A 144179-nucleotide genomic window follows, 5' to 3' on the forward strand; every position below is an offset into this window, starting at 1 on the left:
CTGAATTTTATCTTTTAACCATCGAAATTTTAAGCCCTTTGACTCATTAAAGTTTAAAAAAAAGTTTGCTGGGGTAGTATTGATTTTGTTGCAATATTTGCAAGCAGGGCCGGATTTATCTACTTGCCGGCCATGGGCCGCTAGTATTTTGCCGCCCCCTTCTCATTCGTTTTGAAACATCAATGAAAATCATCAAATGAACGTGTCAGCGGTGGAGGGGTGCATAAGACGCGTTTACTGGTGAACACATTTTTTGGGAAAGCCCTGTCAACACTACTAGCAAAAGTTCACGGAACTTTGCGCGAAAGTTAAGTTTCGTAAACCTATATCTGTGTGAACAAGGCCTGCCATTCATAAGAAATGAACGAAAAAATTATGAAAGAACAAACATAAATGTGGATTAATGATTTTAACTTCCGCCGCCGCGCCTCGCAGACCGCACTGATTGACGCAATGCGTGAAGTATTCACGCAGTTTTGTAGGCGCTATGCGTCTCTTGCTGATCGCACTGTGTTTGCCGCAATGCTTGAGGTATTCATGCATTCTGTAGGCGCTATCCGTTTCCCGCTGTCCGCAATGACCGCACTGTGTTTGATGCAATGCGTGAAGTATTCGTGCAGTCTTGTAGGCGCTAATATGTGTTACATGCCGATCGCCGCGCCGAGGGCATCTCCTTTTTATCTCAAGTCCTTGTAATCATTTCTCGCCGTAAGTCGCGCCGTTCCAGGCCAAATTGCGTGTTTAGTTTTTCTCTTAACTCGACTAATTAAATGTGCTGTCTCTTGTATCACTGAAAGACGACAAAAGTAGAAATTACTATACTCTCAGGAAATGAGAGATTTTGTCGCCTTTTCTAGTTTGTAATTTTGTTTTCTGAATCCGAATTTTTTTTATACCTACATTTAAAAAAATTACAAAAATTGCCGCCCCCTATAGATTTACCGCCCTGGGCCGCGGCCTATATGGTCACCCCCTTAATCCGGCCCTGTTTGCAGGCTGATTTTTTTGCTGATTTTACTCTCTTTTTTACAACAACAGCAATCGCTATGGTAAAAATAGCGAAAGATTTACCAAATAACAAAATCTTTGCAGACAGCTACTTTTCGCAGATTGCTAAATTGGCGATATTTGTTTCGTAAGAATTGCGAACACTGTTATATTTTCTAGGTTTCCTTTTAAAAGTTAGCTGGGTTTTCAACTTTTTGTTCCACAAAATAAATTGAAAACCTTTTATGCATTAATATCAACTTTTAAATTGATAAAACTACAGAACCTTCTGTAAAAGTTGCAATTGGAAATGTTCTGCTGTCGCAGCAGTGCTGGTCGTTGCTTCTTTGACAAACGGGTTTCATAAAGGATCGTAAAGAGGTCTTATGAAAATTGAAGTACTCGATCGACACCGAGTGCAAACCTCGTCGTCATTTTCGGAGCAAGTTTTTTCCGTGCCTAGGACGGAGTATGGTGAAAACTGGTTCGATTGTGCCGCGAATCAATGGCCTCATGCTGCCGTTCTCAATACGTTGCCCCTCTGACGTAAGAGAGTATCTTGATCTCCGCATGAGCCGCAGGAAGCATGGATTCACATGTGAAACAGGGTTCACTTGGAAACTGGGATACGCCCTTACATCAGAGGGACGACGAATAGGGGGCGTGTGCCTCTGGCGACACGACCCAACTGCCCCCCACCCTCACTCCCTTCCCCCAGCTCCACCAATGCATCTCCGCAGCTCGCATTCAGTCCTCCGATTGCAATATGCATGTAATTACCATTCAAGAAAACAGAAACATAAAAAATTGTGTTTTCGCATTGTTGCTGTCCTTTGCGCCTGTTATTTTCACCGGGACATTCGATGTCCCGGCAGCTCATTAACCGAGAAGCACTTAACTCCACTGCGAGTCAATGCTGCATAGGCCTTTTCTGCACTGAACGTCAGCCTATTGTGTTGTGAAACAAATTACTCCGAGCGTCCTCTTTTGCTCCTGGCGTTCGTTCTTCCTTAAACTGTGAATTGATCGTTGCTAACACGTAACATACTCGCTTCCTGGTGAGCTTTGCCATGTAAGCATGTTTATGACTGAATCGATACTTATCCATTAGGTGAACATGCTACGCTCTGGCATTGGGCAATTCGTGCATGTTGACCTGATTTCTCATTTCAATGGAACTGCAGGAAACAAACCTGTGTAGACTCGCGAGGTTCCAACTATACGGTCATGGAAAAGAAGGACGAAGAAAAAAAAGTCAGTCGTATGACCAGAAAGTTTGATGTTCCATATTGAATGAACTATTCGCTTTGTCAAAGCGAAATTTCGGTTCTTAGGATCGAAATTCCGGTTCGCGAGATCGATTTCTTCGCAAAATTCGAGCTGATAATAGAAATGCGATGGCACGAATCGGAATTTTGCGTTGACGAAACAAATAGTTCGATCAATAAGGAAAATCTGACGTTCGGCTCATACGATCAGATCCTTTTTTCAGCGTATGAACGGTCTATCCAGGAATTGCCTTGAAAATAAATTTTTCTACACGATGGATTCAAGTGAAAAACAAGTTTCCAAAGCTGGAATGAACTTAAAAGAGATTTTCTTGCGGTAATTTAACTTAGAAAATAAAGTTGGATTTTTGGTAACTGTGCCATCAATTTTTTCAGCTGAACTTTGATAGATGAAAAACGAAGTATGCAGGTGTAAACTCTTCTCTCGGTTCATGCTATGTTTCCATATAAAAAAATCGGCCTCCTTCATGTCCAGTTCACGGACCGAACATTACCGAATCATGATGCCCTCCGTAAAATAAAGGCCTTCAACGAGCAAGACATCGTAGAGTTAAGGGAATTCAGGGTGGGCCCCAAAACGGCCTTCATCGATACCCCTAGTTCCTTTGCTTCAGAGAGTTAAACCGAAGCACGGTCACTTGAACCGAAGTATAGGTCGTATTCGATACATCAATCAAGTGAGATAATATCGATATCGATAGGTTCAAAAACATAGCCTCAAAAGTCAATTTAGAAATCTAACGTAACGGGTCTTTTGTGATAAAATTTGTATTCTTTCGAGTGTCAAATGGCAATGAAAAGTAAAATTGTTCGGAATTTTCTCATTTTCCAAATTAGATCCTAAAATTTTTGAGACGATACGTCGAACCACTATCGAATCTATTGTTACATGGACCGAAGCGATGAATCATGTTACGGTTCATAGGATGGAAATTTCGTTCTCTGTGAACTTGGCGACACCCTGCACGATGGGTGTTTTAATAATGAAGCGAGGGAATGGCACGGGCGGTGATGCTGCGGCGCGGCGCGGCGTGGAGGCGGCGCTGCGGCGGCGGGGCACTGCACCGGGGATCCCTTCGCCTCGGTCCGGGTGACCCACGACCCATCCTGGCCCTGTCCCTGTGGCATGCACAGGCATACCGCCAGTCTTTTTTACGGCGTTTCCAGCCGAGCCGCAAAGCATCGCAGCGGCCAGAAATTTCAGCCTAGCCGACCCCGCGGACAGTGCAAGAGAACAGACCGATCGGGTTTTTTCGGACGCGGCCCGCATGGAAGGAAATGATTTAACTGAAGGAATTAGTAGCTACTTATGAAGGATGGGATAGAGGATGATGGGATATGCTCATCGTTGGGTGCCCAGTGACCGATCGGACGGGGACAAACGCAGTTGTGTCGACTCGCTTTTTCCAGTGCGCCAGCTCCCCCGACCCTCCCACTTTTAATTAGCCCCCGAATTTGTGCCCTTTCCGATAAGTGCCCCGCCTTTCACGGCTCAAGTGCGGATTAATGTGCTGTCCTTGTGTTGCTGTGTTCAAAACGTGCTCCTCGATTTTCAGTGATGAACATAGATAGTTTCCATCTTAATTTGAATGTATGGATTGGTTAATCGTTTTTGAAAATGGATAGTTTCTCCTTTTTTCCAAAGCCACCAGGTAATTTCCTTATATATTCCTCATAATTATTCATAGACCAGTGATGTGTGAAGAAAGTTCTTCATACCTGCTTCTATTTTTTTCGATGATTATTTCGTGGTTTCACCCATTTTCGAGATAGAATTTTCACATGCCGACACCGTGAATTGGTTTGCGTAAAAATATTCTGAAATACTCATGTACCATTAAAAATATGAACCTAGTATTCTAAAAATGCATTTATTCGAGGTAGTTTTCGTTTCTGCTTTTCATGGAATTATTTGAAATTTTGACTTTGCCATTTTGCGTAATTTTGCTCTGGAGCTTTTTGAATGGGTAAAATAACGACACGCCCCTAGCGTCAAGCCAATTATTCAATCATGCGAGACATAATTAAATAATTTGTATTGTTATTATAACCACTTAATACCCTGAATATAGGAGACGGTTCCTATCTGAAGTCTACGAGAAGTGGCATTTTGGCTTAGGAGAAATATGAAATTAAATATCTGTGTTGTTTTTACAAAATTTCGACCTGATGAGTTTACCTCGTTGAAACGAAAAACGCCAAAAAACACTACAAATGAATAAATTGTCCCTAAATGGAGGACTGATTATCATTTCTGATTTTTACTTTGCACAAACGTCTAAGTGTCGCTAAAATTTCTCCTTAGAAATGTTAGTACATGCAGCAATTAAAATGAACAGAAGCATGTGTTTATCTTGCCTGCTCTAGAAATGCAATCGGCATTTAAATTATAAATATTTTCATGAGAGAATGAGAAAAAACCTCAGGTCCAAGAGACATTACTTTATCTTATTAGCTAATCACCGATCAAAATGACTGTTTACTCCTTCATCCCCAAAAAGTAATACTATGTAACCCATCCTCATCGCTCATTTCTTCATTGAATTTGGCTCATGTTCAATGAAGGTACCTACTTAAATTTTAATTAATTGAGTAACGTATCGCACAAAAGCCTTATAATTTTGCATCACTCTCTACTGGGAACATTTCTTTCATTTAGTTTTTCATTTGACAAAAAAAATCAACGCATTAATTTCGCTTGCTTTTTCGGGATTGTCTCCTTACAAGGTAGTAAATTTTAACTGACACAACTAAAGGCATTTTTGCTTAATTAATAATCATGACAGTAAGTTTTTTTTGTTTTTTTTCTTTTTGGTAAAGCTAAATAATGTAACTAAAGCTCGCTGTTAACATAAGGAGACAATAAGGATACGTTCTTCAAAATTTGTCATTTTTTTTTTTTTTTTTTTTTTTTTTTTTTTTGCACAGTGAACCATTAATTATTTTCTTTTGTATACCCGCTAAGCGCTTAAGGGTTCAGGTTACTAGAGTATTATGAAGTTATTTACGTAGACATAATACTCAAGGATACCTATACGGAAGTAAAATTTATCTTGAGCAATGCGTTTTTGAATACCTATTATCTTTTACGCCTCATGGAAGCGTTTTATCTAAAGAAAAAAGTGGGCAAAGATGGAAAATTTGAATGAACGAGGAAAGTCTGGGACTCTAGTTAGAGTGGCAACTTTAAAGTGTACAGTTTGTTACGTTCTCGGGACTGTGACACGCCCAAAAATAGTGAAATTTCTACATGCTACGAGGGGCGTTCAATAAGTAAGTATCCCCCCCTCTCTAAAATCCATTAGAGTGGACCAATTTTAAAAAACTTGGGCTCAAAATCTTCCTTAGGATATTTTAAGTTCAACAAAACAAACCGCAACAAAATCGGACTATGTGCGGCCGAACGCGAGCCGTTTGAACGCGCCGAGGTGCTCGACGCTCCCGCCGAATCTGCGAGGATTTGAAGTCCGCTACAGGAGAAGAGCTTCTCTGCCAAAGCCTCAGTCGTTCATCACTGACGAAAAATCAAAGAAATTTTTGTAGAATAAGGGGCTTACCTCATTTCTCCACATAACCAGCTCGATCCAAGCAAGTCTGATACTGACTAAGACTAAGAGAACAGCTTTTGGATGCCTCGTGCGTGGAAGTCTTTCAGCTGACCGCGGATGAAAGAGTGGACGGCTTGTTTGACCTCTTCCACTGATTCAAAATTAACTCCTCCGAGTTCAGATTTCAGGAACGGGAATAAATGGTGGTCTGGTTTGCCATTTATTATCGTATCTGAAATCTGAACCCGGAGGAGTTAATTTTGAATCAGTGGAAGAGGTCAAACAAGCCGTCCACTCTTTCATCCGCGGTCAGCTGAAAGACTTCCACGCACGAGGCATCCAAAAGCTGTTCTCTTGGTCTTAGTCAGTATCAGACTTGCTTGGATCGAGCTGGTTATGTGGAGAAATGAGGTAAGCCCCTTATTCTACAAAAATTTCTTTGATTTTTCGTCAGTGATGAACGACTGAGGCTTTGGCAGAGAAGCTCTTCTCCTGTAGCGGACTTCAAATCCTCGCAGATTCGGCGGGAGCGTCGAGCACCTCGGCGCGTTCAAACGGCTCGCGTTCGGCCGCACATAGTCCGATTTTGTTGCGGTTTGTTTTGTTGAACTTAAAATATCCTAAGGAAGATTTTGAGCCCAAGTTTTTTAAAATTGGTCCATTCTTATGGATTTTAGAGAGGGGGGGATACTTACTTATTGAACGCCCCTCGTATCATTATTTTTTGGATGACAATACTTTATCTCTACACTAGCGAGGAAGTATAAGCTATTCAAGTAGTGCGCGAGTGAACAAGAGAATAAGTATGCATGGTAAACTTTTTTGGCGCGTATACTTAGTATATGTCGCTTTTTTCGTTTTTAAATTTTCAGATCGAAACTGACAAGGAGTGAATAAATGTAGGATACAAATTGAATAGGATTTATAAAATAATCCATGCGAATATTTCACTGTCCGCGGGTAAAAGGACCTCAGTCACAGGGGCGAATATTTGATTATAGTGTGATTTTTGTCGAGATGGATGGAAATATCGGATTTTAAGATTTCAACGGATTTCAGCTGAATTCAACGGGATAGTGTCTTATAAAATATGTTGTGAATAACTTGTATCACTTGCTTTTGTGCTACTAAAGGGCGCAAGGTTGCACAATGATCTGGCGATTTTGTGCCCTGAATATGGCAGATCAGAGTTTCCAATAGCTTTCTTTCGGAATTACTAGCTTTAAACCGCGAAGTTCTTACGCATACTTTATACGCTATTTTTGTGTCAAATTATGCACTAAACACTCCCCTTTGCATCTGCTTCAATAACTAAATGCTGAGTTCTCCTGGATCAAGATCGCTCTCCCTGTGGTCGGTTACATGTTAACGAAAGTCAACGCTTAGGGCCATTTAGCCACAAAATGGGCGAAATAGGGGGAACCAGGGAGGCACGATCCCAAAGGAATCTACTATGGTCCCGCCCATGAAATCTAAGGGATTTTCCTGAGTAAGTGCCTGACATATTTTTCATGTTGGTAATTGTGATTTGATCACTTTCCAGTGAGAGCAGCTCAAAATTGCTCTTGAGATGACTCAATTTCTCAAAATTTTCTAGGAAAATCCCTCGACCCCCATTGAAGCTAAGAATTTTCCGCGAACACTCTTCTAGAGCTAGCCTAGGAGAGTCCCGCAGACGCAGTCAGACCTTTCTTAGTTAAGTATGCCCTCACCCCCCCCCCCCGACTGAGGTGCACTTCAGGCCTCTCCATGAAAAATTTCTAGTTCCGCCCATGCCCACAAAGTTTATTTTACATCATTACTGTAAGCTTTCTGAACTCATCTAAATTTTAATTTTTTGTCGCAGTTTGTGCAGTAAAGATCTACCGATAATTTCATGATTTTTGCAATCGATCAGGAACAGTCCGTAATGATAAGCCCGATCTATTCAGATGAACTCACGGAGGCCCGCGCAGCCCCCTTTAGGGAATGGGAAACGCTTTGGGGGTTAGGCCGCGTAACGGCCAAGGGGTGTAGCCTCCTAGTCAATTAAGTTACAAGCTCATGATTCGTCAATAATATCGAGCGGGTTTTTAAGGGAAATATAGAGTTTTAAAGGTTGTTTCTCCAAAAGTGAAATATACAAGTAATTTCAAAGATGAAAGTTTTTCATTATGTCATTCATCGCTCCACTTCGTCGAACAGTTTCTACTGGTTTATTATCGCGGTTCAATGATGCTGATGCATGAAAAACAATTCATGCGCTCCCCTCCGAAGTTAAAGGTTTCAAGGTTAACAAATCAGTCAGATAGTGAATACTCGCACCTTTGCGAACACCAACACAAACTTTTTGTTGTCGTCTACCATCAACATGAGCAACTCTGGATCATTGGCCATTCTTCCAGACTGTTACCACTGAGTCACGCGCAAGTAAATTTATGTAAAACAATAGATATCTATTGAAGCAACGTGTCTCGCCTAGAATTAACTATTATTGGTTTACACTAGTAAAAGTTGCACACAATAAAACTTGGGAGAATCGCTACCGCCCCGGACACATTGCCAAGTAAAAGTAAGTAATTTGCGTGATTTTAATCCGAGATAGCATCCAAGCTCATATTCCGAAAACCATTGAGTATTAAGAGAAAAATGAAAAAATTGAAGGGATTTCAAAAGTTGACGTTAATATTTTGTTAATCGGACAGCCGGTTTTTAAAACTACCCGCCACTAGTCCCTGGTAAAAATTGGCGATAAGAGCTGCGTTTCAAAATACCACAGGAATTCTTATAGCTGGCTAAAGAAGGCTACAGAAAATCATATAGCTGGCTGTAATGCGGAGAAAATCGTACGGCCGGGCTATACGAAGCGATAAAAAATTATGCGGCCGGGCTAAAGTTCCTATCGGTCGCCGGGCTTTACACTTTATCGCCTGGCTGTTGCTTTTTCGCCATCGATTATAAAAGGCTATAAGAAATTGTGTAGAAATTCGTGTGCTTTGGAAATCATCGAGTTCGATACAGAACCACCTTAATATTTACAAAACACACATTATATTTTCCTTTAATACATATTTGTTTTCATCAATTAAAATGAGAATAATCCATAGAGGATGTGCAAACATTTCAAAATCACGAGTTGAATAACGCTGGCTCCGCCAGATTAAATATTAGAGCCTAACTTAAAGCGGAGCGGCGACGTACTGGCGCCTACAAACCTAACAGGGATACTTCACGCATTGCGCAACGCGTGAAGTATCCCTGTTAGGTTTGTAGGCGCCAATGCGCGTTTCGCGCTAGCTGCCCGCCTGCCGCGCCGCAGCGTGCCACGGCGCTTGAAGCAACTATTTCACACCAGAGGTATTCACGGTATCATACGAAACTGAAGGCGCTCTAATAAAGGAATGACAGTAATCCTAATCCATCAAAACATACGGAGCTTTCCTCGCAAAATAAATCAAGATACTACGGCCCAAAAAGAGAGCAGTAGTTAAAAAACTGACTAAGTCCTAGCATCCGTAATTAGTAACGTTTAGTATACGTATCGCCTGGCTGTTGCTTAGTCGCCATCGGCTATAAAAAGCTATAAGAAATTGTGTAGCCGGCTATAGAAGCTATTGGAAATCTTACAGCCGGCTGTAGGTCTATGGTCTTTTGGAACACAGATTCTACTGCCAATTTTTACCAGGGGTAGTAATCCTGCACTAGTATTGCGATGGTGAAACTGCGGAAATACAAACCTTGGTTTAAGGCGGTGCAGATTTCCTGTCTTGCTTCATTTTCTACATGGAAAATTGCTGAACGTCATTTTCCTGAAAACTTCGGCGTTTTTTCCTCTCTACTCAAAGGAATATTCTGTGAAATTTTAAATCTATAATGCTGATTTGGTCTTCTTTTAAAGAATAAATTAGGAGCGGAAATTTTGAAACACCGCAATCGAGTCACGCATTTTTGCAGTTTCACCATCGACTGGTGGCGTGAAAGTGCCTGAAATGTTCGTAGAATATTAGCCCATCATTTTTGATGCTGTCCATGACAAACTACGAGGCAAATTTTTATGAAAACTGTCTTCGGGCGAGATAGTTTTGGTTTTCACAAAAACGGTCGGAATTTCAATGAACGCATTTGTTATATGTTTCCAAAAACTCCGCAACACTTCTAATTTTACTTGCGAATCGTGGAAAATCGACTGATTTTGTAAACTTTGTTATGTTTATAGTAAGAAATGCGCACTCATATTTGAAAATGATAAATCGATCGCTCAAATGTTTCCCTCTTAAAAACTAACTACTATCGAAAATATATCAGTGCCGCAGTGCCAAAAGGTATACCCAACTCACATTTTTAAAAAAATCGGGTTATTTTCGTTTTGAAAATCTTCGATAACGGTTCGTGGGGGTGGAAAATTTGGTAGCCCTATCTTCCACCGGTTATGAGATACAGGATTTCAAAAATTGCGATTTACATTGAAATCAACGGGGCCGACGCACAATTTTTCCTTGATATCTCGGGAGGACTAAAATGGAGTTAGGTACCTTTTGGCTGTGAGGTACTTATGCACAACATTTGATTTAAAACACATCGGTTGCTGGAGTGCTTCTTTAATACCGCTGTATTAGAGCTTCCCGTTGTTTATTTTTGATTGATATATTTAATATTATTCAAATCATAGTAACCCAGATAAAAAAATTAACTATTAATGCCTAATTTTAAGTGCTATAGCGATTGCGGTTGATTTAGGTAAGTGTTTTTGTATTGAGGTAGAGTAGAGCAGAGCCGACGGAGGGCTGTCAGCGACAATGGGGGTTCGATAGCACCGAGGCCGCCAGCGGTGGGGGAAGAGGCTAGTATTATTATTTCATAGGTTACATAATTTATCGGCCATTGCACTATACCTAGCGGAGGAGGAGCAGAGTGCTGGTGAAGAACGAGCTTTCAGAAAAAAATCAACCTTAACTTTGGCTAGACAATTACATGGCGCCTTAAGAGCCGATCTCATGTTTATCCCCGGTTTTCAAACGATGATACTTAAAATTTTTCTATAATTTTGGCATAATATTATTCTTACAGCAAGGTAGAGTGAGTAAGAAATAAAAATTAAACGACTTGGAGCGAAGACATAATTTTCTCATATATGGAGTGTTTATTCATGGCAGTCCCTACAGAGAGAATCGGAATGAACTCCGATCGAATGGACCACTGCAGGATAAAATCTATAAAACTGAACAGGATCTCGCCAGTGGCGTGGCGTGCTTTGCGATGTATCGATTGGTCTGCCACTTAGTCCAATGGGAAAAGGATCGATAAATAAGGTGTTCGCGATGAACACCTTAATAATCGATTCTTTACCACAGATTCAAATGAGGGGTACTGATAATCGATCATTTACGCCTCGTCACTCGATCTTGCATATTTTCGCATCAAAATTGCGCGTAGACAATGATTTTTGCAAACTCTAATCAGCCATGCTCACCATTGCTCTCAAAACGAGACTGTAATGCTGAGGCGCGGCTTATTTGCATGCTAAAAAAATAAGTTGGAAAAGTTCAGCTCCCCAGTTTCCAATAGAGGTCATTACATAAACATTATTCATTGGAACAAATTTACTCCAAGGCCGGAAACAATTGTGCTTGCTCTCCAATAGAATAGGCAAAAAGAAGTTTTTCCCTCGTTTGAATTTTCTGTGAATATATTTGAAATTAATAAGGAAAAATCGCAGAAAATTGTAATAAGACATATTGTTCCTTAGTGTAAAAAAATGAAATTACAATAAAATACGAGTGAAGTTATGCATAGTTTCAATCGGAGATAAAAAAGTTAATTTTTGCAGGTAGTAATCGATATTTAAAGACAATTAGGGAAGGCGTTTGTGAGATAACTATTCGACCACGGGTGATGCCCATATTGCTGCTAGCTGGAATTGAAGGCGCGTCAAGGTGCGATTTCCTAAAAACATCGTTGTCAGCGGAAAACACGTTATTGGCGTAGAGAATCGGTTGCAGCGTGAGCCATTGGTGCTATTAGCAAAATCCTGTTTTCCTATGACGTTCGGCGCGGCGTGTATTGTTGCACGTATTGTATAGCAGCTTTGATTATTTATAAAAAGTGTCATGTGTTTCTCTTATTTTGGGTTTTTATTAAAACATGGATAGTAATAAGAAAGAGAAGAAAAGCATTGGCGATTTACCACGTCAAAGAGAAAAAAAGCACTACAATTTTATGAGACGTGCCACAAAATGATAATGCCTGTAACCATATAATATGGTCGTTTCACAACTATTACGGATAAGATAAAAAATGCCTTCAATTCATCGATTATGCATTTTTAATGCAGGTGAGGCAAGTTGCTATAAGTTGAATTTTGTCAGTGGGAGTTAGATTCTTTTTTGTACTTGTATTGGTTAATAGTTACTTTATTTTTTAGCAAAAAATAATACACTTTGCGTCAGTTAGCGTACTTTAGGGAACCCTATTATGGTACCGGTGGCTCGCGACGCTCCAATCAGAGATGCCCTCGGGCTTCGGGCTACATCCCGCAACAGTCGCGGCAATAAAAGCCGTGATATACCTCACATGGTGGCAATCCACACTGTCATTACTTTCCGTCCGTATGATGATGATTTACTAGCAAGTTTACGAGTGTACAAGAGTTGAGTGATTTTTATACAGCGGAGTTACACGCTAAAGAAGGGAGTCCTGATCAAATGATGTTCCGATTAATATCTTCCAGCTTTTTCATCCATTGTTGATGGATTCCTTTTTTTTTTAAAACAAGATCCTCTCTATCAAAGTTTTCAAATTTCATGAATACTAGTCGCGAATAGGGAAATTGAGGACCCAGAGTTATACTTTTAGCCGAACGAGGGAACTAGAAAATGTTTTGATGGATTCATTTTTAGTTGCAACGATTAAGAACATCTTAGCTGACGACGTCAACGATTGAAATTTATTTTTATTTTTCCAAAAAAATCGATAGAACGAGGAAAAAATATCCCATTGTGTAAAATTGTATGATTTTTGCAAGCTGACGGAAGAAAAAAAAATGTGCTACACCAACATAAATTTGCTGCAAAACTTACTTTCTAAGTAATACACATTCATACATCGCTACCGCTGTATTTTTTATTTAAAGTTTCTGTTGGGACGAAACCTGAAACCACCTGACTTTTCTGCTCCAATTTGAATGCACACATCTTGAAATATCTTAACAATGGCGAAGATAAAATAGGAACAATGATGGAAACTAATTAGAATTTAAATTGAGAATGACTTTATACTTTTTGTGTGGCTGATTGTGCCTAGGCACTAAGGGGAAATCTCCCATTAGCGACAAAAAATCTAAAAACCGAAAATAAAAAAAAAAAATATTTTCTAATTCCATTTATATTTAATCGAAAATTGTTTTTATTCTTCTTAGTACTTGTGAGTAAGGACAAAATGAAGAGTACCGACGCACCATTTCGCTGAAAAATTTTAGTGGCTAATCTAAGCTTGCAGAGAAATAATTTGCTTCAAGTTTCCTTTTTGAGATTTTAGGGAAGTAAAGAAAATTTTGTGCAGCCGTGCAAAGGAGACAATTTTACAATTTTAATTTGTCAACACTAGTTTATTATGCATTACTCTTGACGCATGAGCACCGCATCTACCACCATCCGCCAGTGCAATGAGGCGACTCTTATTCTGTATTCATTCTATTACTTTTATGATTAATTTTCCTTTTGTAATGACTGATGAATGGCGTAATGTTTCAGATGGAACACATAATTGTACGCCGCCGGCGATAGACGATTTCCCGCGGGATTTCTTCACAAAACGACAAAGACAGGAGGGTGCTGTGCTTTTTCACGCAGGCGCTTCCATCTACCTCTTTATAGCTTTAGCCATAGTTTGCGATAAGTACTTCGTGCCAGCCGTAGAAAAAATATGCAAAGGTAATTTTACATTTCTTATTCTCTAATTTACATTTTTAATCTGTTAATGCTTGTTTTTTCCTCCATTTTAAAGCTATGAATACGGAAAATGTCTAAATTATATTTTGATCTGCTACTGTCCTTCTCAAAGGACAAAAGTATACTTTTTTTGGGGGGGAGGAAAATAACTTTCTCATTTTTCCAAGTATGCTGTGTGCAGAGGGAGACACCAAGGTCGTATTCACAGTTGATTCTGAAACAGCTCTTTTTCTTAGGGGGGAGGGGGGAGGGGGCGTACGATTTAAATTGTGATCAAGAGAGATTCAAGGTGTCTTTTAACATTGGGCCATGAAAAAGACAATTTTTACGAGACCTGAGTGTAATTTGACGATTCAACTTAGGAAATAAATCCTTACACAAAGGATTACAATGATTTGCTACTGAAAAAAAGAAAAGAACTGCAGAAGAAAATATCATATGATTTTGGTAAATTTTTAAGTGGGCAGGGAGAGACCTACCTTAAAATTTGAAAAGAACTTGCATTCCATTTTCTTCTCGTATTATGTATTATTTTTGCGAGAGCAAATCGTTGAGATCCCTGTGAGAATCTATTGCCAGAGTTGATCCGTTGAATTTTGCTCAAGGTCCGAAAAATTTGACTTTCTCTTGATGCTCCGTTCAAGGCGCTTTTAACATCTCTTAATCACAGTGCTCAAAGAGCTTCCTAAGGAGAGGAGCTGTTCAAAAGAGACAACCATGAATACAGTCCCTAGGTTGGGACACTCAAGTATCGCATATCACTATTGTGACTCACGGAGACTGCTTTGCCTACCCTACTCTAATGCAGGCGATTCCACCCGAGATGGATTTATGAAAGTCGAAGTGTACGCGGCAGACTCTTTCGCTTTATTCCCTGCATTCAATCCAATCAGGAGTTGATCATGGGATAAACAGCCAGACTGTAGGATCGGATAGTATGAGTCCTACAATGAAATTTTCGTTTTTCTTAAAGTTTTTTTTTTTTTTATTTTTATTTTTTTTTTATTTTACCGTCAACTACGGCTCTCCCAAACTTTCGAACGAAACGTGCGGCTTTTTTTCTCTTTTTCGTTTTTGTTTTTAAATCGTGACGATAGCAATAGACAAAAACTCATGAATAATATGGCTAGCCTCCCATAAAATTAGCCTTAATAAAATCGTTCATGGCCCTACAATCATCGGAATCTGAAAAAAGGGATTTTGGGAGGTCTCAGATCTTTAAGAGTAGGATTCTTGGTCTTTTAACCATTCAGACTGAAATCTATAAAAATTAGCATGTATACTAACAATAAGATCCAATTTCACAGCGTTCTCTCATGTCCCTCCGTCATAAGCTATCTAAAATGGTACTCTGCTTTTTTTCAGTAATATCGTAGACGCTATACATAGTACGCCAGGAAGTATTTAAACTCGGTTGCTATTTTTCCAGAACTGTCTAAATGGATACATTCTGCATTTTAGGTTCAAACCATTAAAAAATATCGGCATTGAAACCTGGTCACTTACAATTAGACATACCGTCCGCCTTTTAGGTTCAATGACTAGAGGTGCGGCTTCGGAATGCGGAACTTGCGGCCACTGATCCCGAAACACGGACGGTATGTCTACTCAGCCATGATTACGGCTGGCTGTATGTCTGCCTGACCAAATATAGGTATTCCAAAAGAGTTACCAAAAAAAAAAAAAAATATAATATCCCAATATACGTGTGGTTATTTCGCTATCTTTCTTTGTGTGACTTCATGTTTTCATTGTATAAAATTGTAAACACAATCCCTCCGTTAAAAATCTGTCTTTTCTTGGTTCCAATTTGTATAAACTTTTTAAATTCATTTAAACAAATAATAAATAAGTAAATACCTGTAAGTTAAAAAAGCTCCAGTGTCATTCATGTCCAATGAATCGATCAGCTTTCAGTCGATCGTGATTTTGTATTTGAGGAGGATAGGACTTAGAGTGCTTGGATGATGTGTTTCGATAACCGTTAGTTTTACTCATTAGTGGTTGGTTTATGATTGCAGCCCTAAATATGTCAAACGACGTGGCGGGGGCGACATTTATGGCAGCCGCTACGTCGGCGCCAGAACTTTACGTCAACGTGATAGGCACCTTCATCACAGAAGGAGACATAGGCGTTGGCACTATTGTAGGAAGTGCCGTTTTCAATATCCTAGCCGTGGCTGCTTGCTGCGGCATCGGGGCCAGCATGGTGAGTTTACTTCTCCAATGGGACTACATTTTGCAATTGTTAGAAACAACGTATGTGCCATAAGTTTCTCTATGCAGATAGGAGCTTCTATGGATGAGCCTGAAGTTTTATTTGCTATAGTTCGAAAATTTAGTCCAGTTTTCAGTATCTTACCAAGGACTCTTTACCAAACATACAGCATTTTGCCGTGTAAAAGAGGGCAAGATATCTCAAGAAAATTGAACAAGACAGAGAAATGGGAACATTTTTTCATCTTTCTTGCACTGGAGTCATTTTTTACTATTTTTCGTGATCGAAATTTAAAGCCTCAGAAAGCATCGCTCCGAAATGTTTACGTGGGAATTGGAAGACTCTAGAATTTTATCAGTGATTCAAAGACCAAAAGCAAGACCAAGCAGTGGTGACAACTGCGCGGATAATGGTTTCACTTCTTCCTTTATCCGGAGAAGATATTGATGGCCGAAGTACGAGACCACCTATCTTCATTCGCAACGTTGCAGACTGCCCAACATATTTTATTTTTTCTACGGAAAACTAGGCAACGAAATTTCTTGGAACTCCCTTGATTTTTCTTTTCCGTCGGGAGAAGATTCTGTAAAAATTTCAAGCTATTAAATTGCCTTGTTTTTCTTCGAAAAAATAAAATACAAACGGAAATTTTGAGACATTGCAATGGAGATACATGGTTTTGCACTTTGGCCATCGATATACCTCTATAGTTTAATTTCCCTTCTTCAGCTTCGTGCTCATTTCCTCATTGATCTCAAACTTGCATTACTGAAAATATAACTGATAGAACCCTTCGCAGGATGGTACCCGCGCAGTCTCATTTTCAAAGTGTCTGCGATGACTTAATGAGATTCATTCTTTTATTTCAGGTGGTGCCTCTGCACTGGTGGCCTCTGACGAGAGACTGCATAGCATACGGCATCACGGTTACCATTCTCATCTGCATCATCCATGATGAGCGCATAGAGTGGTACGAGGCTCTCATACTTGTTATCTTATACGGTGTTTACATCCTAGGTAATCAACAAAAACGAATTTATGGCTGCTATATTTTCAGCTAACCTTTTAAAACACGGATCGACTGTTTTACGTAAAGATATTAATTATTCCAACAGATTTCGTCGATTTCTCAACCGGAGTAATACTGAATGCACTTTATTTTGCTAAATTTCCACAGATACCTTGGAGCTGTTCATAAAATACGTAACACTGTAAGGGGGAGGGGGTCTGCGCCTGAGTTACGGGTGCGTTATACAGGGAAAGTGCTTTCAAGGCTGCGTTACGTGGCACTAGATTGGTCGCGTGGCACCGGTTTTGTCTAAAACCTAAGTTAGAAAACCAACGTGAAGTGACGATTTTTCAACCAAAATTCGTCACAAATTGCTAATTTGAGCGGCGGTTGAATCAAGCGGTACGCAATGTTTTTTAGGGGAGAGTAGACCTGCGCTGAGGGTGTTTTACGAGGGGAAGGAATAGGGGAGGTTAAAAAAATCCGATGCTTAGCGTTACTGATTTTATATGTGACCCTCTTATTTTTCTTCAAAATTACAATATTTTGACCACAAAAGTTCTTGTTAAGTTTCTTTTAATATGAAATATTTTTTTCGGCTCGGTACTATACACTTTTTTGGTAGTATTGAGAAGAGACGGTTCGCAATGTTTTAATATATGAGCCTGTTTTCCTTTCCTTGTTCCCGATCTCCTTGTGTACTTAGATGTCTATTATAGACGATACGCTTTCAAGTTTTGCGAAGCTCATCTTCACGTCCTTAAAAATTTTTGATGGATTACATCGCACGCCATATTGTGAGAAATTGTAATATATTGTTATTGATAAAACGAACGAAACCGAGAAGCTATAATTTGAGCCGCAGGCCAACCGTGATTTTATCGTTATTTTCCATTTCCATCTTAAAGTTTTTTGTTTTCGTTCGTTTTATCAATTTTTCGTTTCACAATGTGACGTGCGGTGTAATTCGTCAAAAGTTTTTAAGGACCTGTAGGGTGAGCTTTTAAAGCTTGAAATACGCGTCGCCTTGACATCTAAGTACAAAAGGAGATTCGGGATCCAGAAAAATAAAACAGGTTCATACACTATTGCCCCATAAAGTATAAGCATATTCATCCTGTTTCTACTATAACTATTTTGCAAGTTCGCCTGCATGATTTGAGTAAATTTTTAATTATAACACTTTCCGCAGAAAATTCGTAAAGTTCGCAGGAAGTAAGTTTTTGAGATTTAAAACTGTTCTAGTCGATACGGCAGCGATATTTTTTCCCTCGATTGTTTCCGTGGATCCATTTTCAATAAAAATGTACATTTTTTCTTTCTGTTTCAGTCATGTACTTTGATAAAAATATTCAATCTTGGGTGCGAAAGCAGCTGAAGAAGCGAAAGGGAGTGAATGATCAAAACAATGATCAAAATAACGACCAGAAGCAACCAACAGAAGTAATAACTATTGGTAATCTTGAGGAGACATTTTGAATTTACTTTGCAAACTAATCAAATCACGTTTAGATATTAAGATTCCATAATTCTAGATGCTGTCAGCTAGACAGTTAAGAAACATAAGGTACTGCCAAACTGTAAAATTTCAGAACACGATGCTGTAAACTTACTGTTATTTTTATATGCGAATCAGGGCCGGATTTAGGGGGTGGCCACATGGGCCGCAGCCCGCATGGCGACAAATTTAGGGGGCAGCAAAGTTTGCAATTTTTTTAATTGTAGGTATAAAAAAAATCGAATTAAGAAAAAAAATTACAAACGAGGAAAGACGACAAAATCTCTCATTTTCTGAGAGTATAGTAATTTCTAATTTTATCGCTTTTCGGTGATACAAGAGTAGAAGAGTTAAGAGAGAAACGAAACTCGCAATTTGGCTTGGGGTGGCGTGGCGGCGCAGAGAGCAATGATGACAAGGACTTGATATGAAAATGAGAAGCCCTCGGCGTGGCGGTCGGCATGTAACACACATTAGCGCCTACAAGACTGCATGAATACTTCACGCATTGCGTCGAACACAATGCGTTCAGTAGCGGTTGGCGTGAAAGGCATAGCGCCTACAAGACTGTAGGAATACTTCAGGCATTGCGCCAAACACAATGCGCTCATCTCATGCAGCGATCGGCGTGAAATGCATAGCGCCTACAAGACTGTGGGAATACTTCAGGCATTGCGCCGAACACAGTGCGGTCAGCGCGGCGCGGAGCGGCTGCGAAAGTTACAAATATGCCACTTTATGTTTGTTCTCTCATAATTTTTTCGTTCATTTCTTACAATTGGATGGCCTTGTCTACACAGAGATAGGTTTACGGAACTTAAATTTTGCGCAAAGTTCCGTGCACTTTGGCCAGTAGTGTTGATTGATGTTTCAAAACGAATGAGAGGGGGACGGCAAAATACAGGCGGCCTACGGGCGGCAAGTAGGTAAATCCGGCCCTGATAGGAATGAGAGATTAATTCTACGTATTGTTCGTATGATGTCATTTAAGGATAAAATCGACTTCATACAAGTCTTGAGTTTAACGATGAGACTACTGCAACTAGAGGCACATGCACTGATCAAAGTAACTTTTTTTCTTACGTTTGATAACGAGAAATTTTTCACATCGTTTTTTACCTTTAACTTTTGGATATAATCTGTACTTTGATGAGGATTGAACAATTTTGAGATAATAATGTTTACTCAGAGCTAAAATTATAAAACCAATAAGAAATAATTGATCAAACATTTACCAAAGAGTTTTATCTACATATTTGGTAAATTTTTTGGACTCAAAACAACTGGATGGTCCCTGTTTGACTCTCGCTACGCAAAAATGAAGTGAACGAGCTGAATATCGTAGCCGATTGGCTACAGAACTTACGAGCAAATTTCCGAAATGCAAAAGATTACGAAAGGAGATACGGTAATGCACTGGACGTAATAGTATTAATGTAATTTATTATAGCTTAAAAATATTTAATTTCCGTCTCTATGTCCACAGAATCAAACGACAAACTTGACTCAATTCAAATGGCTCAGTCTCCTCAGCAAAACGGCACCATTGTAAAGCCCAACGCCGATGAAATCACATCAGAGAATGATAATGAATCATCTGGAGGTAAATTCGTTATTTAACTTAAAATCTGAGGGTTTAAAAAAAGGATTTGGCTCATCATACTTTTGTTTAGTACATTTTCAGCTAAAAAGTGTAAAAAAAGATCCCCGAAGTCAAATATTCAAGAAAAATAAGAAGACCAGTCATTTCCAAGAATTTCCAATGTAATGGTCCAAGTGGCAATGATTATCGCCCCCTTTCCCCTTAGGATGCAAACAGCTGGATTTCATTTCGCAATTAGCAACTAAAATTTCTGGCTCAGCTTAGGAACAACGTATGTGCTGTAAATTTTCCTGTAGGGGTTTTTACTTTTTAGGGATGAGCCTGGCATTGTAGTTCCCAATTGTAAAATGAAGTGCAGGTCAGCAAGGTAAAGAATAGAGAATCAATTTAACTTATTTTCTCTTTTATGCTGCAATTGACCGTTTTGCAGTTCTTGGACTTTTCAGCTATCCAGAGAAAGGAGGGTGGTTCCGCAAGGCGCTATGGATGCTCGTGTTGCCTATCCACGCGGCGTTTTATATCACGATTCCTGACTGTGAAAACCCGCGCTTCAAGAGATTTTATCCTCTCACATTCACCATGTGCATTGTCTGGATAGGCAGCCTTTCCTATTTCGTTGCCTGGATGATTACAGTAGTCGGTGAGTAAACTTGATTTTGTTCTTTAGGCAATTGCACCAGACATATAACTGAATTTTGATAATTATTAAAATTAAATCGAATTGAAAAGGGGAGGGGGAGACAAAGGAAGTAAGAGAAAAGAAAATGCGAGATTATGGAAAAAATAAAAAAGAAGGAGAAAAAGAAAAGAGAACGAAACTGAAGAGACAAAAAGAAAAAATGGGGGATATGAGCAGGAAAAATGGGAACGAATATGAAAGGGTATTCATATGAGGGCAACAAGCGCCTCTTCCAATCGAAAATCACCCTTTAGAGCTTAATTTTAAAAGTCTCTGTTTGAAAAGAGGACGCACTTGTTTGAGCCTCATCCTAACGAGGGGCACATAATTCGAAGACGGTAAATGGCCTTAGAAGCCAAGTACTTGCATCATTTAAAACACAATTTACAATGTAGCAATGAAGATTAGCCAGTAAAGCGGTTGCTTGAGATAGTCATTTGATGAAGATTGATGAGGCGTAAGAAACGCCTTCATTGTGAAAAGATACTTCCTAGCGTTACCTCAGAGGTCGAATAGTTGCATCATTCGAAAACCCAATAACAGTGTAGCAGGATGCGCATTGGTGAGGAAATGCAGATGAACATTCCGATATCGTCGACTGGATTTAAATCACCATTTTCAATTTTACGGTTAGATAAAAAAGAAAAAGAAAAATAATTGTACACACCTGATTGATCTCGTTTCGACATTGTGCACAAATCATACTTATTCTCTTGATGACAGGTGATACTCTGAATATTCCGGATTCCGTTATGGGAATTACGTTTCTCGCTGCGGGAACCAGTGTTCCGGAAGCAGTTTCTAGTGTCATCGTCGCAAAACAAGGTACGTTCTTTTCATTCCATGACATTTTCTCACATTTAGTTGTATTAGATGTAATGCCTGTCCCTATTAACTACATGCACCAACAATATTTTCAAGTCATTGAATTTTTTTGGCTCCAATGGATCTCCTGCAGAATTTTGCTAGAACGAGGAGAAATGTTGTTTCTGAAGGAAAATTTCTTAAAAATTGAAGTGTGTGAATTTGAAAAGTGTGAAATTTACCCTTACTTCACACTGTACACAAAAAAACTTAACTTCTCACCTCAAAATTTAAACTATGGCACACCCAAAATTTGGTATAGTTGAATCACCCTGAAATTGTAGATTCTTGTGAAACTGAGAATAACCGCCCTGAAAAGGGGCAAAAACCCTGAGGGTTATATGGGTGGGCTGACTATCTTTTCCGCACAAAGTACATTAGAGGTAATTTTTCCGATTATCGTTGTCGCACAAAATCATTTTCGCACAAATAACACTCTGTAGTATGTGGCAACGTCAAGAAAAATATGAGGCATATTTAAGAAAAATGAGTGCACACATATTGCAAAAATTATTTCTTACCTTACACAGTAGTCCAACGGAGATCGTCAGGGTCCAGATTGTGAAAGAGTGAGCATGGTTGTCCCATTCAGCTGCTGTGCGATGTTGCCAGATGTTTGAGATTTGATTTGTGCGGAAATGATTTTGTGCGGCAACGATAATCGGAAAAATAATTAACACAAATGTACTTTGTGCGGAGATGTTCTGCCTAAGGGTGGTACGGGGGACTTTCGGATCACCCTTCATAAAATGCGGCTCTTTTTTACCCTTCACTGGAAAAAAAAAACACATTGGATCTAGAGTCCAGACTCTTGAAAACATTGAAAAGAAAAAATACTCTTGATTGAATCGGATATTTGCTTGAATCAAAACGAAATCCGCTTAAATTAATAGGCTTGGATCTTAATTTATGCTAGATTCTGATTGAAGCAAGAGTACTTTTTCTTGTCGATGTTTTTAAGAGTCTGGACTCTAGATCCAAAGTGTTTTTTTTTCCAGTGTTGAATATTACGAGGTGATTATTGAAATAAATAATGTTTTGATATGATGGTGAAACGGTTGCAGGTCACGGCTCAATGGGAATCAGCAACTCTCTGGGCTCAAACACGTTCGACATCCTGTTGTGTCTGGGCCTGCCGTGGTTCATAAAGGCCTCGTTCCTGCCCACTGACGCCGGCCGCCATTTCGTGAGCATCAACTCCCGCGGACTCGAGTACTCGGCCATCTCCCTCCTCTCCACCCTCCTCCTCCTCTACTGCACTTTCGCTCTCAACAAATTCTATCTCGACAGAAAGGTATGCATCCCCCCATCCTCACTTCTAGATCAACGCTCATACTGCCGTGCTAAGGAAGAACGCCGTAAGAACATTCGGGAGTTGCCAAATTTCCCTTGATAAAAAATGTATTTTTGACGCAATTCTAACATACTTTCCCTTGAAATTTTCAGATTTTAGATTAAATTGGGTGCAAAACTGTCTAAAAATTCTGGGGAAAATAGTTGCAATTTTCGCAGTAAATTCGATTTCTATCGAAGGACATTCGGCAACGTCTGAAGGCTCATACACTGTTCTTCCTTAGCACGGCAGCATAGTTGGGCTACAGTTTGCGATAAGGAACTAGATCAGGCTCATTTTAGAAGCAACGGAGATTGGGTTTTTGCATCATGCAACTATTCAACCTCCGCGGTCACGCTCGGAAGTATCTTTTCACAATGAAGGCGTTTTTTACGGGTCGACATTCTTTATCGAAGAATTATCTAAAGCAATTGCGTTTCCTTAAACTACGTTCCTCCGTAGATAGAGACTCCTTCTTCTTCATCTTACTCTGCCCCTCTTCCTTCCACTCTTTTCTTATCTATGTCTTTCTATTTTTCTTCTTGCCCTTCTCTAATCACTACGTCTAAGACATCTCCTTCCTTTTCTTCCCTCTCTTTTTTTCCTTCTCTTCATTTGTCTTCTCTCCTTTCCCTTCTCTTTAGCTTCCTGTCTTTCTCTTCATCTTTCACACGCCGTTACCTTAGGGTGATAGGTGCTTTTAAAGATGAACCAGAATTACTAGTTCCTATTAACCTACAGTTGAACTGGACGTATTACTACCAAACGGAACTATGTGCATTACGTTGTGAGCTCTGTTATGCATATATTCTTATGGGTCTCGGAACTCATGACTTAATGCACATATTTGTAGTTCCATTTGGTAGAAATAGTCCAATTCATACTAGTAAAAAAACAAGACTGATCGCTAAAGATCGGTGCCAAAGTCAGACATTTTTCATGGCTGACGTAGGGAGGGGGGCCCACGATCAAAATATTTCGTAAGGGGTGGGTCTGGAATGAAATATTTTTAAAAGTTTCAAAAATACTCATCTTATTTGAGGAACATTTCGGCCTGAGGTAGAGCCAGGGGGAAAAGAAAGTTTCGTTAGTGCATGAAAACAAACATAATATTGGTAAAAAAATATAACTCATACTCAAATCTTTTCGACGACATGACGCACGTACATATTTTACAACCCATAGCTATGTTGATTAAGCCACGTCACTTCTGTCACGTGTATACTACTGGTAGGCTTACACTGGCAAGATATAAATGACTTAAATGTAAAGAATGAATTGAATTCTCATTCAAAGGATTTCCTCTGAACTTCAGACCAAAATCGCTTGAGTTAGGCAGGTTTCAGTCTGTCATAAAAAACTTTCTTTTCAATGCAAGCACTTTTTCTCTTCAAAAATACTTCCGCTAAAATCTAGTCAGTTTATTTTCCAGCATAAAAAGCTGAACCAAATTCTTACCGTATAAAAAGATAAAAATATGGTTTTATAAACAGAAAAATCCCCCACAATGTAACATCGACTGCGTTCAGACGGGGGGGATTTTAACTGTGAGGGGGGGGGGGAGAAATCCTTGTCCAGTATAGTTCGAAGGAAAATTTACGAGAGGCAAAAAGTTTTGAAAATAATCTTGAAAGATCTACCATATTTTAATATTTAATTGTTGAAGAATATGCTCATAAACATGGCATTTCAAAGACTTTTTAACGTAAATTTTACCTAAAACGATACTGAATGAGGATTTCTTTTTGCGAGCGTGTAGACAGTTTTCAGGAGTTTTTTTTTGAGAAAATGCTTAACAACAGTCGCTGCCACTGGGGAACACCCATTGTGCGACAGATTGCGTCATAGCACAGGATGTGAGCAAAGCACGTTAAGTGAGTATCAGTCTGAGTTAAATAGGACATGAATCTCGCTTTGATCTGAATCGAGACTTGAGAACAATTATTTTCCGAGAGCGCAAAGCAACAAGAAAGTGCCAACATCCGTCTTTGAAACTCCGTCCTGTACAGGTTAGTCTGTCTGCCAGAGTGGTGAGCTGTTAGGAGCGATATACAGTTCAGTCTGGCTCCAAAATGCGGGTGTGCAGTTCCAAAGCCTACAGTTATAAATAGAGTACCTATACTGCTGTGCTAAGGAAGAACGTCGTATGAGCCATCAGGCGTTGTCAAATTTCCTTCGACAAGTCACACATTTTTAGGAATATTTAAGAATATTTCTCCTCGGGTTTTTTTAGAGGATTTTGTTCGTCACTTTAAACTGAAATGTTTGAGAATTTCAAGGGAATTCATTTGTGCATAAGTTTCCTCAAAAATACATGTTTTATCTGGGTAAATTTGGCAACTCTCGAATGTTCATACGGCGTTCTTCCTTAGCATAGTATATGGGAAGAGAACGGACATGTCGGCAATTTAACGGTTAGGTCATGGAGCTTTCAGGGCCTGAAAGGGCAGCCAAACTAAGAGTACAAATTATCCAGAATGAATATTATTATGGTCGATAAGACCGTCGTTTGCAAAGCACGTATTTGCCTTAGTTTTTGCATAAATTCACTCATTATTCAGGGCGGTTGGGGAATGACTTATGAAAGACGGGGGAGGGTCTAAAACTAAAAGTAAAAAAAATGCCAGACGTAATTTGTGGATAGCCTCTAAAACAGTTCCTTTTCTCAGGAGGCCCTATTTGGTTAGTTGTGATTTAGGGAGGTTCAATGAGGTCCTTAAAGTAGTCTCATAAAAAGGACAATTTTAACAAATCAGAGTTAAATTGCACAGTAGATATAACTTTAGAAAAAGACCATTGCAAAGGATTTCCCTCCTTTAAAAAATGAACTTTCCAAAGGAAATTTTTTTACAGTTTTCGAAAATGTCAAGGTTAGGTTTGTATCCGGCTTAGTTTGTCACAATTTTCAAATCATTTTTTCGTATTATTTTATTTTTTGCATTGACAAATCATTTTTCGTAAGGGTCTATTTCTAAAGTTTAATTGTTGAATTTTACTCGAGATTCTTTCAAATTACCATTTTTCATGGTGTTATGTTAATGACTGCCTTAAATGTTCCCTAATCACAATGTACACCATATGGGGTCTCTTAAGGAAAGGAGCTGTCTGAAGAATGCCAATAAATACGGTTCAAGGAGACTTTCAATCAAAGGCATTTAAACTTGACGTTTTCTTCCAACAGGTGGGGCAAGCTTGTTTGGCAATGTACATCTTGTTCCTCATATTGGCGACTCTGATAGAGCTCAACGTGTTTTTCCCAGTCAACCTTCCAGCGTGCATCAGGCCACAACAGTGAAACCACCCGACAGACCCCCGACGGAGGCCAACGATCTCTTGATTTAGATTTTTTGTCTTTTCTCTCCTCGAAACGCAAAAAACAAACAAATAAGTTATTTTATTTTAAGTTCCTAGTTTTACTGGATGGAGCAATACATTTTGTAATCTCGAGTGCAAAGTATGATTTTTTATATGAAGACCCCTACGGATGTGTATTTATTAAATAAATTTATATTTTAATCTTTTTGGATATCATAATTAGACACTTTGGGATGAAGGACGTCTAGTTTGAATAAAATACGTAACTGAGGAGGAGAAAATCCGGAATATTCAACGCTGAGAAAAAAGTAGTAACGTGCGTTCTTTACGATATATCGATTGATCTGTCATTTAAACCTATGGAAAAGGATCGATAAACAGGGTGTCCGCAACGAACACCTTAATAATCGATTCTTTACCATAGCTTCAAACGGGAAGATATCGATACTCGATCATTCACCCTCGCTACGAGAAAAAAGGTCTCTACTTCAGGAGAGAAACACGTTGTCTTTACTTACTTCTTTTTGATACCATAATTTTAGATCAAATAAGCGCGCTTATGCAAAAGAAAAACCGTATCTTAAAATCCACTTTTTTTTATTATTAATTTTTTTTAAAACGATTAATGTTGGTTTTACCTTAAGGATATTTTCTTGCTGTCAGTGTTTTATTAAAAGAATAGAGGTCTTAAATGACGACATTCGCGATTTGGCGAGTGGCGAATTAGTCCATGTCTACAGCCACACGTCGGATGTTGCTCAGCACTTATTGGCAGACATCGAATTCCTGGATTCCTAGCGAGGAGATAGACTGCGTGCCGAGTAAAGAGAGTACACTACCTAACAGCAATTGGCTAATGGATAAAAATACCAAACATTTGGTGACTGGGGAGGAGCACTACGAACAGTAAGGATGATGTAAGGCCGACTTCGAGCAGGAGTGACGAATGCCGAGCAGGTCCATTCGGCTTAGAAATATATGAAAACTTTTTTCGCAGCAGCTGAAATTTTATTTAGCGTAATTATAGCCTCCTTAAAGTAACAAGTATTCTCTTAGCGGAACCAGAGACTGCAAAAGAAAGTTGTATGATCCTGATTTTTCTTAATATTCACACCCTTTTTAAAGGCCCGGCAAGAACCAGCTTGAAAGACACTCACAGCGGAAAGACAATGGAAATCGTGTTCAAAGATGAATTCAACAGGCAGGTATGATTAAAAAACGGGGAAAGAAAAGATTGTACAAATTCACACGCGGAAACAGCACCGTTTAACAGAAATTCATGTGCTGAACAGTATGCCAACTGTTGATTAATACACTTCGGGTTGGTGTGACAATGTGACATAAGTCCAATCTTTTCTTTCCCCAGTTCTAGTACGTGCTCCTAGCTAGTAGCTTGGTCACTCGTCAATGACATTCGTCGATCATTGAAATATCGCTGCAATGCTGAGGAAGAACGTAGTATGGACATTATAACGTTGTCAAATTTCCCTTCGTAAAATATTTACTCTCGGAAAGTTAATGGATATTTTCTTTTGAAATTTTCACATAAATAACCATATGTTGCGGAGAAAAAACGCTTTAAAAAACTCGGGAGAAAAATTCAACAATTCCTCGGAAAATTCGTGTTTAATTAAAGGAAATTAGGCACCATCCGAGTGCTCATACGACGTTTCTCCTTAGGGCGCTACCGAGCGGCCGCTGAACGTGTCGAATGGTCGTTGAGGCTCGGAGATAGATTTTAAGGCTTCACGGGGCTATTTTTACTTGAGGTTCGATATATCCTTGACACTATTATCACCTCGGCCTACCAGGGTCAATAGAGTGCCCTGCTCATCATTTCGGCGTGGTCGCTGGCGCCGTTACACGTTTACATCGTCGCTTCCCTTGACCACTTCTATGAACTAGTAGCGCGACATTGATCTCTTTAACCTGATCGTTACGGATGGAAACAGGAAAATTGCAACTGAGTAGAATGAGCATGTTCCGAATAGAAACTGGAGCAAAAGGGACTATTGTACTTCAGGGGGATTCGAGAACGATTTGAAAGTCAATCTCGTTATGCATCATTTCTTGAATTTTGAAACTGTTTCGCTCGTTCGTTGCCCTAAATGCAGCAACGACTCATTAAACATTGACGCATACTCGTCAAATAAGCAACAACACATGCTATACAGCATACACACGCATTTGACATTTGTGACTCAGGCTTATAAATTGCGTCAGCTCAACGAATCTTTTGACATTGAAAAGTAATTATTACGGCCAATATGGCCTAAAAAAGGATTGATGTGTTCAGGAGGGCAGTTAAGCAGGATTAAATTGTGTGGAATAAAAAGTAGAAGAAAATATTAAGAATACAATCTGGACTAAATTTTGCTACAACTATACTATTCCTAGCTTACCTTAGAGACAAAAATTTGTGCCAACAGTTTTCCATTGCAGATATAGGTCCTTCTAATAGTACACCGTTGAATATTCGCGAGGTCGGATCAACAATTTGTTTGATCAAATCAAGCGAATCTATAGGCTACTCAAAAAATGAGCGGAGCCAGGGACTTTTCTTGGGAGGGGGGGGGGGGGGGGGGCACCTCCGCAGTGCCGCAGGATTAATTCGATGTTTTTTTTACGGACGAGTGCCGAGTCCTGAGGGCATCGCGAAGAGTTTACGAATTTCGGACGATCCCAAAATGAACACAGACTCCGAAATTTGCCGAGCAGAGCGCCATGTGCTCAAATTTCACCATTTGCCCGTCACAAATGTATTTATGCTAAAGGAAACTAGGTATTTAGAAGAATAAATTCAATAGGAACTACTATATGAGACACGCAAGTTATTTTTACATACCTACTTAGTTCCATTTGATTTAATTAATGTGCGCACATGTCTGTTTAGCATAATTTCGTGCAATTAGGAATTGATACGATCGTGTCCTGAGGTAGGATTAGAGAGGCTCTTCAAAAGCATCTTTTTAAGTCTACCGGAACAAGGAGCCTCCTAACGTAATGAAAAATTAATTTTACTATGGCTTCATCCTGTATTTTGTCACTGGAATGATATTCATCGAGACACTGAACGTGCTAAATAGCCTTCTGCCTATGAAGAGTTCTCTTGTCGTGTAATGAGTGTATTGGAATAAGGAGGACGTGTCAAGGACTGAGGAATAACAATTGCCTTCAATATGAGCTGATATGCAACCCCTCGACCGCAGTGTTTAAATAGTTATCGCCTCAATAAATAGGAGCTGGTCAGAGAGCGCTACCAACAGTGGACGTGCTTTGACGGACTTTGGTCCACTCGAAAAGGCAAATAAGATATCGAATTAAAAGAAAGTTTATTGGAAAGATTAAATGCTGACGAGTACTTTTTAATTTGAAAATTAGTTGAAGCATTAATAAGAGAAGTTGCATATTGACTGCAGGATTAGAAGGGCAAGGGGTGCAAAAACACAAAAAGCAAGTAGAGAGGAACAAGCCACCGATTAAAAAGGTATTACACTGATCCGAAGATACTGCAACAAATGAGCTGACAAAATGCTTGAGAATGTCATACAGAACGTTTGCGCGAGAATACATCTAAACAAACGGTCAAACACTTGTAACACATGCTTCACCTGTTGCGATTAATTTGACTGATGCAGAAGAAGTGTGCAAATTATGTATCACTCTAATCTGTTTCATTCAAACCCATACATTTGAATTCGACCTACAGAATGAACCACCAGATAGGGTAGAACTCTTTGAAAATCCAAAAATCGACTGAATGAAGAGAGATTAGCATGTTTAGTTCATACTAGAATCAATGAATTTAAATGGTTCTCTTACGATAAACGACCAAAAAATATCGACGATGAAACGCCCAAACCTCACATCTCGATTTACGACGTTGTAGACTTCAACTTCTCAACATCAATTTTTCAAAGGAAACTATCGTGATTTTTATTCCCTGTGTGAGGGAAATTCTGTGAAATTTTCGTGGAATGATGTTGAGAAATGGGACTGAAAAGGAGCCAATAGCGATGCTTGGAAGTTGGCAACACTGTTGTTTCTCCATTTAGATGTATGTTAAACAATCGATTTTACGTAAGGCAGCCTGTCTCGACTCGATATATTCAATGGATTTCAATGGAGTATTAACAGTGTTGCCAACTTGCTAGGATCGCCACTGAAGGGAGCGAACGACCTTCAAATGACGATACGAGGAATTGTCGAGAAACGTGACATGTGCAACATCGATGACTCACGTGTCTAATATAGTATTGCCGGACTTAGGAAACTCTTCGTAAAAATATTCGGATGTCCTCAAATTTCTCTCGATAAGATATTTATTTTTGAGAAAAACCAATGAAAATTTTCCCATGGAATTTTCGGATACTTCGGATTGGGTTGCGAGAAAAACCCTTGAGAAATTGGAAGAGGGATATCCAAAAACATACCTGATAATCCTTATTTTATCCAAAGAAAATTTGACAACGTCGGAAAGATCATACGGCGTTCTTGCTCAGGACGACAAAAATAAATTGGGATCGTTGAGAGCTCATGGGCTCATCTTCGTTCGCTGGAAGGAGATCCGTTGACCCTGTCCCTGTCTGATGAGCGTCCAAGGACAAGGAAGAGGGGGCAAGGGACATGCAGCCAAAGGCCGTTGTCCGACGTCTTGACTTAAAAGTCACGGACACATCTCAAGGAGCTCGGACAGGAGGAGTCGTTGTTACTATGCTTTAATGCCTTCTGCCACGGTTATGGCCACATAAGTTCCACGGTTGTCAAGTTGCATATACAGTTGTAGTCGACTTAAGATGGATCTATCCTCAGTCATCCCGTTAATCGTCACCTCTTCGTTGTAAAGTATATTTTTCCGATTATGAGTTAATTTGAAGACAAAAAAAATTGGAATGTCAGTCTCGAGCTGAATGTAGATGCAAAAGCCAACTTTTAGAACTTCAAAATAGTATCGAAAGGCTGTTTTCAATTTTCAACAGATTTTGACGTATTGAAATCGATTGTTATGTCTTTATAGTATATACGAGGGCAAAGACTTGCCCGATGGGGGAGTAAGAGGTGGGGTCCTAAAAATCGGGATGACTGTTTTCGTAATTTACAAACATCTTTTGGTAGCAATCTCCAAAATCAACACATATTGGAACAACTTATATTATTCACCGAAAGCGGTCAACTGATACTTCCCGGTTAAAGAAAACACCAAATCCGGTGGAAGAAATTCAAAATTTCACGTAAATAAAGGAGGTAAGTAACATTTTTACAACTTTGGGACGAAAAACTTCAACGTCTAAGAATTACAAAAATATGCACCTCAGGTCTCGTTACTCGTAAAAAGATGAACGTTTTTCGTAATAATTGTTTTAAAGCTTTTAATTAAAATGCCAAGCTAAAAACTGAGTTGTATTTCTTTATTATTTTACTTTTTTTAATGCAAAGTTCAGTCTAAGATGAGTTTTCCTAAAAACATCGTTAGGTCCTTTTCTTTGATAGATGACATTTTTAATCTTATCAAGGGAAAGTCAAAGAATAACAAAGAAAGGAAACTTAAGAATATTTTGAAGCAAGTCCATATAATATATTTTGAAGCAGTACCATTATACATATTTAATGACTTCAGCACACTATGCAACTTCGGTGCTTCGACTACCGGGACTAATGCATTGATGTGCAAGGTGAATTTTTACCGTACAAAAGTGAGTTGAATCAAATTTTCAGCTGGTAATCATATTTTACGTGGAAAATTTTATTGAGAAATCATATTTACTTTGGTGCTGAGTTCTAGTCGAAAGATTCTTGGATCTCAGGGATTTGTAGGTTTCTATCAAGATTTAAAACTTTTTAAAACGCACACTTCTGGAGCGCTGGCTCATCCTGTAGTTAAAGATAGTGAACGTTAAAATTTAGTTGAAATTTTTACTTTTGGAATTACGGGGCATGTGAACAACTACTCCCAGTAACCGAAAATTTTGCCATTAGTTTGAAAATTCATTCTAATTCATTTCCTGTGTGGAATTAAAGTGCATGAAGCGAAAGATCACAAGATTGGATTTTTATCTGAACCGTATTCATTCTAATTCTCTGATTTAAACAAACCCTCACAAAACTTACAAATGTTTTGATTTTTCACAAAATTTGACAACTGCCCATAACATTCACTTTTTGCTCTAAAATGAGGCGAGAAAAGGCATATAGACTACATTGTTTTTATCAGAGGAGCACATTGGGTGGTGATGCCAAATCAGACGAGTTTTACATTATTGTTGAAAGTCAATATTACTAAAATGAAAAGAAAACTATAGTAATTTTGTTGCAGTTGTTTAAAATCAAGTTGTGATTACAGAGCACTTCATTTGCATTCGACATTACTGTTTTGATCAAAATTATCGTGTATCATGTAGTATTGAGTAAAATTTTTAAATAACTTGGCAAGATCTTGACAAAATTTGAAACTGCCTTAGGTCGGTCGGTATGGTATATTTGTTCTGTATTCTATGGCAGTGGCGATTCTTGAAAGTTGGCAACGCTGTTTTTCTCCGTTTAAATGTATATGTAAAATAATCGATTGTAGCATCCTGCAGCTTGTCTCACCTAGAATCGATATATTCAATGGATTTAAACTGCATACTGACAGTGTTTCCTACTTGCTGGAATCGCCTCTGTTCTATAGGTTACTTATACCTGTATACAATATTTATTTGCATTAAAATTATCTAGGATGCGCAGCATATATTCTCTGTGAAGATGATGAACTTGTGCCCTCATCCACTCAACATGTCCGATTGTCCGTTCCTGGTTGAACGCAACGCCGGGACCAATTATGCGATACGACTATTTCGACACTCAAGTACCTTAAATTGCATAACCATTGATATGAAGGAGAACTGAGATTCTCGCGCGTGCTTCAATTACAATAGAGTTTGCCTTTGACTTCTCGAGTTCTCGAACGCTAGCTAGAGTTGAATCTATAACGGGATAAGCAAGCATCGAGATAGCTAATACATTATTGCTAAAATACCGGTTCTTCTTAACTTTTCTGGCAGAAAACAGAGCTATTACGCCTTGATTGTTGATTCCCAAATAATGTCGTTTATAAAACCTATATTTAATGAGAGAGTATGCAAACGCGAGTATTAAATGTTTAATCTTATTGAGCAAGTGCAATATTTTGCGTTTACCTACATCCAGTTTTATTTTAGAACTTACAAAATAGATTCTTCGGGAAGAAACAGGTAAAGTGTGCCTTAAGCCATAATGAAACCGTTTTTTGTCAAATATGTAGAGTAAAACTGATAATTTAGCAGAATTTGTCGATACCTCGATAATTATGTATCAGCATAGATTCACCTAAAGCAAACATGTTTACATTCATTTTTACACATTTTAAATTCAAAATTCTGGGCACGTTCGGAAGTAAAAACTCTGGTGTCAACAGTTGAGTGTTCAGGTCAGGTCGGCCATGGCAATTGAAACCGACTATGTAGCGAGGAGATACTGTTGTGATCTTCGGTCGATCAACGGTATGTGGCAACGCAGTAAACATGAATGGAGTTCGGCGTAATCCAACGAGAACGGCTCAGTTAAAGGGATTAGCACAGAATACTGAAGGGATTCAAACGCTGGATAATCTTATTTCCCTTGAACAAGTTAATCGGGTATAAAAAGGAAAATTCCGGATTTGATGCCATTCAGTATCCAGTGCTGAGTCCTCCGCATCTATCATGGGAATATTGAGTGGGCCTGACTTGCGGTCCAATCTAACCCAATGGGGCCCTCAAGCCCTGGCCAGGTAGGAACATCCAGATCTCATATTTGTAGTCCTTTTAAATGAAACTAGTTTAAAGACGATACTTAAAAGTAAAAGCTTGGTAAAAATGAAAAAAATTGGATAAAAAAAGAGCAAGGTCATTTTTCAACTTCCAAAACTGCAACTACTCGGTCATCATGAATTTGTTGGGGCTAAGAAGCTTAAATTACGAAAGTCACGGTAATGTCATTGCGTGGATTTCCTAGAGATAGAATTTGATTTATGCCTTTTTTAATCCTAACTTTTTTTCACCATTACAATTACAATTAACATTTGGATATGCGCTCTCCTGATCCTATACTTTGTGGTATAACTTTAGAAAATTTTGAGTGGACACTTTAATAGCAGGAGACAAATTTTAAGATACACGATACAGAACTTTAAGTGAAGTCAAGTTTCTCAATTTCGGTTCATTACTTTCCATAGAATACCAAGAGTAATTTTTGTCCATTTGTTTCCATTTATTTGGATGCGGCTCAAAAAGCAATATTCAGTGATTAAATGGTCTCGGTTTCATAAAAAAGTACTCTTGTGACCTGTGGATCCTGTATGCTGTAAATTTAAATATTGATTCGTAGTTAAAGTTCAAATACCTATCTTTGTGTTTCTAAAATTGTGTTCCTCGTATAATGCTTCAAATATTAAGGGTGCCCATTTCCAATTGTGACGTACCTTAAGGTGGAATCTTAAACAATTTAGGCCATTACAGCAGAAAAAAAATCAGATTTGGGATAAAAAATATTAATTTTCAATTTCATACACTTCTAATATACTTTCAAGAGCATCGGATCTGAGTTGTCTATTGCCCGTAGCGTATTTGGCAAATTTAAAGATCCTATATCTTGGGCCTATGGTGTTATAGATATCATAACCGATTTTTTACATAAATAGACTCTTCACCAACTATGTTGTTGACTCAAATAACTTGGCTTTTTTCAAAATTGATAGTTACGTTTCTTGGGCTCTTAACTGCACCTGTAAGATGTCAAAAGTGCTAATAACGCTTATTTTCCAGTTGTGGTTCAAAATGACTTAAATATACTTTTTTTATTTTGATCTGCTGTACTGATTTAAAGATCATTTTCAAAGATGGACCAAAGAGCCAAGGGTATAGTGTTGAACCTTTGACTGAGTCTCCAGGTTCATTTTATCCATGTCAATTATTGTTTCCAATGTTTGATTGCGGACAGGATGGACCAACAAAGCACTGGACCTCGTATGTTAGGCTGGAACGTGAAACCAGAGGACCTGCATCAAATTCCTGAACACTGGTTCAAATACCCCGAACCCGACCCTCTTCAAAATTATATGCTCGGATTATTATACGTATTATTCACATTTGTATCACTCTTTGGCAACGGTCTTGTCATCTGGATATTTTCAACGTGAGTTAAAATAATTATGGTGTTATTATTCTAATCGAATTCATTAATTTGCAAAGTTTAAAAAAAAAAAAAAATAAAAATATCTTGAATGGAGATTAATTTAGTCTTTTTAGAAATGAAGATTTTTTGGAGTGTTTTATAATTTAAGGTAAAGATGGTATACTTTAAGGCATTGGTTGTTGAAAAACTCGGAAAGTTCAAGAAGAAAATTTCTAACTGTAAACACTGAATAAAAAAAAAAAACCCTACAATTTGCGCTGAGAAATTTTTTATCTTGAATCAAGAATGATGCTACTTACTTTCAGCTATACCTACGTTTTTGCGTATACTCAAGCATTATTTATTTTTTCTGAGAAATTTAGCTTGAATTCAGTTATAAAAACTTCTTCACTTTCACGCGGACCACTATAAACACGTATGAAAAGTCCGAAGTTGAATGATGAGCAAGATGGTAACGTTTGCAGTTCACATTAGAATTAGAAAATTCTAACTTCTTGCTCAAGAGAAAGCTAAAATCAACAAGGATGGTAAAACCGGTCATCGATATTGAATTTACCAAATATTTGTTAGTAATCATAAAAAAAAAAAAAAAAAAAAAAAAATAATCTCCGCAACAAATTGCTTTCCTGTTCCGATGAAAGTAGGTATGCAACGTTGCTCAGATACGTAACCTAGCTACGTTGTGTAAAGTTCCATGATTAATTTCTGTTTGTAATAGAGCAAAATCACTGCGGACGCCATCCAACTTTTTCGTAGTGAATTTAGCGATATGTGACTTCGGGATGATGCTGAAAACACCGATCATGATCTACAACTCGTTCAATTTGGGCTTCGAGTCGGGCGCATACTGGTGTAGGATCTTCGCTCTTGTCGGATCTTTCACGGGCATCGGCCAGGCCTGCACAAACGCAGCTATTGCTTACGATAGATACAAGTAAGTTCCTAAGTTGCCTTCTCAAACGTTTTTACTTGGCCAAGAGAATATGGCATTGGTAAAGATATGGCCAAATAATACAGAATGGAGGGTTGAACAAGTGAAATAAAAAGTATGAAAATTTGGACATTTCCGTAAAATATCTCATGAAATTTCACCAAGTTGTGAAAAATATGAGAAAAACATTTTCGGGGGCTGGCTATGCAATACGCACTAAACGGAGATGGAAAGCAGAAAAGAGTCATTTGCCTTTCATTTAATTTCGAAAAATATGTGTCAATATTATGGTATTTTTCTGAAATTTCAAGATTTTATTTTTCATGAAAAATTGCAACCCTGACCGAAAGACAATATAACCGGGAATTTTCGAAAGTAGAACCTCGTCATCAAACACTTCGGGGAGAGTTGTTGAAGTATACGCAACATTTTCTCCAAAGTTTTTTAAACTGTAAAATTATAAAATGACCTTGATCATTCCCTCTCGTGCAAGTTTTTAGCAGAAAATTGAATTTTCCTCATAATACCTTGTTTTTTTCGGAAAATTTCGATTTTACGAAAAATTGATGGGTGTGAAGTTTTTAAATCTGAGATAAGTTTTGGACTCAGCGCTAAAAATTACATTGAAATCAACGATCTGATTTCCAGAATTTAAATTGTTTCCTCTGCAGATTTATAAAACCAAAGAACTTTCAGAGTCTGCAGTTCCCTAAGTACACAGCCGGCTCAGCCTAAATGGGTGTTTCTCAATGCTTGGGTTTTATTAAAAAGCTGCTATGCTAAGACTTTTAAACTTTTAAGGCCAGAATTAGCCCTTAATGGAGCAAATCCAATCTAATTAGCTTAAAATACAGGTCTTATTCGTGAAAAACTAATAACTAAAACCATTTGAGATGCTATGGGAAAAATCATCTACCGACTCCTTGGTTAATCTAACAAACAGAATGAAGAGAGGAAAATAACACAAAGAAACAAATTAGCTTTTCTAATGGAATCATTTTTCTACAGCGCAATTGCAAGGCCATTTGATGGGAAAATGTCAGCAGGAAAAGCATTTATGGTGCTCTTAATAATTTGGCTGTATGTTACGCCATGGGCTATTCTACCATACATCGAAAAGTGGAATCGATTTGTTCCAGGTACTTTTTCTTTTCCTTCTACTAGCTTTTCTGAATAACTCGTACTGATTCATTATATACCTTACTCAAATCTCTTTATATAGGGTAAGAACGAAAAAGGCATAGAGAAAAAAAAGGTACATCAATTATTTTGATACACTACTTAATGTAATTTAAACATTCATGAGTCTCTCAACGTGAGTCCCATGCGATTTTATAGACGATAAAAATCGAATAAAATCACGCCGATCACTGCATGAGCTGAGCGCACTGTGTTTGGCGCAATGCGTGAAGTATTCCCACAGTCTTGTAGGCGCTATGCCTTTCACGCCAACCGCTGCTGAACGCATTGTGTTCGACGCAATGCGTGAAGTATTCATGCAGTCTTGTAGGCGCTAATGTGTGTTACATGCCGATCGCCGCGCCGAGGGCTTCTCATTTTCATATCAAGTCCTCGTCATCATTGTCTCTGCACCGCGCCGCTCCAGGCCAAATTGCGTGTTTGGTTTCTCTCTTGACTAGACTAATGAAAGGTGCTGTCTCTCGTTATCGCCGAAAGACGAACAAATTAGAAATTATCATACTTTAACTCTCAGAAAATGAGAGATTTTTTCGCCTTTTCTCGTTTGTAATTTTTTTTTTAAAATCAGATTTTTTTCTTGATACCTACATTTGAAGAAATTACAACATTTGGCGCCCCCTAGATTTTCCGCAATGGGCCGCTCGGCCCATGTGGCCACCCCCTAAATCCGGCCCTGCTCAGTTGACTATATCTCTTAACAGACCCTATGCACTAAAGTCTCAGAAAATCAATCAGTGATTTTTAGTGTAAGTATTTTCTGAAAAAAAAAAAAAAAAAAAAAAAAAAAAAAAAATGCACTACCTATTGCTTCCTCTCTCATGTTGGAAAATAGGCTGTAACCTAAACATATGAAGAGTACCGATCTCGGGTTGTAGATGACACAAATGTGCCACTCATTTTCTGTTATATTTTACGTTGCTTTACAGAGGGTTATTTGACGACGTGTACATTTGACTACTTATCGCCGACGAAAGAAACACAATTCTTCGTCTTGACGATGTTCACAGTGTGCTACGTCATTCCAATGTCTCTCGTTGTTTTCTTCTACTCGAGGATTGTTGGTCATGTGTTCAGCCATGAAAAAGCTCTCAGAGAACAGGTAAGGATCGGGATCAAGATACAAAATGTCAGGATTTTTACGGAATGCAATTATTTTAAACATAGTACAACAGATGTAGAAGGCCAAGGTCCAGAAACGCCTAAAAGCAGTAAAAGCTCAATTTTGAAACAAAATTATCATGAGTTCAACAAAGTATTCCTCAGGTTATGAATAAAAGTTTGTCAAAGTTCATTGAATAAATCGGTTTCAATTTTACACCTTACTGATTCAAGTTGTAGTAGGTAAATCAAAGGCTGATAAAATGTTTAAAGTGAGCGCATTTTGCAATAATTAGAGAAATGCTACAATACTATTTGTGAAGTTTGAAAGCGTTGCCTTAGTATTGACATTCATTTCTGCTATCAACATTGCTGTGAACGTCCTTTATTTCTGGACGAGTCGGTGATCGGTGAAGTCAAGCAATAAAAACAAAACTCGTGGAACAATAATTCCGACGTCTGAGTAGCTCAAAATGCATAACTAGGGGATTGCAGGAGCGCTTACTCGCCGCGTGTTTGGACAAGGATAGACTGATCCTCAAATGTAAATGATTCGATTTATACACCAAGTATGTAATCGAAATGTTATGAATTCAGTCTAATGGGGCACTTAATTTTGACGATTCATTTTTGAGATGAGTCATTTAGGAATGCTGAAACAACGAACCACCAAAACTTTAAGATTGAGTCAGAGGAACTGATTTCAGAATTACCCTAGAAAATTATCTCCTAGGCTCTCAGTACGTAGAGGAAGCAAAAATTATCTGATTCAGTGTGCGAAGTGTCTAAATGCTTTGGAAAATAATGTGCAACGAACAATTTAATTCTACAGGCAAAGAAAATGAATGTCGAATCTCTGAGGAGTGGCCAAGACCCAAATGCACAGTCTGCTGAGGTTCGAATTGCCAAAGCTGCCATCACAATTTGTTTCTTATTCATAGCATCTTGGACACCTTATGCTGTGGTAGCTTTAATCGGAGCATTCGGCGATCAGTGAGTATCTTTTTGCCCGTAATTCTTGTTTGAATGCATTAATTTTAGAATTTTGATTTTTAATTTTAACTTTAGTTTAGAGTATATAAAAGCAAGCCTTCTAATTTTTGGGTTCTTTCTTAAGACTTTAATTTCATAGGTAGAGTGGAAATGTGGAAATCGCGGATTACTTCTGAGTTCAAAAGCATCTGAACCTTGTCGAACTCAATTGCAATGCTTCATAATCTTGCTGGAGATCAATGGCGATAGGCGTGAATGATCGAGTATCGATATTTTCCCATTTGAAGCTGTGATAAAGAATCGATTAATATGGTGTTTGTTGCAATTGCGAACACCCTGATTATCGATCCTTTTTCATAGGTTTAATGGTAGATCAATCGATAGATCGCAAAGCACGCCACGCCACTGCTGAAGATTTATTCTGAGAGATATGAGTCTCATTGCACTCGCGATACATCTTGACTCTTAAGCCCATATATAAGAGAATCTACGACGCAAATGCTCATGTGGATCCTCTATTAGAATTACCAACACTACATCCATTTTATCTACAGCAACACAATTGAGCAAAGCAGGAAAATTTCAAAATACCAATTCCAGTTACCTACTTCTTTCTTCAAAATTAGTCGATAAAAACTTCAAAGTTTAGGAGTTAAGTATGAAATGTTGATACCTTCATAAATTACATTTTTGAAGGCAAAGGGATAAAATTGCAAGAAACTAAAATTATAATCACTCCGAGATAACATATATTTTTTCTTGTTAACTTCCACTGACTAATTTTCTTTTTTAGGAATCTCCTAACTCCTGGAATAACGATGCTTCCAGCATGTACTTGTAAACTGGTTGCCTGCCTAGATCCATATGTATATGCTATTAGCCATCCACGTTACAGGTAAGATAATAAGTAAAATCATTAATTTCATCTTAGTAAAATTTGGAAGAGCCAAAGAAAAGAAATAACTTATCAACTCAAGAGATAAGGCAATCCTTGCCAAGCTGCGGGCTGATTATTGAAATTGATAGACAAGGGAGACAAACTGAAAATTAAGCGATACTTTCGGTGGAAGCGGGTGGTTGCAATGGGCAAAGGAGGTAATTTATAGACTAACTAACGGCAACCCACAAAATGCCTTACGTACTGTATTATTTCATAATTTTCTCCCTTAGTAGGAACTAAACACCTCAATTAATAGGATCGTTCCATACTCCCTGTGTCTTCTTCGCTTTGTCTATCGATTTCAATAGTCAGCTCGCAAGAGGGTTAAGGCAGCCTTGATCAAGGTTCGAACAGATACAAAACTTGCGGATAAATAAATACGTGATCTGTCTTGAATTCTTTTATTGAAATAACGATGTGAATTTATTTGAAAATCGCTCATGGAAAAAAACTTGGTGCGTTGGGACTAAAATGTAGGTCATATGGATCTCTGAAGTTTTCGGGTCGTGCATTCGAAAATTGATGGCCAGCTGAAGTTCGGACCACACATCTGAAGTACTTCGGTTGAGACTTCCTTAGAGTCAACCGAAGTGCTGAAGGGCATCGGATGTGTAACCCGGAGTTTGGCAGCTGGAAAAACTATCGATGACTAAAAGTGCGAAACAACGCATCTCCTTTGTTTCAAAATATCTCCTACTATTTGATTTTTTAGAAGGGAAACAAGTCAAATTTTAAGCTTATTTATGCGGGATATTCCACTGAGAGAGAGAGGAAAAATCAAAGACATTCTTGAGAAATTAAGTTGACTAGTTTCCCAACGAATAAATAAGTATGGAAAGTAGTCCGCAACGTTGCAAACGGAGTTACGAGGGTTTTGCACTTTGGCCATCGATATGACCTGAAATTCGGATCCCAAGCACAACATTTTTTTCATCAAATGGCATCAAATCATCAGTGGCGAGGCGTGATTGATCGATTATCGATATTTCCCCATTTGAAGCTATGGTAAAGAATCGATTATTAAAGTGTTCGTTGCGAACACTTTGCCTGGCGATTCTTTTCCTTAGTTTTAAATGACTTATCAATCGATATATCGCAAAGCACGCCACGCAACTACACCCGACTTCTCATCTGAGTGGAAATTCTGCGTAAAGTGAAACTATGAATCTGGTTGTACAGGTTAGAGCTGTCGAAGCGAATGCCCTGTTTTGGAATCAACGAAAGTCCACCAGCGGAGACGGCGTCAACGACAACAGAAACGACAAATTCAGCGAACACACCGAGCAGCTAAATCGGAACCGAACAGACCTCATAACTCATAAAACCTCACAAATTTTATCTCTGCTTGAAATTGGAGTATTCTTGACGAATATTCAAGCAGAGGACGGGGATGATCATGATGATAGATCGCCAAACCCTGTGGACAGCGACGAGCAAGTTTTTACTATGAACCAGAAAGGATTTACATTTTGTATCAAGAACGCTGTTAAAAATCGAGGGGTCAAATTCGGTACCGGAGTCTATATAGCGCCCAAACACTCCGAGTGATATGAATGCGAGATGAAACTGGCACCGTAAAAGCGTATGACACATCGTAAAGAAAAGATTCCGCTCCGTAATAGTGTAAGCTACTCCGCAAGGAGAATACATTCCGCTTCTTATGCAGATAATTCGGCGGTTTTTTGGGCGCTATACAGATTCCGGCACAGAATTTCACTCCAAAATTTTTGACAGTGAAGCCTACTTACGCGCCAACTTCAATTTTGTTTGAAATTTATTCTTAAGGTGAACTTGAAAACATGGCGAATATACAAACTGTTTATTTATTAAGAAGTTGTTTTCTTTCAACTTATGTTTTCTTGCTACACCAAAATTTTCCCACCTGGCGGTTAAACCTCCATAATCTGATGATATGAACAGTACAAGCACACGGACAAAAATGAATGCTAACTTGCTAATTTAACAATTAAATTGTTAAAAATATGTCCGACATGTTTCAAATATACTTACATTTTACAAAGGAGGAAACTAATTTAACCACGAGGGTAGTTGAATTGGCATTTTTTTTTTGTAAAATCTACATTGAAACATGCCAGACACTTTTTTAACTACAAAATTGTTGAAACAGCAATTGCATTTTTTCCGTGCGAGTGATTTTTGATACAGCCATAGGCGAAACTTTAGTTTCATTTCAATAATTTCATAAACAAATCACAGAGGCAATCAGTTGAACAAAAAAAAAAAAAAAAAAAAAAATAGCCGTCGCGTGTAAAAAGGGAGAGAGGAAGAAATCAACTCGCGATGGTTCAAATATCCATCAGTTTTAATCAAAACCATTGATAAAAAGGTGACTTAAAAAATGACACTATTTAGAGTTTCTCTCGTTTTAATTACACAGTTTCTGAAAATAATGAAACAATGAGAATCAATACCTATCTTTTAAACTGTGAAATTCACCGAGATTATCAAGAAGAAACAAGTGAAGGTAAGGACTTTTTTTACGTGCACACGGTGAGAAATGCTAAATTTTACGGAGAGGCACTGTGGAAAAAACACTTACAAAACTTTTTAATAGGAGTAATAGATACAAAACAGGAATTTTTAGTTCCGAATAAGGACGATCCTCACATACTCCCTTCCGAAAACCTGAAGAGGACAGGTTTTAATTTAACAGAAAACTAGTGTAATGAAGGGAAATATTTATATTTAATGCAACTTTAAAAGTTGAAGAAGAGATAGAGGGAAAGTAGGTCTTTGTTGCATTGAATATTTTTAACATAATAATTGGACTATATTTTGCAATTAAGACCTTCAATTTCTGCCTCTAGTTTAGAAACAACGTCCACACCATTGAGTTCTCTATGCACATAAGCGTTTTTTAGATGGACCAGAAATTGTACTTTTGAACTGCAAAATGAAGTCCAATTAATCGGCATTATTCTAATTTAAACCGGGCACAGTCTTTTCACAGAGAAAAAGGGGGAAAATGCTGAAATAACATCCGAAATGTTAAAAATTTGCATGAAAACTCTGGAATTGCTGATATAACCGCTCTACCTGTTCATTGCAACATCTTCGCGACTCTACATTAACAGTTGCGTTCATACATTCTAGGGCTGTAGCACTGATTTTAACAGATGTTAATTCAGCAAATTTTTTCCCGTGTTCTTTACAGAAACGGTCTCATAACTTGCACCCAAAATTTTAAATCAGTGATCACATTCATATAACCGTTCGAAAGCTGACATTCTGTACCTCAACACTTCTAAAATTATCAATGCCAAAATTACATTTGTTTTCTTAATATAATAAGTAAGAACTTCGGTGCATAAATTATTCATGAATGAAACTCTAAAGTGCTTGGAACTAATTAGGCAAGAGACTAAAATTGGTAATTCATCGAGTTTATTTTCTACCATTCCGTTCACTATCTCCATACTTGAGTTTAAAAGCAGGGTAGTATTTCACAACTCCATTTTCGAGGTACTGCAGGTCAGGATTTTTCTTAGTGGTTGAGCCATGTCCCAGAGATGTGTAACCATCATCATATAGGCTACAGTAAGGCACATTCAGGTATCTTAAGAAGAACCATACGTCCTCGTAGCTCCAGTGGAGCATCGGATTCACTCGCATTACCCTCGGCCATGTTACATCCGTCATCTACACAGAAATGAAGTGGGATAGTCAAACATTTTTCAGTTCGCCAGGAAGAAAAAACTTGTTCAATGGGGGATTCAGTGACTATATTTTAATTTGTTTGTTTCTCCCTTTATTGAACATTGCAGGAACTGGAGAACTTTATCGACATACACGGTGAGATCTGTTCACGTGCGGTAATAGATACAGAAAAATGTGTACTAACTGCTGCTAAGATTATCGTGTATATAAAAGCCCACCTCTAAAATTGAAATTTGAAATTTTTTTACATAAATATAGGTAGCCAGAGTTTACAGAAGGGGCTAATAATTTCACCCACCTTAGGGAGCGTTGATTAAATTACGTGACGCTCTAAGAAAGAAGGGGTATGAGTCTGGGTTACGCTACGTTAAAAAAGGGGAGGGATCAGTGCCAGCGTTACGTAACTATCTTTCTATTAAAAAAAAAAAAAAAAAGAAAAAAAAAAAACTCACAAAATCTTATGAAAGTTTGCGCAATCTTCGCTGGTCGCCAGACGATCGCGGCCGATTGCCGATTTGTGCAATAGGGTGGGACGAAAATAAGATGTATCTCGGAATCGATTGCGGCTTGAGAGGATATTTTTTCATCAGGGTGAAAATGATGAACATTCGTTCAAATCGCATAAAATGTTTTCTGAGGTTCCGTATTGAGCATTTTCATTCTTGTCTCGTCGAAAATTTGTCTACGGACACAACTTTTTGCGTAATTTTACGTGTTACTAGTTTCCCTCAAAAACTATTTGCGACCCTTTTTTTTGCGGAAACATTACCACATTGGCAGTTATATCGAGTCGCGCTCATTACACATCGCGTTCTTCGCCGATCGAAATTACAGGTAAAGAACAAATGTGTGCCATCTCTGCATGATGCAAAAATCTCTGCATGACGAGGTTCAGCATGAGCAAATTTTTTAATAATAGGGTGTACTCTGTTCATGCGTCAAGTAACTTCCGTTCGTCGGTGCGCCTACTTTTCTAGCCTTGCGTTAAAGTCTCTGAAAAGATTCCCGCATTTAACTGTCTTGGCGATCTCTCGTGTGGTTCAGCATAATCAAATTTTTAAATAATGCTCCCAGGCGACGAGCGACTCCTATTTGTCAGTGCGCCTACTTTTCTGTGGTGTGTTAAAGTCTCTGCGGTGATTCCTGCATTCTGATCCAATTGTAAAAAAATGTGGGTTTAAATTGAACTACATTTTGCAATTAGGACCTGAAAATTCTGGTCCACTTTAAAAACAACGTATGTACCATTAGTTTTCTTACGCTCATAAGTATTTTTTCTGATGAGCCAGAAATTGTAGTCCCGAATTGCAAAATGCAGTCCAATTAAAGCTGCGAGTGAACTGAAAAAAAAACCCGAAAAAGTGCGTTATGCAATTTATGATCACTCCCTCACGACGGGTCAAACCAACTTCTGTAACATTATAGCGGTATCAGCAATGTGAGATGCTCAGGGTTTTCTTATTTAATTTTTCTTTCATGTGAATGAATATATGTACTGGTTTATTGATGCTAAATCAATAAAAAGTTCTAAAAAAAGGCCTTACCTGAAAAGCTTGTAAACACGACGAAAACGGATCCGACTGACGAGTGCCCATCAGAATGGCTTCCCATTGAGGATTTTCCTTCAGTGCTTGATCGAGGCCGGTTTTAATTTCCCCATCGATGGTAAGCAGATTGATATCATACCTGTCAACAGGAAACAGAGGAAGGAACTTTACGATAGATTCTTTGAGAGCCTCGAAGTAAGTAATGGTTTCCAGATGAAAAAATATGCTCCTATAATTAAACAGGGTTTCTACTGATCGCTTGAAAAAAATAAAAAAAAAAAAAAATCGATGCGTATGTTATATTTTTGATCATTATTTTCAAAAAGATGCACACATATTTTCTGTAAAGTTTCCAAGCATTTTCTAACATGATTCAAACGAAACGACAGGATATTTGACGCGATATTTTTGCTCGTTCCATGTTCCTCTTTTTTTTAAACCGAAAAAAAGTAAAAGAGGTCCGAACTTTTGAATCCTTGAAATTCAGATACATAATTTTCCTTAGACTATGGTAAAAACGGGGAGAGATGCAAGTAGCATAACTCGTAGTCCTAGTTTTGCGGCGATTTTAGAGCAGTCATCATTTAAAAGATCGTCGCAGTGTGAAGCGCCTTCAATCGAACTGGCCGCAATACGCGTACACCCGTGGTCGAATAGTTGTCTCATTACGCCTGCCGTGAATGAACTCAAATACCGACGGCGCGGCGGCACGCAAAAAAAAGTATTTATCTCGGATTGCAAAGTTGCACGCCTTTTTTCATAATTTATTTTTGGTTGTTTTTTTTTCAAAGAGCTATAGATAGTTCTTCTGGTAAGTTTCCAGAAATTTTCTTACGCGAGTTCAAACGAAACGACCGGATATTTTAACTCGTTTTATTTTTATTTTTTACTTTTAAACCGAAAAAAATAAACAAGGTCTAAGTTTCTGAATAGTTGAAATATGTACCTTTTCACAGTTTCCTCCACAAAATTTTCCAGCTCTTGGAACACATCATTGCTGCGGAAGTAGATGCACTGCAACTTCTTGGACGAAACATCTATAGAGCGAAAACGGCAATAAGCGTACACAAGATGGAGGAGAGCGGTGCAGTCTTTACCACCATTGAATGCCACTGCGATGTTTGAAAACTGATACCTCTTGAAACATTCATCTAGGATCTATGGAATGAAAATCATAAATAAAATTATAAACAAAATCATAGTAGAAAATGGGAGCTTTAACTTGGGATACTGACTTTAAAGCGAAAGGGCAGTAAAAATTATTTGAATAGATCTTATAAAATTCGTAACAATGTGACAATTTTCCCTTTTTGTGGTTATTTGCTCTGCATGAAATATTGAATTAAATTATCGACAGATTCTCATCATTAAGTGCGGAGGTCCCAGTGTTAGAATTTTAGTCTCTGTTTCAGGACTATCATTCTCTTTTAGCAACACAAAATAAAATGCGCCCCACACTCATCCAAGCCAAAGTTTGAGGCGCTACAGAAAGTATTATTTAAAAGAAAGAAAATGTTTTAGGAACTTTCAGATAAGGCTAAAGTTGTTCATGTTTCCTGCTCCTAATTTTATACAAATCAAATAGTTATACAAATCAGTCACTTTCTCCGATGTTTCTCATAGACTCATAGTATATTAAATTTTCAGCAATTTTTAGTTTATTCAATTTTTCGATATGTTTTCTATGAGATATTTGGCGACAACAGTTGTAGGTATCAAGTGATGTCAAATGACCGCGCAGTTGACTTGCACTCAGCTTCTATTTTTTCTCTGTGTGCTATGTTTTCGGATTGTCCACATCAGAAAAAATTATGATCATGAGTTTAGGAGGGAGAAAGATCAAGTCCCATCAAGTTGTAGCTGCAAGAAAAAGAGATTTAAAGTATGGTTAAAATTCAGTGATAAAGAAACAATTTACCCCTGTTTTTATCTTTCAAGTCATTGTTCATCTGTTTTGAATTTTGGACAGGAGAACTGTAAAACTGGTTCAGCTCAAAACTAGTCTCAATACATATACTTCCAGAAAATTTAACATACTCACCTCAATAGATTGACTGATGAACAGGAAAGAGTTAATTGCTTTCTGCAAATTTTCAGCGGCAACTTCAAGATTGTTCACCTGCCATTCTTGGGGTATACTTGACTTTAAGTCAGACAAAGCCCCTTGAAATGTTTCCCTCACTGGCGACTCAACAGTGATTTTGGCATGATAAATACGATTAGAAAAAATAGGATAGGATCCAAAGGCAACTTTCTTATCATACTTCTCCACGACTGGATTTAAATACGGCATGACTTGCTCTTCACTTCTATTTAAGTAAATTATTGTTGAGTAAAACACATTATTGGATGTAATGCATTCTTTGGCAAGAGGTAAAAATACTCTCTTGACTATGCTAGGAACACCTGGTAAAATGAAAATATTCGATACTATGACGGTATAGTCACCTTCAGAGTTTTTATTACTTTGGAAAAATGTGACTTTGGCATTGCCTGGGATCGTCGCCATCCTTTTCCAGGCGCTTTTGTCTAAATTCCAGCCTGTTTTAGAGTAGATTTTGTCCCAATATTTCAATAGATTTTCGTTGCATACAAGAGGCACTTGAAATGCTTTTGCAACACCTTGATAAGTTACGTCATCGTGAGTGGGACCTATACCTCCGGTCGTAATTACATAATTGAATTTTTTGGAGAAGTCCATGACATGGGAGGCGATTTCTTCGACATCATCACCAATCACAGTTATTCGGGCAACTTTAACACCCAGCTGTCTCAGATTACAACACATGTAAAACGCATTTGATTCTGCCACTTCACCATTCAAAATTTCATCTCCAATTATTAAGATCCCTGCCGTTGCGATTTCCATTTTTACGTTCACCGTTGAAAGTAGTGAGGAATGGTGCTTTTTAGAAATGCTTTTTGTCTCACTGTAAGAATTCAAATCAAAATTTAAAATCTGACAAATTGTGCAAAACTTCTTCCTCTTTTTTTTCGCTAGCTTGATGTTTCTTGCACATTTCTTCTAGAATTTTGACATTCTTCAAATCTTTTTTAGGAGTGGGTGTGGGTTGCTTCGCGACTTTCTTCAAGAGGGAAGAGCTAATTTCTTCAAATTGTTTATTAACGTTCAAGATTTTGTCCTTATTATCTTGAGTCACCTGGAAATGAGAAAAAAAGAGAGACAATAGTCAAAATACTTCAGAAGACACCGTGACACATTTTTTTGCGATGCAAAGTTTGTGCATGTGAGGGAAAATGTAGCTTAACTCATTGTGCACCAGGATTACCTGAATGAATAAGAATGCAAAACAATACTAAATAGAGAACAAATATTCGGGCATCACTTCACAATGTTTAATTTTTTTAATATTTTCTTTCCAGAGGGCGGGGGAGGAAGTTACACAATAATGTGTATTTCTTAAAATGAAGCAAACACATTCTCACACACTCAGTAACAGTAAATTGTGTGGGTACCTGCTCATTATTTTAATTCTTTCAATGGGAAAAGTAGCCAAGATTTTCAGATACGAAAAAAAAATAAAAAAACAATTAAGTAACATGGGTAGGGTGAGAAAATAGTGATCATTATCAACTTCCGAATTTGATTCATTCGTTCGATATTTTTTAAAAAAAACTAATCAGGACCGGATTTGCGATTTTTCCGCCAGGGACTAACAACAGTTTAACGTCGTCAATTTATGATCAATTAAAACATTATGACTTTTCCCCCTCTTTTCACTCAGTGTAGCCAAATTAAAAAGACCTCCCCCTCCAAAAGGGAGGAAAGGTTATCACTTTGGAAATTTACCATCTCTTTAGTCTGTAATTTGCCACCCCCGATTTGCCGGCAGGAGCTCCAGCAGGAGCCTTTGTGAACCCTACGAAGATCCGACCCTCGAACTGATCGATCAACTGCGGCGGATAAGCGGTAAAAATGGGTGGAAATTGCTGCGAATTTCGGAGCTTACTGTCGAACAACGCGTTGACGATAGGCACACAACTTCGAACGCTCCGTCGCTATCAAAATAACAAAGCATCGCCTGCTAAGTGGTCACAGTATCGTGAAGTCACAGACGAAATCGGAAGGGAAAGGGGGAGGAGGCGCAGGCGGTGACTCAAAAAAGAGCACACTCGCGTTATCACCCGCATACCCCCACCCTGTTACATACCTCAAAATACATATAAGACAGGTAGGGAAACTCAATGAACGGTATGACTACGGCGATAGACAGTATGACAGAACTGGTGGTTGTTTCACAAAGAGCTTGATGCAAAAACGGCTTTTTTCGCCCCCCCTCTGGAAGTTCTTCAGACTTTGTCTATTGATTACTCATACTTGAGCGCTTCTTTCCCCAAATTTTCAGACCCCCAAAAAATTTTGGGGGGGAGCTAGGGGGGGTGGAAGTCAAAACCTGTGAACCTCGATATCTCTTGAACAAAGAAAGATATCGAGGTCCGGTTTGGACGAAAAATCGTCTAAAATTGCATACTTTAAGATTCGAAAGGTCAAAATCCCGATATCACATTTTTAAGTCAACATATGTGCTTTTTTCCAGTTTTTAGGTCTCGAAAATTTCTTTTAAACGAAAAATTTACAAAGATCTCAATTTTTTATTTGAACCAAAACCAGTTTTTTAAATTGCTTCGTCTTTTTCCGCATCCAACGAGTGGTCGTATAAGCTGGGGAACCGAAACGGTTCCGGAGTTATGATCGATTGAAGTTTCCGCTCAACGCGCGCCGACCGAGTTTCGCGCGCAAAAAAGTCGGATTTGACTGTTATTAGATCAGATTGAATGTTCAAACTGAGCAAAATGCTTTATTAGGGACTCTGAGGGTCGCTGAGTTCAGAAATTACCGATACTTCCAAAAAATTCACGTTTTTAAAATTACAGCTCCGCAGCGCTATTTTAGAGGCCCACTGAGCGCCGACCGGCCGCTCAGTGGTCCTGTCCGAAGCAGCAATTTTAAAAACGTGAATTTTTTGGAAGTATCGGTAATTTCTGAACTCAGCGACCCTCAGGAGTCCCTAATAAAGCATTTTGCTCAGTTTGAACATTCAATCTGATCTAATAACAGTCAAATCCGACTTTTTTGCGCGCGAAACTCGGTCGGCGCGCGTTGAGCGGAAACTTCAATCGATCATAACTCCGGAACCGTTCGGTTCCCCAGCTTATACGACCACTCGTTGGATGCGGAAAAAGACGAGCAATTTAAAAAACTGGTTTTGGTTCAAATAAAAAATTGAGATCTTTGTAAATTTTTCGTTTAAAAGAAATTTTCGAGACCTAAAAACTGGAAAAAAGCACATATGTTGACTTAAAAATGTGATATCGGGATTTTGACCTTTCGAATCTTAAAGTATGCAATTTTAGACGATTTTTCGTCCAAACCGGACCTCGATATCTTTCTTTGTTCAAGAGATATCGAGGTTCACAGGTTTTGACTTCCACCCCCCTAGCTCCCCCCAAAATTTTTTGGGGGTCTGAAAATTTGGGGAAAGAAGCGCTCAAGTATGAGTAATCAATAGACAAAGTCTGAAGAACTTCCAGAGGGGGGGCGAAAAAAGCCGTTTTTGCATCAAGCTCTTTCAACGGACTATCTTCAACGTCCTCTGTTCAAGTCACCTGGTGTCTAGAATTCTGGATCGTGCTCAAAGGCGGAGCCAGAAATTTGGCAACACCGAATTCCTTAATTTACACCTATGTTCAATAATTGATTCTTGTCGGATCACCTGGTCCCTCCATGAATCGATACATTTCCATAGGTTTAAATGGAGAGCAGCAAAGTTGCCAATTTGCTGGATACGCCAATGATCATGCTCACTCATTCCCTGATCTTCAGGAGCTCATTCTCTGGTGAGAAATCGAAGATTCCTCCCACTTACAAAGCGACGATTTTCTTGGGAGAAAAACGATATAACTTTCCGGAGTTCCAGATATGAATATGGATTTTTTTCATCTTCAAGCAGATTCTCTTACCCACACTCAAATTTTTAGCTCCAAAATCGTTCCTCGTTTATATTATCTGGTCAATGGGAGCTTCTCTAGTATTCTGATGATTTAAAGGTCAGGTGCAATAACATAGACCTGAATAGGAAGGAGGAGGAACTTACTTTTCGTAAATTGACAGCTTTGTTTTTGTTGTTCTTCGCTTTAAAGTTATCGGATTGAACGACTTTCAAGTTTTTGTGTCCTTTTGCTTTGTTGTTTCTACCCATACTGGATTCTGATAGAGCCTGCAACAATAGATGCAAAGTTAGAATCTAAATCGAGATAGTCAAGCACTATCAAGTGTCTTTTCCGATTAAATATGCACATGTGTCACTTAATTAAGAGTCTAACAATAAGTGAATACTTTGAGTTTCGTTTAAAGGTGAAATCTATTGTAGCATTTTGAACTTGCTAAAGTCAGTGCATTTTATGAACGAACGGATTGCCGACAAAATTGCACCGAATTATTTAAGTTGGTCCTACAAGAGAAGCATGAAACATCCTTGTTTTTGATTTTGAATATTCTGAAAATCTTTTTGAAGGGCAGAGGAAACTTCTCGTAGAATTTAAAGACGAACCGATGGATAGGTTTCTGTAACCAACAATGAAAGGGAGTTTGCAACGTCGAACTGGATATAGGAATTTTTCGACTTTGCCCATCGACACATGTATCGAAGAATATTCGATTATATTACGACCACGGCCGGATTAAGGGGGTGGCCACATGGGCCGCGCGCGCGTCTATGGCGGCAAGATTTAGGGGGCGGCAAATTTGCAATCCTTTTGAATGTAGTTATCAAAAAAAAGAAGAGAAAATCGGATTCAGAGAATAAATTACAAACGAGATAAGGCGACAAAATCTCTCATTTCCTGCAGAGAGTAAAAGTACAGTAATTTCTAATTTTGTCGTCTTTCGGTGATACAAGAGACAACACCTTTAATTAGTCGAGTTAAGAGAGAAACCAAACACGCGATTTGACCTTGAGCGGAGCGGCGCAGAGAGCATGATGACGCACGAGGACTGATATGAAAAGCAGAAGCCACCGACGCGGCGCGGCCGGTCGGCATGAAACGCATAGCGCCTACAAGACTGCATTAATACTTCACGCATTGCGTCAAACAGTGCGGTCAGCAGCGGTCGACGCGGCGTGAAACGCATAGCGCCTTCAAGACTGCATGAATACTTCACGCATTGCGCTAAACACAGTGCGGTCGGCGCAGCGGCCGTAGTTAAAATTATTAAACCACATTTATGTTTATTCTTTTATAATTTTTTCGTTCGTTTGTTATAAATAGAAGACCATGTCCAAGCAGGGATGGGTTTACGAAACTTAAGTTTCGCGTCAAGTTCCGTGCACTTTTGTTAGTGTTGACAGGGCTTTCACAAAAAATGTGCACAACACGAGTAAACGCGTCTCATACACCCCTCCCCCACCGGCACGTTTACTTCACGAATGAGACGGGAGCGGAAAAATATAGGCGGCCCACGGGCGGCAAGTAGGTAAATCCGGCCCTGATTACGACAATATTTTGCTTGTAAGGGAGAAGAACCTTTTTAGTTTTCTTAGTAAAAGAGATAGGTATGCTGGATGCTCCGTAGCCCGTGACAAGATATGCATTGCAACAGTAAAGCTTATGAATGAGTAGAGGATTCGCGAGTTAAGTGGTTTTTTGCGTGGAATTTCGCGGGAATTACTTACACTGGTTTCATCTGAAACTAACTGCAAAGCTCCAAGAAAGCTCTCAAAGTTGACGCCGTAAAAAATATCCCACGCTATCCTGGGAGTCCACCTCGATATATAGTCGAACTCTCAATACGAAGATAGGAAACAATACATTGGCAGGGTTGCCGTGTTCTTAGTTTTCGAGTCCCTAAACAAAGTAGCAGCCCTTAAAATGTATTTGCTAGCTATATTTGCATGGAGAGTTTGACTTGATACCTATATAGAAGTGAAATCTCAGGATAGCGTGGGACATCCCTCCAGTACGGCCTCAACTTTGAGAGCTTTTGAGCTTTGCAGTTGATTCATTTTTTGGGCTCCTCGGAAAATCGCATATTACGCTTTTCCCGCCATCTTGGACTTTTGAAAATTTGAGTTAAAATTTAAGTTATTCGTCAAAACATACCTCCTGGCATCAAGTTTTAAAAAATCGAGTGAACAGCGTAAGATTAGCAGGACTCTAAACAATGGTAAACGATACCTGTCAATTTACATACGGCAGTGCGCCTTCATTTTCGGCTGATACTGTGCAATACTTCTGTGGTGGAATAGTTGCTCAGAGCGCCTTCAAGTAGGTATCGCTTCGACTCGATGGAAGAAGATCACGATTACCGCTGAGATTACACTCCCACGCGTGCGCAGGTACACAATTTCTTTTCATCAACGATGACGTAAAAATCATTCATACCCCAGTTTGCGACGTTGCATGTTTCTCACTACCTATTTTAGGTGGTCATACCAATGGGAACACTTTACAATCTGCCGTGAGTTTTCCGAGATAAAATGATAGATATTATTTCAATGTTTCATTGAAATCTGTTTGTATGCTATCGTTGAAAAGGGAAAAAGAAGTACCTATGAGTTGGAACCTTCCGACGAATGAAAGCGGAATCAAAATGGCCAACAACATTTACATACAGAAGAGAAGGGAGAAGAAGACTAACCAAGGGCGGATAGGTGTTAATTTTTAAATCCCCTCAAGTTGAACCAGGGAAAAAATCGAGGAATCAGTCCTCACCGCACTCGCATTGCGGCAAAAAATTTCCAAAAAGTCGGCAACGCTGCCGCGCGCTAACGGCGCGGATTGCAGTTTTAGCTTTTAAGCCGCATCCCTGAGAATTTCTCCGATTTGGAGCAAAATTCTCCAACTTTTCCTTGACATTCCAGATTGTTTACAAGTTCCCTGTCTTTTCCAGGTTTCCCTGACCTTTGCAACCCTGCATTTCGTATTATTCACATGAGTCTTGAACGGCAGGTATTTGGACTCCTACTTTCTTCAGCAATTCAACTCGATAGACTTGAAGATCAAGAGCAAGTAAAGTTTGCTAATAATAATTACAATTTCATATTTTTTACATGGGGGGGGGGGGGGGCTCTTCTTAAATTGATTTGTACATTAAAAGTAAAAAAAAATGAAAAACACGGTGAAGATTGCAGGGGAAATAATAAACTAAATACTTACCTACTAAAAATAAAGTTTTCTTGTTCTCCTTTTCTCTTCTCTCTCTTTTCTGTTTGCTTCGTGTAAGAAATAGTAAGCGGCCGCACATTTCCTCGAGTGCCAATTTTTTTTGGACTGGGTTATTTTTCTTCGTGTCGACAGTGAAAGTGACGACACTGTTACTTCAAAAGTTTTTGGCATAATTTGGGATGATAGTTCAACTACAGCAATGACACTGGCAACCTTGAGAATTTTTATTTAAGTAAAAAATTGTTTTTAGGCCGTTTGCCTCATCCAATAGGGCAAAAGCCTACAAATGATTATAAGATTTATGATTAAATGATTTTTTTTCATACAAGAGACATGTTCATGGTCAGTAAAGGCTAAAGGCCGCACATCCTCATTTCATGCTGTTCTCATGGAAAAAGGGTGAAGATTTTTAAGCTGATATTTTTGTACCTATGAATTTGACCATGTCAGTGTAGATTTACTGAAGAGTTAAAATATTCAAGCTGTGGATATGATGTATGTCTTCCTTTCAGATCTTTAGCATAAAATTGGCGATTTATAAAATTTTAGGATGTATTTCAACTAGTGGAGTTCAAAATATTGGCTAAATTTTTGGATTTCTAAAATTTAAAAAAGTCAGTTATGTTACTTTGATATCCTATGAAAAGAGCTAGTTGTAAGCGGTACTTTTTTTCTGATCACTGCTGCAGCATAGTTTCTTTGCGGGATACTTTGATTTCCACTGACAGCAATCCCCCCCTCTAATGGAGTTTTATGACAATCAAGTTCTGGTGGTCAAGTACGTGGCTTTAAAAATTAAAACACAATCTTTTGGTATTTTCTGACCTTGAGGATTCTGATCCAATATTTGATCATGGCTATTAAAAAATTATAAGTCAAAGGTTTGGTAGGTGTTGACGAATGAATAAAAGAAGAACTGACTTACATAATAGAAAAACTGTATTATTTACAAAATTTGAAAAAAAAATCACATATAATACAGAGAAATCACATATTAAAAGTTACCGTTCATCATGACAAAATTTCTTACTTGGTGGAGGTCCTAGGTTTTCAAAATACCTATTCCTGAGTAAATTCTCAGTTAAAAAGAAGGAGACTCGAATCATCTCTTTATTGTTGGATACATTTCTGACAATTGCAGATTCTTGAATAAGTAAACTACTTGGGTTTCCAAGGCTAGTTTTTACAACAGCTTCTGCCAATTCTAATTTGTTTTCCTCAGTAGCTTTTATAAAACAGTACACATGAACCAGAAATAATTCTGTGAACGAATGCAGTAAATTCAATTCAGCGGGTGAAAAGAGCCCTACAAAGTATTTTAAAAAAGTAACAGCTGATTCAGGTAGATTCATTATAATATGTATTTGCGCATCTCTCACCTCGGGATTCTGAGAGAGCTGCAAGGCTATTCTTTTGAAATCCTCAGTGATAAAAAATTTTGCATCTTTATTGAATGTCTCTACCTTAGAACCTACATTGTTTAAAAATATATTTCTTTGTAAGGCTTCGTGGCATGCAGGGTTGAGATCATTTGCATAAACTTTATGACAGATTTTGGCAGCCGGAATCACAAAAGGGCCAACACCAGCGAAGACATCGAACAATATATCATTTCTTTTCATCCTACTAACAATTCTTGCATGTTCAGCCCCTAAGCGGGGATTCCAGTACACATCTCTAAAGTTAAATTCAAATGTACAATTATTTTCTTTCACCGTTGTTGCTAAGTCTGGTGAACCGCAAAGTACTTCCATATTGAACGTTCTATATTCATTATTTATGGAGCCAATTTTATTCACAACTGTTTTACATGTTGGAATTTTATCAAATAAAATTTGACCGATTACATGTTTATAATCAACCAAATGATCTTTTAGGTTAATGTGAATTATTTGACCAATGATAGAGTAGCTTGAAAAACTCCCAACTTCAGGAGGTATGATTGTACGAAATAAATCATCAGGTTTCCAATTGTCATAGGTCAGAGTGATTGAACACGATTTTAAATTTCTGGGTTTGACATTGAATTCAGCTAATTTCTGTTGTATGGATGGGTCAAAATCATTGAAGGAAGAGATTATTTTAGGATTTAAAAATACACGTCTTTCACTGATTTTGTCAGCTATTTTATCACTTGAAGTTTCAGACGAATTAACAGGTACAACAGGTTTAAAATTAGGAAGCTTTAAAGTATAGTTACGAATAAGCTTCAGTGATGGGTTCACAACTTTTTCTTCGATATCAAGACATGGAACCGTAATCGTTTTCTTCAGAAGTTCTTTGTCCAGGACCTTCATCCCTCTAGCAGCTGTAGGTGGCATTAATATATCTTCCATTTTACTGAGTTCGACGACCATGCAAAATGTTTTATGAATCATGAACTGGAACCGGATGTGTTTCAAGTAACGCAAAACCGCCATCCAGCTGTGGATACATAATTGACACATATCACTTAAGGAGCATTCACTGCACATAACTTTAAATATAGTTTCACTTACACTTCATCAAAAGACGTTATAAAAAATTATTTACCCGGCGAGTTTAACAATCGATAATATATTATTGTGAACAATTGTGGTTAAATGCATGGGTTAATTGAACAAAGCTGGCGGTTTTGCCATGGAGTGTCAAATTTGAAACTCTCAAAAGAAAAATGAAAAGCTCATTCCATTAAAATTTCTCCCTCGGAGGGATAGGCCGATTGGGGCAACATTCGTTAGGGGCGATCAAGAGGGCAACTTGAGAGGTATATGACTATCAAATACTTCCATCAGTGGGTACTTACAAGCATCATGAGTACATGATTTTTTTTGCAAAATTCCAGCTTCTACCTACTGAATTTGAAGCACATTGAGGGGGGGGGGGATTCAAAAATATGCGAAGTGACTGACCCGTGTGGATTGATTTTGCTTCACCAATCCAGCAACTAGACAGACACCTTCTAAAGGCACGACTCAAAGTCAGCAGCAAAGACAATTAAAAATTAACAACATCTGCTTTATTCGATGTGTATGTTGACAGAAATAAAGCTAAATGATCTTTGATTCTGGCTGAAAGGATGTGGAAAAGATAGAAAATCTTGAGGAAGTTTAATTCCAGAAAAGATCAATCTTTCAGAAGCTAATTGAGTTGCTACCCCAATCTACAGTAGTCTGATAGTTTAGTTTTAGATGGTTACAGGGGTATGTAGTTCAGTTCATAGCATGGTTATGATTTAAATAAACATGATTCGATTCTCCCCTTGACTGCACGGAACTTATACGCATTCTTCCCTTATAATATAAGGGTAGAGCACAGAATACCAAGGAATCCAAAGCCAACTGGATTTCATTTAAGTATATTTTGTAAGATGTTCTTTACAACTTTTTCCTACGCACAGAAAGCTTTCAAAACCAATCCTCCTGTGTCAATTACTGAAAAAGGGGCTGAAAAGTGAATTTTAAGGTATTTACAGATTACCTGTAAGAGATTAGGTTCTGTTGCTAAATTGAGTATCGATAAGGAGCTATTTCTTAATAAAGAATTAACATGACGATTGGAGGCATCTATCTAATCTTCTCAACTGGGGCACAACGAGGACTGAGCTCTCCACTATCACTGATAGTACAATTTGATAATGCATGTCACAGTGTTTAATACATGGTGAATCGGCACAAGGAAAGTATGGTTTGAAAGTTATTGTTTCTCAGGAAATCGTAGACCATACAGTCTTGAGTAATTCACAAAATTTAGCTGGCGCCGAATCCCTTGGTATTCCGCACAGGGTCTTTTGACACATTTCAGATGGAATCTTGAGGTTTGCGAACCACCAGAGTGACAAAGGCTTGAGATTTTAGTGCAGCAATTTTGATACTATTCCAGAGCACATGTGACTTAGTGCAAGGCTGAGGTAAGAGGTCATGATGCTATAATTGCTATCACGGACAGCAGAGGATGGTGCAGGTAATACCTGTTTCAAATGGTAAGGAGAACATCTTACCTGCAGAATATAAATTGAGCGATCCCATCAAAATATCCAATTTCTTGCGCTGGAGACAGGAGGAAGATGATGCAAAACTCATGAACTCCTAGCCACGAACGATTTGCAATGAAAATACTCGATGCCCGTGGAAGCTTAATTGAGAGTGCAAATTACAAGGTTAGTTGCACAAAATGATAAAACTTCACTTCACGAAGCTGAAGTGATGTAACAACAATTTCTTTGAAAAAAAAAGTGTCCTTGTTATCACGTTTGTCCAAAAAAGCGATTGCGAAACAACATTTTTGAGGTTAGGTAAGGCGGCGGCGTGTTTTTCCAGAGCGCCACGCAGCGCCACTAGCGCCGGCGGTTGTTTTTAGTTCTATGCCATCACCCGTATAATTTTCCTGCAATTTGGACATAGGCAACTTTTCATACTCGGACACATTTTCTCTTCACCAGGAGCTAAATGCCGATTGAAACATCTAGAGGGGGTTTTTTTTTTTTGTTCCAGCTCCTGTGTTCACTGTGTAAGATGTATGAATGCATGTAAAATGTGCCCTGCATATAAATAATCAACAATACATTGTCATTGTAAATCTTGTTACTAGTGACGAACCCATAGTATGTAGGTTCAACAAGTGCCAAAAAAGATATCCGCCGCGGTGTATATTCTCTTAAGAACAATTAAGAATTAGCGCTTTAAACTCAAATTTTAGCCGAAAATGTATACCATTTTGAAAGAGCACGAGTAATAAAAAGAGTAACGGCACAAATTAAAAAGAAAAAAGGAAACGAAAATGCAGGAAGTCAAAAAATGTGTAGGAATCTCCATTTCGGAGTCCTAAAAATAACCATTTTTTTTTTTTTTAATTTATATGGGAAAAAACGGATCAAATGTCTCCTTGAAGTCTCTTTGAATACATATATTTGAAATTGATTTGGCAGTTAGGTTTTCAAAATTGAAAAATCTAAGATGGTGGATTTACTATCTCGACTCCTGTTCGATCGATTTTTTCGAAATTTCCATAAAACACGCTCTCACTTCAAATGTTGATTATGCGACTTTATTGAAAATTTGCTGAAGCAAAAGGTATTTCCTAACGAGAAATTCGAATTTGGAATCAAATGCTCAAAATTCGAACATCCGAGATAGCGAATGTGGCTTAAAATACCATATAGATTCCTATTTGTACAAAGTGGCACCAGAGGGCACTTTTTGATGGAAAGAAAAAAAAATGGTTAGTTAAAATTATCAACGTGTGCGCTCCTCCATGCTGATCATACAATTATTACAGTAAGGGAAATTTTGAGAATCGAATTTTATGGGGGATCTCTTGGGCGAATTTTTCATTCTCTAGAAACGGAGGGAAAGGATTTGAAAACTGTCTGTAATTGTTCTCTCTAATTTTTTAATTCCCTAAATTTATAGTGAATACAAGACGAGAGCCAACTTAATTTAAAAATAGTATTTAGAATTGAAATAATACTTCTAAAAAATAATGTTCCAGTTTTTAATACTATGTTGGTATACATGCAATCGGCAACAGTGCGTACTTTCATGGAAATCTAACCTCATAAAGTAGTTGGCTCCATTCATTGCATTGAAGCTTTTTTGTTGTTGAATTTAATTACCATCACGATGATAAATTAACAAGTATGTTCTCAATTTTTTATTCACCAATCATTCCTTAGCCTCTAAATAATTTTTTTTGAAATTTCAAATCGTCCTAGAACCCGTATAAATAGGAAATTGAAGCACTGTTATAGGTTACATCTACCTCACCTAAAACAGCGCCCTCACATACTATAATGCCTTCAAGACTATTTTGTACGGCTACGGGGCATCGGTCCAGAGAAAAGGTAAAATGTACAATTCCTATAATAATTCGTTTTTATTGTTTCCAAACGCCGCCATGTATAAATCGATAAAATCGATGCCGTCTTGGATTTTGCGGGATGTTAAGTTGGGTTCACTGACGAGTGTGATTTACTGATGAGGTCTACAAAGACCCTAAACGTTATAGATCTCTCGGCGTGACCTCCACTTAATATTCCAAAGCAAGCTGCCTGGGCAGAACACTCTCCCTCCTCAGTCTTGTATTGGTACTCATTAAAGCTCAAATTTGTTTTTGACTCTAATTGAAATTTTTGGAACTTTTTGGCTCTGTTTTCCCCGCGAAATGGTGTGGACCCAGCACCATTTCACCACCTTTTTATCTATTAGGTACCTACCTCCTTTATCCATCCCAACCACCCGCTTCCACCAATGCTGCCGTGCTAAGGAAAAACGCCGTACTAACATTCGAGAGTTGCCAAACTTCCCTTGATATAACATGCATTTTTGACAACATTCATGCATATTTTTCCTTGAAATTTTCTGATATTTTAGATTGAATCGCGTAAAAAATCGCCTGAAAATTTTGGAAAATAAAATTCACAATTTTCCCGGTAAATTCAGTTTTTATCGGAGGAAACTTGGCAATGTCTGAAGGCCCATTAAGCGTTCTTCCTTAGCACGGCAGAATAGGATCCCTCCATATTCCTTTTGTCCTCTTTGTCTATAGCTTCGTCTATCAATTTCAATAACCGGCCCTCAGAGCTTATTTTTTAGGGAGCTTTTTATCCACAGGTGGGCGAGCGGAATGGCGGCTCGAAATGACGCTGACAACGGCGGGAGCCGGTCGGGGCCGGAAGAGACCGGGCGCCTGGCCCGGAGCTTGCGAGCACCCGGCCCACCTCTGCCTCGTCTGCGCCACCTCGGAGGACGGTTCTGACCGGGGCTGGGACCCGGAGCCGGAGCTGGCGCGCCCCTCCCAGGAGCGCATGCTTGGCGAGCACAACTACGAGGCCGCCACTGATGTGGACAACAACCTCACATGGGGCTTCACCCAGCCGCCCTCCTCGCACTTGCGGCAGCTCTCCCAGATTCAGCAAAGTATCCAGGGCACCCGAGACTCCGGCTGGAACTACGCCAACCCCCTGGGTCGATACGTCGAGCTCTGCGCCGAAGACACCTCGCGTTGCTCCACCGACGTTCAGGATGTAAGTTCTCATCGCATGTATGTATGAGTCGGTTTTACGGCGCGCTAGGGCGCTCTGCGACGCCTACCCGCCACAGGTATCTGTAATGGTAGTGATCCTCCGGAATCTGGCATCTCTCCATCTCTTCACGGATGCCCTCTACCCACCGTTTGGGTGATACGCCCTTTTTGTTGCCTACCTGGAGGGACCCACTCCAACACCTTCTTCGGCAACCTGGTATCAGCCATCTTCTGCACTTGCCCATACCATACCAATTGCTTGGTCATGATATCGTGCACTATTGTCCCTGCAACGCCCTCAAAGTTCTCATTGTCCATAGGGAAAAAAAAGGAGGTGGTCCAACGATGTACACGGTGATTCGGGGTTAGACGGCCAGCCTGCAGGAGCCGCAACTCCCCCAAACCCGCCCTCTTTAAATTGAGATTTCGATTTTTTTTTTTTTGGGGGGGGGGGGGGTCATTTATGTATTCAGGGGAATATAAGCATGGGGGAGTACACATTTTCATGAGATTTTGTTGGAAAAAATGGAGCATAACGTCCGTTTTCATTTGCTTGGTTCAACTCAATATATAGTGTCAAACACTGTATGCAGAATGACTTTTTTCCATAAAATACATCATCTCCAAGAAAATCGATGACAAAAAGCGTCTGATAACCTATACCTACGTCATCGAATAAATCAAAATTTTGTGAAATTTATGAAGAATTTGAGTCAGAAAATTATTCAATCATATAATTAAAAATAACATACCTCTATTTTGAATATAATTATTTGTGTAAAGATCCTTGTATTTGTCAACCCCGTTGATCCCCTGTCAACTTTTTTCTTCAATCTTTGATTATTAAATATGTATATGTTTTTTCTTGAGCAATGTAGGTGCTTGAAAAGTACTTTACCGTAACGAGTGTCACAAATAACTTACCAACTCAGAAAAAGGTAACGGCACGTCGTATAGCCAAAGAACCCATCAAAATTGAGGAGAAAATTTTTAAAACTGCAAAAGTTGGCAGTGACCAGAAGGAGGGCTTCAGCCATGGTGAAAATACACTGAAACCTGAGAAAAAAGTTTCTCTGCTCGGAATCCATCTCCTCCGCGACAAGAAAATGTTCCTTCTCCAAACGTCAAATTCTATCCGAAAAACGGCCACGGAAAGGTACCAGAATATCTCCAAGGCTTTCAGGTTGGTTTGAATTGCATTATTAATGAACCGATGATGCAGAATTTCTATGATGAAAGTAGGTAGAAGCATCTATACTGTGCCTCTAACGATTGCGAATAACTACGCTCCTGTAACATTAGTTGTAATCAGATCTATATAGATCTGAAATTCTAGAAATTCTGTCCCCGTATACAGGGACAGAATTTCTATGTCACTTCCTCATTTTAGATCCTCGCAGTCAAGCCTGCTGCCACACAATAAAACGAGTTTTACAGAGAGGTTGGACATGAAATTTTTGACAAAAACTGCAAATTTTGATGCTGATCTTTTCGCATTATAAATTGTATGGGGTGCATTGCCTGAAGGAAACTTTTTGAGAAAATCAATCAAACCATTTTTAAAATGCAACAGAAAGTCTGTAACATTACGAGCCGCAATACACATGCATAATTCTCTAGATGCAATTGCAACACTTTAACACAATAAAGTCTCGCAAATACAAGGGCATCTCATCAGGGGGTCCAGGAGGGGGGGAGGGCTGAAAGACCCTCCGCCAAAGGAATTCGTGAGACTTCCTCAAATTTAAAGAAGGGTTGGGGAATTTTTTCAGCTTTGAAGGGAGGTTTGGAAGCCTCTCGGGGAATTTTTTTTATAAAAATTGAGTCTGCTCAGGAGCAATTTTGAACTGTTTTTATCATCAAGTCGATCGAATGACCATTTCAAAGATGAAAGATATAACTTATTTAACAACATCCCTCGCGTTTCTCATGGGCGGGAAAGGGGGAGGAGGAGAAGTAGATTTGTGTGGGAGCAGGCTGGCCCCCTCCCCTCCCCGGCCCATTACTTCTGTCCATGAAACAATCGTATGCTCTAAAAGTGCTTTTAGGTGCTTTAGAAAAAAAAAAAATTAAAAAATACTGCTTTGTATGCACACGATTTTTACATAGAGTACATAGAGTCGTAATGTAAGTGGGAGAGCTGGCGCCATGTTCTGCTCGACGAGTTCCGAGCCCGGTGTGCAGGGTCACCTTTTCGATACATATTCGATCCAAAATGGCGGTGTGGAATATGGCCGGGTCCCCGTGTATCGCAAACAATCGATTATGTATCGAAAAAGGGATCCAGCGCCGCACAGGAATCTCGGAATTTAAGACCTGGAAAATGCCTGTAAGTGGCGCCAGCTCTCCCACTTGCATTACGACTTTATGTACTCCATGGATTTTTAGGGCGAAACAAGAAACTATGAAACTATTAGATTCGGATAGGTACTGCATGAGGAAAATTAAACTTAAATATTGATTTTCCAGGAATCACGGGTAGACAACAAGAACTCTTTTAGAAAATACTTTAAATTTATTCCCCTTTTCTTTATTTTGCAGGCTGCCCGGGAAAATGGCGTCAAATCTAAGGTTCGGCAATAGTTGCAGACGGATGTCGTGCTTTCCGAATGAGGAGTGTCGGGCGGACACGATCGGGCGGAGAAATAACTATGTCGTATCTCAAGGCATCCCTCGGATGAGTCAGCTGGTCCTCGCCAGAGTATGTGAAGCCCCGGATCAGTGAACAGCATATGAGTAAAACGACCGAACTTTTCATCCAAAACCTTCATTAGTTCTTCAAAAGTTTCACTGTGCACAACGAAATCATCCAAAAAATTGACAATGTCTTTAAATCACAGATCGTAGAACTGACCCAGGGCAAACTGACTCCATCCACATTTTACCACTCTCAAAAGACAGGGCCCTAAGACTAAGGAGAGAAGCGAATGAGAAAGACCAAAAAACTGCACTTAGTTCCAAATTTTCTTGGTAGAAAATCATGGCTCGTGGCCTTCACATAACACAGCAACAATGATAGGACACCTACAAACCTATATGACAGCTCTCAGGGCATATCACAGGCAGGGATAAAACTTATCCTTCTTCAGAGGGTCACTAGAAAAACAAGATTCTGCAAACTGGGTGCAATTGATTCACGATGACTTCAAGGTGGTTATGCGTGCGTTTCGGGGAACCAATAGCACCTTATTTCCAGAATCTTATTTCTCTTCCTTTTTTTAACTCTAAATTTTTGTTTGTTTTATAATTTGGTTTCCCTCTTGTCAGTATATGTTTATTGACACACATTGTCCTTATAATTATTAACCTTACAGCCTCTGATTAAAGTGTATAATAAAAGGTATAATTGTTTTTCTTTTTCCTTTGGATTTTTTTGTTTCATTTTCAGAAGCAGGTTAAATGTATATAGAACACTTGAATTACGATTTTTCAAAGATTTTTCACGCCCGGTGTAATGGTGCAGGATGTAATTAATGATCCCCTGAAAGTAGGCAAGTGAAAATTCGTCCATAGACCAAGTAGCACGGATTCCAATAAGTAGCAATTACATAGTTAAAATACTGCAATTCCACTGAGTGTTGTATATGTTGCCTAGCTCCTATTTGAAGGGGCCCCATTTATTGACACTTAAAATTGAAATAAGTTGCGATTTTTCATTGAATTGCATATTGCCTATCTTTCTGACACATGCAGTTCATTTTGCTGATTGTTTAAAATCGGCATAAATCGACTAAATGATGTAAAAATATTGCAATTCAATGGTAAAAAAATTACAATTTCATTGAAATCAAATTGCAATTTATTTCAATATTTTTGTTGCACTGTGCTACTTAGGGTTTAGTGACCCACTTTGACAGAATAATCATACTTTGCGGTTTCTGTGAAGAATTTTAAGTTCGACTTCTCCCAAAGGCCGTTCCTCTGTGTGGTTCAACGCAGCGACCCCTTATAGAAACACGATGCGTAGAGGCGATCTGGGGCACATCCCAGAAGACAAAACCCGCATAGAGCCTATCCTTAAACTCGAGGATTGATACAGGTGCCCGTGGCTCGAGTGATCGGTACACTCGGAGAACGACCGGGCACAATCGAAATCCATGTTTGCTCAAAGTTTGACGATTCACCAGGACCAGGCATCTCCCATGACGAAAGCGCGCCGTAGGAGGACCTAGTATAGGTTACAGTAACAAATAGACCGCATTCCGAGGGCACTTCTCGTCGCTCCTTTGACGTAAAGACGTATCGCTATTTCCCGATGAGCCCCGAAAAGCATACAGTTCTGCGAAGAGCAGGGCTCACGTAGAAATCGAGGTGTGCTTTTACGTCAGAAGAGTGACGTATCTCTCCGGCTCGGCTACGGCTGCTCAACCCTTTGCCCCCCACCCCCCTTCGCCCCTGACGTGCCTACTGACAATCAGTCTCAATGACAGAACAAACACCGTGCGGCCCTACTTGACCAACCGCCCGCCTCAATATTTGACCGGATCCACGGCTGTCAGATTCCTGCGAAATTATTCATACGCCCATAGACTGACTGACGCCGGATTCCATCACCTCTGCGGGCCGATTATTGAAATTGATGCACAAAGCTATAGACAAAGAAGACAAAAGGGATATGGAGGGATCCTATTGGTGGAAGCGAGTGGTTGCGATAGACAAAGGACGTAGGTGATAGACTAACTAACGGCAACCCACTAGAGACCCGACAGTTAGTCAATCATTTTCTCCCTTAGTCTATAAGAACCAACCATTTCAACCAATAGGATCGCTCCATACTCCCTATGTCCTTTTTGTCTATCGCTTTGTCTACCAATTTCAATAATCAGCCCACAGGTTCAATTTCAACTTTTGTCAAAGCAAAACTTTTAACGTTTTTTGGGGGATTCGAAGGATTGTACATTACATTTCAATGGCTAAAGTGCGAAACCACGTACCTTCATTTGCAACTTTGCTGACTTCCTGTCACACTTAATTTTTGCTTTGGGAAATTGGTGCAACGTACTCTTGAAAACTTCCTTCATTTTCCTTCTCTGTTTGAAGACCATTCTTTATAAATTTCAAGCTGTAAATTTGGCTTGGTTCCCTTCGAAAAAATAAAATAGGAGCGAAGATTTTGAAACTCCTCAAAGAGATACGTGGTCTCGCACTTTGATAATCGATTTGTGGTCCGGATGACGTTTTCGGTCCTGATGGGATATTTTGGAACTAAAAATCTTAACCTCAGTTAAAGTCAACATGCACTCAGAGTGCTTGCTAAATTTAACCTGGGGATAAATTCTAATGAAAGGTGATAGAACTAGTTTTTAGTAGCCAACCATAGTCTGGATTCCGGTTCTAGTCCCGAATCTCCTGAAACAACCTGAGTGCTATGGTTCCGGATTCCGGTTTGGTTAGCACCTTTGATGGTTAAGTCATTCGTCAAACATCGCAGTTCGATGGCTTCAGAGTGGAAAAGACGCAAAGCCGCGTCGTATTTAAGCCAGGGTTATAGAATGCGTCTAAATGTTTCATACAATCGTGATTTATCGTTTTAAATGAGTCTCACCATATTTGTCAATGAAATAATCAAAATAAACTAACACAATAAGTGCTACAAAGGATTTTGAATTGAGGTTACATCTATTGTCCTGGTCGAAAGTTAATACGTCGAATATTGTAAGAATGACGTAGCCACTAAACAAAACTTGTCTTTTCTCGAGGTGGATTACCATTTTCTGCGCAATTCATTCTTACTACGATCGAAATATTCATGGTTAAGGTCGAAAAATGTGTATGTCTTTTGCTTGTGTTGTCTTGTTTTGATTGAGTTTTTAAATAATGCAACTATTCGGCCTTTGAGGCTACGCAGGGAAGTATCATTTCACAATGAAGGCGTTTTCTTATGTGTGTTCAACTTCATAAAAGAATTATCTTAAACAACCGCATTACTCGCTAATATACACCGTTGATTGGGTTTTTGAATGATGCAACTATTCGGCCTCCAAAGCCACGCTAGGAAGTATCTTTTCATTCTGAAGGCGTTTCTTATGCGTTCACTCTTCACCATAGGAATTATACGAGGCAACCGTCTTTTTCGCTAGTATACGTTCTGCTACACGTTTCAATGGATTTTAAAAGATCTCTGACTCTTCGGCGTCTGAGGCCATGTTAGAAAGTATTTTTTCACAATGTTAGGAGTTCCTAATGCGTTGTGACTCTTCATAAAAAAATTATCTCAAGCAACCGTATTACTCGCTTACACTCAACATGCTGCTACACTGTTTATTGGGTTTTGAAATGATGCATGTACCCTCTCGACATTCTCCAAAATTGGTCCTTTTTCCGATGGACAGTTACACATATTTGTGAAAAACCAATATTTTTCTGCCATTGACCGGCAACAGTGTTCATTTAGGGCAGTAGATCTCACTTTTTGGTTCTGTGTTCTGACGTTGCTGGCCGGGAGGAATTTTTTGATTCAGCTGCTTCCCAGTTTACTGTAACAGCTACCGACCAATATTTGAATAGGTTTTGAGTGTTTCACGCGTTCCTTTACCATGCAGAGCGCGGCTCTAACCAGCTCCTGGTCAAATTCTGATGTGTTCGATGGTGTTTGGGTGTGAGCTTGTTTGCTGATTTTTCAGAAACAGCAACCGTTTTGCGAAGCGTTGACTGCGACCTTTGTCGGATGACCCTTGTCATTCCAATTTGAAATATCAGCGCGGGTGTTGATTTTTCTGTCTTGAAAACCTCTTGAAAGGCCTATTGCAAACTTCAGCGAGAGCGCAAAAAAGAGTCGCTTCAATGCTGTGCTAGGGTGAGCAATTAAAGCGACGGAACCAGGCTCGCATGGAGGAAGGCACCAAAATAGGAAGAATGAAGAGAGGAAGGATGAAAAGATATCAAATGCCAGAAAAAGGAAGAAAGAAAAGAAAGAGAAGTATAGAGGAAGGGAAAAAGAGAAAGAAACGAGAAGATTAAAAGATAAAAAGGAGAGAAGGACAGGAAAATGGAATTAAAATGAAAAGACATTGATATGGGAGCAGGAAGCGCCTCTTTGGATAAAAAATCACCATTTGCTTATCAACTCTTAATGAAAAGGCGCTCTTTTTTTTTTTTAAAAAAGGCGCTTTTTGGCATCTCTTCTGATCAAAAAGCATATTAAGAGACAGCATAGGCCGAATTGTCACACATCATTTCAAAACCCGATCAACAATGTGATATCATAGATTAGCGAGTGATGCGGTTGCTCGGATAATTAACTTATACAGTGAGACGACGCGTAAGAAACGCCTTCATTGTGAAATGATACTTCCTAGCGTGGCCTCAGAGGCCGAATAGTTGCATCATTTAAAAACCCAACCAAGGGCGTAGAGAGGCGTAGACTAGCGAATTAGACGCTTAATTCTTCGGATAATTCGTTGATGAATAGTTCTTTAAAACGGGGAGCAACGAAAATCTTTAAAAAATGATTTCAAAACGGTTACGGACATGTGCTTTTTGGTGACATTTGGTGACATTTTGGTGACATCTGATGATTTTTATTGGTTGTTAATATGTTTTAAAATTATTATTTGATCCTTTCGGCAACATTTTCAATATTTTTTTAAAGCATCAAAACTTTTAAAGCATTAAAAGTTTTAAATACATCTTTTAGTCATTTAAAAGCGTGTCAAAAATTTTATGAGAAACTTTTTGAAATATACGTGTAGAACATTCTTACTGAATATTTTCCTCCTCTTTAAAATCTTTTTAAAGATAGATCCCTCGAGAACCTTTTGAGAAAATTTAATATTTTATTTTTCATACAGAACATTTTCATGTTTTCTTTTTTCATTTTTTCCCTTTAAATATTAAAAAAAAAACTTTTATAGCACCAACGAAACTGAAAGGGTTTTCTAAGTTTCTTAGAACATTTTTTTATTATCTACTACAAAGTGTACAACAAAACGTTTTCAAAACAAACATATTTTTCGGCGTGCGATTAGGGAGAGCACAGCGCGTTTTGGGCTCCGTTCATTTGCTGCCAAATCTTTTTCTGCAATCTCGCGAGAAGGAGGAGAAAGAAACGGAGGTGGATGCAGAGGGGCGATCTGTTACAAAAATATTTGAAGCACGTTTGAGGCGAGTCTAGAATCACCCATCCGTTGGTAATGTGCTCGACGGGGCCGACCTCAGTTCGCTGCAATAAGGACGTAACTGATTTTCCAAACGAGCCCTGTCGTCCGTAATACGCAATTATTTCCAGGGTCCACGCGAAATTAGATTTCCACCCTTACTACAGCAGAGCGCCAAGGTCGGGCACGGTTCCGAGGCGCACTCGCCTCCATAGATTTTATTTTCCTCGCTGGTTAGTCCTCCGCCTCCCCCAAGAAACCCCTCCCCCCACCCCCTACTCGCTTCGGTCCGGCCAACCCCCCGACCGGCGTTTTCAGAGCCAATCGCCCGTTTGCCTCCCTCAGCTCAAACTTTGGCGTCTACCTGACTGAAATTTAATTTGCCCGGGTGAGGAGCCAAAAAGCAGAAAAAACAAGTGGTTTGATTGATATCCCTTTTATCCTCGATTTCAACTGTGATCTTTCCCTATCGCGGGGCCCTGAATTTTCTTTTGAATCCGTCCGAATGACTCCTCTCATTTTCAAAGCCGATGTAGGAGGGATAGCGTTTGTTCATTGGGCACTGAACCGTTACTGTGCAGGTTTAGGAGTTTTTTGGTAGTTGAATTTTTCTCTTTTTTTCTTTCAAGAAAAAGTTTTTATACATTTTATCATATATAGTAAATAATTTAAAAATGAAGCATATTGAAGTTTCATATTTTTGACAGTGCGTGGGGTAGGGAGCTGTAGTTCACGCAACTCAAAATAGAGTACCTGATAGGTATACCTAAGTAAAGTATGGAAAATGTCCTCAAAACTTCATCGTGAAGAAAAAGGCCTATAAACCTTAAATTAAATCGAAGTTTTGATAATGATTATGGTCACGGTAACAATGTAACACATAACAGTGCAGCTGTAACAATGTGGAAATTTGGCAACGTCTGAAGGCTCATACCGTGTTCCTCCTTATAGCAGAGCAGTATATTTGCCTCCGTTGAGGCCATCAGCGTTGTATCAACACCGTGCTTTACAAGTCGCGGGGAAAATTCTCTCGACACTCAACGGATAGCGAGTAGCCTGCCATGATAAGGAAGAACGGCTTATGATCATTCAGGCGTTGCGATATTTGTTTCAATAGCAAGCGATTTTACTGGGAAAATTCTGAATCTTTTTCCTCGAATTTTGTTCCCAATTTAGTCTAAAATATCCGAAAATTTCAAGAGAAAATATGCATCATTTCCTTCAAAAAGACATGCTCTAAACGGGGAAATTTGGCAACTTTCGAATGTTCATACGACGTTCTTCCCTAGCACGGCAGTCTAGCCAGCGGTGTTCCAACCCTTCCTCACCTGAAGTCGTTGATTCATTAGTTCACCAAACAAAGCACCCGGTGCTCGAATAAACGCGACTAATTTCCATCAGCCATCAACGGCATCAACCCTCGAGGAGCGGCTTGCCCGCAGCGGCCGGCCCGCGACATCACACTCGCACCCGAGGAGTGACGCCTGTAATTTTCTGACGTGGGCGTTCAGTTTTCCTCCAGCGCCTAACCGCGTGCTTGGATAAAAAGTTTATTTGACAGGTGCGGCGTGCGAGGATGAGATAGGCCCCCGGCCCCCGCCCCCGCCCCCAAATCGTCGCTATTTTGACTTAAGGGTGAATCTACATTTCCACATGGGCTTTGGAAATCATGGAGTTATACGCAAAAAGGGCTCACTTGGATATTGAGGTACGCCTGTACGTCAAAGGAGCGACGAAATTCGTGGTCGGTATCGCGTTATGCTCGAGCATGATAGCCGTGCCGCGCCGGCTCCCAATGACATGCACGAATCGAGTTTCTTCGCGATGTTGCCATGTTGAAGGGGATACAATAAAAAACAATTAAAAAAGCGGGTAACAAGGCTAAAATTTTTCACACGTAAGACCAAAACGTCTCGGCTGAAAAATCAGCCATCCTCAGTTGGATAAGTAAAAATAAAAATGGTTAAAAATCTAAAAACCTTTCAATTGAGAATGTTCTTATGATAGAAATTTTGATAACACTGTCAAGAAAAGCACATTCATAAACATAAAGGTGATCACCAACTATATAGGGGGTCTAAGTGGGAAAATGTTGGTATCGCAATCCTTTCATTACAGAGAAAAATGTGTCACTCTCTGATTGGTTGGAAAATGAAGATGTTACAAGATTCAGAGAATGCCTTGTTTCGATCGTAGAGGAGAAGTAGGGATAGGGGTTGTTTTAGAGGCCCACCCTAATTTTCTCAACTCTGCGATTTATTGCTCATCGAAGGTCTGAATATTACGGAATGCAACTCGATTTGGTCATTTTCGGTCTCTTTTCGGGCACACTGGCCTAAACATGGATTGAAAGGCCGATTTTTGCGAAAAATGTGGGTATACAGTCGGATGCCGAAAAATCCACATTTTTTGTAAGCTAAAATCGGCCTTTAGATCCATGGCTAAGGCAGGATTAGCCCTAAAATGAGACAGGGATTGATAAAATCATGATTCATTCCGTTAAATATTGAACTCTAATACTTAAGAAAAAAATTGCAGGGTTGAGAAAATTCAACTTATGGTGGGCCCAAAAACAGCCCTTATCGATCCCTCTCCTTATAATAACAGGACCGGATTTACTTATTTTCCGCTGTCAGGGTTTTAAGGACACGGGGGGGGGGGGGGAGCTAGAACACGTTGAACACTATTTATTCAAAGGCGTGGTTTTGCCATTCTTATCCCTCAAACAGTTATATCTGGAGCGGAAAATTTTAGGTATGAAAAAACATTATTCAAAATTTCAAAAGCTGTTGTAGACTAAAGCCTATTAGCCCATTGGGAAATCTGGCCTTGTTCAGCGAGAATCGTATTTTATAAATTCAAACCTTTTTTTTATAAAATGAGGATTGGAGTTGGCGACTTATAAAAATAATTCTTCTGATTTGCCCGAATCTTATGATGCTATTACAACTAAAATGATATTGAAAAATTGATAATTATACCTTGGTTTTCTTCCGATCGCGTTTGTTTTTATTGGACGATAGCTATTTTGATCTTATCTCGATCATCTTCAAAAAAACTAACGTGATCGAGAGAAAACCAAGGTGTGATTGGACGTATTTCTATCAAACGGAACTATGTGCATTAAGACATGAGTCCTGAGAGCCCATAAGAATATGTGCATAATAGGGCTTACATCATAATGCACATAGTTCCGTTCGATAGAAATAGTCCAATTATCAGTTACATTGTATCTCGATATGAACAGCTTCAACTTTAAAAGAGATTAAAAAACTTTGGCAACGCCTGAATGTTTATCGACGCACGGTGAAAAAAGGGTTTGGGAGATGTTGGACACGAAATTTCCAATTAAAACTGCAAATTTTGATATTTATTTATATATATTATAAATTTTAAGGAGCCTTTCTTGCAAGAAATTTTGGCAGAAAATCCATCAAACTACTTTCAAACTTATACGTTCCAAATTTACTAAGGAATAAGCTATTAAAGTTTTGACATCATGATCGATATGAGATACCGGGGGAGTCGAACCTCCGACTGCTTTCAGTTTTACATTTTTCTGTCGCTAAACAGGATGAGGCGATCAATATTACATGCTGGTCCCGTTGTTGATAACTGTGGCTATACAATTTAAAAAAAAAAAAAAAAAAAAAAAAAAAAAAAAACTATTTTTTTTTCGAAATACTTTGAAACTCCATAGCCCTCTTTAAAATAGCTCAAACGACAAAGTATCAAGTTCTTATTTTAGTCTAAAAACTAAGCCCTAAGGTTTCCACCGTTTGAGGTACCCAGTGGACCATCGAATTGATTCAGCAATGGATGCAAAAGGTTTAAATGGACCACATTTTGTAATTAGGAACTGTATTGTGTGGCTCGTCCGTAAAAAAAAAAAACACTTATATGCGTAGGGAAATGAACGGTACAAACGTTGTTTCTAACCATTGTTCCTGACGAGTGTGATCTACTGATGAGGTCTAAAAAGACCCAAAACGTTATAGATCTCTCGGTGTGACCTCAATTTAATATTCCAATGCAAACTGCCTGAGCTGCACACTCTTTCCCCTCAGTTTTGTACTAGTACTCATTAGAGTTAAAAATTCTTGACGCTAATTGTAATTTTTGGAATTTCTTGGCTTTAATTTCCCCGCGAAGTGGTGTGGCCTCAGCGCCATTTCTCCACCCTGTTACATATAGTTTCGGGCAATTTTTTTAGTGTTTTTTCTCGTTGTTTCTAAACTGAGACGGATATTGTAGTTCCTTTCTGCAAAATTTAGTACAAATAATAACACCGGGACTTGGATGTTGACTTTAATTCAAAATCAAACCGGTGCGTAGGTATAAACTGTATAATTTCAGGAGCAGCATATCGATTACGTGCGTGAAAACGACAACAAGGAATGTTAAACAGGAGCGGACAGTGAGTACGAGAAGCATGATTCGAATGAAATAGCTAGCGGAATCTCAAGTGCCCTGTTTAATGTTTATCATTGCTTTGCTGCTTCACGCCTACAACCCCTGCCGACAACAGTGATGCCAAGATGCTGACATTAAATTCCCTCATCCTAGAATGATATGAACGTAACGGGGGTCCTTTTGAAAAATGTTTAACGAGGATTAAAATTCAACCAAAGGAGGGTATGTTTAAGATGCTGCATCATAGTATCGATTTAGTAACTTAATTCCAAGTATATATTTTAAAATCCATCCTCTGGTTTCAATTTCATGGCGTCTGTAAATTGCTTTAATTTATAAAGCCTTAGTGCCACAAAACCATCACGCATAGACAAAAACCACTGGTTTCTTTTTGCGAAGCCCATAAGGCTAAAGGGTCATTTGAGCCGTCTCGTACTCCCGTCACCTTCTCTGCATATATATGGCTTTTTCATTTTTTCCTTGTCAAGTTATTTCGGTTGTAACTTCTTTAGGCTAATTTGAAATTCTTGACTTACACTTTTTTCAAGAAAATGAAGTAAAATTGAGACATTTTAAAGAAAAACAAGTACGTTGTAAGTCAGTTTTCAAGTTTTACCACTCATTTCGTCGTTCCCTTGACGAAAGAACGAAACTAAATTTCAATGTTTCCAAATTTCTACTCGCAAATCGCATTTTCAGCAGGAGAATCTTGGAATTTTTTACTGAAAACTTTACTGAGTATTCCTCTGATCTCATGCGAAAATCAGAAAAATTCTGTAAAAAAGTTGCACAGGTATTTTATTTTAAAAAATTAAATTGTTTGAGTCAATTTTGCAGCCTTGGAATGGAGTTACGGTCCTTCGTCCGAGAACGAAGATTTGCATCAAACAAGTGAAGCATAGTTATAACCTTAAGATAAAGGTACACATGTAAAAGCATTAAATTTGTTTCCCCCCTTAAAAAATAAAAAAAAATGTATAAGCATCCTTTAGGTAAAAAAAGTAAAAAAATAATTGAAAATTTCGGATTTACGCTCTCCTACCAGATACCGATTCAATTTCGCCGGTGGCACATTAGTATCTCTTTGGCTAGGTTTGGCAATATGTTTGGACCTATCGAACGTCAAACAGCCAACACAGGTGCAGTGGTTTTCCAGCAAGCCTAAACAAACAACTGTGGACACTCAACAGTGGTCATGGCATTTAGTACTGGAGATGGAGAGATCGCCGCTTGCATGTTTTGTTGGCACCACTTTGTTTATTTTTCGATAATTTTCTCGCGCTAGAGATTTCAATGGAGCTAAACGAGGTGTTTCCGGCGTATTGAGGAACGATATTGACTGCGGAGTCAATACATTCTTAATAAACCAAAAACAACATCAATAAATAAATAGCACACCTCTTCCAAAGAGGTGCACTCAACTGGAAGACATAGGTTTGAGAAGTTTTTTTTATTGCTTAAATAGGGTCTGTTCGCGCATAACAGTTCAGCCAATGAAGCATGAGTACAGTTATCGGGGAAAGGGACACCAAAAGGAAACCACCACGTCAAGCTACTAAAATCAATATTGCTCTAGACTGAAATCCGTCTTTAGTCGGTAATTATCCTAATAGGTATAGTGATGCACCAAAAAAAAAAAAAAAAAAAAAAAAAAAAAAAAAAAAAAAAAATTGCTTTTAATTTAAAGTTCAAGCATAAAATCTGTAAAACACGAGGTTTGAAAGTTCTAAAAGCATTAAAGACCGGAACTTGATAAAAATGAAAAAAATGAAGATGTTATTTCAACATCTTTCGAACTTCCAACGAACCAAAAAGAACTTCGGCGATATCGCCTAACCGGTTTGGCACACACTGAAAATAATGATATGCCGTTTTAGCGCCTAGAATGTCAAAAAAGCGTTTGATGATCCCAGGACGCTACGTACCTTGATTGCCCACGCAGTTGAATTTGCATTCATAGGATGTAAAGTAAACTGCGAGGGCAGTAAAAGCAGCATCTTGGGATCACCAGACACATTTTTGGCATCCTATGTGCTAAAACAACATATTATTTTTTTCAGTGCAGTGTTTTTTCGGGTCAGAGGCCTGGCCTGACGCAAGCGTCCACCCAGCAAAACTTATTGTGCGAAAACGTTGTGACAACTTTGCGGCGACATTTTTTGCGCTCGTTTTGCTGAGCCTGTGAGCCTCTGAGGTCCATAACGAACCCTGTCTTTCAGAGCTGAGTGACCTCAGAATCTTTGATCAAGTCTTCCGATCAAAGGGCCGAATACTTCGGATTTTTTACTTAAAAAATTTAAAAGTTATTCCAGCCAAAAACTTTAGATGCTGTAGCTTAACTCTGGACGTGTTCGGCAGAAACAATCAATCTCTTCAACAGCGCTCTAACAAGATGGCGACAAAGACAGTCGATTGCAGATCAGCGAATAACCGTCGAGCTGCGGATGAAACAGCGAGTGCCTGGAGAGTCTAAACCCCTTCAACTCTGTGCGTATGCAACACGGACATCCGTAGAGCCCGAATAGTTGCATCCAGGGTTCAAGGCGCTGTTGTAAAATTCGTTTAGCGTTTATTGCATGTGATACCTATACTAACTCAGGGCGCTTTGCTTGTGACTACCGCCGCACATAATACGTAATCTTAATTTCAGCGTCATCTATTGTGCCGATGATGTAAACTTTTGCTGATTTTTATCGCGACATTGTCAATTTTCTTTAAAATGCATCGATTACTTCAACGTATTAAAAAGTTACCAGGCCGCTAATCGGAAAAAAATTAGGTGTACCTGAGCAAGATTTACAGAGTTTTCGTTAAAGTATACTTAACGATTCATTGCTCGTTTTGATCTTAGTGTATTCTCCGAAGATAATACACTATTTTTAACAATTGAATTGTTAGATTGGCAATCCATCTTTTCCCGCGAGGGAACCACTACTTCTAACTCATTTGAGAAACAACGTATGTATCCTTACATTCGTAGCGCAGATAGGTGCATTTGTGGGTGGCCAGATATAGCAGTTCCTGACCGAAAAATGTAGTCCAACTAGGCCCAGAATTTGGCCGCAAGAGACACACTCCGCCTTTTCTCCTTATGGGTGTTCGGTTTCATGGTAATCTAATTTTCGGTGGCGAGTTTAACGTTCGATTTAAGCAAATCCGATCAAAGCGAACGCGGATCGCCTCCACATCCTTACCAGTGGTGAGGCGTGAATGGTCGATTTTCGATATTCCCCCATTGAAGCAATGGTAAAGAATCGATTATTAAGGTGTTCGTTGTTTATCGATCCTATTCCATAGGTTTGAATGGGAGATCAATCGATATATCGCAAAGCACGCCACGCCACTGGTCCTCGCTTCTCTTCACGAGCGTCCATCGGGATTCTTCCTGGCGTCACCCCCCCTTCTCTCCTCCCCTTACCTCCCTCTCCCTATACTGACACACCCTCTCCACGCACGCACGGGAGCTTAACTTATCAAATTACTTCGGTAGAGTAGAGGGGCTCCGCTCCGCAAACCTTAGCATCTAATTTAATTTCGTACTTCGGTATGTTTGCAGAGCAGATCTGTTTGTCACGCGCATTGATGAGAATGGATACGAAAAAAATTAGTTAAAAAAATTGTCTTTGATTTAAAACAATTTTTTTTTTGTTTTGTATGAACAACCTCGTTTTTACTTGAAGAAATGATGTAGGCAGAGTGATTTTTTCTTCTTCTCATTCAAGTGCAGTTTCCTTCATCCGAAGAGTCTACATTTGTCATCGATGAGGCTGCATAGTTTCATGATGCTTAATAACCAAGTTACTACGTCCAAATTACCGCACGGCATTCGTCCAAGTAGCTGCTTTCCGCTTTACGTCCACCTATGCGCATATTGACGGTGAAGATCCGCAACCACGTATCTTGGTTTGCGGCGGAACAGACACTCTGTCGTACTTCATTTTTTAAATGAAAAACTACTCAATGGTAATTCCTGAAAACTGCCGTGATTTTCTTCCCTAAACAAAGAAAATTCTGCAAAAACTTCAAGGAATGATGTCGCTTTCTTCTCTTTTGAAAAAATAAAATAAGAGCGAAGATTTTCAAATACCGCAAACGGCATACGTGGTTGCGGACTTATACCGTCGTATGGGCGTATCTTAAGGTCCACGTGAGCCCTGTTTTCCGTATAACTCTATGCTTTTCAGGTCTCATGAGGTAATTGAGATACGCTCTTACGTTAGACGTGCGGCGATATGGCATTGCTACTCGGACGATCAACAGTGATCACCTGGACGTGTAACCTTGCAGACAACTAAATGCAATTTTAGAGTAAGATTAAACAATGCGCTTTTTTTCTGATGCTTCAGATAGATCGTAACACAAGAGGGGGATTAGCTGGAAAACAAACGTCTCAAAGGCATTTCAAGGCAACATCTTGAGAATTTAAGAAGCGTTAATGTTGAAGAGTAAATAAACAAACGCAAGTGAAACGACTTGTGTTCTCTTAGCAACAGTAACAGTACAATGATTAACAGGGACGACAATGGAGCTAGCGGGGTGTAGTCATTAGTCAATATGATTTGAGCAAACGAGTCCATTCGGAATTTTTAGCTTCGTGCCTTCGGGTGTTCAATGACTTCGCATCAGTTTTGCGACTTGATCGTGGGCAACGATGTTTGCATTGACACGTTGTGCAGGATACAAAAAATACGGCTCCTTGTCGAATTCCGATACCGTTCGTTATGTGCGTTGTACAAAGAGAAACGAGAGTAAGGTGGCCCTCCTGAGGATGTACGATTGTACGCACGGTGGCACCGGTTGGATAAACCTCTGATTCACCTGAAAATGTTTAAGCTCCCTTAATTTCCCTTAATTATTTATTATTATTTTTTTTAAATATTTATTGTTTACAATTTTTATGGCTGTCACAGCAAGGCGTCAACAAGTCGACGTAGTGGTCTTCGGGCCATCCCTTCTATATTTTTACGGGGTGTGTGGCTGGCCTTCACGACTAACGCGCTCCGAGAATTAGGGGCTGAAATCATTATGCTCAGCTGCAAGAAAGTGCGTTGGAATTTTTTTAGCCAACGTTCGTTATAAATCAACATTAAGCTGATTTTGTGACTAAGTTTGTGTAAAATGAAGTGGCCTAATACCTAACGGTAGTTACCACGGTAAGTCAAGAGAGAGAGAAAAGAAATCGTAGAAGTTTTCAATCAAAACGGTCATGAGTATGCAAGGAAATTTTTCGTTGTTTCCGAATTGAAGAATAGCGTGATTTCATGCCAAAGATGCAAAAATACACTCAAAAATTAAATTTTCAACAAAAATGTAACTGCTTAACTGCTTTTTGTTTGATTTTTGCGGTTGATTTAATTTAATCTGTAAGAAGATCCGCGGGGGCAAATCATTCCTGGATTTGACGCTTTGCGTTTTTAGAGGTAGCAGGAATCTTGCCGTCCCCGTAATAGTTCCAGGGAGAGAGGGGTCCGAGGAGGGGGCCCCCTTGGACATTGTAAAAAAAAGTATCTATTTCATTATTTTTGTAATATCCTACCGTAACTAAGCCGTAACTGTAACTAAAAACAAATCTAAAAGCACTAATATTTCTCCTTCCCTCCGAAATTTCGAACCCTAGGCAATTGCTCAGGTTGTTCACCCGGTGCACCCAGGCACGGCGCGGATCGAGCTCACTGTGCGACGGAAGGAAGCAAAGAAGGAGCGTGTAGCGCGGTGCGGCGGTGAGAGGTGATGGTGTGAAACAGTTTGTTCGGGGGTATCGGCGCGAACTATATCGAATTATCGAGACGAGTGATCTGGAAATGTCCCGATGGGAGGTCTCTATTAGTACCACCGGCCCCCCTCCCTTTAAAGCTTTTAATGTTTCATTAATTAACTCTTCACTCTTCGTGCGAGAGCCGTCCCTTCGTCCCGGGCCATTCATCTCCTCCGCTATCCTTTTTTTCATTGGCCTTTGGCCTTTTCCGCACTCGCCCTTCTTCCGCCGGGCACGCGTGAGCCTTGTAACAATCGAATTGCGTTAGGCGAAGGAAGACGACTGCCGTGCTAAGAAAAAACGCCCTATAAGCCTCCAAACGTTGCCATATTTATTGCGATAAAAAGCGAATTGACTGGGAAAATTTTGAATCTTTTTTCTCTATTTTTTCAGGGCCCACAATTTAATCTTAAATATCTGAAAATTTCAAGGAAAAATAAGCATAACTTACCTAAAAATTAAACATTTTGTCGGGAGAAATTTGGCAATAGCAGAATGCCCATACGACGCTCTTCCTTAGCACAGCAGAATATAGGTACTCTTAAGCCGGCGTGAGCCCACAGCATGTAACCATCCACCGGGAAGAAAGGTTTATTATAGTCACAAAGTTGTGTTTTAATAGTCTGAGCTTATAGATTAGCAAACAATTGTATACGATCTTTTCAGAAACCAAGTTTTAATTTCCATTGTTAACGGATCATGACGTGTCATCCACCATGGTAAAGCATACCATGGTCATCCACCTTGGTTTTATTCGTATTTTACGTAGAGCAACAACTATAGTCAAAATGTGTGCATCACTAATTGATGAAACCAATGTGGAAGACACCATGGCATGCACTGTCGCGGAGGATGACGTAATACGCCTTTTCGATGAGCGATATCTCTATTAAAGGTGATTCGTCACGATTTCTACGTGCGAAACATTGCATTGAATTAGTATAATATCTCAACAGATTGCATTTTTAGTTTTAAAAAAAGAACGACAGCTCCTTCGCATGATCCTAAAAAATCATTCTAAGCCAAAAATTGGCGAAATTCGTAGAAATGAGGCAGGACTTTTTTTGGGAAGAAAACCCCGCATTCAGTACAGAAATCGACAACTTCGTGGAATGAACATGCTCAAACTGGTACAAGCAACCATTACTGCTCAAAAGACGCTCAAATTGCCTACCAAATTTTTGAAGGCGAACTGGCTAGAGTAAGCGTAAATCTCCCAGAGCCGGATTTGCGATCAGTTTATTTAGGCTATAGCCAAGGGGTGCAACACTCTTATACGCGCAACATTTTTGAGGCCTCATTTCAAAACGCCAGTGCCTGTGAATTCAAAATTTATTCTTCATATATCTTTTGTCACTTTTTACTATCCAAATCCTGTTTTTTCCGGCGTTAGTATTTTCGCAATTTATATCTCAAAAGTATTAAAACTCGTGTTTTTTTTGTTTTTTTTGTTTTTTTTTGTTTTTATTTTGAAAAAGGTGGATTTGACTCAAAGGAGCCTTTAGTTGCCTATTCTAATTTAATGCAGGAGAATTTGAATGTTTCAAGAATTAATATAATAGATAAAGTTGTAAGTATGTTACAGATTATTTTTCAGGTGTTAACTATGCAGTTCGAGGACGTAACACACAAAATAAAAACACACCAAAATAAAATGTGAACATTTGGACTCAGTCTGCTGGGATAGACAAAATAACAAGACAAAAGTGATATAATTGAAATAAGGCTGAAGAGCGAGCGATACAGGATGCCTTGAACGATTTGGAGTGCCCTCGCAAGCTCACTTCGTGCAGAAAGAGGTGAACGTTGATCCACTTCATGATCCACCTAAGGTCACCACTTGTCATCGCGGGAGGAAAAACATGACCTCCCACAACTCACAAGTAAGGTTACAATTTTCGTTCGTGCTGTATCAATATTTTTTTCCGGCTGGATACAACGTCCCAGCGACCAGGCCACTAATTATTCTCGAAAATACGACATTTTCTTGTCGTTAGCAACAATCACATTTCCCTTTAGATAGATTAATATTTGATTGAGGAACAGAATCCCTGATGAAACTCAGTTGCGCAGGATCAGGTTATTTTCCAGGGTTGAAATGGCGAATAACAGGATCCATTCACAACCACCACCTCGCGGCTTCTACATTTGGATAGTGCTAAGCAAAAAAGGGCTATCTTGATTACGGCTTGAGCCCACAATAATACGCGAGAGCATCACAATTAAGACTCAAGTTGTGTTACAGGCATTTTTTCCCTGCCGTCGGTGTCCGTTTGTGATCATCTCAAAGTGCCGCACCGCGTTGCGTGGGCGGGGCTATGTGGAGGGAATCAAAAGTACATTCGAGAAGATGAAAGGGATTATCAAACTGACCGATGTTCTATAGATCCGCCCCATGATTCTTCATTCAACTAGCGAATAAATAATAGCCGATCAAGTAGTGAGACTCCAGGGCAGGGATAACTCCATCCTCGCCCATGCTGAGCCACAGCCGGAAAGGTATCTACAGTCTACAGCTTGGGATTGTGTTCATAGTCGGTTCTTGAACAGCAATGTTCCTCTGGGAGTACCATTTTGGGGGGTTTAAGGAAATCCTTGATATAGCATGATTAAATATACAATTTCAACGAATTCACTGGTAAAAAAAAACCTCTTGGTTCAAGAGTGCAGTTCCTTGTCGCCGGATTTACTCTTGTTTCAAGCGGACTTTGCATTGATTCAATTCTCGTTTGAATTGAATCAATGCAAAATCCGCTTGAAACAAGAGTTCAAGACTCTTAAATCCGGCGACAAGAAACTGCACTCTTAAGTCAATGCAACGCGGCATTGGTCCAAGAGGTTTTTTTTTACCAGTGATCGAGTAAAATTCAATAGTATAACTTCTGAGATAGATTATTGTGGATGATTACGATGATTTGTCTCCACCAAACATGAATACAAGGAAAATAATTGCAGGTTTCTAAAAAGGTTTTTTCGTACCTCCTTCAAAGTTTGTCAAAACGAATTTTTTCTCACTTTTTTTTCTTTTTTTTTTGCAGTGGCAAGTCATTATAAGTAATGCCTCTTATAGGTCTATTTCTAAAATTATTCCGTCAGCTTCTTACTCGAGATTCATTAAATTTTTTCTTTCGTCGAGGCTATGAGCGCCCTAGTGCGCTGTAAAAATGTCTGATACTTTCATACATGATTCCATGCTAAATAGCCTCTTAAACCTCCATAGTTGTCTAAAAAGAGCGAAAAAAAGTCCGATTTGACTTTCGGCCCTCGATATATGTATTGGTGCATCATTTCCTAAACACATAGTCACACAATTTAACCATGAATATCTCGTCAATTTCCACTCATTCTGCGATCTTGCTTCCAGTCCTGCGTGGACAAACAAGGGAAACATTTAAAATCTTCCAAGTGATCGAGGCAAAATCAAAAGTGGATGTCCCTCTTTCGGAAAGAGCAAAAGGATAGGCGAAAGGGCAAACCTTTTGAGGGCGTGGAATTTCGCTGGTCAGTGTTACGAAAACCACTCGAAAGGCAAGGCCGCGGCAATTAAGGGGTGATGCAGCGTTTTAACGTGTTTTTCTGAGAGGTGACTTCGCAAATAAACATCTCAAATCGACACCTTGTGCATCTATCGATGGGACAATCTAAGTTTTCGCTACCTCAGATTTTCTCACCTCTATACTCTTTCGCTTCTACACTTATTTATCGCTGAGCTTGCCGTACTATGAAAGAACGCCGTGAAAACATTCGATAGTTGCTGCCTTTCCTCGTTTTAAGATGTATTTTTAAGGAAATAACATATTTTTCCTGGAAATTTTCAGTCATTTTAGGTTAAATTGCGAATTAAATTGTCCGCAAATCATAAGAAAAAAATTCACAGTTTTCCCAGTAGATTCGTTTTTCATTGGAAGAAATATGACAACGTCTGAAGGCTCTTACGGCGATTTTCTTGGACACGGCAATGTAGACTTGTAATATGACAGTTGGCGCTCTTTAGCTGTACAACGACACCTTTCTCGCCATTCTTAACAAGGTTTTACAATAAATTTAAGAGCAATTTTTCGATAGATTTATTTATAATTTTTAGATGCTAAGACATTTTTTCGAATATCCTTGTAAGTCGTACATACAATACATTAGGTGTTCAACTAGAAGAAGCTCCGAAACGCCTCACTGAGTAAAATTCAAAAATTGGTTTTCATTTTCCCTACCTCTTTTTTTCGTAATTTCACTGCTTTGTTTGAATATCACGTGCAACCTCAGTATTTTCTGATTGATCGAGACGCAACATTGTTATTTAACTTAAAGGCAGGATGATTTTTTGGCTTCATTTATTGTAAAGTTCAAAAAAACATCCTCTTTCTCTGCCTTGTATGGTGGCAAATCAAGGCACATTGCATCAAACTCACTCTAACCCTTTGGTTAGGGCTAAGAAGTTGTTTTCAAACTTCCACTTGACTCTGATGACTCAACTTGAACCTTCTTTGAACAACTTTTTCATTTGAAAGCCCAAACAAGCACTCCAACCGTTTCTGAAAGTGTGAATAATTGCAGATTTCGCAGAGCCGAGTGCGGCCAAACGAAGAGACCCACTGGTTAGCGCCTGAAAAGCAGAAGAAGAGAAAACAAAAACACACGTGCGCCTGTGAGCATGCCCTCGTTAAATTGATTTGTTCTTTTGGGTGACTTCCTTATTCGGGCGCACTCACAAGAGGCACAAATTGTGGCGCGCGAAGTGACGCAAATGCGGAGAAAAAGCGTCTCGACAATAAATGAGAGCCTAATTCGGAGAAAAACCTATACGGCACGGGGACTTGGGATCACTAGCGCCCTTTCTGCAATAAACCGCTGGAGTGAGTAATGATTGAAAGGGGCTCTCGGGTCAATTAGGATGTAAATACTTGAGAATATTGCGGAAACGCCGCCGGAATCGAGAGGCTCCCCGTTCGATTCCGGGCACTGAAAAGACGCGCTCAGTGCGGCGCCATTAGCCACGGCTCAGTAGCCCGACGCACTAATTCGACAGCGCCACTGTCGACATTGTATCGAAAATGTTTTGCAAACTGGTCGCTTGTAAAATCGCTCGGAATAAATTATTCTTGCTTCATGCCCCTGCTCCACTTTCTCACTCGACTTTTTCGCCCTTTCTCTCGTCAAATAGACGTTCCCGCATTTTTGTGCGCGGTTAATATTTTGAAACCCACAAATTTGGTACATCTTGGGCTCGATGCGGCAGTAATTTTAGCTAGTTGTCGGTGCACACCTCGTTTTGCGATGAATAAAATAGGCACAAAATATGTATCATAAAAAACTTGCGTATTTTTTTAAAATTCTGACTTTACAGTCTTTTTTCGCAAAATCCTGCAGATCAGATGTCACATTTCTCCTTCAATTTTGATGATACTTCAAGCGCATCCATGAAGGACGAATAGTGGTATCAAAGAGCCGTGTGAGTTCGAGGACCTTGTTCTGTTGTCATCCCTGGATTTTTTCACATCACAACGACATTTTTTACGAAAGTGTCAAGAAATTGAGAAAAAGCTTGATGAAACGTCGGAGATAGTCGTCTCGTTTTGATGGAAAAGAGCCTTCCCTAAATACCGGCGTTTTTGGAAGCTTCAGAAACGATTCATTTAAGCGCATTTTTCACAAGCGCGCATAATGCAAGTACGGTTTGAAATTTTGGCGTGGTGTTCAGTTGTGTAGAGTGTTACATTTGTAAAACTCATGAAAGACTAAACACTTTACGTTTATACCTTACATTGATCTTTTAGCATTACTGTGCAATTCTAGTTTGACGTAAGATACATTTTATCTAATACACACACAATCACAAATACTAGTATATATCTCGTTCCAAATGTATTGTATGTATGCATTTAGAAATACATCACAGAGTCAAGGCACTTAGAGGAATAGTCTTGAAAAAAAAGAAAAAAAAAAAAAAAAAAATTATTAAAACACTTCTCTTGGATGACTGTTGCTTCTTGCTTTAGTTTTTGGATTAAAATAACACTTTTTCGGAATGATGTCGTCCAGTTTTACAAGTTTTTTCATATACATTCCAATATTCCTTCCTTCACTTGTGAATCATTTAATCAATTATACTAATAAATCCGTTTTCATCATGGACACTGCGTCTTATGGGGAAGGCCCCCTCCACAAAATCTATCTTGCTACTTTCATAGCTTTCATATTTATATGGACTTCTTACAATGAAGTCCCCCACAGTCATTACCTTGTGATTTTTTCCAGCGTCTCCATACTAGGCATTCTAAGTAATGAGCCCGCCCTGAATATATTCTTTTGTTTCTGGGTCTCCTCGCCGACTCGCTATCATCGAAGCTTTGTGAAACTAAGTTGGAATAAGACTCCGACACTTCTCGCGGTGGGCAGGCCGCAGCGCACTTCTCTGTCCATTATTCATCTCTGGTGAAGAAATAAGTAAATAAGTGGCGATCTCGGGTGGGAATGAACACAATAGCAAGATCGATAAACAATGAAGGCATCGAATCATCGTAGGTGATCGCTCCTTCGGTGCTCCGCTCTCCAGGCGCGATCGGTTACTTAGAGTTTGACAGCGTCACAACCTCTGTCACGCGTAGCCAACTTATCGACGGTGTAAGTCGGCAATCACATAACTCGTTTGCGGTGTCTAAAAATCTCCGCCACTATGTTATTTTTTTTTAAAGGAGAACAAATTGACATCATTCCTTGAAGTTTTTGCAGAATTTTCTTCACACAGAGAAGAAAAATCACAGCAGTTTTAAAGAATTTCCGTCGAGTAGTTTTCCGTTTAAAAAATAAAGTATAACAGGAAGTCTGCGACGTCGCAAACCGAGTTATGTGATTGCCGACTTACACCGTCGTTATGCTGAATCTAGTCCGCTCTCTCGATCAATCTGCTTTCTCTGTGTTCATTCAACCCATTGAGAAACGTGGTATACATACTGCCGCGGCTAAGGAAGAACGCCGTATGAGCCTTCAGACGTTGCCAAAAGTCCTTTGAGAATCCACGAATTTTCGGACAAAGTAAATATTTTTCTTCCGATTTTTCAGAGAGTTTTGTCCGTAATTTTACCTACAATTTGTGAAAATTTTAACGAGAAATATTCACAAATTTTTTCAAAAATAGATATTTTCTGAGAGGAAATTTAGCAACGCTAGAAGGCTCATACGGTGTTTTTCCTTAGCACGGCAGTATAGCCTCATAAAATATCATAGATCAGAGGTTGGATCGTCCACAAATTATCAATTTGCTCAGGAGAGGCTTTATGTGTGAGAATATATTTGATAGTGATACATCGAATGCAACACACGAGAGGCTGCCTACAATTGAAACGCTTGATGACCCATAAAACTCAATGTCATTGATTTCCAGACTTCAAATTTGTTTTGGTCTACCATAAAATTTACCTCTTTTTTTTGTTGGTGACTTTAATTTTGAGAGTGAAGTTTCAAAGATGAAATTGTATCCGACTAGTGATTAGTGAAATTAAATTTTGGCAGTCTAATGGCAGGAAATGGAATCTTACAATTTCTCTGCATGATAACTCACAATTGAAATTGCAGATTGATGCAAAAGTGCAAGGGACTTTCCCAGGAAAATTTCGAGACAGTCAACATCCAAACAGGTCGAACCAAATCAAAATCATGGCGTTTTGAGATTTATGCATTTCTAGAAATGTGGTTTTGGGCAAATCATGCATGTTCAAGCCACATGGCATGCTGTTTAATAATGCAGATTCACAAAAATAAATAAAACTCATACCTTATAAAGGAAAATAGGTATGGTAGAAAAAATACAATATTCTCAGCTGATTTCGGCGCCAATCCAGGAATTCAGTTAAATTTGTCATATTTCTGATGCATATAATTTAAAAAATTGGCAAATGTTAGTGGCAGTAAGGTTGATTCAACCATTTTCTTGGCTGGCGCCAAAACCAGTCATGGAATAGGTGAAATTTATAATCCCTTACGTGATTTTTTAGGGCACTTAAGAGACTTTGCCATCAAAGTCCCAAAATCCGATTCACAGACCCAACTCGATGAAAATCGCCACTTCCCCAGACGATTAAAATTTGAGATCATTTAATTCGAACACACTTCTCTCGCCGGGTCGAATTTCTCCAGGGATAGACCCAGGGACAGGGACCATCGCATCGCAGCGCTGCACGAGTTGCGGGAGAAGGTTGTTTTCTGGTGTTGACTCTCCATTCACCATCTGTCAATTTGCACGCCGAGTTTGGCCTGCAAATCATTGTTAGCGTGTTTTTCTCCACCACTAATCCGGTCGCGAATATTCCTCACCTCAGACCTCGTGTCCGCCCTTCGTACGTCCTCCCTCTCGAAAGGCATCAAGCCTCCCTCGGATGAGCCCTGAGATGTTCTTAAAACCCACTGTTCCGGGGCTCACCCGGGATCGCACATATTACCTTTTAAAAAACGACCCGTGGTTTATTTTATGGTCCGGGCAAACACTCCGTGTTTCTCGGCCCGCACTTGAGATTATCGGCCGCATTACAAGCGCTTAAACGGATCCCGATTCAGAGAAACTTACCTTTCCTATTAAATCTCTCTCACCTCCTGCCCCGACGTGTTGTTATCTCGTCCTATCTAGCGTCGCGCAAATCCGTCACTCTCGATGAAGTCGCCAGCCCCCAAATCACCACTTCCGGACTTCTTTTTTCATTCATTCTTCGTCTTTCCGGGTCGCGGGCCTAGAATTCGTTGCCCTCCTGACATAAGGGCGTAAGCACACACGCGATGAGCCCTGTCGTCCATATAACTTATGCTATCTCGGGCTCATCTTGAAATGCAGGTACGTCCTTTTGTTTACCCAGCGACGAATTGCGAGCGGCCATCGCTCGAGCAGGGCGGTAGTGCGCTTAACCGCACTGTGTGCAAGAATGCCACATGAGAATTTCGATGCTCAAAGTATGCGAAACCACGTATCTCCATTGCGCTGTTTCAAAATTGCCTCTCTAATTTTATTCATTCGAATAGGGACAAGCCAACTTAAAGGCTTGAAATTTACAAAGAATATTTCTCTAACAGAGAAGAAAAATTAAGGTGATTCGATGGACGCCATATTTTGTGTCATAACGTAATAAAGGCGTGGTTTTTTTAGAGAGAAAACATCGCATTCGATACTGATATCGAAACTGCACTCGAATGCGATATTTTCTCTCTAAAAAAACCACGCCTTTATCACGTTAAATTTCTTTGTTAAAATTGGTAAGTGAGTGCCTTAGCCTCCTGACAACAGAATCGAGATCTCAAAATTGGAGAAAAATGACGAGTAGCTGAAAAAATGGAACCCATTGATGCGATATATCGCATGCCGTTCTGACAAAAAATACGGAGTCCATCGAATCACCTTAAGGAGGTTTTCAAGAAATTACGTTGATTAGTTTTCCAAAGGAAAACTGAAGCAAGACAGGAAGTTTGCAGCGTCGCAAACAGAGATACGTGGTTTTGAACTTAGGCCATCGATTTCAATTTTGCCAAACTAAACCCGGTGAAGTACATACCAAAGTTTTGTACTGGTACTCATTAGTGTTAAAAAAATTATTTTTGACTGTAATTATAATTTGTGGAGCTTATTCTTGGCTTTGTTTCCCTGCGAAATGGTGTGGACCCAGCACCATTTCTCCACCTTGTTATGTACTGTAGTATATAATACAGTAGGTCCTGTGCATAAAGTATTCATTATGAAGAAAGCACATCCACGTTTTCTGAAGTGAGAAATTTAACTCAATTCCAAAGTTGCAAAACTGACTCAAATAATTCAATTTCTCTGAGCACACAATTGTGTCATATTTGTAAACGATTTTCTCTGACTTTAGCGTGCAATCAGAAGAAAAATCAATGGAATTGTTAGTTAGAAACGTCCAGCAATTTCCTAGTAAAAATACAATTTCTGAGAGGAAGTTTTGCAACGTTGAAATGTAGCTACACTCCCTCGTTTAGGAATCAATGATATGTGGCCGTCCCATGCAGAAAAGGACCTAAGCCCAAAAGTTCAAAATGACGCCAAATAATAAAGGATTGCTTCGGGTCAAAAACGCTCAGAAATTTAAACACAAGGCAGATTTACGAAGGTTTTATGTTTACAGTTCAAAAAACGCGCTGCAATATTTTTGTCGATTTGGAGCGGAAAATCGGATTTCTATATTTTAATAAAAAGTTCTAGTACGCTAAAGAATAAGTGACAAGATGATAAAATATTGGTGCTGGGTGTTCACACGATTTTTCTTTGCTGAAGAATAAGTGGCGAATGGTTTGATTAATTTAACGCAATATAGGGCGTGAAAACGTACTGTAATCCGGCAATCCCTGTGCCCTAAACATCATAAATTAGACATTCGAATATTTTGTTTGCTAACTTCGTTTTTAAAATTGCAATCTTCAAATCTCCGTAGATCCACTTCCATTATACATTTATGGGCGTTTTTGACCAAATATTTTTGCGAGATTCTTTAATGATTCCACATCAGAGAATCGATTCTGTATATTTTTGAAAACTAAAATTTTTTGTGCCGTACACGGTTAAAAATCAATATTTTTCCTTAGAATTTTTCCATTTACCAGAATAAGTTGCAAAAAAATTGCTGATGATTCAAAGAAAACCATTGTCAAGATTCCAAGAAAATGAGTACAAAAGAGCCTCAGAAAGTTAGATTATGTGATATTTTGTCTATGCTAGCATAGACCTCCATTATACATGGAATAATTTTTTTGTGTGTAAATAATTTAGAACTTAAATTGGTTCAGTCATAAACTCTGGTTTTCTTTAAATCTGATGTTATTTATTGGTTCAACTAGAAAGTCATTTTTACCTTGGGCACTTGAAATTAATTGATGGTTTAGGTTATTTGCAAAAATAATGTTCACTACGCATAAAAAACTTATTGTGTGACAAAGTTGTCTCATAAATATTCTTTGGACAAATTTTCATTATCACTCAGTAAAAAAGTTCTTATCATAATATTGACGGAACAATTGACCAAACTTTAGCATCAACAGTAAACTTTTGCCTATTTCAACTGTGTAATCAAGTAATTCTTTTTGCTTTGCCCTGTTTTTTGCTCTTTATTCGTAGATCTGATTAAGTCAATTTTTATGTATAAAATAAAAATATGTTCGATCATTTGTCTAACTTCAAGTCTTGTAAATGGTTTGAATAAAAAATGAAGGTAACGGCGCAATAACAACTCTTAGTCGATCTGCAAGTTTCACAAATGTATTCTGAAATATTTTCTTTTACATATGGCACTTTATTTACAATAATTTTTAATTTTATATGTAATCTGCGTAACGAATATTTAAACAAATAAAAACAACATGAAATAAATCTCTGTACGATTCTCTAAAAACGACTATATACATTTCATAAGGAAAGTACTGTAGAAACAATCTTTACAATGAGGTAAAGAAAACAAATTAAAATATTTAGCTTCCCGAAAGGACCATCCATCATGCATAACGATCATTGAGTCTATTTTTCTACTTACATTAAAAAAACTTCACTGTTACCACCATGAGGATCCTTGACAAATTCGATCCACAAGAATTCTTCGATACTACTTTGAGCTATCTTGTCATGGAAATGAGGGTCATGTTTCAGTGAGAAGGTTCCTCGTAATAGCAAGACTCTGATTCTCTTGACAGTGCAGTCTAATGTGAATAACAAGGAAACAAGGGTCCTTGTGAATCAAATATGAAAAGGATTCTTGTTTTGGGAACAAGTATTTTTCCGGTGTATAGTTTTCACTTAATTCCCGTTGCCCCAACATAATGTCCTCTTCAGTAATTCATTTTTCTATAATAAGTCGATTAAGTCGTATCTACAAGTATTTTTTTGGTACAAATTTACACACAATTTCTTCATTAGTTTGTTATATACATAATAACATTTTATTTGCAAAAGACTAGCATATAAAATAACATTCACGCAAAAGACATTTTTTAAAATTTCGGCAGGATTGTAATACTTTGAGAATATTCATATTCATCGTTACGAGAAAGGTGGAAATAAGTTTTGGCTGTGTGCTTCAACTGACCAGGTATTCTTAATTTAGAAAATTGTTGTATCGAGTTTCTTACATTCACGTTCTCCAAAAAAAAATCTTGTCAAATAAAATTTTATTTCAAAGTGATGTCAATAAAAATTACATTTCTTCAAAAAAGAAGTATCAAATCGATGTAGATTGTTTCGATTATCTCACATGTTCCTCTCATGAAAAAAAAGGCAGAAAACAAATTTTGGTCCCATCGTAGAAAACAAAAATCATAATATTTTGGAAGCTGTTCTTATGAATATTTAAACACCAAACCCCACAAGTTGACAAACACATTTTGAAGAGGAAAAATAACAAGAGAGAAAACCAGAAAAAGATTGCAAAACAATCTTAAAATATTTCAATTTAATTCTCTTACGAAGAGTTTTGAAAACACATTTAAAACGTCCGAAGGGGCCAAAAAGTGTATTCAGGTACATGTTGGGGAGAAGAGGGGTATAATGAATCTGCATTTTAAAAATAAAATATAAAAACAATTTTTGAAGATAGCAGTAATCGTTTCTCAGTGAATCATAACTAAAATTACGATCACCCCGCGGAAAATTTGATATTATTTTCAATGCATAATTTTGCATTGATAAAAATCTTAGATTAAGGATGAATTTTGATTAAATTTTGTATATGGCAGCCAGACACATGCACTATTCAATTTGTTAGTCAAATTAACATATTTATTTGTGCGATTCGTTTTCTTTGCGATATTTTTGTGTTTCACATACAAATATCGGTCCAGTTTAGACCCTACTTGGTGATCCATTAAATGAAATAAATAAACGAGCTAACACAAGAATCTAAAATCTGTGTAGTACAAACTGAAAAGTAATGAGTTCGTAAGCAGCTAATGAGAAATTACATTGAAATACAGGGTAATTAATTTATCCGATTGAAAAAAATGATTTAAGCTGCAGTTAAGAACTAATGTTTGAGTTTATTCTTTAAATTTATATTTTCAGCTTGTCTGAGCTATTACCTCACGCTAAAAACAAATTAAATCATACATTTCTCAACTTAAAAATGTGAGATATCTATAGGTTCATTTTTTTTAATACTTCTCATTGTATCGATGGAAGTAAAGATTACTCTGCTGAAATTACATGCTTGCTGTATGCTCTTTAAACTTTCAAGAGGAACAGGTTCATGAAAGTTGATAAATTACGGAAGTTGGAAATGTGCAAAAAGTTCGCGGTGTCCAATTTATGAAACGCTAAGACTGCTGCCTTTACAATTTTCTGTGTTACCGTAATGTGGAATTCATCTCTCACAACATTTATATAAGTTTTGGATTAGGACTTCTGTCCTTTTATCTAAAGTTCAGATCACATTCTACCAGAAGTAGCAAATTTATAAAAATATTCAGAGAATAATCAAAGATAATTAAATTATCTCAAATATTCACCATGCGGATTTAGGATCGACAATTTATTTGAGTATTAACTATTAAAAAAGTTAAATCAAAGTTTCTGCCCAAAATCTTATACTTTTTTGTAAAATTGTACCTCATTTTTGAAAGGTACCGGAAAAACGAATGTGTTTTTGAGATAAATAATTTGTTTTCTAGAATTTAGAGCAAATGTTATGAGACAAAAAAAAACCTGTCTTTACTTGAGGGGAACAACATTAATGGAAGTAATTCTTATGTCAACGTCATTCTTCCCATTGACAATTAATGCATCAACTTTTAAGTGTAAATCACATAAACAGCATCAAGTATAGAGATGAACCATTTCTCAAAACTGCACTTTAATTTTAATTTCAAAGTATTTTTTAAAGTGCAGTTTTTCCTAACATTTTAATTTTCACGCACTATGGAATGATTGCCAGCTTATCTCTGAGATTTGAAATGAATACATAAAATAAGCTCATTCGGAACTTCTCTCATTTCTTCTTACGCGGCAAAATGAGGGCAAATTAAAAAGTTAAAAGCTATTAAGTCAGCATATATGACCGTCGACAGGAAGATTTACTTCATTCCACAGAATTCCAAAGCTGAGTTATTAAAATCAAACAATGACGGATATTCTATGAGCATTTTAGAACAAAAATCCCGAAAATTTGAAAGTGAGCTGGAGCCGTGACGGTTAGAAATTTTGCGGTCAAAAATGTGGTTTGGAGAGAGAACCTCTTAAAATTTTAATTTGAACCGGGAAGTTTATACAGAGCTTTACATCAAAACTTCCAAAACCACTTTTTTGACCCGCGCAATTTCACACAAATTGCTCTCTGGAGAAGTTTACATCTGTGGACTGCGGCCCCTTTTCTTGCAAGAGGTAACAAAGGGTGTTCTTTTTGAAAATTCTCAAGAGTAATTTTAATCAAGAGATGGTGCATGGTGCAACTTGACTGAATTTGAATCTAACAGAATTTTCTATACAAGTTAAAGGCTGTATTCATGATCATCCATGAAGTAGCTCCTCAGGAGGCTCCATATGGTTCCGATCGTGATGAAAGGAGGTAGAAGGAATTCATCATAAAAAGGACAATTTTTACGCAAATTTAGTAAAATCCAATGGAATAATTTCGGAAATAGATCATTGCGAGGAAAAAAAATGATTTTTCAAAAAGAAAATATGGTAGAAATACTTATATTTGATTACTTATAAGGTAAATATGAACCGACCTCAAAATCGTCAAGGCCTGCAAAACTGTATTTATATTTTTAATTTTTGGTCGTGGTCATAATCATTGCAATTCCTTGCGATCCATATCTAAAATAATGCTGTTGAATTTTACTGGAAATTTGTTGAAATGTTTATCTTCAAGCTGATATTCTAAGAACATTTTTAAACCTCCCCTGGCCCCGATGTAAACCATATACGTTCATAATATATGAGGCCCTTTTATAAAACAAGAAACAGAGGATTCAAAAATGCCTGGTCTTTCGGATTATCCGTAGTATCCAATACTATATTTCTTAATACGTTTGTGTAGTTCATGTAGATATAGATACAAGACATACTGTTCTTATAGAAGTTGCGATATTATTAGAGAAAATGCGAATAAGAAAAGAAAAAATATAAAGCTTCTGATTGGAGCGGAATTGTTTTTGAGGAATGAATATTGATTCGGCCCTCACTGACCAACAGTTCCAAACGAAGAACAAGAACATTAAACCTGGTTTCATCCATCTGAACACAGTCCATTTGGGTATCCTTCCGAATTAATTTGTGTCTTTAGCGTGAATTAGAAAAAAGAAAAAAACTAACCTAATCTACGGAGGTGACCGAGAGTGACTCGGCCTCGTTTTGTCTTCGGACTTGAAGTTGTTGGAGCGCTTGGAGTCTCCTGGCATGATGCTGGGCGGCCATGGTCTCGTAGTAGCGGGCCAGAACCTGCGGGTCGACCGGGAAGACAGGCGACAACCAGGAAGGAACACTCGTCCTCAGATCCTCCTTGTTGGACTCACCGTTGACCACGTCCACGTCCTCCTCCTCCTGGGAGGCCTCCTCGAGCATGGGCCTCTTCGTCTGCGGGCACTCCTTGTCGCCGTCGTCCGGGGCCAGGAGGGAGGCCATGTCGAACTGCCGCTTCCGCGAGGCCATCGACGGGAACGGCTGGAGGAAGACCGGCGTCGGCGGCCAGATCGACGGCGGGGGCGTCAGCGTCAGCGGCGGCGGGCTCGGCGAGTCCGTCCCGTCGTCCTCCACGGCGAGGCCCATGTGCTTCCGCACTTTCCGCTGGGCTTTCCGCCGGCGGAAGTCGCCCTTCCGGAAGTCGTCGATGTTGGCCGGGTGGATGGCCCAGTAGTGGCCTTTCCCGTTGGCGCTCCGCCCGGCCTTGACGAAGCAGTCGTTGAGCGACAGGTTGTGCCGGATGGAGTTCCGCCAGCCGGGGCCCCGCGTCCTGAAGTAGGGGTAGTTGTCCAGGATATACTGGTAGATATCCGAGAGCACGAGCTTGTTCTCCGGGGAGCTGAGGATGGCCATGGCGATGAGACCGATGTAGCTGTGCTGCGGCTTGGGTTCTTCCGGCTGGAGAGCGAGGTGGTGGAGGAGCGGCATGGACAGGGCCAGTCGCGGGTTGTAAGGGTGGTAGCCGGCGTTGGGCAGGAACTGTCCGTAGTTCTGGAACCTTAATCGCTCGGCTTGGATGGCGTAGTTGTAAAGCTGGAGTCGGTACTGGTCGATCGGGGGGAACACTCCCGCGGTGGCGGGTGGGAAATTCGGGGGACTCCCAGGCTCGGCCGGGCTCTTGAGGGTCGGCATGGTGGATAGCGACAGGTAGTGCGGCACCGGCGGGGAACTACTGCAAGGCGGGGTTGTGCACATTGTCACTGTAGGTTCCATCATTGTCACAAACACCGAAGGAAGTTGCACGGATTCGAGGAAAGCTCACACGCACAAACACGACACAGTCAAAAATCCATAGAGGTTAATCACAGTATGGTGGATGGATGGAGGGTTGGTCGGGCGATCGGCGAGGGAGAGCGGGAGACGTTAGCGATGGAGCGCGAGAGACACTGTTTTGACAGAGCGAAAGATTTATCGTCGAGCGGCAACCTCCCCGTCCCCGATATACGCCCTCTTATCCCCACTCCTGATAGGTTTCAAGTTTATATATACACTATAAATACACAAACACTGCGTTGTGTGCTCTGCAAGTATTTGGTAACAGGGGCGAGAGCGAGAGGAGAAGCGCGGATGCTGCGAGCGTCGGAGAGAGAGGGGGCAGCCGCGGAGAGAGGAGGGAGAAGGGAAAATATTTGAACAAATAATCACAGAAAGCGAGATCTGGAGAGGCTATGGGAGGGAGTTCGGGCGGCGCGCGCTGCGCGGCCCCTCATTGGCTGCCGGGGCGCAAGAGGAGCACCAATGTGTATTCTCATCTGGGAGCGCTAAACAAATAATGAATTTATTATAATGATAGGCCTCGTTGTCTCTCCTCTTTCTCGCTCTCTCCGCTCGGCTCGCTCCCCGCCGCGCCGTCTGTCTCCTTCCCACTCTCCTCCGCCTCTCAGCCGTTTTTCTGCTTTTTCAAGTTTCTCTCCTCAAAATATTTGAATACACATGCCTGCGCGGCTTAGCTTTTTCGTGTTTCAAACTTGATTTGCATAATAATCGTAATAATCATAATCATGGGCATAATTATGGCCGAGCTGCCGACGGCTTAAGTAATTCAATAGCAACTAAAACCCGTGAAAGTTATATCCGACCAGGAGGCTTAAAGGCGCGCAGCTTTCCGGCTTTGCGTGTCTGTACTTTAATTTTCTTGTTCGCCTCGTTCTGCTGTCGAGCACGCTAGATTCGGGCTCTTAGTTCTGAATTTCCGTGGATTATTTCCTGCTTTCATTTCAAACTTAATTTCTAAGGAGGATCGTCCGGGATCATTTTTTCATTATTTTCTTCAACACGGTATGCGATTCCCTGGAAAAATTAAACAAGGAGAGTGTTCTCTGAAACTCAAATTTTCCTTCCGTTTTTAAGAGCTTTGAATAAAATTTCAATGTCTCCCTAAATAAATTATAAAGGTGGTCTCTCAAACTAATGAATCAACCACAACTTTTCATGCTCGTTTGTTAAGAGAAAAAGAAAGGATTTTTTTTTTAAATCGAGTGGAGGAAAATAATAAAAAAAAGGTAAGTTCTATTTAAAAGACCTCGTGTGGCACATTTGTTTTTAAAAAATCATAACATTTTCGTTAGAATCATCATGACATCAGAGTTTTGTGAAACAATAAAACAAACCGATTTGCCTTTACTTGCGGCAATAATTCGGCAAAAACGGGCTACGTTACGCTGGCATTTTGGTACTAGGTATCCACGAAAAACGCCCCATTCTATGGATTATGACGTTACATATTGATCGTTCAGATCATAGGGCCAGATTGCCAGGAATGCTGGGGCACTGTAACACCCCGGTCCCCCCTGGGCGATTTTTCGTTTTATAATCACTATTTTTAATTCTTCATCTCAGCTAGAAATCCAACCAGGTCCTCTAGGGGCCCCTGCAGTTTAAAGATAGGCCCTAAGACTGGAATTTTGGGTGTCATGGGGCCCTTAAATTTTCGGATATTAGGCCCTCAATGAATTTTGGAACCTGAGGACCTGATACTGAAATTTCTGTAAATTTATGAAATCTTCGTTTTGCGGGTCCTAAATATATTGCTTCTTTCGTCTCATTCCGTCAAAAACAGTGCTTGTGCCATGATGACTCTGTTTACTTTGTTTACAATGCGTATCATAAACTGCATTTTGAAAAACAATTGGAGGAGGAGGAAAAAACATGCGATGGGCAATGTTTTGATCTTTCATTAGACCTTCTTTCTATTTACCAAAAATCGTCGTTTCCTACACGAAAGTGCGCATAACTACATTTCAACGATGTATAATATTTACTCTTCTGAGATACATTTTGTTGAGGAAACCATTGGTACTTTCTCGCTGAAAATTCCATGGATTTCTCTCCTTCGACTACACGCTCAAATCAGAGAAATTTTGGACAGCGATTGCGCAGTCTTATTTTTGGAAATCCTGAATTGCTTCTGCTAATTTTGCACCCCTAGAATCAGTGACGGTTCTTGAAAGTTGGCAACATCGATTTTCCCCCACTAAAAGCAATTAAAAATATCGATTTTTGAGACAAGCTGCCCTACCAAGAATCGATTGTTTTACATACATTTAAAGGGAAGAAAAATTGTGTTGTCAAGTTTCAATAATCGCCATTTGCTTGGAGTGGAGTTATTCGTACTTTTTCTGGGCTCTGGGAAACGACGGTGAAGGGTGATTGAGGGATTTATCCGATACGTTTAATTCCTCAATCAGTTTTCAGTTAATTAATGTATAAAAATAATTTGTACGGTTTTTGTAAAATTGCAATGCTATTATACTGCCTTCTCTCAAAATAAGATTTTCTTTTCATAAATATGTTTATTTATTTTTTTTTCTCAATTTTTCATGATACCTCTTCGAAGTCTCAAGTTTCCTCCCCCAGACCTCTCCGCCCTGTCTTTAAAACTTTCAGTTCACTGCCATCACTACCGCCACCACCCCATCGTGATCCCATACCTTCGGAGACATAGCAGAAACACAATGATAAAACAGCGAAGCACAACGAAAGGCGACTTAGCGAGATTCTGAACCGCAGTCCCGCCGGGGCGACCCCCCCCCCCCCTCCCCCTCGCAACCGAGGATCGATGAACCTGCTGTTCCTAAAAGGCAGAATGTCCACCACCAGATTACCCACAAAACGCCTTTGTTACTATGTGCGGTAGGGCTCATCTCGAATTGGACATGTTCCTTTTCGGAGAGAAACTGGTTCCCATTGGACGCGAAAGCGCGGAGGGGAGCACCGTGGGCGGAGCTTGGGCGGAGCTCTGGCGGAGGGCGGGATCGATCCGCGATTGGCCGGCCGAGCCTCACTCGACACCCCCCCCCCCCCCCGACTATCCCGCGGAGACCCTCTCCCCTCCCTTCCCTCCCCCCCGCGGACCCCTTCGATCGGAAATTAGCGTGCTCAGTTTGTGAGACGCACGGATTATTTTAAAATGCATTAGAGTCGTTTTAAAACTGCTTAACTGGTCCCCTCCTCTCGGTTTTTTTCACTCCCTGCGATACGAGCCGAGTTCTGTTACCTTCGGGAAGGTTTCACCTCGGGGGTAAAGCTCGGTGCCTGCTGTGAAAAGGAGGAAACCAACTACAGAAGTTTTTGCTTGGATGGTTGGCGTCTCACGAACGGCCTCGTGTTCATCTTCGTTTTGTAAACGCGTTGAAATTTCAAATTTGCAGTTACTTTTACTGCAAAACGCACGGGAAAAAAAACGACATTGGATCTAGAGTACATACTCTTGAAAACATTGACAAGAAAAAATACTCTTGATTCAATCGGATCGGCTTGAATCAAAACGAAATCCGCTTAAATTAAGAGGTTTAAGCTAGATTTTAAGCTTTTAGCTTGATTTAAGCTAGGTTCTGATTGAATCAAGAGTACTTTTTCTTGTCGATGTTTTTAAGAGTCTGGACTCTAGATCCAATGTGTTTTTTTTTTCAGTGCGGCAGAATGCTGTTACCAGCCTATTTTTGGCCGAGATAAACTGTTTCCTCTCAGCAGAGCTATACTATCGAGCCAAGGAAGAACGCCGTATGAACATCCAAGGGTTGCCAAATTTCCTTCGATAAAATGTATATTTTTGAGGAAAGCTATGAACATTTTTCTGTGAAATTTTTATAAACTCTGGGTGAAATTGCGAACAAAATTATATGAGAAATTGGAAGAAAAATATTTACAAATTTTCCCGGGAATTCGTGATTTACCGAAGGCAACATGGCAGTGCCTGAAGGTTTATGCGGCGTTTTTCCTTAGCAAGACGGTATAGCCGTCTTAAAAAGGAATGAGGGAGACGAATTTCGAACAAATCATCACTTAATACAAGACATCTTTTTCCGCCTGCAAGAACGTACATGCGGTTCAGCGTCGCTGAATTTCCGCTTTCAAACCGTATTTTTCCTAACGAAGCTTCCTCTGATTGCTCTTTTGATTGCCTGATTCCTTGCAAAAATCGAAAAAATGTTGGACAAAAATCGCATACTCGCATGCCTCTAAAAATTGAGCTATCATACTCAATTTGGCAATCTGGAAATAATATTACGTTCCTTTGTCTAAGGGAGGACGGATTCTGAGCACATGAATAAGTAGATGTGAAACTTTAAAAAGCTCCAGAACCCTTTAAATTTGATTAAGTGAACTCGAGAAAGAGATTAAAAAAATAGTTAGGAAGTAAATAGCAGTAGATCTATTTCGCATAAATTTAAATTTACCTATACCTAATTTCCACCGATAAGTGGAAACACCAGTCTTTCGTTTCAGTCTTAGAGCACGTGTTATGAACTTTTTTTTTCATGCTCCAAATTGTCTGCTCCACGTACGTATAGCACTCATATTTTGTATAAATAATCTAATGAACGGAAGTTTTCCTTCATTTATGTGCATATGCAACACGCGTTCCTAGAGGTCGAAATAGTGGTATCGCATATTCCTATACGCAGTGCACCGTAAATGCTACTTGATGTGGATTCAGTACTTTTTTTTGAGGTGAGGTGAGAGCATGAATATATGTAGAGGGTGCGTACAAATTTGTAGACTTTTAAGAACTTTCGTTTACTTTTTGCAGCTTAAATCACAGGAAGGATAACAAACTCCAATTTTTAACCCCGCATGTTTTTATAAACGCCGGGACTGCTCCTCTTTTTTAAAGCATGCATCTTCCTGGAGAGATTTTTCATTGTACATGAATTAAGATGGAAAGAAAAAAAAGCGGCGATGGTCGTCGGGACTTTGGAGGGGCCTTCCATTATTATGATTGTCGTAATTCATTAGGGCCTGACGCGGCCCACTTCTGAAAGGGTCCCGGTTTGGGAAACGCCCCGTCACAGTGCACAGAATCCCTTCTCAACTCTTTCGCGCGCAGCTTTCGTCCCTCCACAGGCATCGGTAAGCTGATCAAACAAAAGATAAAATTGAATAACAATTTATCACCGTCAACTCTGCCGGCCGATTCGAGTTTAACAGTTGGGCGCTTTCGGGGCGAGCGTTCGGAGGCAGTTCAAAGATTGTGGGAGTGTCATAAACTGTTATGATGCACAAACTGAGCGCACTGTCACACCCCTATCCCATTTCTTGTACCGAAAAATGGTGACAAGAGTCCCACAATACACGGTATAGGCACATGGACGGAAATCAGGTAGAGCCAAGGAAGGCCACCCCCCCCCCCCCCCAAAAAAAAAAAATCAGCTTGACCCCTTCCAGTAAATTTCACTGAAATAAAAGTTCGGTTGTATGAACCAAAGTTCGGTGTTCCATATCATCGCAACTAATTCGGTTTGTCAAACCAAATTTTTGGTTCGTCCAACCGACCAAAGTCTATTCTTGACATTTTTGAACAACATTTTGCGATGAAGAATAAATATTTTTGGTTCATTTTAGAAGCGATGAATGTGTTTATTAGTTAATCTGTACCCAAAGGTGGAGAAATGGTGCTGGGTCCACACCATTTCGCGGGGAAAACAAAGCCTAGAAGTTCCAAAAATTTCAATTTAGAGTCGAAAAAATAATTTTTTTAAAAATTTTTCAAGTTTTTTTTATTAAAAAAAAAATTCTCTTTTGGCTCTTATTGAACTTTTTGGAACTTCTTGACTTTTTTTTCTCTGCGAAACGGTGTAGACCCAGTTAGCACCTTTCCTCCACTTTGTTACAATGCTACATACAGTTCGGGCCATTTTTTAGTGTTTTATTTCTGGTGCATCTGTACAGAAAGTTGCTTTTATAGAAGAGTTAAAGACAGTAGTTCCTTATTGTTAAATTTGGTCCATTTTATGCTTTAACACGATTCTCGTGTGTTTCTACACCAACAAAAGATGCATTCAGTTGACCTCATTCCTCGTGTGGAACAGGAACATTATTGTTGGGATAGAGTTTGGTTTCGGCGGCTACCATCGCCGGCTACTGCTCCTGATGCGGATGCTATAAATATTTAGTTAGGAGAGACAGTGAGCGAGGGGATCCAGTGGGAATCGAGGATTGAGGAGCGGCGCCCGATCAAAGGAAGCCTCCGTAGGCGCAATTAGCGGCAGTTCTCTATTTAATAGTGTAAAGTAAGGGCGGTCTGCTCCGTCACCTAATAACAGGCCCGAAAGCCAAGGCTCCGAACCGCCAACCGCTCAACTTGAGTGTATCGCAATCAGTGCTTGCACTGACATTCGATAAAAATTAACTCTTCTCGTCTCTATTCATCGATTGATGATGTATCGCATGGTGGATAAGCGATTGTCTCTTCAGCTTTAGATAAGAGGATGGCTTTTGGGTCGGTTTGTGATGGTCACTGAATCGTGTTTTAATGGTTTCAACACTAAATGTAGGTGTCTGGGAAGTTGCACCCTGACTTTTAAAATTTAAAATTGTCTCTTTTGGTCATCATTTGCTCACCTCAAAAATAACTTTCATTTTTTTTATTCAGGCATGTACCCACCAAAAATTGAACTGAATTTTCAGAGACATCATTGACCCTGGACATGAAGATTAGCAAAAATAAATAGGATCATTCCAAACGCCGTGTGCTGCAGTTTATGTCTGATATTCGAGCAATCGCACATCGAAGGGCACTATGGGTGTGATGTCGTCCACCAGGGTAGTGGTTTCTTCCACATCAATGTCATTCATGTTTTATTTTGAGCAACCAGTTCAAATTTGGGCATCACTGATGGATGAAACCAAAGTGGAAGAAACCATGTTATGTACTACCGCGGTGCGGATGACGTCATACGCCATGTTTTTCGATGAACGATATTTCTGTTAATGTTGGATGTAGAAATTTGGCATTTTAACAGATCATATCTAATTGTATGCAACTCTGTAAGCTTAAACCATCAGAATATGAATTAGACTCTTAAAACTTAATATTTTTTCTACAGTCGATTAAGAGATTACTAATATTTTAAGTGACGAGTTTTGCAAGTGGGCATTATTGTCATCAATCTTTATCAAAATCCAGCAATAGATTGAAATCCATTGTCCCATCTATGTTTGATGTACTCATTCCGTTACCATGCCACTTTATTGATAAACGAAACCGTCAGGAGTACATTTGTAGGCCATGAGTAAAAAAATAAATAAATAAAATAAAATAAAAATCCTCCTTAAAAAGTTTTGAAGCTGAACCGCGTGGTGTTCGTACTTTCACACGTTAAAGCCGCGCTGAATCAGAATTTGCAAGCTTTTCAGTATAAGAAACCCAATTGATACCCTTTCAGATCGGAGGCATGAAGTAATACCCGGAGCTTGGCGCTTTAGATAACCTGTTTCAGAAGGGTCTGAAAAGATCACAACGTTGCCAGGTTGCTGAGCTCTTATACATGAATCAGCAGGGCGGCTTGTTAAGAGCGACAACGCTGCGCAGAGGAAACTAGTGAGCGGTGAAACAAGGGTTGAAAAGCGCAACATACTGAGCTCATGAAGGGTAATGGGGGTGGCAAGCCACGCATAATAGGAGGTTGTCATCCCTGGTGATGCTGATCGGTGACTGAATTAAATCGGAGAACTGCTACTCCTGACATGAGTTTTAATTCACGCTCATAACTTCGTTTCCTTCACCGAGGGGGATCGCAAATACTGTTAGGCCTCGCCTTTGTCAAAGGGGTTTTATAAATATTTTCCTTTTTTCCCGTCTTATCAGATGACACTCTCCACCACCCTTTTTTTTGCTTTGCGGTCGCGTTTATGGATTAGAGGTTGCGGAAGCAGCCCATTGTTCTCGATTTGTAATTAGAGGATCATATTGTAGGTTCCAGTATTTTAACATGGGGTATGATCGGCGTGTCAAATTCATAGTTTATTGTCAGTGGTTAAATTGAGGAGAAAAACACAATTTTTTCCAAAGGATTTTTCCCGGGTACAGGATCTCAAGACGAGTTAAGGACTGAATTCTTGGGCCCTTTCCTCCTCTAACTATTTAAATTATTTAGAATAATAATGAAACTAATGAAGATAGAAAAATAGAAAAATGCAAGAGATTGATCAGAAAAGAAAAGGTAAAATAAACTAAAAAACATATTATTATTATCTTTTCATTTTATGTTCCTACATGCTCCTTCAATTTTGACTGACTTCTCAATTTTTGTTTTCTATTCTGAATGAAGCCGCGTAAGTCTATCGCGCTCTACTTGAAAGAAAAGAAAAAAGAAAAGATTATAAAACCCAAAAACACTTGCCTTTTCCTATGTTAAGCAGCTATCTACGGTTGGAATGTCAGCAAGTAAAAAAAGTTTCGGAAAAGCCACGGGCGTGGACGTTCGCGAAAGTGGAGACTTGTTTTTGTTTGATGAACTTTAACGATGAAGGCCTCACTTATACGTCAGCACAAATACTTACGTGAAATAACGGCTTTTGTCGCTAATCTACTTGTTACTACATTGTTGATTGCGTTTTCAAATGATGCAACTATTCGGCCTCCAAAGCCACGCTAGGAAGTATCTTTTCTCAATGAAGGCGTTTCTCATGCGTCGACACGCTTCCGCTTCATTCGACCTCATCTGAAGCAATTGTATATTTATAGATTTTTGTTCACGCTGTTACTCTTTTGATTAAGGGTTTTTAAATTATGCAATGTTTGACCTCTGAGGTCACGCACCGTCTCCAAATATGCCTTTTGATAATAACTAAATAGAAGAATGATAAAAAAGTTCATGGAAAAGTACTTTAATTATATAATTAAAGTATATGTACTCTCTAATATTCCGAGGTAATACACATGGAAATTTGTCAATTTTTGTAGGTTTCAAAACACATATCAACTTCATAATAATGTGAACATTTTGTACCGAGAGTATTTTTTTTTTTTTTTTTTTTTTTTTTTTTTTTTTTTTTTTTAATTTCTTGAATATGATAGAGTCTCGAGTTTTCAAGAATGGGACACGCGAAAAATGGCTCAAACTTCCCTGAGCGCAAGAGATCTCATGCTCTCTTTCGAATTTATAAGCTTTTTCTCCTCGATTAGTTTACGAATCCCTTAAATCTTGATTACCCGGACAGTACTCAAGGAGATAACCCTGGACTCGAAATTCAACCAGCAGCGTCGAGTGAAGGAAAAATGACACATCTCCCCAACCCAATCCGTCATATCTCGATTGTTTTATTTCCCAGCAACAGAGCATCAGAACGGTAGAAAGTTGATGATTGGGTTACGAATGAGGACAGGACAGAGGTAGAAAATGAGCCTGAGAGAAAAGCGATTCGCCCTAATAACATGACACTCTCTATCGTGTCTCCGAAAAGGTGTGACACGAGGTGAGGTCGCCGCCACCACCACCACCACCATGAGTATGCTATTATTCTCGGATCACCACTTTGCAACGTCAACGAGAAACTCAATCCTACTATCTCCATCATTTTTTACGCCTTCCGAATCTTCGCACCTCACAAGAAGCCCACCGTGATTTCTTTATCGATCCGCAAAGTCCCTAAAAAACAGAGCGAGATGAAGCGGGGGCAAAAGAGGAGCCTCCATTATCCTACTCGAACGGCGGAGGTAAACAGAGCCGACGCAAATGGCCCGATTTCACACATGAAAAGATTCCATCACTTAAATCACAATTTTTACACTTTTTATGAGAAGTGAAAGAATAAAAAAAAAAATGATTTTTTAAGTGGCTATAAGTGAGTGTCTTGTTTCTTTCTTTTCTTCGAGCATTTATTAAGTGGCCCCGGCAAGAATGGCTCTATTATAGTGGCGGATGAAAAGAGACGCCCCCTCTCTCCCCACCAACCCCCCCCCCCCGCCCGCCCCCGGCCCGGCCCCGCCGTGCACCAGGGGCGTTCGCTCTTTTCAAAAGCCATCACCGGAGCGCCTGCTCCGAATGGACCCTAATCGATTCATAGATTTCCTCACCTCAAGACAAACAATAATATTTATAATTCGGGCCCGGCTTGAATGGGGATGTCACACGCGGGTGACAATCGTAATTGGTCGCGCTAAAAATGATGAGCCTTTTTATAATATTTTGACAGGTCTCGATTTTGCCGATTTGCTCCTCGCGCCGTGGGCATTCTTCACTCCTCGAATGGGTCACCGTTCAAACCGAGCGTTCCGATTCCTCGCCCCTGGATTTCTCAGTTTCGTTGTGTCTCGAGAAATCCCAACCGGGACGAGGGGACAATCGCAGGGATCGGTTGGACACCCGAAAAGTGCTGTTAACTAACGGTTTGTCCGGGTGCCAAATCTGTCCAAATTGGAACACAAATCAAAATGAACCAACTTCATTAGAACATGGTCCCTGCCATACGTGTATTTTTTTTGGGTCTGAGGGCCCTAGTCAAAATGAGGATAGAATTTCTTTTGATTTCAATGTTTCCGAATGTCCTTGCGAGTTACCAGGAAAAACTCGGAGAGTAAGGTGTCTCATTATTAAATCGCCAATGTCTGCAACTAAGCAGTAGTCTCCTTTCATGAATGAAAAATTCTCCGGAGAAGGGTTCATCATTCGATTATGATAAACCTGACGGCACGCTGTCTGCTGTAGAATGAACTCTTCCACTCCATTCCATTCGTCATTCGGAGTATTTTGCTGTTTAGTCTTTGTAATCTCTCGTCCGACTTATTTGACGCCCATTTAACAAGAACAGGTTGAATGGGGGATTTTTTTTCATTAAATAACTGGAGCAATAACAGGCCGGGATGGCATGCGAATCGGTATAGTTTATTATCATTCTGCTTCCTCTTATTCCTCCGCATTCTTCCATTAATGGACCACTAGACAGTTACGAAGTTAAGTATTCTGATACATATTTCTAGATCAAAATTTCGCGTAAACTACGATTCGTGCAACGAAAATTACTATAAATAACTCCTAACCAAGATATTAAATGTTTCTTGACGCGTGAGTTCAAACCTCTCTCTCATGAAAACGCAACGGTCCACAAGAGTCAAATCGCACATTGAACTTGGCCGTGGCAGTCTCTGTGATACGAAAATATGGCAACCTCAACCTTGCCACACTTTGGCTCAGCTGTAGCAAATTGTTTACACTCTGAACAATAAAGAGTGGGAAAGGAACAATGCTCGATTGAGAAACTTGCCAAAACCGTTGCGAGGCGCGCTTTGACTCACGTAGATTGCGTCTCTTGTGACCGGGCAATTCAAATTTCACGTGACCAATGTAAAATAAAAACGTTAATATCTTAATTAGGGGTTGATTGCAGTACTTTTCGTTACGAGAATCGTGTTCTACCTGAAATTCTGGTTAAGAAACATGAATTAGGACGCTAAAATTAATAACTTGTCCACAATGAAAAAATAATTACGGGCTATATAGAAATACCGTGCGTGCCGGGCTCAGAGGCCGAAAGTTCCAGGTGCTGGCGCCGTAGCTTCGATTGCTCCGGGCGCTACGCCCGGTACTTTCGGCCTCTGAGCCCGGAACGCGGACGGTATCTATACTATATAGTGGGGCCGATAAGCATAACAATCGTGCACTTCTGGAAGAAAGCATGAAAATTTCAGGGATTCATCTCTACCCTATAGACATTCGATTCAGACATAGACCCCAAAAATCTGAGCCCCCTGGGGGGGCAGGGGGCCCCCAAATTTAGAATTTTGAATAACTACTGAACGGCTAATGTTAGCGTAATTTTTTTTAAGCAGGACAATAGGAAATTTTATCAGGAACAAAAATGGTTCTTATGAATTTTCCTGTGGGATCGATATTTAAGGCGTGAAACGGGAAAAACCATCGGGGGACGGGGAGCCGGCCGTTCTGAGGCAGATCCGCGCGCTGCGCTGTTTGCCCGGGACGCGCGCGGCGGCGCAGTACGGTGTTACTGACGAACACGAAACAGCCGCTTGTCTTGGTTTAATCTCAACGATACGCAGTTTTAAAAGTATTGTGAATATATCGTACTACCTATAAAGCCTTAAAATAGGGCTTAACTTATGCAGGTAATATATGTATACAAGCGAGCGCACGGCAACAGAAAGAGAAGGGGTTAAGTGCTGGAGTGCCGAATTGTTTTGTTGTATGGGTTTGTCAAGTTTTATTACAGCATCCGAGCTAACTGCATCAGACGTCAGTTGAACGGATTAAAATCTGAGGCACAGTTGTCTCTGGAAGGGGGGGGGGGGGCTAAAAGTCACAAATCTTATTTGTGCGCCACGATGACCTGAAAAATGATTTTAAAGTGTTTTTCTTTCTCTTTCTCTCGGTGCTGCGACATCAGGATGGTATCTAAATATGCTTACTTAAGACAGGGAGCCTAATTTTGTAAACAATGAGCATACATAAAAACATGCTTATTCTCCTCTCTTTCAGGAACATTTTGGTACATCATTGCTACGTATAGGCATTTTTTTAAGAGGACCAAAACCACCTTCAAAACTTGCTCCAAAAAAACGGCAAAAGAATCTTGAGAAAGCTTGATAGGGATTAATGACCCCCAAAAAACCTTTGTTGGACTGCTTCTTGTACAGTACAAAGAATATTATTAAATAATAACTAGCCGCCGTATCAGCTAATCTGTCAAAACGGTCCATTTGAGTGATAGGAAGTCGCGCCTAAGTACTGGGAACCTATCCTGCTCTTATGTCAGCGCATCATAGGTACGATATTCCGCAATCTCGGTAATTTTGCAACTGATTACTGATTACTGATTTTGACTGATTTTTTGATATTTTGACGATAAATTAACCTTTTGATAATCTCTAAAGCTAATTCGATCAGTGTTATAATGTACGATAAAGTTTAAGGTGTACGTTTTGTGCATTGCATATTTTGCAAATCCCGTTTCTTGAAAATTGTCTCCGACATACTTACCTAGAACTCTTCCATGAGCTCCATACAAATCAAACAAGCAGGAAGCTCCAACGCATTGGCGTCGGAGAGCGGCTCTGGGGGCAGTAGTTGTAGTCAAGAATGAGGGCCTAGACACATTTTGTCATTGATGTACAATCCGACAACTGTCGATTCATGTTTTGTAACTTAGCAGATTTACGTAGCCGGTGTATAAATGTGTATTGGGCTTTGATATGGCGAATACATGGCATTATCACTTGTTGTATACTTTTAATTTTGAAAGCTCTTTGGAGGTCCGCTTCCTAAAAAATCTCTGGTTGATAAGTCGTTTAGCGAGGCTGCAAAAAATTTGCATTTTTATATCTGAAAGTGTAGGTATTGGTTTTTTGTATAATTGTTTTTTTTGGATTGCTGGAAAAGTAACGCATACTTCTATAATTTAGGACTGAGTCAGGGAAATATAAGGTTCGTTAAATAGTAAATATTCCTAGTACCGTGTGACACTATTGTTAACGAAAAGTTTTTGCAACTTGTCAAAGAGGTTGTTGAATGATCTTCGAATAACTTTTGATGAGCTAGAGGTAATGGTTCTATCTGCAGCTCGTGGACTTCTGTACGATATTGTCCAGAATCATCTAAATTTTCAAAAAGTGCCCGCTTGTTCGATACCCAATTTGCTCATTCATGCATACAAGGAGAAGCGCATGAAAGCTTTAGCAGACATTTTGGAGATGAATCAAGAATTAGATGAAGAATTTATGACTTAAATCACGGCACCTTAATCACGGGATGACCTTAATTACGGCAACTATTTATTGTCCATGAGATGCAGATGGTTCCATTTCCCTAGCTCATCAAAAGGTATTCGAAGATCAATTTCATCAGCCACCCGTACGAACCACGTTTCTAGTGACCCGTACTTGCTTCGCACGTATGAAACATACAATCAGAGAAAACAGAATTCATCTTACAATAATCAATAATCAGTAGGACATGAATCGTTGCGATGTATAATACGACATTATAATGCGGCATTACTATTGTAATTCATTTTAATGTTTAGGGGCATTATAAATCATTATTGCCACGTCGGAATGAAATGTTGTAGACTGAATTGAAAAGCATGTTGGCAAAATTTATTATAAAAATAGTATAACATGTAGGTACATAACATAAAGGTAATACAAATTAAATGATTAGAGCGTGTATATTTCATTACATTATAGGTATATTACAATCATTTTTGAAGTTTTGGTTTGTCATTTTATCGGGCTTGATTGATAAGGGGTTTTTGTACTCACTTTTTCTTCCCGATGGAGATTGATGTTTTATTTTCAAGCGATGCGCATTTCGAGCTTTACGCTCATCTTCAGGCTACAAATAGAAAACTTGTACCGCGGCGCGGATACGCGTCAAACAACGAAAAACTAAAATACGAGCGCACAACCGCACATTTGTCCACTATTGCTAAAATTATTATGTCCAGCTCAGGTGATTACACAACAGTGATAACACGATCGTGGTCCGGTTTCGTAATTCGGCCGTTTTTACACCAATTTTTTTATATACGTTTTAATAATTTTAGCAATAGTGGACAAATGTGCGGTTGTGCGCTCGTATTTTAGTTTTTCGTTGTTTGACGCGTATCCGCGCCGCGGTACAAGTTTTCTATTTGTAGCCTGAAGATGAGCGTAAAGCTCGAAATGCGCATCGCTTGAAAATAAAACATCAATCTCCATCGGGAAGAAAAAGTGAGTACAAAAACCCCTTAACAATCATTTTTGTCATTGTTGGAAATTTTGATAGTTTGAATTTTGATAGTTGATAGTTGATAGTTTGAGAGTTGAAAATTTGGTTATTTTATTTAGTTAAGGTGATTCGATAGACGCCATATTTTGTGTCAGAATGGCATGCGACTTTTCCATCAATTGGTTCCATTTTTTCATTTACTCATCATTTTTCTCCAATTTTAAGTTTCGCAATTCTGTTTTCAGGAGACTAAAGCACTCACTTATCAATTTGTATATTTATATTGAGTTAAGGGTAGAGACGTATTCCTCACCGGAATTGAGGAATGGAGGTGTTACAGTATGTCCGGCATTAGGTTCCATTTCGACATCAGCGACGATCAACGCTGCGATACTGGAAGCCAGTCTTCCGATATTAAATCCCTAGCGGGGAAGAAAAAAAATGCCTAGATTTCGCTAAAAATCCCTAAATCCCCAGATTTGCTCAAATATACTTAAAAAATCCCTAGATTTTGCAAAAAGCGCCATTTTTTTATGAAGAATCATGATGTCATTCGATGTAGCGATTTGCAATATTTAAATCTGATTGGCTCGTTTGAATTTTGGCGCTCTCTGAAAGCAGTGCTAATCCAGACCAATAAAATGAAAGAATATTAGTTGATTTCTTATTATTAACAGGTTGAATGCAGTTGAATGTCAAGTACATCGAAGGACACAATCGTTTTAATTTCCGGCTTATTTGCGGGGAAAATAGTGTTGCCAAAAAGGCCTACAAAATATAGATGAAAAAATGTTTTCGATTGTCGAAGCTATAATTGAGGTTAAAAAGTTGATTTTTGGTAACTTTACCTCATCAAAAAAAAATCCCTAGATTTCCTGAAAAATCCCTAAATCCCTGGAAATTCCGGAAAATCCCTAAATCTAGGAATAAACCCTTAGACATCGGATGGCTGTTGGAAGCATTAGAGTCAACATTTGAAACGCTGCTGCAGAATTTGCCGGGAGTATAATCGAGTGTTGAAAGTCAGTAGAATTGAACAATGTAATAATTGCTTTCCGAAATAAGCGTTATAATAAAAAAACAACGAATCTGAACTGTTAATACTGGAACACACCTTCTGTAAATGTACCTTGCGAGAGATAAGTAAAAAAATAGATGTACTGGAGGAGAAGTGCTTCTCCACAGAGTTTGAAGAAGGAAAAAAAATGCCCAAATTTACTTACTTCAGCATTTTCGGCAAAATCACTGCAATTTCCGAACCTTTTTCTGGCCAGGGGCCAAAATTAAATGATTATGAAGGGCCACTTAGATGTTGTAGATAAAAATAGGACTGTTGAAAAAGTCGCCGTTTTCAATAAATATGTTCCCGGAATGGAAGAGTTAGGTTAAAAAATTTAGAGTTAAAAAATTCCCATGAGCCGAGTGCCGTAGGTTAAGGGCCCGTTCGCCAAAACTAATCGGAACTGTATGAATGAATTGCTCCTTTTAAAAATCAAAACAATATCGAATTGCGATATATTACACAGTTAAGATAGGGCTATGTCCTGTCGTAAGCGGCGACATACAGTCGATATCATTTCAATAATCGCCCCAATGGCCACGATAGTTGTTAGACGTTTACGGTTTCCCTGGTAACCTTTGTTTGCTATCAGCTGATATCGAGTAAATGACTAGGAAGCTCCAACCCAGTGGTTAAAGCTTCCTTAACCGCGAAAACTTTAAAATTCAAATTTTCAAATTTTGAACGTAAAGTACATTTTTTCCATCACGAGATAAAAGCACAAACAAGTTTTGAATTGTTGACTGTATCACCATGATTCCAAAAATACAATACACAACATAGCATTGACTAACAATAAAACAGTATGCAATAAAATAAAGTCATGACAAGGAACATAGCCGAAAATGGCGCCGATTCCCATCAACCAACGCGCGGTCTCTACAATGTAACATGCTGCATTGATACTCCCCAGCTGGGACCGTCCGGAATAGCAGCTCTAGTGCAAGCACCAGAGCCGCTAAAATCGGTACGAGATTTGCGGGTTGAAAAAGAAGAAATGCAATGAATTTCTTCCTGAGGCCTGGTCCTTCTCAGAGGTTCTTTAAAGAATCAGAACCTGCATGATAAATAAATTTCCTCCTATATTAAAATCTTTTTCAATACAAATGTTACCAACTCCACTCTAAATTCCATACAACAAAATGTAAGATATTATACATGGATTTTTTTTACTGCTCATTCCATTTCCTATGTGTCGTGGTAAGTACTAATAATATCTTCAAGGATGACTCGATAAAAAGAGGCGATAGTATTCAGATATCTTCTTTTTTATCATTTATTTAATGTATTGTTCTATTTTTTTTAGAAATATGCATATTTGTTGAATAACTGAAAAAATGGGGAGTTCATGAAAATGAAAACTTCCATTGACTGGCTGGAGGGAAAAAGAGGAGAAAAGAACATTGTCGGAATGTTCCGTATGAATCAGTACCTATGCAATTGCGAGAAACCAATGAACATGAACGAAAAACGATATTTCCTTCATTTTGAAGGAAATTTGGTAACCTTATAGTGGCGAAGGGACTGTGGAGCCCCCCTCCCCTCCCTCCTCACTCCTCAATTAATGTCTCTACCAAGTTTTGCAAAATTCATGGTTATGTAAGCAGCTCATTGTCTCATTCGCCGAAAGTAACATGAAAAATAAGCTAAAAATAAGTTACGATGGATCCGCCATTTCCAATAGTCATGAAAAAGTGGGTCATGTTATTTCGCTCTAATATCTTAAAAAAATGTAATCCTGTACAAAAATTACGTGAGGAAAGGGTAATTTACTCTGTAATGAGGTCGGTAAAGCTCTGCATTCAGAAAAAACAAGACGCATGATGCGCGATGACCGATCCCTCCTATTGACTCGGCGCTCTCACATTGGAGTATTTCGCTTTTGCTTGTTTTTATGTATTACTAATAAGAAGAAGAGCTTATATTACTGAGGAAAAGTATTTAGGCAGTACGGTAAATTCATTATTATTTTTAAAACTGCGCATCGTTGAGATAAAACCAAGACGAGCGGCTGTTTCGTCGGTAACACCGTACTGCGCCGCCGCGCGCGTCCCGGGCAAACAGCGCAGCGCGCGGATCTGCCTCAGAACGGCCGGCTCCCCGTCCCCCGATGGTTTTTCCCGTTTCACGCCTTAAATATCGATCCCACAGGAAAATTCATAAGAACCATTTTTGTTCCTGATAAAATTTCCTATTAGCCTGCTTAAAAAAAATTACGCTAACATTAGCCGTTCAGTAGTTATTCAAAATTCTAAATTTGGGGGCCCCCCTGCCCCCCCCCAGGGGGCTCAGATTTTTGGGGTCTATGTCTGAATCAAATGTCTATAGGGTAGAGATGAATCCCTGAAATTTTCATGCTTTCTTCCAGAAGTGCACAATTCTTATGATATTTTCCACTTATCGGCCCCACCAATAAGCTCCAAGACCTCCTAATTTTGCGAAACTGGTAACGCTTAGTTCCAGCGTTCTACCGGGCCGATTTTCATGATTTTTGCGGCTATCGACGGGCAATTGCCTCTAGATAAGCCAACTTTTTTCAGATTTTCAAAATATGGCCCAGGTTTTTTTATATTACGTGGTAAAGTTGCGAATTCTCCCATTTAAACAATGTAAATTTATACTTTTTGTCATAGTTCGTTTGAGCGTTCTACCGGGCCGATTTCCATGATTTTTGCGTAAATCGACAGGTAATAGGCCCTAGATGAGCCCGCTGCAATCAGATTTTGGAAAAAGGACCCAGGTTTTTTTAAAATCACGTTATAAAAGTGAGTGAGTTTACAGAATGCTCCAGTACTGCTACCGCTATGCGCGGGAGGATGCGCAATGGTCGAGGAGGTTGCGCAGTAGCTGGGTAGCCTGCGCATCAGCTCTACACTTATCTACACAAGATTCGCACCTATGTCTTCATGACGAGCGGTGGCCGAGTCGTCTAAGACGTAGAATGCGTCCGCTTTCATCACAGTGTGGGTTCGATCCCCGATTCATGAAATTTTAATTATTACCTGAATTTCACTGTTCATTGTTTTATTGCAATATTTCATCAAGCATTCATTCCAAAACGCGTCCTTTTAATTTTAAAGTAAAGTTTAAAATTAAAGTATACCTCATATCGTATTTTTTTAGGGGAAAAATAAAACTAACACTGATAGGAGGGTAAAAATAGGGCCGCGAAGCGGCCCATTGATGGCGCGGAGCGCCTTCAGGAGGTTGGGCCGCGTAGCGGCCAGGGGGCGTAGCCCCCTAGTGTCTATATAGCCCGTAAGTACGGCTTCCACGACCGATATTTTCTTTTCAGTGCAGTGATCCATTGGTCCGATTATGAGAGGAAGGGGGGGATGTCGCGCCAAATGTTCTCTTTGTGTAAGTGACGATCACGATTATTGCGCTCATAACTTTTCTGATCGCTATTTGGGTTCGTTTTATCAAAAACGAACTTATCTCCGTTTAGCTAGTACGAGTTTGATTTTTTATACAAGGAGAGTGTTGCGTCAGGCGTCACTAGCAACCACGGGATCTTAAATCGTGACCAACGGAGCTCGTGCGCAAGATTATAATGGTGGAAAAAGACACGCGTCGCGGGTATGGAGAGGAGGGGAGGGGGAGGTCGGAAACGGTGCTGTCGTCATCGGTCCAGAAAAAAGGAGGATCACAGATGGACCGGCGCCGCGGCGCGGGCATGTTGCGGTACAAAGGGAAAAGCCGCGAGAACTTTCGGGCGTTGCCTAATTTTTTTCAATATAACACGAATTTTCCAAAACAATTACGGAAGTTCCCTTCTCGCGTTCATCAGATGATTTTCTTTGTAAATTAATGTAGTTCACGTGAAAATTTCATTGAAAAAAGTTCATTCGTACTCCCGAAAATAAATGTTTTATAACGGGCAATTTGGCAACATTCGGATGCTCATACGTCATTGGTCCTCCAAACGGTGGGATGAGAATAAGCATGGCTAATGATTGGTGGAAGTAATCGGCACCGTGGTCGCCGGAGCGATTGTTGCCGAATCGTAATTGGGCGGCGTCGAGTAACGTCCTGCGAAGCGACACAATTAATTGGATTGCATTACCCACCATTGTGTCCACTCAATGTATTTTGATGTAAACAATAGCCTCGGACTTTCTGTTGTCTCTCACAAGCGGGGTAGGTCGCTGGGTCCGGTGATAATTGGATGACTAATCCTCTGAAACCGCGTATCAGGGACTGAAGTTCGGAGAACTCTCCAAAAATCCCAGAGAATCGATCAAAGAGGCTTTCATTTATAAATGTCCTCAGTATCAGATTAGAATAAGACTCATCACACCCCACGATATACATGCGTTTTAGAACGTTACAGGTTATGGGATCATTGAGCAAAAAAAAATAAATAAATAAATAATAACCGAATTTTTGTGTTAATATAGGAAGTAGAAAGTGTTTTTTCAGATGAGCCAGAATTATTTATAGTTCCAAATTGCAAAATGCAGTACAGTTCAGCAGGGCTCTATTCATCCCCAGATGTTTCCCTAAGGTTTTGGTCAATTTGACCAAAAAATTTGTCCATCAACCAAGTCCTTTTGATTGATCGGACCGAAAAAAAATTAACTCAAAGTTACCCACAGTAACAATAAATACGGACATTTTTGACTGCACGTGCAGGAATTGGGCATTGACGTTTTAAGTGAACCCAAAACACTGCCGTGGTTGGCAAAAAGGGCACATGTGTAATCTGGAGGTACGCTTGGCAAAGGGGAACAAGAGTGTAAAAGGATTCCATCACCGCAGATATATCCTTTTTGTTAAGAGTTGTCAAACATAACTTCTACATACAGGGTTTATTTTATCCTCAGACTTTATCAATGTAGCCTTCTGAGCGATGGACAGATTTCTTGCAATTGCGCGCGGGCCTTCAATCTTATATTGCCATGTCTTCGTTTCGAAGTTGTAAAAACAAAGCAGTCGAACTATTGTTTTCACTCGGCTCAATTTAAGGTGGTACAGTCCGATACGTTTTGTTGCCATACTTACTATAATACTGCAGTACAGTCATGCTGTGGGTGCGGCTAAACTTGCAGCTAGGTCTCTAAATGGAACTAGTTTTCTAATAAAATAAATAAATATACTACAAATAATAAATTAAAGTTAAGAATTTAAATTTCTTCTCTTAGTCTGATCCGACTATTCCCATAATTTCTTTATCATTATTTCTCTGACTTTTTATTTTTGTACCCTTTCCTTTCGTTGGCCTCGTAAATTTTTATGTTCCACCTCACTTCAGGTGCCTTAGCTTAGAGCCAAATGATGCTTTGGAATGTAAACGAATAGATCGAATTTTGTGCATGAATTATAGTAGAAGAGCATACGCCTGAGGGCTTTCGCGGCACCGTGACAAATCACGTTGAAGAAATGAGGATGATATGTGTGCGCGGACTTATTTTAAATTGTGTGTATTTTTTGCAATAGAAAGGGTTATGTAACGCTGCCATTCCCACCCACCTTCCCCTCATTATAGGCAGCGTGATGCAGGCTGATACCCCCTCCCTCCCCCTAGAACGTTACGTAATTACTGAGCGCTCCTTTTCCGCTGACTTAGAGACTTTAACGCAGAGTAGAAAAGTTAGATGGGACGAAACACAAGATTCATTTATTTCGATTTTCAAGTAAGTAAAATTGCATGCCTCTTAAAATGAAGGAGAACTTAGTATCTATTCCGCTGACTCAGAGACTTTAACGCAGAGTAGGAAAATTTCGATGCTACAAAACACGTGATCCCGGAAACCTCCGACAGAGGAACGCACGTGCATATACACTGCACACTTTATTTAAGATCGAATAGTAATTTAAACTCGCGAAAGTAGCTATACGTTTACAGTGGACTAATTTAAGACCAAGTCATGCAGTATTCGATACGTTCAATGACAACAAGTGGACTATTTTGTTGTTTATCAACTCTCCATTTCCTAAGGATTCAATAATCGCGATATATCGAATGAGGTAGCCATATTTAATCAGTCCATCACCCTTAAACAGGTTTATGGAGGCTAACGTAGCATTGTTTTTCTCGTTGACACTGGTGAAACAGATCATCAGAAAATCTGACGACAGGCGTGAGGTGTCAGGTAAATTAAACCAACCACAAACTTATAGGTACTAGGTAGGGCCTCCTTGGGTTCACGACAGCCAGTCCAGTCAGACCACTTGACACCTACATTCTCCCCGTGTAAATCTTATTGTTGATATTGTTAGTTAAGTAAACGGAAGCCAGCTCCCTGCCACTGCGGCCTAATCCTCATTTCCTCTCAGCAACAAAACATCGGATAGACTCACCACTCAACAGGTTCGTTTCTGGACAACCCAAGCGAGAAATGACTCAGAAATGCGGCCAACCCAAATCAAAAACACCCTCGATGCCACATATATTTTTTTTCGACTATGCCGTTTTCTGACGAAAGTACTGTGGGGGGGATAAGGATCTATAAGGTTTGTTATAATCTGCAGTTAATGACGTAAAAAAAGTTAACCCGTCAATAATTTTTGATTTTATGGCGCGCCTCTACGTATGTTTCGGACAATGATAAGCAAGCATTTCATGAAATGTTTAAATTATATTTTCAAATGTAAAAATATCTATAATTGATCATTCATGGGAAGTTCGCAAATCAACTCCAGAACGCGATATCAATAAGGCTCTTAACACATGATCAAATGGAAGTTGGATTACACAGATGATGTCATTTATATTTTTGTCATCGAAACAATTTCAATTGCAAACACTCATGTCTTGTTAGGGAATTCGTTTCTAAACTTCAGTCATGTGATTCGGGCTCCTCAGGAAATTTTGAATAGAAAACACCTTGCATAGTGCTCAAATTCATGCTGTCTAGAGGCCCGCTGAATGTGCTAAATATACAATGCAATAAATTTAAAGTTAGAGGAAATCCTGTTCAACTTATTCCAACCATCCTTCGCAAAGAGGAGCATAAACATGAGAAACCGCGAGTTAAAGTAAAGGCACAATATTTCGAGGGAACTTCATGTTCCAAGAAAAACTGGCAATGATGTAGAGGCACGGCTTAGCTTATAACACGCTTTTACTACTCCTCTAGACAGCCGGGCAGTGGTTGTCAATAGACATCCAGCCATTCATTGATTTCACCTAATCATCCACTCGAGATCATTCATTTCTCGTTCCCTCCTCTCTCCCCTCTCAATTCCAAGCTACACAACGCCTCATTAAAATTATTCGCATTTTCGATACGTGAAAATATGTGGATGAATATCCTCCACCCGTCCACCTCATCACCCTCTCTCTTTCTTGAGCAAAATCAAGTTGAAATGAATGCCAGGATAACAGGACAAAATATAAAGAAAACTGTTCCCGCATGTCGTCCAAATGCCCATTCTCATTTCTGTTACTTGCATGTTTCATTTACATGCGTAAAGTCGCTTTTACAGCGCAGCCTCGTGCTCTGCGACGTCTAATCGTCATTGCCCCCTATCCTCCCAGAGATCACCAGGAAATTGTAGCATCAGGCAATAGGTGTAATTTACCCTCAGAAATGAGATTTTTTTCAACAGAAAAAAGAAAATTGTAGCAAGTGCAATGACTCCATCAGACTGCCATTTTGCGCGTTATTTGATGCCGCTACCGGATGCTATACGAAGAATGTAATTTTTTAAAGAGTAAAAGCCCCGACATGCCGGAACTAAATTAGAATCTACCTACTATTAGAAATAAACGGTTTGTTTTTCAATTCAGATGATTTTTTGTAAAGTTTCAAGTTATGCAAATTTTTTATCGGTAACAAGTTTAATTCTGTTTTAATTATCAGAGAAAGAACATAATTTGATTGTTAATAATAATGAAACTATTTTATTTTTTTATTTCTCATCTCCTCCCCTTTCCCTCGTCATATAATCTTTTCTTCTCTACCGCTCTGAATTCCCATCCCTTGGGGACTTGGTTTGGGCCTGTCTGCAATGAGCCCCTCAAAATACCCTTTTTTGCCAGCAGATTTTTAATTGCATGTGAATAACGAATCGGAGATCACCCATTACAAAAAAGTCTCATAAATAGATAGATAAATAAATAAATGAAAAAATAAAAAAAGATAAATGAATAAATGAATACGGAAAAATTCAGCTAAAAAATTTCCGTTGATTAAAGACAATTTTTTTATAAAAAAATTGAAAAAAAAGTCTGTAAGCAAATTTTCTGCGCGGGTTTTTAAGAACATTCGCGCGTAGACGGGGAATCAGGGTGCGCTACGCCACGGACCGTTTAATCCTAACAAGATCGGGTCTCAGGAAATTGGCGGCGACATTTAGAGACGCATGGGCAAAGGGGCAGGGATCGGGGACTCGAGCCGAAAACAGGGCCTCGGGCCGGGCGATTCACAATGAGGTTGTAATGATAATCGAGGGGCAAATGCAATAATCAATGATATCTGAAAGCTGCTAATTTGCCCCGCGATCGGCACACAGCACGCAGCACACCACACACTACACCGCGCATGAATAGCCGCCTTTGTAGAAGCTCGGATAAACTTCGGCATTTAATCAACGGCCCAAGATCCGTCCCTTCCCTCCGTTTTCCTCCCGATTTCGGCCCACAAAGAGTCAGGTTCTCGAGCATTCTTGAATCAGATGAGTGGCATTCTACAAAATTTCTCCCTGTTCTTTCTTTCATTTTTGATTGAGTAATTATAATTACCCAAAAATATTTAAAAAAATGAACAACACAAATCACAATTAAATTTAAAATAATTATAATTCAGGAGTAAACTCTTGAAAATTGTAACTGCCCACGGAAAAAAGGATTTCAGTTTCCGAAGACATTCTCATTGGATCAATTTTTTTCGCGTTGAGTTGAAATATCGAATTTTGAGATCTCGGGGGAAGATTCTTTATGCGTGTCTATGGTTAAGTCCATTTTCGTGTCATTGAAAGGCATAGGTTGAGTTTTGCTCCGGCTATTTCTTTCTCCTGCAAACATGGTACTGTAGAAAAGATGTATACATGAAAATAATTCCTACTTTCATTATGTCAAGATAAGATTTTGTCATATTAATTTTTCATATACGCCAATGATGATGAAAGTTGGATACATTTTAGGGGAAGAATTTTAGCGAGTAGCATTCGCTTCCTTAGTATTTGGCCAACTAATCTCGCTTTTTGGTTTTTATCATTTATGTTCTTTAAGTACTTCGTCACCTAAGTTCTTTCAGTAAAATTCAACCACGGTTTAAACAGTAAGATTTTAGGAATCACAAAGTTTTTATCGGGACTCCTTATCACAAAATCAAATGAACTTAATTTTATGCAAGTGGGCCCTGGGCAAAAATGTGTTATTTATACTAATCTTTTGCAGTCCTGGTGAATTTTTTTTTTTTTTTTTTTTTTTTTTTTTTTTTTTTTTTTGCAAGATTTTAGTTTGCCACTGCTGAAGAGATTGACAGTTGGCGGTCTATTATTTAAGAACGCTTCGTAGCAAAGATTGCGACGTTCACATTTTGAAGCTTTAAGTTGCCACTGTGCAGCGCCACCATCATCGCGAGTTGCCTCGTTCTCGGCTCCACCTTCATTTGAATTATCCGACGGAGGCATGTTCTTGTTAAGGACGCTATTGTTTCCGTTTCCTGAAAAGCTGCTTTCAAACTCTCGTGATTATTTTGAATGACTTTCCGATTGGCTCAAATAACTGCAAATCTCAAGGAACTTCTGTAGACATACAGCTTTTTCTTTGTCTTCTGAATTCAATGGATACAATGAGAATTATGAGATTTATATTTATAGCGAAAAAAAATGTCATAGCGTAGCTAGGATAAAAGCTGAGTTCTTCGTTACATGTGCGAACACAAGTGAATTTTAAAAGGAAAATCGCCACAAATCTCTCATTGTCTGGGCGCGGAACATGAAATTTAGAGTAAATTTTTAGCTGTTATAGATCAGTAGACAAGACACGAATTAAAGCATTTTGATACATCTTTCGTAACCAAAATTTCACGTAGAACACGATTTGCGCAACAAAAATACTGATTTTAACCACTTACTCAGATATTTAATATTGCTCGACTCGTAAATTTGATCATCCTGCTCATGAAAAAACAAAAATCTACGTGAGTCGAATTGCGCAATAAAGGTTACCGTAACTGTCACTGCGATATGAAATTATGGAAACCTCAATTTCAGCACTTTGGCTCAGCTGTTGCACGTGTTTATCACTTCAAACGGCATAGGGTGGAGCAGGAACACTGATCAATTAGGAAACCTGCCAAGATCGTCGTTGAGCGCGATTTTGATTCAAGTAGACTATTGTTTTTGTGGTGAGCGAAACTTTGAAATTCGACCCTTAACCAATATGAACTAAAAACTTTCATATCTTAATTTTGAGTCAATTTGAGTAATTTTCGTTGCGCAAATTGTGTTTTACGTAAAATTTTTGTTAAGAAATATGTATATCAGAATGCTTAAATTCGTATGTAGTATACTGGTTCATTAACAAAAACATTTGGAAAGGATCGCAATGCCGACTGTAAAAGCATACGTTCTGTTACGAGGATAAGTGCATGGAGCCGTTGCGTTTGCATTTGCTTACTCGTCGACACTCGTCGTGAAACAGGAGCGTGAGGGATAATTTGGAGGCTGCTCAAAGGTTGCTTCGTTGCGAGGATCGAGGAAATTATTCAAACAGGCTACGAAATTTCCATTCTAATTATCCCAGACGAGAGGAGTGCAAGAGACGAAACAAGAGGCGTAGGCCGACAAATTCTCACACAGTAGGAAAATTCGCGGTAATCTGCAGTTTCCAAGTTCCGCAAACGCGGTCTCAATCATCGCCGCTCCGCGTAGCCGCGATTCGAGATGAGTCCTGTCGTCGGTATAACTTCATGCACTCCAGGGCTCACGTTAAAATGGAGCCACGCTCTCACGTCGAGCGAGTGACGTCATGGAACGAACCCGAGCCGGATCGGAACCAGTGATGTCACGTCTCCTTCGAGGCAGCACCTATAACTGCGGTCTGACAAAGAAAAAAAAAAAAAAAAAAAAAAAAAAAAAAAAAAAAAAAAGAGCAGAGCGGAACCAAAAAAGCAACCTAGAGAGCAGCAACCAAAAAAGATCAGAAAGTGCAAAAAGAAAGTTTTTAGAGATTGATTCTAGTAGCGTCCGAGAAAAAAAATTTTAGGGAACAAATCCAATGTTCTATGTACACATATTATTGAGAGTAATCATCCGAAAGACCTCACGAAATGGAGGATTTGCACGAACATTTTTAATTGCTGCATCTGATAGTGTTTGTTGCACTGAGTTTGCAGTATTTTTCTCTGACATGGGTAGTTGTAGGAAAATAGATTTAAAAGTGAAAAAAATCTGCTGCATGCCTGTCATCAGGCGGCATTCCCCAATCACGTGTATTTTAGCAGATTGGGTAATTTGATAATATCTCCTGTAGTTATTATTCATTTTGGAAAAAAAAAGTCTTACTGAGTTTTCTCAGTAGCTGCCTCTCAAACATGTAATGCATACGATTTCCGACACCTACAAATTCTCCATTGTTCAGATGTTTAAAAATCAACAAAGGTCCTCGACTAAAAATACGGTCTCTTAAATTTTTGCTTCCTCTGACGCAAGGGTGTATCTCTATATTCCCCAATGATGAGCCTCAGAGAGGCTTTTTTCTTTCGGTGATGATTTGGCAATAATCCACGGAGCGCGAGGATCGCGGAAGCTGAAAGTTGGGGTAGGACCAGGACCACAGAGTTGGAGACAGAGGATGGAAGGGAGGGCGGGGGTGGGGCGGGTGTGGTGGGGGTTCGGGGTGGAGACCACAGAACGGAGCATCGCAGTTGTGCTTGAGTATGCATCTCGTGTTTCAGCACTCGCTAACACAATTATGATGGATGTATTCGTCTCGTCGAGTCGGTGTCTCCTCTCTGCTCGCTTGCGTCCGTAATCATGGCTCGTCCCACGTCCACAGTTGTCACTCTTAAAAATTTGACTAAATAAGAAGCCCCCTCCCCCCCCAAAAAAAAAAAAAAACACACACACCCATAAATAACACTGAAAAAAAAGATTGGTAGAATTTACCATTCCTTCACGCTGTATTTCACACAGCGTCAATTCAGAGTCAATTCTGCCAGAAAAAAGGTAAACGTCACTATATACTGGTACTAGGTAATCATTCCTCTGACAGAATCGACTTAAAGATGCATTTCACGCTGTATTTCACACAGCGTGAAGGAACGGTAAAATTCTACCGATCTTTTTTTTCAGTGAATAGGCGGGAAATTTTTACCAGATGTCCCAGGAAAGCAATGTGAAAACTCAGACATTCCTATGCAAATGTGATGAACGAATTATTTTGGCCTTTGACTTGCCTATCAAAATGTAACTATACAGTTAAAAACTACCGTGTTTGATGCCACTCTGCGTTACTTTGTGTTACTTTTTTTGTGTTAGATCAACCCAAAGAACTTGGTTGCTCGACACAATTTTGTGTTAAATCGACCCGAGCCGTAGGCTACTCTGAAACATCGGATCATGAAGGAAATGTTCTGCCGAACGTATGAGCTCTTGTTTTCCGCCCAGACTCAGAGGCCGCTAATTTTTAATGAGGGCAGATTTTCAACACAAAGATTTGGTCGATTTGACACAGGGGAAAACTAACACACACAAAAATAACAACAACTTCGTGATACTTCGTGTTTTACTTCCTATATTAACACAAGATTTTGGTTACTTCTTCTCACTGTGTAGGATCAGAGAGAAAACTAGCTTCCTCACTCTGACTGCTTCGGAAATATAAAATAAGTAAGTTATGGTAAGTAACTATTCATAGAGACGTAGCCGGGTGGGGATTTCATCACTTCACGCCTCGCGCCATCGCGCCTTCAATTTTGAAGATGCAACACGGACATCCATCAAGCACGAATAGTTGTATCCCTGCGCCGCGCGCCGTTATCAACGCGCGCGCCTGCTTCCTTTCCATTCTCTATCTCCAAAGTTGTTTTCCCTCCGTTTTCTATTCGTTGTGCTGCTTCTAGGGTACGTGAGCAACACAGCCGAAGATAGGAAAAACGTATTCAGACCTTGTTTCTTAATTTTCCTCCCATTTCCGAGCGACACCATCATCGGCAACATATAGCGGAGCATAGCGAGTGCACGTCTCGTGCCATCGCGCCTTCAATTTTGCAGACGCAACACGGACATCCATCAAGAACGAATAGTTGTATCTCTGCGCCGTCATCAAAACACGTATAGGAGCGTCACTTATTTTGGAAAGAGAAAAGTTGCTCAATTTTTAGGTTTCCTCAAAATGCGCTATGATGTGTCTAAATCAAAAATCATTTTGAAAAAGAAGATTTTTTCTTCTTCCAAAAAACGCCATACTTTTCTTTATTTTCAAAGATTTTTCATCTAAGGACCCCTTTTCTTGATGAATATTTTTGGTTACGCCACTGTAAGTAACTATTTCTCGGTCATTTCACACGATTCTTAACCAAGAGAAGCTTCCTACTGAGAAGAGATCCTCGTGTCCCGACTTTTAAAACTATTTTTGCACTTTGGTTGCAAAATAAAAAAATGTATATTTTGCCTTTGCGATATCTGCCGAAATTGAGACATCGATGCCTTTTCTAGTCCTTCTATCTGCTCGTTCGGTCATCGAAAACCTTTGTTTCAGGTTCCAAGTGCAAGAAGCGGAAACCACATCAATCACTATGGGCGCCACGCTGAATTTTGCACCAAGAAGATGCATTGCATTTGTGTAGACGGTTTTCCCTCCTGACCTCCTATGGCAAAATATCAGAAAATCCAGCAAAACATTGTGGAGTCTCTTTTGAATCTTCCATCCTCTTCCTTAGGAGGGTCCTAGTCCTCTTTTTAGCGGGGCCACCTCCCGCAAAATTTGGCGCCAGTCTACCTCCAGCACGAACCGACATTCCGAGCGGATCGGTGAAAATTTTCCTTCTCGACCATTTTCTCGAACGAAGCGACAACGTTTGTTGGTCGTTGCACCGAGGAGCAGCAAAAGCCACCAGTCAGAGCAAACACAACGTGAGGAGTAGCGCGGGCAAAACACGGGGGTTGCGGGCCGCCCAAGGCTGTGGGCGGGGGCGGCGGCGGGGGGTGGGGGCGCAAAGCTCCGGAGCTCTGAGCAAAGTTAAAACAATTTGACGTGTCGACCGGCTGCCGCGACGCATCGCATCGCATCGCTCGCCGATTACCCCTCTTAGTCGCCCCTCGAGCCCAATTACTCCATCTACATACATTAGTAACAAGACCCTCCCTCAAATTAGCGCTCTTCTCGCGTCGGCGCCCCCACCCCAACCCCCGCCGCCCCCTCCCCCGAGTCCTCGCTCTTTAGTTATTCGGCGAATTTCCCTCCCGCTATCCCGTGTTTCTACCCAATCCTGCATGCATTATCCAGAAACTTTGACGATTGTCGAATAAATACCGTCGGTCCCGCGCTTTCTCCCCCTGGTCGAATCTCCTCCCCAGATTTTCGCGGGGGAGTCGAAAGGTGGAAGGGGGTGAGCTTCTCACTCATGTTATAAAATCGAGATTTTGGTTACTCTAAACGGCAAATGTCTTCCGGTCTGCCATCGGAGGCACGGGGGTCCTGCTCCTTGTTAAATTTTAATACCTTTGAAGCCTTAAAAATCAACTGAGAAACTGATGTTGCCTGGGTCACAATGAGCCATAGTTAGAGACATCGTTTTTAGTGGCATTTTACGGGGAGCGCAAAAGGTTGGGGTTCCCCTCAGCATTGAAAAATAGTATTGAAAAAAGAAATCAAGTCATGCAAACTGAGATTCTACAAATATTTGTTTGGTTTTAATAGAATTTTTTTTGAGCGATGCTATTGCAAGTTGTACTTGAGTGGAAGCTCGTTCAAAAAAGTTCGGTTAATATAAGAAGCGGACCAAAATATAACCCAAGCCTTTGGTTGATTCTGGAGTTTCCCTGCTTTCCCAATTTTTCCGTGCTAATCTCGATGCAAACCGTCCGAAAATCAACTCAACAGGAGTTGCAGCGATAAAGACCGTTTTCAGGCCCACCTTACTTGAATTTTTTCAATTTTACGATTTCTTGCTTATTAAAGGTCTGCATTTTACGGAATGCAACCTGATTTAGCCATTTTCGGTCTCCAAACAGGTCTAATACTGGACTAAATATGGGTCTGAGGACCGATTTTGGCGAAAAAAGCGGATTTGTCGTCGTGCGATCGTAGATTCACAAAACTCTTATTTTTCGCCATAATCGACTTTCATACCCATGTTTAACCCAGTATTGGACCTGAAAAGAGACCAAAAGTGACCAAATTATTATGCATTCCTTAAAATATAGACCTTCTATGTAGGAGCAGACTGGACCTAAAAACGACCCTTATCGATACCCTTCCATTTACCTCCTAAACTAACTAAAATTTACACAAAAATATTTTTCTCAGTATTCGAGACGAGACAGAAAAGAACTTGGAGCATAATCACGATTTGATCTCCTGATCAAACGAACCATTCCTTCCTAAGTTTTTTTGCGAGGTTGAATCAGTCAAAAGTAATACCATCATTTTTCATATCCTTTCCGATTTGAAGTCCGTGTAAGAGAAGGAAAAGAACACCAAGATATCAAACAAACCGCTAGTTCAACGAACGCACGACTAGGATCAAATTGAGCAAACATAATTGAATCAGAGGTCAGGGGTCACGCACGCCGCGGTGGAGACGGGAGGGGGCAGAAATGAGGGGTCACAAAAGGAGCAACCGAGATGATCTGGAGCTTTCTCTTGATATCATAACATCAGCCCGTTCCCGACGCTGCGCCGGCTGTCAGGAGATTCAATTATTTCTCATTCAAAGTACCCGCGCAGACATTCAATAACGTTGTCATTGCTTCATGACTTGACGTACACACAAAAACTCAATTCAGTGCACCATTGTGACGTCACTGCACGATCAGTCCGAGCGGAGCAACATAAATCGTTAAACCAGAAATGAGCAGGGTATTTTGCTGAGAGGTAGTTTTCACACAGACGAGAATCATATGTGCCTTCTGGTGCCTTCTCTTAGACATTGGCTCGGATGATATTAATTTTTTTTGTTTGCACATTCTAGGATGGCCAAAATAAACGCTCGATACGTCATACTTGTCCATTTTTTGAGTTAACATGTTCCAGCTTGGACTGTTGTTCCAATCATTTAGGAGAAAATTATTTGCGATATCTGCGCAGGTATAGATGGCAGAAATAAATTGATCCAAAACTATATGCAATTGAAATTATTCTAAAAATGCAGTCTTTGATGGACTCTTATTTTACTTTAGTTAACTCAAAATATAGGCCTGAGCCATGCTCTTTTGAAAACCTAAACTATCCTTTGAAAATTTAAAGGATTTACCTTTGTGCGTTTATCATATTTTATGCATCGATGGACTCAGAAATAGATAAAAAAGGGAGGGGTGGATTCCGCAAAACTAAGAAAAGAGTCTGACAAGCCTCTTCCGGGGAAGTAAAAATGAAAATATCTGGAAGCCATTGGTGGATATTTCGGATACTGTCAAACACCGTACATAGGACTGTGAGCGATTCATTTAAATTTCAGTCTCCATTTTTCACTCTGAAATCACATCTCTCACTCCAAGATATTGAACTGTGAACGAAAGTTCTAAGTTTGAATCTAAGTGTGGGGTACACAAAATGCCGAGAGGAGGGGGGGGGGGGGCTTGACTTAAAAAAATCTGCCTATCATCTGGCCATTTAGATACACATGATTTTAACGATCAAGACGATGGAATAGTCCAGCTCTTTAGCGCGAGTACAGCTTTCCTGTACACTAGGTCATCCTTATGGCTGAACCTTCAAAGAGCTGTTTAACAGGAAAGCAATCAGTGTCTCCTCCAATTCGACGATTTGATTCCATTCTATTTTGTTGGCATAAACTAATTTTCGAAAACACTATCCACGAGGTCACAACAAGGGGCATAGAAGGTCTTCTAATACGCGATTGCGCCTGGTTTTTAATTTGAGACTCGCAAAGAAAGGTTTCAATTTATATGAGTAACGGTGAAAATATTATAATAATAACGGGGAAAACTCTCGGAAAAAAGAGCAAATCCGCTTACGGAGAATGAAGACGTGCTGAGGGGAGGAGGAGGGTGATTAAGCCGCGCACAAGCAGGGCGCAGTCCGCGGTTGCCACATAGGGGTGCAGGGGGTGAATCGGCTCGGTATTGTGCGGAAACCTTTTATAGTCTCGTTTGAATTTATCTGAGCAGTTTTTGTACTTCTTTTGGTCATCAAATTTTTTCATATTGCATTTTCCAATGTGACATGGTTTGGGATATTTAGCAGGTTGCACGATTGCGATCTATGGGCAAAGCACGTTTGTGACAAAAATAAGAAAAGAAGAAGGAAGAAAAGATTAAGAAAATAAGAAGAAACGAAAGAAAAGAAAAAAGAAGAAAAAAGAGGAAAAAACAGAAAAAAGAAAAAGAAAACACTTGGGCCTCCATTGAAGGTGATTTTTTAGTAAGGGGTTTTCATTTCTCCTGCAGATTGAGTTCTTCTCCGCCGAGAAAAATTTAAAAGATAATTTAACCTTGCGGTAAAAATGACGAAAACCTTTACTGCATGGTCAACCGCCACTTGCTTAGAAAGAAAAAGTAACCAACATTTTGTGTGAATATGGGAAGTAGAACAAGAACCAACCCAACTTTAGGTAAGTTTCTCTATAGTTTAGTTAATATTTTGATTCAATCTACCACATCTTTTGATTACATTCATAAGTTTTTAGGCCGAAAAATTCAAAATTTGGGTGCTATGTATATACACTCCTGTACCAAATTTCAGCCCTCAATTTTTAACGGTAACCGGATGTTTTGAAACATCGAAGTGAGATTCGTATTTTCTCACTGAAGCCGAAAAGCTGCCTCTGGTCCAGGCATACTCAACCTCATTTTAAAAGACAGGGATTACCATTTTCGGGAGAGATTGGGCAACGGTGGCAGGGATACGGGTATCGCGGCGAAATTAATCATTTCAATGCAGGAGGCGGAAGCCCCACCTATGCGCGGTGCGTGCGCCGTATCTGTGTGCTGTGCGGTTTTTGTACACATGTAATCTTTGGAAATAGCTGGATGCAGCATCCGCGTAATCGCTTCAAAGTTAATTAGAATAACATTTTGAGCCTCGTTTTCATCTTCGGCTCCTCGTCGGAGCAGATCCCTTTCAATGGCTCCCCGAGGGACCGCTGAGCGGAACCCTCAAGAGTCGGCATTCATCGCTGATCCACCACCGCGCTGCCAAGTTCCGAGGCTTTCCCAGAGTCCCGCATGTTTTATCATGTTATCGAAGAGACCAATGACTTCAGGAATAAAGTTATGGGAAGACCCACCTTGGGGCGTTGGAGCGGAAAATAGGTCTGGCGCAAACTTTTGTCAAAGAGAAAAGAATCAGTCCTTTCGAGAAAATACAATAAAATTATGATGAGTGTATCACAAAGGCTAGAATTCACTCATAATTACAAAATTCGCGTGCGAAATTTTTAAAGAAAAGGGACGTCAGAGCGTGAAGAAAAATTTCCTAGGGAAACGATTTTCGTCAAATTGCTAAAAAATCAGAAATAGAGAACGCCTGAAAGTATCCTGGAGAATGAATCGCGAGCAATGTAGTTCATTTTTGTGAGAATTTGAGAACGATTTGAGCTTCGAACATGACAGATAAAGTTTTAATTTATTTTTCTTGAAACAACGCTTTGCAACATCCAAGCTTCAATCCGTCACAGTTTTAGAGTTTAAAAAGATGCATGCAACTGTGTCTGCTCCAAGGTTGCTTACATTGCCTACTAGAGAACTGAAGGTGAATGGTCAATTAAAATGAGTGCGGTACATTAAGAGGAGGATGATTAAATAGTGGTAACTTTACGAGGAAATTAAGTGAAAGTGATAATTTCATTACATACAACTATGACTGCTCCTAGGTCGGTCTTGTTGCCTATTAGAATATTTGAAGGCGAACACAGTTAGATAGAGGTGAGTTATATGCATTAAACCACTGATGCTTCAAGTAAATGGAGTGAACTTGATGATACACCGCCTGCAACTGTTACTACTCCCAGCCCACTTACATTGCCCATCAGAAAATAGGGAGAAGAATGCGAGACAATATTAATCGAAAATAAAATGGAGAGAATACGTTGTATTTGAAAAAAAAAGTGTATGGACTGTTTCGGTCATAATGACCCAGGCTGCAAATAACGCTCTAGTATTAATCAGTCAAAAGTGAATGTGCTCAATGGCTTCACCAAAATCTAACCCGTTTTGAAGACTGAATGTTCGTGATATAGCAATTAATTAAGGCGTGCATGTAAGGGATAGCCATCAAAAAGAAACTTAAGCTCCAAAAAATTGATTAATTGTAACTCTTTTTGTTTTACGCCCATTCACAAATATTTATGAATAAACAGCCTGAAAGTTAGGAGCAGCTTGTTTTTAGTTTCTAAAGTTGCACGAGTACCTCAAAGGCTCTTGAGCACAAAAACTTACCTTAGAGGGAAGCCGTACAGTTCCTCCTCAGCCGTGTTTCAAGAATTTACAAGATGTAAAGCTCCTTAAAATCATTATTGTTAGGACACGAAAAGCCATTCACTCACAATGACGCGGGATTCTGTGTTGCCATGTCCTTAAAATTTATCAAGTCACTACCCTTGAAGAGAAGTCACACAATGAGCGCTTCTTGTTGTTGAGATGTTTTGCACTATCACTTCTTCCTCTTTTCCGCTATTTTTACAATCGAGGTGCTGAAAAAAAGAGATAAAGGTAATGTCAACTTGTCACCCTGATCGTCTATATAAGCGATCACTTAGATTTACTTTAATACAGGTTTTAAAAGTCCACGACGACACTAACGAAACCCTGGTAAAAAATTGGCTGCAGGAGCTGCGTTTTTAAATACCATAGGAATATTCTTATCGTCGGCTACAGGAAGCGATAGAAAATTATATAACTGGCTATAGAAAGCGAATGAAATCATACAGCCGGACTATAAGAGGCGATACAAAATTATACCGCCTATCTGTATGGTACCAGGTACCTATCGCCGGGCTGTGTAGTTTATCGCTTAGCTATAGCTATATAACCATCGGCTACGTATAAAATGCTATATGAAATTGTAAAGCTAGCTATATAAGTTATAAAAAATCTTACGGGCAACTATGGGTCTATGGTACTTTGGGACACAAATCCTACAGCCTATTTTTACCAGGGAACAGGGAATTTGAATGGAATTGTCTCGAACTGCAACCATCCGCTCTCACCCTCTCCGACGTTCACACCCAGCGTGGGAAGTTACGCGCCATCAGAACTCAATCAGCGGAGTCGAAAACATCAATAAACTTTTTCAAACCGAACCACGGGGAGTTGCCACGGAGGCACTGATGTCAAAGAGTCCGGGAGGTGCCAATTGAAAATATTTTGATACCATTAGATTTTAAAAGCATACAGGCTAATTAGATTGATCGTTGCGTTCAGCGCGATGAAAGCGCTCGGGTGGCAGTGCTTTTGTGAGTGTTCGTATTTTTCCTCAGCGTGCCGGTAGCGTCAATAAGTTTCAAAGCTATGCTGTAATTATCATCGCCAGATCGCACAGAATCCGTATTGTTACGGGTCGATGAAATGACTTTATCGATGAGATTTGGCAGCGCTGGTGGATGTAATTTCATCGATGCTCGCCTGAGTAGCACTGTAACGAAGTTACCCGGCAGTGACACCATCAAAGACTCGGAGTGCTAAAATCCAGGAACCTTCCTCGGTTTTGCTCTCAGAGAGCACGTCAGAGGAGGCGCTTTTGAAGTCAGGTCGCAGCAAGGAACTTTTGAGCTGCGCAAAACGCAAACTGCTACGTTTTGAAAAGCTAGTTTTGGATCTGAAATATCTTCTCACGCGATCTGCACGTCGGACCGCCAATCAAGTGTTTAGCCCGAAACAGCTCCATAAAGATATAATGCATTCACCTATTCATCATATGAGGGACTAATTTTGTAATTATTAGGAACTACTATTTGTATTCTGGCTCATTTTGAGAAAACTTATATGCCACGAGTTTCTCCATGCAGATGGGTGCTATTATGGTTGAGGCAGATATAGTGGTTCCCTTTTCCAAAATGCAGTCCATATGGAATAATAATACGTATAAAAGCAAGTTCTTCAACCCTAAGCAAGCAAGTTTTTGACCTCTTACTTAAAGCTCACAGCCAGCTTCTGAATGACACTGCGTAAGTCTTGTGAGGATACAATGTCTTCATTTTTTCCCCTACGCGAATGCTTATTTTTTTACTTTGTCATCGCAGAACATTGTATTTGTCTTTAAAATCTCAATGGTTTATAGATTTAAAAAAAAAAAACTTGTAAGAATGTAACTTTCATGTAACTTGAATGTAACTCGAGATGAAAGTTCCACGTTAATACCCCTCCACTAAAAATTTACTCTCGATTTAATTTTATATGAAGTTCTGGAGGGCTAGATTGTGAAGCTCTATATAATTACAGGGGCTGTCTCGAAAAAAAAAATCGTAAAGTTTACGATCACAAATCGATTTACGTATAACCAAAGTAAGATTATCAAACGGATAGTTGTATAATAGCATCAAAAACTTTTGTATTTGCCGCATCGTACGCTGAATTCAGAAGACCTCCTCTTCCTCCCCTTAGATTTAATTTTAGTATAAGTTTGAGCTAAAAAATCAAATTGTCACAGAAAAAAAATTGCTCGGAGTCTCTAAAGGATGTTCTGGTGATAATCTCCTTATCGAACAGCTTTTTGAGACATATCCATGTACCTGTCCTCCCACACTGGAAAAAAAAAACACATTGGATCTAGAATCCGGACTCTTAAAAACATCGACAAGAAAAAATACTCTTGATTCTATCGGATTTTAGCTTAAGTCAATCCTTTTGATTTAAGAAAATCGGATCGAATCAAGAGTATTTTTTCTTGTCAATGTTTTCAAGAGTCTGGACTCTAGATCCAATATGGTTTTTTTCCAGTGCAATGAAATTTTCATTAAGACAACAATAATACCATTGGAATTGAAAATGGAAATTTCGGTTGTCTTCAAACATTACTCGATGAGGAAAATATTAACATCATGTTCTTTAAAGGACTCCAGGGAAATACTTTTCTGTGACAACTAAAATTTTTCACATTAGCAACAAATAATGGGTCTGCATGTTGTGTTCGACACATAATCGTGTTTTGATGCTTTGTACTTGCAGATCAACTAAAAATATTAAAATCTGTCCAAACAGCAACGTTCTACGTTCAATATTAACCGAGATACCGCGCTGTGAAAAGTCGGGTTTTTGACATCATCTACCGCGGTAGTACATACCATGTTATGCACTACCGCAGTGGATGACATAAAAAACCCAACTTTTCAAAATACTTTATCTTGGTTAATATTGAACGTAGAAGGTTCCTATTCGGACGGGTCTTTTTGTTCTATTATCTTTATTTGATCTGCAAGCATAAAGCACCAAAACACGACTCTGTTACCAGCGCAACTGGCCCATTCTACCCGCGCCCCATGGGGATGATGAGCGGTTTGCTTTAGGGCGCCTTGCACATGGTTATTCCTTCAGGCCTAAAATAATGGAACATCAAAATCTAAATTAACGATGGGAAAATTACGATCCCACTTGACGGACCCGTACGAAGTAATCCTCGGGCAACAGGTGCCAGAGCCACTCAGGAAGGTGTAGGATAAATCAATTAGGTCATGACTTCACTGTATGAGTCAAGTGCAGCAACTTATCGCAACCCTTTTAAATGGAGCCGCCGCTTCGTCGGCCGAGGAAAGGGCTAATTGGGACGGCTCCGGTGGCGGTGGGAAAAGTCGGCGAGTCTTAATGGACTCTGTTTTGATTGGTTGAGCGGGTAATGGGACACCGAAATTGGGACGAAAGGCGGAATCAAAATACAGTGGCCGAGCCGACAGAACTCCCGTGGCTAATGCTCCTGTCAGAGCTGCACCGGACCCAACGCCATGGCAGCCACAGCGGGAGAGAACGTGTTCGGCCGTATCGTGAGTTATCATATTATTATAACACCTAAAACTTGTCGACAAATTGTATAGTCTAAATAATGAAATAACAGGCGCCTTCCTCGGGGTTGCCAGCTGCGGTCCTCGACACCTTTCGATGCAAATGTGACTGTACGCGGAGAAAGGAACTTTAAGATGATTCGATGGACGCCATATTTTGTGTCAGAACGGCATGCGATATATCGCATCAATTGGTTCCATTTTTTCAGCTACTCGTCATTTTTCTCCAATTTTGAGATCGCAACTCTGTTGTCAGGAGACTGAATCACTCACTTACCAATTTCAACAAAGAAATTCAACGTAATGAAAGCGTGGGTTTTTTAGAGAGAAAACATCGCATTCGATACTGATATCGAAATTGCACTCGAATGCGATATTTTCTCTCTAAAAAAAACCACGCTTTCATTACGTTGAATTTCTTTGTTAAAATTGGAAAGTGAGTGCTTCAGTCTCCTGACAACAGAATTGCGACCTCAAAATTGGAGGAAAATGACGAGTAGCTGAAAACATGGAACCAATTGATGCGATATATCGCATGCCGTTCTGACACAGAATATGGCATTCATTCAAAAATTCAAAATTTAGTTATTCATTCCAAGGCTTTCAGGAGTATTTTGCGTGTATTTTTAAGTAAAAACGTGAAAAAAGAATGGGCCAAAACTGGAGTGACAGGACGTTTAAGTATTATGCGAGGTATTTGGCTAAATGTTTAACACCCCTCCCGGCTATAAGACAAACTCCGAGCCTCCACTTTTTTAGTCACAACTGAAAAAATCTCCGCTCTTTTCCAGCTCGACTTCGCCAGAAAAAAATGTGTTCTACTGAAAATTTTGCACTGAGTTAAGTTTATTTTCCCCATAGACGGTAGCAAACAGAGTTTGCATACACCGCGGGACTCTTTGATTTAATCATTGAAAATTTGTCCAAATTTCCTTTTCCAAAGTACATGATGGTGTTACTGTAGTCTCCCATAAAAGCAATGCAAAAGCCCAAAAAACCCTCCAAAGTTGGAAGCATGAAGGGTTCTTCAATCCCTGTCACCGCTGACCCCCTTCATAACCTATTCTGTAAAATAGTCCACCTCCACTTTCAATCAAACTTTTTATGAAGAAGCACGACGGGTTTTGTCAGTGTTTGTGTGGTGACCTACGAAGTTCACTGAAATTTGAAATTTTGCCAATTCTTTTTAAAAATGACTAGGAAGTTCCTTTTTCGATCTAATGTGATGCTCGCTCTGTATAAAAGTTGCTTTGAAGGACGACATCGAGATTAAGATTTAGCAAGTCGTGGTTATAAAGGAAAAAAGTGAGAAATTTCGCCTTCGAATTATAAAATAGGCAATATAGTCTGCCACATGCGAATTACTCATTCGTTGCCTAGATTTCATGGCTGCTGAAAAACGCATCGACTAATCAGCCTCTCAAACACGTCGAATCTAGTCTTTCCTTTCTCCATTCTTTCTTTCTTCAACGAAATGATCTGCAAACCACTTATGACATCAATCAGGCATCAATCAAGTAACACAGGCTTCAACGTGGCCGAATAGTGGCATCACTCTCAGCAGATGTCACGATCGCTCGAGGACCAAGAAAACAGGAATAATGATCACCGAGTGTGGCGTCAGGAGCGGTGACTTCACTGTCAGTTTGCCTTCAGTTTTCAGGGTAGGCAACCCGAGCTCCCGCGTGACCGAATAGTGGTATCACTCTCAGACGTCACGATTGCTCGAGGATGTGAGCGTAAATAATCCTCAAACGTCCAGCAAAGACATTCGGCGTGAGCGGTAACTTTACCGCTTATTTATTTTTTTGCAAGATATTTTTCTGCTAATAATTTTGAAATTGTTCTGTAGGAAAATTTATATTCCTAAAAGACTTTATTTGTGTATCGGGGTACTTGTATGAGTTAGGAACAATTAATCGCAATTAAGTAAGAATTTTAAGCAATTAATTGAAATTGATTCTCGTAAAAGTAGTTTTTTGTGTGTAAACAGGGCCAGGCCTCTTATACTTTTCTGTGGTTGGTTCGAGCGCATGTAGTAATTTTTACTCAGAATGAGTTTCACATATATTTCAGTGCTTTCGTTTTTACTGTATTCTCCTCTATTTTTCCACACTTCCACACTTTCACATTTTCACCTTTAGTACATTATCTGGGCATCGGGGCCCCCAACTGCAAGGTCCGGTTGACTGTGTAAATAACTAAAATGCGGAGGCCAAATAAAAATAATTTCATAGCAAAGATATGATTTGACAGTCACTCCAACGTCACTATTCCACGCGAGACACAAAATGACTGCCATCATTGCCAATCTTCCCACACGAAATATCCGACTCAAGGTCGTTGCTTCACATGCAAAGGGAGGGTGACTAGCCAGGCTAGTAGTTATTAGACGTGAAATCTAGTTTATGTTTCAAAAATTGACTTATTGTTAGAACGCACGATCTAAGAAAACTTCATATTCGTCAAACGATCCTTGCGTGATGTTAAAATGAGAATTTGCAGGTAGTAGTAATTGGATGTGATAAGTTTCCCGCCTTTTTAGGTCCTAGCATTGCTTGTTGAGTCATCGATGAAGGTCTAATAGATTTTTTGGATCGCAGAACCGTTCATACTCAAGGTAAGTGCGATGAAGGTACACTCATCTTCTATTCAAGCACCCGTAACCGAAGATTTGCTCAGCCGCGTTGGTTTCATTTCAGTCTTGGCAGAAAAGCCCATAATGGGACCAATAATAATAGTATATTTCAGAACTGGAACTCGTCTTGGAGAAAACTGCTCCGATGAGAATTGAATATCGTAGAGGTTGAACTCTATTTAAACTTCCAATCAACGCTGGAAAAAAAACAAAAAAAAACAACTCGAATTAGCGTTTTGTCGATAGTGGAGAAATATACCTTCGTTTCATTTCTACACCTTCGTCCATCCTCTCCCAATCTAGGTCCGTTTAGAGAGTCTATATGCGGAGTGTACGGCATAGTCGGTAATTTCGAGGTTAACTCATGAGCTTTTAGGGCCCCAAAAGGCAGCCAAACTAAGAAATAAAATTATCCATAATGATTTATTAAAAGCATTGTTACGACCCGTCATTTGTAAAGCACTTATTCGACTTAGTTTTTGTATAAATTGACTCCTCTTTCAGGGCCGGATTTACCTACTTGCCGCCTATGGGCCGCCGCCTGTATTTTGCCGCCTCCTTCTCATTCGTATTGAAACGTCAATAAAAACCATCAAAAGAACGTGCCAGCGAGGGAGGGGTGCATAAGACGCGTTTACTCGTGTTGAACACATGTTTTGGGAATGCCCTGTCAACACTACTAGCAAAAGTTAAGTTTCGTAAACCTATCTCTGTGTGGACAAGGCCTTTCATTCATAAGAAATGAACAAAAAAATTATGAAAGAACAAACATGAATGTGGTTTAATAATTTTAACTTCCGCCGCCGCGCCGCGCAGACCGCACCGTGTTTGGTACAATGCGTGAAGTATTCACGCAGTCTTGTAGGCGCCATGCGTTTCACGCTGACCGCACTGTGTTTGGCGCAATGCGTGAAGTATTCATGCATTCTTGTAGGCGCTATCCGTTTCGCGCTGACCGCAATGACCGCACTGTATTTGATGCAATGCGTGAAGTATTCGTGCAGTCTTGTAGGCTCTAATATGTGTCACATGCCGATCGCCGCGCCGAGGGCTTCTCCTTTTCATCTCAAGTCCTCGTCATCATTGCTCTCTGCGCCGCGCCGTTCCAGGCCACATTGCGTGTTTGGTTTCTCTCTTAAATCGACTACTTAAAGGTGCTGTCTCTTGTATCACTGAAAGACAACAAAATTAAAAATTACTATACTCTCAGGTATTGAGAGATTTTGTCGCCTTTTCTCGTTTGTAACTTTTTTTTTCTAAATCCGATATTTTTTCATACCTACATGTAAAAAAATTGCAAAATTTGCCGCCCTCTAGATTTTCCGCCATGGGCCGCGGCCCATGTGGCCACCCCCTTAAACCTCGGTAAACCTCTTTGCGGAAGGACGCTCTTTAAGAACATTCTTGGTCATCATGGTTTGATATCGGAATCCGTAGATTGTTAGCAGCATTTTTCAGGTGTTGTTCGTGTTGGCTGCTCCTTGGGGCTAAGACCTCCATATCCCGCCATGTCCGTACTCTTCCTATATGTATAGGTACTCTAGGTCCATACTTTTTTAAGTGCAATCTGGCAGCAGCGGGCTCAGCTCTCTTAAAGGGAGGCCGCCTCGAGGTGCCGCGGCGACTCAGACGCACCGCTCTGCCATAATTACAAGGAGCCAAAGCCGCCATCTTTGTTACTGGATATGTTTTCGGTGCCGGGTCCCGGAGCTCGGGCCGGGCATCAATACGTCTCGGTTCCGGGCGGCGTCAAGCGTCAAGTTCGCCGCGGAAACAATGAAGCTTTTGAATGGTCACCGCTGAAAGCGAGTCACGGAACCGGTTGCCCGATGCCGGCGCGGCGTGCCCCCCTGGACCCCATTAACCCGCGATCTCGCCCCGGAGAGAACAATTGCACGTGCCCGCAAGTCCTCTTCACTGACCGTCCCGTCGCACAGTGGATCGAATTAATGGGAGAGGTCGGACAAAATTTGGAGACTTTAAAAGCTCGTTCATACAAAATTTTGAGGTTTTAAAAGTGGTTCCACCGGTGTTCTCGCTAAATTTTCTTCAAAAAGCACCCATTGAAATTTAAAATGTGACGAAATAAACATCAAAATTTGCATTTTTAGTTAAAAATTTCATGCCCAACCTCTCTGATTGATTCGATCCACTGTGCGTCGTCGGCGGCCTTCGCTCTCCTCTCACAAGTCTCTTCCGCACTAGCATTCAGCATTCACCACTCTCGACCATAAGTGATTTGAGACCCGTCCGCTTTCTCCAACCTTCACACCCCTTTGGACGGCTTCGAATTTCTTTCTTTTTTCTTCGTATTCCTTTATTTTTCTAGCTATCATCTCAAAGCGCAAAAATGCGCACACCAAAAGCGCAAAAATGCGCACACCAAAAGCGCAAATTTTAAACACAAGTGGTCGTCCAAAAGCGTTCAAAACGTGTTCTCTCTCCACCCGATTTTTCTTCCTTTCTCTTGATTTCTCTTATTTTTTCTCTCTTTTTTGGGGGCTTTGGAGAGAGTCCGGACCCCCCCCCCCCCCAAAAAAAAAAAAAAAAAACGCCACTATTTGAATGATCTATTTGGAGCGAATGGACTAGAGTTTTTCACGTGTCGATGACACTGCCAAAACGCTCGCTGCAGCTATCGCTCAAGGGCGGAACCCGAAGCGGAGGTAAAAAAGTATAACGCGGAGAAAAGAATAAAGGCGACGAGGAAATTGGCTCGGCAACTTTGTTACCGATAAATTCAATTCGCCGGGATATTTTGCTGCAAGTAAGTAAATATTTTCTTCCTTTTTTCATCAGGAAAATAAAAGTTAAGCGGATAAAGCATAGCCCTACCGCACCGAGGATTGAATTAAATCTCGCAGGACTTCTCCGCAACTCCCCGACTCCACAACTCCGCCGCGAGATTCTACGGTAGCCGCCGTAACACACGTAGGCGAGAAGCCACAAGCCTCTGCCTCGATCATGGCATTATCTTCTTTTTATGCAATCATTTTGAGATTTGCGACGAAAGGAGCTTAGCGGAATCAAAGACGATCTCGTGGATTTCTAGACAATCCTGGCAGAGACCAACAAGCCATGTACTGGTAGATGATTCCACTCCGTCCTTGATTTCATTCTTCTGTAACAGTAGGGCAGTATAAACAGTAGTAATAGAGATCGGCACAGAGCTGATTTTAGTCTATTAAAGGTGAGAAATTTCTGCTTTTTTTTTTTTTTTTATTTTTTTATTTTTTTATTTCTTAATATTTGACCTATGTCCTTCAAGATGCAGACTTTGTATTGTATCGTATACCTACCTAATGCAATGACGGCTGGACAATATAGGGTCATCTTAGTCAAGAAAAGTAGAATAATTTGAAGAAAAAGAAAAAAAGATGTAGAAGTGACATGCTGATGAAAAACGACGTAATAGCGTTTGAATATTGTTACACTCTCCTTGATAAAATATTCTAATTTGAGGAAGTTATTCACCTATAAATTCATTGACATTTTCAGATACCTTAAGGCAAAATGTGATTAAAATTTTTGGAGGGATTAGAAGAGAAAAATTATTGAACTTTCAACAAATTCGTATCATTCTCAAAAAAAAAAAAAAAAAAAATTCTGTCAGAAGCAAAACCTGCCTTAGTCCGGACATTTGTGCGGCGTTTTTTCTTAGCACGGTAGGATTGAGGTTTCGATCAGTCATGGCAAGGTGCGCTTTGCGATAATTTGATTGGTCTCCCATTTAAATCCACGGGAAAGGATGGATTTTCAGGGTGTTCGCAGCAGACATCTTTGTAATCGATTATTTATTATGGCCTCAAATAGGAAAAAATTGATAGACTGTATGTATTACGTGCGCCACTGGTATCGATTGTAAGAGTCTTTCTTGCCAGTAAATTAGGCTTTAAAATTCTCACCGAAGCATACCAAAAGATGGCTTTCCAAAGTACACGAAGTGGGAAATAGGGTGAGTGTGGAGTCAGATGCGAGGATCAAAGCCTTGTATTGGTACATACCACATACGAGAGAAGGTGAAAATAAAAGAGAACAATTGAGAGGATGTCTGAGAGGAAACGGGATTGACACGATCACTGCTGGTAGCGCGCGCGAAGAAAATAGGGCAAAACATTTTGAATGCCAAATAAGGGAAGGCGGAGGCTGTGAAGTGTGGATGAAAGCACAATTCATTCCCCTGGGACCGCTTTTTCCGACTTCAAAACCGAAAAACTGAGAAGTATTCTGTTAAAGGTGACCCGTGTATCAAATTTCAGCTTTAGTGATTATTTATCGGGGGAAAAGTCACACTGGATTTCAACGGTCAATTTATAAATACTCTTTTCTTTTAATTCCTAGAGAGTATTACACTGAGAGCCAAAGCAAAACAGAGAGATTTGGTTGACGTGTAAGTAAAGGAACATACGGGAACCTTATCTTTCGGTTGACTCCGGGATTTTCAGATTTTTCCCATGTTTTGGTGCCGGAATTAACACTAACTGAGCCTAAATTAATATAATATCTGAGTTAAATTAATTTAATCGCGCTTGAACAGTCGTAAATCGTAATAACAATCGCTGAGTTATATTTACAAATGATGGCAAAAGAACACGACACCGCCATCATGTCCTTCGATGCTTTGGCCGCGTCAAGCGACGAGTTGATCACGGCGCTTAGATACGACTATTCGAGCTCAATGGTTGTCCGCTTTGCATACACGTTCATTTGAAGGCGCCGCGCGGTCGCACCGCACCATGCCTTCATTGACACTGGCGCTCTCAACAACGCGATGGCGCGGCACGCCGGGTCCATTTCTCCAGCCCCCACCCCCCTTCCCAAAAATTAAAATCAAGATTTTCAAAGTTCTATTCTAGTTTTGTGCCCGAATGTACCGCAAAATAAAGTTTTGCACCCATCAAGAAAAGTTCGTAAACTTAAAATAATTATGTGCTATGTAAAAAAACGTGTCACGTGTTAGTATAAAATGTTTAATAACGCTGTGGAACACAAATTTGTCGGGAATATGTACTCAGAGTCAGACTTATTTTTGAAGTAAGAGGTAGCTCAGTATCCCTAAATATCCCATCAATATTCCTTGCACCGAAATCCCCATTAAACCCACCAGCAGAAATGTCTCCCGTGCCGAAATGTGGCAATAAAGCTTAAAACGTAACATTTTAAGCCAATTATCATAATATTATTCTTGGTTGGCATGTCACGGGCGCAGGGTGCGGATAGAGGGGGAGGGGGATACCCTGGAATAGCCATTGTGGTGTGACTCCCGGTCCCGTAATCGGAGAGCCTTTTTGTGGCCGGGATGGGATCAGGCCTCCTCTTTCACACTCCGGGCGTCTTGTTTAAATGGATCGCGATTCTTTTTTCTCTCTTTTTTTGTTGGGTGATTACCCTCGTAAATGCGCCTATTAAGAATCCATCGGGGGGCGCCGAACATGTGACCATGTATCCCCCCCCCCCTTCGATTTCCTGATCCCTTCACGAGAACCCTCTCGAGAGGTCAGGATTACGAGTAGAAGGAAATCACCCTTGTTTTGACAAACCTCAAGCTCTGGCTCTTTACATTACGGATTTAACGGATTTATTGTTGTTCTGTTATTATCAGGTGTTGCCCCTGAGTTTTGAGAGGGCCTCTGAGCACCGACTCACCTTATGGACTGCGTTATGCAAGAAGAAACATACTTATTTGTCTCGCTTTCTGCCGCGCTAAGGAAAAACGCCGTATGAACCTTCAGGCGTTGCCGAATTGTCTTTGATAAACCTGAATTATCTGGTAAACTTATGAATATTTGGACGTATTTCTATCAAACGGAACTAAGCGCCAATTTGAGTTCCTTTCGAGGAATTTAGAATCCCGGATAGCGCGTTCTGTCAAACGGACCTAAGCGCCATGGAAAAGCATTGCGAGTATAGGACGGAATAAGCCGGACGCCCGATTCCGCCGCCAATCCAAGCCCCCTCTACATTCCTCACCCTATGGCGCTTAGGTCCGTTTGATAGAAATACGTCCATTTTTCTTCC

At 39.6% G+C, this 144179-nt stretch overlaps 5 protein-coding genes across 7 annotated transcripts; 3 read left to right on the forward strand and 2 right to left on the reverse strand.

The window, feature by feature from the left end:
- The first annotated feature begins 3366 nt into the window (after positions 1-3366).
- Positions 3367-26473, forward strand: zyd (sodium/potassium/calcium exchanger zydeco). Its single transcript, XM_019054192.2, has 10 exons — positions 3367-3928; positions 13552-13731; positions 15771-15958; positions 16837-16984; positions 18307-18432; positions 19961-20077; positions 20508-20717; positions 21480-21581; positions 22685-22914; positions 26135-26473. The coding sequence occupies exons 1-10, from the start codon at positions 3895-3897 to the stop codon at positions 26246-26248; spliced, it is 1449 nt and encodes a 482-aa protein (XP_018909737.2). The 5' UTR covers positions 3367-3894; the 3' UTR covers positions 26249-26473.
- Positions 26474-33898: 7425 nt separating this feature from the next.
- On the forward strand, positions 33899-42452 carry Rh3 (Rhodopsin 3). The gene is made up of 8 exons (XM_019054186.2): positions 33899-34054; positions 35263-35457; positions 36176-36391; positions 37397-37527; positions 38515-38687; positions 39519-39679; positions 40473-40574; positions 41799-42452. The coding sequence occupies exons 1-8, from the start codon at positions 33987-33989 to the stop codon at positions 41908-41910; spliced, it is 1158 nt and encodes a 385-aa protein (XP_018909731.1). The 5' UTR covers positions 33899-33986; the 3' UTR covers positions 41911-42452.
- Positions 42453-44007: 1555 nt separating this feature from the next.
- Positions 44008-59321, reverse strand: LOC109038872 (FAD synthase). Of its 2 annotated transcripts, XM_019054107.2 has the most exons (6): positions 59010-59309; positions 51961-52083; positions 47886-49005; positions 46791-47002; positions 45842-45983; positions 44008-44279 (listed from the first exon to the last, which is right to left on the reverse strand). In XM_019054107.2, the coding sequence occupies exons 3-6, from the start codon at positions 48711-48713 to the stop codon at positions 44025-44027; spliced, it is 1437 nt and encodes a 478-aa protein (XP_018909652.2). In that variant the 5' UTR covers positions 48714-49005; positions 51961-52083; positions 59010-59309; the 3' UTR covers positions 44008-44024. The 2 variants fall into 2 exon arrangements, with proteins under 2 accessions (XP_018909652.2, XP_018909653.2); XM_019054108.2 differs by lacking the exons at positions 44008-44279; positions 45842-45983; positions 46791-47002; positions 47886-49005; positions 51961-52083 and adding an exon at positions 55952-57454 and having other exon boundaries at positions 59010-59321.
- Positions 59322-60548: 1227 nt separating this feature from the next.
- LOC109038873 (uncharacterized) lies at positions 60549-65267 on the forward strand. Of its 2 annotated transcripts, none has more exons than XM_019054110.2 (4): positions 60549-60645; positions 61621-62033; positions 62911-63215; positions 64574-65267. In XM_019054110.2, exons 2-4 carry the CDS (start codon positions 61647-61649, stop codon positions 64755-64757), a joined length of 876 nt encoding a protein of 291 aa, XP_018909655.2. In that variant the 5' UTR covers positions 60549-60645; positions 61621-61646; the 3' UTR covers positions 64758-65267. The 2 variants fall into 2 exon arrangements, with proteins under 2 accessions (XP_018909655.2, XP_018909654.2); XM_019054109.2 differs by lacking the exon at positions 60549-60645 and adding an exon at positions 60666-60851 and having other exon boundaries at positions 64574-65265.
- A 26255-nt stretch (positions 65268-91522) lies between these two features.
- Positions 91523-97827, reverse strand: fd102C (forkhead domain 102C). The gene has a single exon (XM_019054205.2). It carries the CDS (start codon positions 96660-96662, stop codon positions 95580-95582), a length of 1083 nt encoding a protein of 360 aa, XP_018909750.2. The 5' UTR covers positions 96663-97827; the 3' UTR covers positions 91523-95579.
- Between the last annotated feature and the right edge of the window lie 46352 nt (positions 97828-144179).

Source organism: Bemisia tabaci, chromosome 1 (genome assembly GCF_918797505.1).
Source record: "Bemisia tabaci chromosome 1, PGI_BMITA_v3".
Taxonomy (NCBI): Eukaryota; Metazoa; Arthropoda; class Insecta; order Hemiptera; family Aleyrodidae; genus Bemisia; species Bemisia tabaci.

Bases quoted from the DNA above. Each gene is read 5' to 3' on its own strand.
- zyd (XM_019054192.2), top strand. From the start codon at position 3,895: ATGGATAGTTTCTCCTTTTTTCCAAAGCCACCAG. The intron at 13,732-15,770 runs GTAATTTTACAT...TTATGATTGCAG, and splicing joins CGTAGAAAAAATATGCAAAG to CCCTAAATATGTCAAACGAC. The intron at 20,078-20,507 runs GTAAATTCGTTA...ACCGTTTTGCAG, and splicing joins TGATAATGAATCATCTGGAG to TTCTTGGACTTTTCAGCTAT.
- fd102C (XM_019054205.2), bottom strand. From the start codon at position 96,662: ATGATGGAACCTACAGTGACAATGTGCACAACCCCGCCTTGCAGTAGT.
- LOC109038872 (XM_019054107.2), bottom strand. From the start codon at position 48,713: ATGGAAATCGCAACGGCAGGGATCTTAATAATTGGAGATGAAATTTTG. The intron at 45,984-46,790 runs GTACATATTTCA...TCCTGTTGACAG, and splicing joins GTGGAGGAAACTGTGAAAAG to GTATGATATCAATCTGCTTA. The intron at 44,280-45,841 runs GTAAGGCCTTTT...ATTTCTGTGTAG, and splicing joins CGTGTTTACAAGCTTTTCAG to ATGACGGATGTAACATGGCC.
- LOC109038873 (XM_019054110.2), top strand. From the start codon at position 61,647: ATGACGCTGACAACGGCGGGAGCCGGTCGGGGCCGGAAGAGACCGGGC. The intron at 62,034-62,910 runs GTAAGTTCTCAT...TGAGCAATGTAG, and splicing joins GCTCCACCGACGTTCAGGAT to GTGCTTGAAAAGTACTTTAC. The intron at 63,216-64,573 runs GTTGGTTTGAAT...TTTATTTTGCAG, and splicing joins AATATCTCCAAGGCTTTCAG to GCTGCCCGGGAAAATGGCGT.
- Rh3 (XM_019054186.2), top strand. From the start codon at position 33,987: ATGGGAATATTGAGTGGGCCTGACTTGCGGTCCAATCTAACCCAATGG. The intron at 36,392-37,396 runs GTAAGTTCCTAA...ATTTTTCTACAG, and splicing joins ATTGCTTACGATAGATACAA to CGCAATTGCAAGGCCATTTG. The intron at 37,528-38,514 runs GTACTTTTTCTT...GTTGCTTTACAG, and splicing joins GTGGAATCGATTTGTTCCAG to AGGGTTATTTGACGACGTGT.